The sequence below is a fragment of the Mytilus trossulus genome, chromosome 6 (genome assembly GCF_036588685.1).
Source record: "Mytilus trossulus isolate FHL-02 chromosome 6, PNRI_Mtr1.1.1.hap1, whole genome shotgun sequence".
Classification (NCBI taxonomy): Eukaryota; Metazoa; Mollusca; class Bivalvia; order Mytilida; family Mytilidae; genus Mytilus; species Mytilus trossulus.
In genome coordinates, this window is record NC_086378.1 from 45,035,543 (window position 1) to 45,176,034 (window position 140,492).

General features: G+C 31.3%; 6 protein-coding genes and 1 long non-coding RNA gene across 12 annotated transcripts in view; 3 read left to right on the top strand and 4 right to left on the bottom strand.

The window, feature by feature from the left end:
• Positions 1-9,673: 9,673 nt before the first annotated feature.
• Positions 9,674-40,905, top strand: LOC134722737 (uncharacterized). The gene is made up of 14 exons (XM_063586359.1): positions 9,674-9,752; positions 10,943-11,211; positions 11,778-11,864; positions 22,592-22,981; positions 25,304-25,516; positions 26,661-26,872; positions 27,126-27,471; positions 29,652-29,798; positions 31,018-31,201; positions 32,079-32,263; positions 33,944-34,198; positions 36,769-36,808; positions 39,128-39,254; positions 40,680-40,905. Exons 1-14 carry the CDS (start codon positions 9,674-9,676, stop codon positions 40,903-40,905), a joined length of 2,760 nt encoding a protein of 919 aa, XP_063442429.1.
• A 7,896-nt stretch (positions 40,906-48,801) lies between these two features.
• Positions 48,802-63,995, bottom strand: LOC134721421 (borealin-like). The gene is made up of 10 exons (XM_063584417.1): positions 63,914-63,995; positions 61,370-61,509; positions 59,232-59,326; positions 58,631-58,664; positions 56,467-56,581; positions 54,607-54,688; positions 52,328-52,446; positions 51,245-51,322; positions 50,702-50,801; positions 48,802-49,560 (listed from the first exon to the last, which is right to left on the bottom strand). The coding sequence occupies exons 2-10, from the start codon at positions 61,500-61,502 to the stop codon at positions 49,444-49,446; spliced, it is 873 nt and encodes a 290-aa protein (XP_063440487.1). The 5' UTR covers positions 61,503-61,509; positions 63,914-63,995; the 3' UTR covers positions 48,802-49,443.
• Positions 63,996-67,796: 3,801 nt separating this feature from the next.
• On the top strand, positions 67,797-73,969 carry LOC134721424 (AFG2-interacting ribosome maturation factor-like). The gene is made up of 4 exons (XM_063584426.1): positions 67,797-68,137; positions 69,541-69,708; positions 71,090-71,202; positions 73,777-73,969. Exons 1-4 carry the CDS (start codon positions 67,866-67,868, stop codon positions 73,815-73,817), a joined length of 594 nt encoding a protein of 197 aa, XP_063440496.1. The 5' UTR covers positions 67,797-67,865; the 3' UTR covers positions 73,818-73,969.
• Positions 73,970-76,621: 2,652 nt separating this feature from the next.
• Positions 76,622-93,327, bottom strand: LOC134721423 (CAP-Gly domain-containing linker protein 1-like). Of its 4 annotated transcripts, none has more exons than XM_063584424.1 (7): positions 92,659-92,804; positions 91,421-91,607; positions 90,874-90,891; positions 85,927-86,007; positions 85,263-85,452; positions 78,086-78,206; positions 76,622-77,440 (listed from the first exon to the last, which is right to left on the bottom strand). In XM_063584424.1, the coding sequence occupies exons 1-7, from the start codon at positions 92,680-92,682 to the stop codon at positions 77,210-77,212; spliced, it is 852 nt and encodes a 283-aa protein (XP_063440494.1). In that variant the 5' UTR covers positions 92,683-92,804; the 3' UTR covers positions 76,622-77,209. The 4 variants fall into 4 exon arrangements, with proteins under 4 accessions (XP_063440494.1, XP_063440495.1, XP_063440492.1 ...); XM_063584422.1 differs by lacking the exon at positions 92,659-92,804 and adding an exon at positions 93,161-93,327 and having other exon boundaries at positions 76,628-77,440; XM_063584425.1 differs by lacking the exon at positions 90,874-90,891 and having other exon boundaries at positions 76,626-77,440; positions 92,659-92,799.
• Positions 93,328-93,447: 120 nt separating this feature from the next.
• Positions 93,448-121,266, top strand: LOC134721422 (probable phospholipid-transporting ATPase IIB). Of its 3 annotated transcripts, none has more exons than XM_063584419.1 (26): positions 93,448-93,580; positions 97,260-97,433; positions 97,898-98,039; positions 98,800-98,913; positions 99,601-99,768; positions 100,822-100,968; positions 101,511-101,591; positions 102,495-102,644; positions 103,902-103,991; positions 106,192-106,262; positions 106,655-106,820; positions 107,310-107,366; positions 108,244-108,510; positions 109,749-109,910; positions 111,666-111,758; positions 112,645-112,728; positions 113,057-113,227; positions 113,370-113,558; positions 114,041-114,185; positions 115,024-115,088; positions 115,643-115,731; positions 116,426-116,557; positions 117,179-117,287; positions 117,698-117,755; positions 118,487-118,687; positions 119,791-121,266. In XM_063584419.1, the coding sequence occupies exons 1-26, from the start codon at positions 93,519-93,521 to the stop codon at positions 119,922-119,924; spliced, it is 3,321 nt and encodes a 1,106-aa protein (XP_063440489.1). In that variant the 5' UTR covers positions 93,448-93,518; the 3' UTR covers positions 119,925-121,266. The 3 variants fall into 3 exon arrangements, with proteins under 3 accessions (XP_063440489.1, XP_063440490.1, XP_063440491.1); XM_063584420.1 differs by lacking the exon at positions 93,448-93,580 and adding an exon at positions 93,657-93,785; XM_063584421.1 differs by lacking the exon at positions 93,448-93,580 and adding an exon at positions 96,301-96,319.
• Positions 121,267-124,571: 3,305 nt separating this feature from the next.
• On the bottom strand, positions 124,572-126,884 carry LOC134721425 (complement C1q-like protein 2). Its single transcript, XM_063584428.1, has 3 exons — positions 126,638-126,884; positions 126,113-126,211; positions 124,572-125,005 (listed from the first exon to the last, which is right to left on the bottom strand). Exons 1-3 carry the CDS (start codon positions 126,819-126,821, stop codon positions 124,611-124,613), a joined length of 678 nt encoding a protein of 225 aa, XP_063440498.1. The 5' UTR covers positions 126,822-126,884; the 3' UTR covers positions 124,572-124,610.
• Positions 126,885-135,035: 8,151 nt separating this feature from the next.
• The window catches only part of LOC134723443 (uncharacterized), a 5,980-nt gene continuing 523 nt past the window's right edge, over positions 135,036-140,492 (bottom strand). The window contains exons 2-3 of the long non-coding RNA XR_010108069.1: positions 140,234-140,268; positions 135,036-135,186 (exon numbers count right to left, since the gene is read on the bottom strand). This is a non-coding gene — a long non-coding RNA (uncharacterized LOC134723443). The remainder of the gene's footprint in view (positions 135,187-140,233; positions 140,269-140,492) is intronic.

Consider the following 140,492-nt stretch of genomic DNA (forward strand, 5'->3'; position numbering starts at 1 on the left):
CAAATGGCAAAATCAATATTTCAATCACATCAAACGAATGGATAACAACTGTCATATTCCTGACTTGGAACAGGCATTTTCTAAGGTAGAAAATGGTGGATTGAACCTGGTTTTATATCTAGCTAAATCTAAAACTAAATCTCTCACTTGTATGACAGTCGCATAAAAATGCACTACATTTTCAACGTTGTGTGAACAAAACAAAAAACACAATAAGTAAAAATGCCATAAATAGGGTTACAATAGTCAACATTGTGTTATCATCTTAATCACTATTAAAACAACAAATGTAACTAAGAAGGTTCAAAAGGCATAAATCAAATTTAAACCCCTCATTTTACTTATATTATACGATTTTATTTATCTTTGTAAAGTCTACCCATAAAGGATGGAAGGTTTTCAGTACTAGTGTAAAAGTGTGCGTTTGAAATTCGCGCAGATAGACATAAAATAATGTTGTCGTTCAAAGTATGACGGCATACATAAATGCAGAGTCACATAAAGTAGATTTAACAAAAAACAGACTTAACAATAAAAGTTATAATAATAAATAAAGTAATTGTGTGGTTCAAAGTATGACGGGATACATAAGTTCAGAGTCACGTTAAATGTATATCACAAGAACAGACTTAACAGAAAAAGTAGTATTAATAGATAAGATAGTTTTGTCATTCAAAGTATGAAAAGATACATAAGTAAGAGTAATATTAATAAATAAAATAATTTTGTCGTTCAAAGTATGATGGTAAACATAAGCACAGAGTCACGTCAAATGAATATCTAAAAAAACTCACTTAATAGTAAAAGTAATATTAATAAAGACAAAAAAAAGAATACTATAACACGTTATTAAGATGATAACCAACGTCAGTACGCAAAATCTATACTTCAAGACAATCTTGTATTATTCGTGAAGTTGAAACGGAATATTTATCAACAAGTTATTGGTACCTTCAAATGAACTTTTTTTTTAAAAAGGACGAGACGTTCTTTGACATACCCTGGTTCATCAACTTTCTACTCAGACACTGGTGATGTTTTACAAAGTCTGAGTAGGAGCTGCAAGCTCTTGAATACCGAATAAGTTGGGAAATGTAAATTACATATGCAGGTGAAGTTGGTATATTGCTACTAAGGTGGGGCAAATTGATAATTTAAAATTAAAATCGTCTCGTTTGTCATAGATTCTAGTTCTGGTGGATATATTAATGGAACCCAATCAGAAAAGTTTGGATTGTTAATGGAAAGAACATCATAAATATATCGGGAAGTGAAATTAAATAACCTGGCTTCTTTGATCTTTTTGTTTTTGACAAGTGTCTGATTCATATGAAAATAAGAAGAGGTCGGTAAGGAGGGGCGCACGGTTCGTTCCCATAGGAATGCCGACAATGTTTTGAAAAAGTCTACCTCGAAATTCAACAAATATGTTGCAAATAAGAAACTGAAGCATACTGATCACTTGTTCCTCTGTGTAGTATGTTTTAACATTTTATTCCCTATTAACAAAATATGCCTTATGGTATCCCAAAGTGATAAATGTATAGCATATGCTACCATTTCTATGATGAAAAGCATTGTGGATGATTTCTTTCAGGCTGTTTTTCAATTTCACATGGGGAATGGTTGTATACAAGGTTGAAAAATCAAACTGATTTGATAGAACTAATTTCAGAAAAAGACCGAGATTATAAAATTATCCAGAAGTTCTTTAGAGTTTTTAATAATCCACATATGGTTAATACCACTACGCGAGTAAACAGTTTCACAGTATATCTGAAGTACATCTTTCATGCTTTCAACAAAATCGTAAATTGTTGTTTAAAAAAAATAATTGTTTATTTATTACAACGAACGACAAAGAAGCACATCAGTTAAATGAAATAATCTAAACAAGTATGACGTCGCTGATCAGCTGACTTGCAATGTATTCGATTTTTTTACGGGTGTTTGTCACAAAGCGTTTTAAAGGTATAATGAAAGAATAAAATAAGTCTATCCTATCAACATGATCAAGCTTTATAATTTCATAGTTTATGATAGGGTATATGTTATTGTGTCAGTAGAATAAAAAACGTTTAGTCTTCGTCCATTTATACATTTATTATCCACTCAAGTTCCATATCTCTTTACATATATACCTTTAATATTTTTATGCCAAAAATGATTGATCTATACATTTTGCTGCATGTCGAAAGAGATTTTTGTTAATCATTAAATTTTCAAAGATTTTCTATTAAATGCAACTTGTATTATCATAATTTATTTTTCACTTATTTGTCACTTTAATAATTTCAATCTTTTCCGGATATAAAAAGTAATCAATACTAATGGTTCCGTTCACAAACCTTTAAGGTAGATCATAATAATATGTTTAGGTTTTTGTTCGACGGTACTTTTTTTGTGTATGAAGTGATATTACTGAAAGCATTTTCTTCTTAACAAATCCTTTGTTTTTATTGTACAGTTTTCATTGGAATAATTTAGCGTATGAAAAAACATATTAAATAGTTTTCTACAGAGGAATTTCGGTTTTAAATATGTCCATTATGACATAAATCATTGTTTGTTACTGACATGAGATTCACATGCTTACTAAATTACATAGATATAAGAAGATGTGACATTAGTGCCAATCAAACAACTCTCCATCCGAGTCACATTTAGCATAAAGAAAATCTATACAGGTTTTAGTAAGGCCTTCGACATGGAGCAATGACTCACACCGAATACCAATGTTTAAAGGGCCAAAAGTCACTAGTACGCATGTCCCAAATATTGCATCATTTCGACATGTCTTAAATTCATTTCTGAATATCTAATCGTATTATCGTTTCAAATCACATATAAACGAACCATTATAAGTTGGTTAAAATTCATGGAATATATTTGTATTAAAGGACAACTGGGTTGTTGCAAAAAAAGGTTAAATAACACAAATTCCGAAGTCTAAGTAAAATTTAAGACGAAAGTTCTTTACAACTGTCATAGCTTTTCCTTGATTGTGACATTACCGAATTAAAGTCGTTACCGAATTTCCTTGTTAAGGAAACAGCTTTTTGTTAAGTCTAGCGGTCGGTAAAACATGTAATACAAGTTTAATTTGGTAATTATAAATGAGTAAAACTTATAAAATAAAATTAACGGTACTAATTTTCTTGCACCAGATGCGCATTTCGACAATACATGTCTCTTCAGTGATGCTCGTGGCCAAAATATTTGAAATCCAAAGCTTATATGAAAGATGAAGAGCTATAATCCAAAAGGTCCAAAAAGTATAGCCAAATCCATGAAAGAATGAGAGCTTTGCACGAGGGAGATACATTCCTTAATTTATAATAATTTCTATCATTTTGTAACAGCAAATTTTAATAACACAAAAAATCCATATTTTCATGCCAGTACCGAAGTGCTGGCTACTGGGCTGGTGATACCCTCGGGGACTAATAGTCCACCAGCAGAGGCATCTACCCAGTGGTACTAAATAAAGTTAACGGTACTAATTTTCTTGCACCAGATGCGCATTTCGACAATACATGTCTCTTCAGTGATGCTCGTGATAAAGTGATATCTAATCTTTATGTATGTATAATTATCCTGGCAATAACCTATGAAACTACTGTACAATAATTGCCAGCTATAAAAATCAATAAATCAATTTATATGATAATATTATATATTAATGTCCATATACACAGATCAGCCTATGAGTTTTGCTAATTTATGAAGACCGAAGGGGGCCTTGCAGTTTATCTCATTTTAGTCGTATGACTATTAGAGGTACAACTTATTCACATTTTCCCTTTTTCTATTGCTTTGACATAATTCAAAGAAAATTAATATAGTGCCTATAACAATAGTGTCGTTACCCACGTGCACCAAATATATTATATATTAAAACGTGCTAACTGTGTATGACTTATCGAATTGAAACTTCCAAATACTAGTAAAGGGATTTCATTATCAATTATATGATAATCTATTTTTCAACATAATACCCATAAGGGTCAAATCAATACAAACAAACACTACAATTGAATACAATACAATGCAATAGAATACAATAGAACATATGTTAAAGAGTTCAATTGATAAACTTATGTTAACTTGTCTAAACATGGGTCTGACCACCTCAGTTCTAAAGACTTCGTGAAGACTCCAATATGACAAACAAATTAAGGGATGGGGTTTAGAATGTGTATTATTTTATTAAATGCATCAATATGTTTAAATAATGGAATAGTCTTTTAGATAAGCACACATATTTGAATGCAATGCCCAGATTTGTCCCACAATGCAAAATGAAATGAAATTCGTCAATCATCTTGGACTTTTCAATTTTTTTACATAATCGTAGTGCTCTTGGAAAATATCTGTATATAATCTGTATATACCCATCTCAATGTCTAGGAAATGATAACTAAGTCTGAATTTGGACTATACAATTCAGATATTCCTCAGACTGACAATTAATTTTGAATTTCATTTGAAGACGAAGTTTAAATGAGGAATATGTAAACTTATTCAGGTAATAGACTTTTAAATTGTTTACAGTAATTTAGTTGCCAGCCATACAAATCTTTCAAAACCTTATATGACTAACTCATTTTATATGTACATGTTTATGTAGATCTTTTTATAAAAATATGTTATAATATACAGGTATGTGTTCAGATTATGAAAATATAGAAAATGAAGAGAAAAGATCTGCAAGTTATATTTACGACTTCGATACAGATATAGCTATAAGTGATGATGTCTTGCAAGAAAATTAGTATAGGATTATCAGCAGATCAGGTACAGACATGCCTACTGAACCACCAGAAACATTTAGATGTGGAACATGGTACCCCATATGGCTTAATGGTAATAATATGAATGCATGGCTTTATTCTATTTATTCAAATCATAATTATATTTATGAAAGTTAACTTGTTTTGGAAAATCTAAGAAATAAGAACTGTGCTAAGTGTCTTTTTGTTGTTAGGATGTGCAAGTACCCGGTTAAGTCCACTCTATGTTTTTGTGTAATTGTTAGATGTATTTCTATATGTATCCATCTGATTAGTTAAGCCTTTTCAACTGATTTGTATAGTTATGCTATAGTACCTATGTTGTAGTGTTTCACCACTGTCTCAGATTAGAGTTAGGATTGGAATCTCGCTAACTTGATAAACCCTGCCACATTCTGGATTTATGTGCCTGACCTAAGTCATAAGCCTATAATTCGATCGTTGTTGTTTGTTGCTGTATTACATATTTGTTTTCGTTTATTGTTTTGTACACTTATTGGTCCGTTAGTTTCCTCGATTGTGTTTGTTTACATTTGTCCTTTTGCGGCCTTTTATAGCTGACTTTACGGTATGGACTTTGCTTATTGTTGAATGCCATACGGTGACCTTAAAGTTCTTAATTTCTGTGTCATTTCGTCTTTTGTGAAGAGTTGACTCATTGACAATCACACCACATCTGTTATATACAGTATATTTAAGTGTTAACCATATGCCGCACAACCCTATGTTTTGACCCCTGCCAAAAACTAGCAGTGCATATAATCTTTCCATTTAAGGATATGAATTTGTATTAATGGTTATTAGCACAGTTTTAGCCGTAAAAATCTGTAAAGTTAATAGAAATAAACAAAAGTTTAGCAGTTCGACCTAGATTCCCTGGTGTAATATTTCTGAAGTAGACACTGGATCTTTAAGTTTTTAGTACGTTTTGAGAAAAAATCGAGCCGCTCTTTGAACAAAACCTGTCGCATCACTATTTTACGCAGCCACCCTTGATGTGTTATAAAGTATAACTAAAAGCTCTGATCTCTTGCATATTGTTTGTGTTTAGGAATGCATATTCCATACGCGAATGAAATTGTTTGAATATCTAAGTTGAAAGCTCGGATAACCGCGAAGAATCTCTGTCGTAAAAATATTACATAATTATTTTAAAAGACGTATTCAATCAAATCTAAATATGATATGGCGATACCTAATGTACTTTATCATCCTTTACTACATACGTGTAGTATAGATGATCTAAAAAATCTACTTGCCACCATACATCATGTACTATAGTACAACCCTCCATAAAGCTGACGAGAAAAATGTCCTACTCGACTAACGAAAGCTTTATTTTTGTAGCATATTTAGCTATAAATAGGGGAATCGTCAACATGAAAGGAATGATCTCTATCCCCTGTCATTTGAAAATTTCAATATATCTTGTAAATGGTTAGGGTCCTTCTGATTTGTTCTTTTCTGACAAGTTTAGCTTAATTAAATGACATAACAGGATGGGTCCTCATGGTGATATATTTATAGAGACAACGCTTTAAAGACTACGTAACAGCATCTTGCTACAATTATTCCTTTTTAATAACAATATTGCAGGTTCTTTGCCATCAGTCGATGAGGGGATTGTGACGAGAAAAGTTTGTACACGCACCTTTACGGATTTTTGTGAGGATTCCTGGAATATCGATATAAAAAACTGTACAGACTACTATGTTTATAAACTGAAAACAAGCAAACGTGCAAAGTCTGCATATTGCTTTGGTGAGTGGGAATAACTGTATACAGGGAAATACAATCATTTAAAAAAACAAAGGTTGACGAAGTACATTGTATCCCCTTATGGTTCTTAAGACGATATACTGCAAAAGAAAGAATGAAGTGGTGAATTGTTATTTAAATTGCAATCATATCACATATCCTTTTTTTGAATTTACGCCTTTGGAAATGAACAACATAATCTAGCTGTTTACTTGTTTGTTTCACGTACTGTCCAAAGTTTCGTTTTAAAATGTTTTGTATTCTCAAAACTACAAAACAAAGGAGGGACGAAAGATACTATAGGGGCAGTAAAACTCATAAATCAAAAATAAACTGACAACGCCATGGCTAAAATGAAAAGAACAAACAGACAAACAATAGTACTTATGACACAACATAGAAAACTAAAGAATAAACAACACGAACCCCACCAAAAACTAGGGGTGATCTCAAGTGCTCCGGAAGGGTAAGCAGATCCTGATACCCGTCGTGTTGCATATGAAATAACACATCCGGTAAATAGTCTTATTCGGAAGGTCAAATTTATGAAAGGGCATGGGGTTGTACGCAAGGAACATATCCGATATCATTTGTGAAAAGGTTATTCCATAACGGTCAACCAACTCGTGATGGCGTCTTAAATTGAGTACTTACTTTTACATTTGTTTATTACTGCAAGAACAAATAAAAATCATGTGGTTGTATGTTATAACGTCTGATTTTTTAAATAATCAATACTGTTCAGAATCGTTTGATATCATAATCAATAAGTTTTTTTTCTATTCATCGTATATATCGTTTTTGGATATAACACACACATGGCAAAGTATTACTGAATTGTTACTGTTAATTTTCTTACCATTGATAATGGAAGTGGGGTATGTGTCAAAGGGACAACAACCCAAACAAAGAACAAAAACAACAGACGACCATCAATTGGTCGTCAACACAGCTAGAAAATCCCACACACAAAGGCGTGCTTCCACTGGCCCCTCAACAATAATGTACACTAGTTGAGTAATAATACAGGATATACTAAACTCCAAATCATATAAGGGTCATTATAATAAAAGAAAACATGCAAGACTATGTTATTTGGTTTGTTTAAGTCAAAAGACATGAACATATATCAAAATGTATCGAAATAACACTTGCATATGTTATATACAGTTTACAGTATGAAATGTTATAAAAAATCCTTAATGTTTTCTTTAACCCTTGGAAATAGCCAGAATCAACTGCTATTTTTTACTATTAATTCTTTCATACCTGTAATAGGACTATTATTCATATCATTTGTTATTAGGATTTGTCCCTTTTTATTTCATTTTGATACATACAAACATTTGTTATAGCTCTTCATCTTTTATATAAGCTTTTGATTTCAAATATTTTGGCCACGAGCATCACTGAAGAGAGACATGTATTGTCGAAATGCGCATCTGGTGCAAGAAAATTGGTACCGTTAATTTTATTGTTAAGGATTTGGGATGTGTATGTTGGGTTTTCAAATAAAATAAATTCACCAAAAGGAAAAGTCTCATTTCTAAAGTCAATGGTGTAAACAAAAGACAAAATTGGTAGGATAAGAGTTACCTTTCTCAAGCTTTCAGCATTTGCAATAGTTTCTCTCTTAGTAATGTAACCTGTAAGCATGTTATGCAAAAGAAAACAAACATTTATTTTGAAATATGATTGAAAAAAATCATAAAAGTAAGTAAAAGCTATATCATAAATGAAAATAGTGTCCATGGTGTACCCTGATAAAAATCATTTTTGAAAACATTTCCTGAACTTTGAATAATGAAATATATTGACTATAGAAAGATGCACCAGTAACGACATATAGAATAGGGGAATGGAGCACTAATTTCGAAACTGACTCTTAAAATACACCTTAAATCATTGGTGTTACTGTCAATGGTGAGACCATTTTGATAAAATAACACCATTGACCAATTTAGTAACACCACTGAATATATCATGACAATTAGCATTGTTTTGTGTTTCTTTCATGTTTAACAAGCGAAACATCATATTATTCACGAAAAATAATACTTATTTAACAATGTTTTAACAATACCATGTATTACTTATACAAAGTTTTCACAAAATGATGTATGTTGGTAACACCAATGACACTATTTAGTAACACGATTGAAAATTTTAGTAATTGATGTTTTGTTATATAATTTGAGATTTTTTAGCCTATTGCTACGCAGTATTTTTTTTTTTTTATCTTTTTTCTTTTGCTCGGTTCTTGGCTTTGTGTTCAGTACTTTAAAAATAAAAGTAAAAAATTGAAATATTTCATGTCAATAGTGATACTTTTGTTTCATTGTAGTTACAGAAGGGTCAGTGGTGTTACTAAATAAAAATGAAAGTGTTTTTTGGTCGTATGCGAAGGATTAAGTATATAATTATCATTTAATTATATACATTTTACATATTTTCAGTTTAAGTGTATTTTTTAGTATTTACGACGGCCATAATTAGGACAGTCAACTTTTTTACGACAATGTATTCTGAAATTTATGTTTGAATAGAATGCACAGCTATATGAATAATGGCAATAAGTCGTAATTTAAACCTAAACAACAAATTGGAACAGTTGTTTGATGTTTAACAATAATATTTCGTACTTAAATGTATGATTTAAATTGGAAACACTATTAACACGATTTTATCAAAGGATGACCTTAAATTGTAAAGATTGAAGGAACTCTTCATTTTTCCCATTGCATATTTCTGAATATCGTTGCTACCATACTATAGAATAGAGGGACACATTTAAATGTTTTAAACAGTGACATCATTTTTCAAAATATAACCTCGTCGAAATTTGCACTTGTTTTTATAATGACCAATAAAAAACTCAAATTACAATTCATACAAAACAAACAAAGCCAGAGGCTCCTGACTTGGGACAAGTGCAAAAATGCAGTGAGGTTGATGTTTTGTGATATCTCAACCTTCCACTATACTCTATTTAATCTAGAAAAACAAACACACAGAAATACGTACAGTTAGCTCAGTTTAAAAGAAGTCTGATTTCAAATTAGCGAACAAAAGAAACTAGTAAGTAAAATGACAATAGTATATAAATTAACAAAGTTGTTCATATGTCATATCAAGGAACGGGAGGTGTACAGTGTCCAACTGGTTGGTCTTCATACAATGGGTATTATCCAGGTTGCACTAGTAAGTATATATGATATTTTCACAGATCTTTCATTTTACGTATAAATTTTGGTCCTCAATGCTGTTCAACTTCGTACTTTTTGGGGCCTTTTTAACATTTTTCAATACGAGCGTCACCGGTGAGTCTTTTGAAGTCGAAACGCGCGTCTACCGTAGATATACAATTTCAATCCTTGTATCTCTGATGAGTTTATTTACATTGGCTTCCTCTGATTAATGGCGCATATTTGTTAAATTGTAATCGTTAAATGATTATCAGATAATTGTTTCTACGTTGATCGGTGTCGAATAACGCAATAAGAAACTATTAATTACTATAAAATTTAACAAAAAAATAAAATGGTGAAGTTGTAAAATGGAAAAATGTTATTTGCATAGCGTGTCTCTATCCGTAATAAAATCTTACCAAGTTAAAAAGTGAGAAAATTAGAATGTGTTTTTGAAAATGAAGTCTATTTCTTTTGCAATGAAATAATAACAAAACTCGTCACTCAAATTAAGAGATGAGAATGTTCTATTCAAATGTCGCCGAAAATTAATTTTTTTTTTAACAGACCATGGATGTAGTTCATCTATTTTTTTTATATACATGTGTATATATAATTTGAGAGGAAACAAATGGATTTTAAAAACAATTACTGAATGCAAGACAAATCGCGTTTTGACTTTAATAAGAATATACACACTGTAAACATTAAACCAAATAAGCAATTACAACTTGGAAATTGTAATTTGGTAAGCCCTTTCGTACAAAGATCACGGAGTCACCATGCATCTTTCTACTAAAACTTTATAAAGATCAATAACTTTACAATGTATATCAGTCACATTTACCTCACTGGAGAAGTATGAGTTTCATTATCAAATAAGAAAATAGCTTATGCTTTTTACGTTTTACTTTAACAGGCTTATTACTACATATAGTATTTGTTTACTAACATAGCAATATTAATGTCAGCTTTGAATGGTCATTTTTAGAATAAATACATTCAATGGAAATAAAAGTCTTAAAACTCAGATTTCTGCTTCCTTGAAATGTATTCTATTAATCTATCTTTGTTTGATATTTTTAACGTTTATAAATTGTCCCTCAATTTGAGATCAAGAATACATTTTTTGTAATGAAATAAATGAAGTTTTTATGAAAATTGTTTCATTTGTTCATCAATGTCTTTGTCCTATTGCTATAGACACAGGGTTTCCATCTGCTAAAATAATACCTCATGTAGTATCAACATTAGGAGAGGGACCTCCTGTTAATCCGTCCAGATCTAGAATACCAAGTCTTGTCGTTGTATTCCAGTGCATGTTTGAACAGGTTTCAAACTACGTTTACGATGTATATTGGTATATTAATGAATATTATGTCACAGAACACATCAATACATTGTACGGTGATATAAGACAAACAGACCTTCGCCCCGAAGACTGGGTTGAGAAACATCACATGAATATGATAGTAAGATTATGTACTTTAGTTTAAGAAGCACTCATGTCAAGAAATACTATTAACTAAAACTATCTCTGTAGCAGACATCATTTGACTTGTTAAGGGTCATATGCCAGACACTGCAAATTAATTAAAACTGAATTTCTTTTCTGGGATATTCCGGAATTTTTGATAATGTTCATGGTTCTATTTTTCAAAATACAGGTGAAATGTTGTTTTTTTCGAACATTGATCGTCTGTTGTCTGACTTTTCGTCGTTGTTATGCATTTGTCATCCTTCTTTTTCTAATGATTATTATCATAACCTAACTATCTTTTATTTTGGTATTTTTGTTTATTCGAAAGTGTTTTTTTTTTTCATTACAGCACGTGACACGGAATATATCATAATGTGTTGTACAATGGTATCAATAAAAATTGATGTGGATAATTTGCGCATCTGACATCAAAAGCAGAACACACAATTTGTATATCAAACATAAATGTAATCAGTATATTATGTTGTTATCTTAAAAAATGATTTGAGAGAGAACAAATCATAGATCTAACAATTTATGATGAATGTCATTTCATAGGTAAGGTGTTCTGTCAGACTACGAAATGAAGCTGAAAGCCTTCCAGGTCCTTTTTATGACAGTGACTGGTTCAAAGCAGGTTTATTCGTAAGTAGATGTTTCTCTTATATCGTCTTTTTACAGAAAGGAGAAAAGAAATTAGCTCAGTCTTTTAATTTCACCTTACGGTATATTGATGATGTACTGTCTCTTAATAATAATAGATTCAGTGATCTCTTGCATTTAATATATCCAAGTGAACTTGAAATTAAAGATACTACCGACACAGATAAATCTGCTTCATATTTAGACCTTTTTTCTTGAAATGACTACTGATCGTAGGTTGGATACCAAAATTTATGACCACTGCGATGATTTTAAGTTTTTAAGTTTTTAAGTTTTTAGTCAACTTTCCATTTCTGTGTAGCAACATCCCAGCGTCACCAGCATCTGGAGTATATGTGTCTCAATTGACACGTTATTATAAAGCTAGTTCAAAGTACGTTGATTCAGTTTTGTTGAACGAGGAATACTGCTTTCTCAAAAGTTTCTAAGACAGGGCTATGAACCGATCAGGTCACACTCAAGAAATTTTACGGTCGCCATCATGAGCTGATTGGCCATTATGACAAAAGTGTGTCAGAAATCATATCTAATATTCTTCCTCAGTCATAAGAACCTTCCATCATTACTTAACTGAACAAAGAAAAAACACGACGGGTGTCGTATACGGTGCAGCAAATGCTTACCCTTCCGGAGCACCTGCTTTAACTCCCGGTTTTTAGTGGAGTTCGGGTTTTTTCTTAATTATTATTTATAGCTTTTGATGTAAATGTTCGTTGGTTTTGTGACTCTTTGTTTACTCCTTGGTTTTGATTGTTGTTGTCTTTTAGAAAGCAGCTTTCTAACAATATTGATCTGGAATACGTTATGTACCGTAATTTACCTCTTTTGTATTCCATTGGCAAATAATACTATTGTACGATATTATTGCGTCTTTTCGGGGGAAAATATATGCATTTAGGGATTAAGACATTCAATATTCTATTCTTCTGTAAGTAATGTACAGACAGGTATCTTGATAATAACATTGATCTGTAGTCAGTTTTATTACGTTATGTAACTCCAATGTATTGTCTCCATTTGTTATATATGCACTTTTACAAATATTGCGCAAAATTTATCTTTGTTTCAAATAAAAACTACTTGGCAAGATTAAAGTACTATCATGTTCAGTCCTATTCATATAAAAAAGAAGATGTGGTATGATTGCCAATGAGACAACTTTCCACAAAAGACCAAAATGACACAGACTTTAAAAACTATAGGTCACCTTACGGCCTTCAACAATGTCACATAACATTTCTTGCGCATAAGAAAATAACCATCACTTGAGGTTATCCGATCAAATTTTCACCATTTTCGTCCTGTGTACAAGTAACCATGTAATCTCAAGTTTCTAAAATATTCTATAAAAACACATACTATATGGAAATATATGTAAATTAAAAAAAAAACAATGGTGCTTTGAAACACCATAGATATATGTCTATGAAACAGATATGTTACTATAATTAAATAAAGGATTAATTTCCTACAACTGTCAAATTCAAAAACAATTGTTGACTACTCCTTTGCGTATGTAACCAGATGTGACGTACTAAGACTTGTTGGTATTACACTACAAACATTGCTGTCAAGTTTTGTCATAATCAGTTAATTAATCAAAGATCCGAACTGCTTCATATTATATATGTTACAGTAAATAGGTGAAATTAGGAATTACACGTAATTATTAAACATTTCAGTAAATACCTGTAATTACTAGCCAAATTAGTAATTACATGTATTTACTAGTTGTTTCAGTGATTACTGGTAATTACTGATTTTTTTGGTCATTTTTACAGCTATTTACTAACTTGATTTTTTGTTTTAAAATTAAAAACATAACTCAAGATACCAAATAAGAAAGTAAAGGGGTAGGGATTTTAAGGGAGCTTACTTGAGGATGTAGGAATATAAGGCACATCAAAAGTGCATACTCTTTAGTGTTTGTGAATTGACACTGGAAAATGGTTGTTTTATAGGTCTTGAAACTCCGTAAATATATGCATAAAAGACAATGATATCAATCCAAAATTGATTTTCATAATTTTGTTAAACTAAAATCTCAATCATGCACTGTGGTTTAAAACTTTAATATAACTATCTCCAAATATCTTGGATTTCTATCAAACGTGGACAGAAGCTAAATGTTTATGATCATAAGATAATATCCGAAAGTAAAGATTGTAAAAAAATCCTTTTTTTCTTATATTACTTATATTACTTATAAACCTGATAAATGGACTAGTTTTTACACTCTACAGTTAAAGTTTTTAAAACATTAAATTTTATAAACCATCCTGGATTTTTCCCCAATTTTGACAGAAGCTTCTTATAGTACTAGTCAAAAGATAGTATCAAGAGGAAAATTTTAATATTTTTTCCTCATTTTTGTTGAGCCTGAGATTAACAGTAGAAGTAGGCGAGACTATTTTTTCTGCAAAACCCTTACAATTTTAATAGCTTAATACATCGATAACCAATCTTCAGCTAGGGGGTGGATTGAAGGTCACTTGAATACATATTCAATGAGGTCCAAATATTCACTCGCAAGTGCACAACTCATCAACCTTATTTCTCAGCTAATTTAACAAAATATAACTAGATTGGCTACTAACAGTGAATTATAATTTCACTATATCATTTTTATTAATGATTTAACAACAACAAAAAAATATATTTTTTTTTATATCTCGAAGCTAATGCACATAACAGTTCATTCCAGTTGTTAACCTTCACAACCTTATCTGATCTTTATAAGGTAATAAGTCTAAATATTTTTCAAACTCAAAAGTTTTTTTGAAAAAAGTTAAAACATAATGCTTTGGGAGAATTTTCCATGTCTGCTGAAATTGTTTTAGCAGTCAGTAAATAGGTGTAAAAACTCATTTTAAAATGAGTAATTACTGGTAATAACTGGGTCGTTTAAGGAATTACTTGTATTAACTAAGTGCACCGGGAAGTACCTGTAATTCCTAAATTTTAGTAATTACATGTAATTCCTAATTTCACCTATTTACTGTAACATATACATGTCTCATGGGCGATCAACCAATGTTTACTTTCTTCTTAATTATGTCTCATGTGCAATCACACCCTTTCTTTACCATAGTAGTATGTGTGAAATGTAAAACCGGCTCCTTTTGTTTTCAAAGATAAATATAATAATCAACAAAGAATGGGGAATGATATGGCTACAGTATTAAATTTTTTTTTGCGCAAGCAAGATAAGGCAAGATGAACCTACAAACCGCCGAACCATTATTTTTGGCAATTTAGGAACCAGTCTTTTTTGGTACATTAAAAGAAGACCCAATCTAATCTCTGTGGGAACACAGAAAAATATGACCCCAAATAAAAGCCTACGTACAATGTGGGGACATGTTCCATTTTTATCTTGCCATATCCCGCCAAATGAGTGGGGCATACCCACTCACTGCCAAAGAAGTTTCCCCTGAAACAACCCCAAATTAAACAGATTGGTGCCCCTTTAAAGTCCCAACCGAGTTTCACTTGTTATTAGAATAATCTAAATTTACGACAATTCTCATAATAATATCAAATTCACTGAGGAAAAACAGCTGGTCCTCTGGATCTTATGAACTTTTCAAGTGCTCCTTGTGAATTATTTAGATAAAATAAGCAACCTTTGTTCAAAGACTATTTATATTACCCCACTTCATACCCCTTTGACCAATCCAAACCATATGAGCACCTGTATTCTGTAGACCAAGGTGAAGTCCCCCAGGTCTAATTGAAGCTTCTTTATTGGCCCAATATACTATGGATTATCCTATTAACCAAATTGTTTTGACACCTTAAATTAATGAATGTATTATTTTTTAATAAGCCATTGCGTTTTAAAAAAATATAACCTATGTGTTTAAATGTTCAAACGGATGTATTTTGTGTAAGCATCCGATGTCCAACGACCCCATGTCTTTAATGTTTCGTCATCTACTCCTAGCCTTTTAGCTTCAGTTGCTCCCCAAATCTGTAAGAATGTGCTCTGAAATGTCCATTGATTTCGGAGAATGACAAACTGTTTTGTAAAATAGACGAAAATTGATAACGAGTGAGACTTGATCCTTCAAAATGTATTTATAAATCACTCCCGGACGAAGGATATAGGATTTGTAAAAAACTCTTAAGTAAGTGAATGGGACACAGATATTTATCGATTTGCTCACTAATAATCAAAGTTAAAGAAGAGTGTAGTTGATCTGTTTTGGAATTACGTTTACACAGACGAAGCTCTTCTTTGTGGTGAAATTTGACAACTGACACGTCAGATATTTGTATAACATGTGCCCCTAAATCAGTTTTACTTTCCGGAGCTATCTCACCCACGCGAAGTAAAGCAAAAAAACTGGGACTAAAAGCTGAAGCAAACATGGCGGATTCATACGACGAAAAACAGACATGTTGAAGTGACCTGATTTATGTCCGTAATAAATGAATTACAATAATTGGTACCCGCAAATCGATTTTTTTTGGATTTGACCTTTTTAAACCTTCTAATGTTTTTCCTACTAAAAAGGATTTTGTACTATCTGTTAAATCTTGAATCTTATGATGATAACTTATTCCTGACATATATGTAAAGACAGTAGAGGCAGAAAGACCCTTGAATGAAAGGACGGCAATGTAAAATATTAAATCGCTAAGCTACCTACATGATATTTGGCCAGCCCCGGCCAAATATCATGTAGGTTGTATGCTGATAGAAAGTTTTTAAAGGATTCGATTGCCGTATTGTATGTTTTCCAGGTTTTTTGTGCCATAGAACTGGTAAGAAGATGATTTAATTCAATTTCTAAAACGTTCAAAGGTTTTCTATAATTGCTGTTCTGTACTGATCTGCCTCTGGAAAAAAGTTTCTGAAACGCTAAAATTTTAGCTATGTTGGCAGTTTTGCATTTGTTTGATAACGCATGAATGACGTCACGAAATGACGTATTATTAATGTGATTAAATTAAGAATCAATTAGGATTGATTCCGGAAAACGGAGTTAAACTTTTAAAACAGTTTGTCCTGATATGCTAAACTTAAATAGTTTTAGATAAATCTGTTTTAAAGTAAGACGAGATCTACTGTTTCCGAGCAATATTTCTTCGAAAACTCAAGTTAAGCCGCATCATGATAGAATATAGTTTGAACCAAAATATGATCTAATATTTTTCTCATCTGCCTACATACATTTGAAAAGGATACAAAAGATGGCTTTATGAGCATGAATTCCACTAATGAACCACTTTGTCATCCTTCATTTTTGTCCTTATAAGATCCATTTTGGTACATTCATATCTCTCATTTCCACAGAACTTCAACTCTTTAGGCCAATTAATAAACAAATGGGTAATTGAAGTACTCAAGCTGAATGAACTATCTATCCATATAAAAGTTTAATAATTACATGGAGATTTCAATAAGTACCCTTATTTAAAGTCTTAACTTCCCCAATACACTTAAAAGTAACATGTGTCATGGTGTTTATGTAACATGGTCATTTAGTTATCTGAATGTAGTGTTTATTCACATCATAAACCCCACTGGCTAAATTTGTATATATGGGCGTTTTTCAATAAAAACGTAATTTCTTGTCCCAGCCACTTTAAAAAAAAATGTGTTTGATCTTTGTAAGTAATTTTTTGTGCAGTCAGTACATTGAATTAGATTTAACATTTTTAAGCAAAGAAAAAGTTTATTTTAGAGGGATTGATAAGATATTGACTCTTGAATGGTCCAAAACAACCAAAATGGCATGTCCCTAGACCGCCTGTTCAACATTCATACTCTAAAATTTAATAAAAAAAAAGGAAGAAATAAATGGTTTTTTTTACTTTACATAAGTTCTTTAATAATTCAAAAGTATGTTCAGAGCCAACATATTTTAATAAACAGCTTTCAATATAGGTTTTTTTAATTTCAGAAGGTGTGTATCTCACAAAATGTCCACTACGAAACGAAGTCATTAAAATTTGCCAATAAACAGTTTTATAAAATCAATGTCATTTTTGTTTGCAAGAGATATAAACATTAGGGTCTTACAAAAGAAGTGAAACTTTTATAACGGCAATTAAATTGTTGATTAGAAAAATTGAGCACATTAAATGGACCAGGGTGATACCGTATTTTTTATAATGTCCACTGCGAAACGGGTCAAATCTCCTTCAGTATCTGGTTTTAAAATTATGAAAAAATATCAGTGTACAGCTTGATAAATGCTTTGATGAATACAATCTGTCTTGTTACCATTGCAATATAGGGATCGTGGGAAAAAATAAAGCATGCAAATACGTCCCTTACGAAACGGTCCCCTACGAAACAAGTATGGGAGAAAAACGTTTCGTAGTGGACACTACCACTACCATGCAGTCTTTTTTTAATATTTTTTTAATTATATGCGTGCAAAACAAATAACAAGGATTAGTTTCATGTCATTTAATTATGTTTTTATTAACATATGATAGGATTGATGTCAACTACGAAACTTTTTGTCCACTACGAAACGGTTTTGTCCACTACGAAACGCATCAAAATGTCCACTACGTAACATGAGTTGAACCTTCATATGTGAAGTACTGTCTAATCTTTATCGATAAAAATGGTTCTCCAATTCAGAAAAAAATGATATTTTTCTAGTTTTTAGGAGTAAAAAAAATGGAATGTCTATAGGAAACATTTAATAGTGCAAAAAATATATGTGTTTAAAAAGTCCCCTACGAAACAGTACACAAATTATGAAAATAATATCATTTCAAAGAATATTTAAGATTGCAATTTTTTTTTACAAACACGTCTATTATAGAGGTATTCAAAATAACTCTTGAAATTAAATTTTAGACAAGTTGATTTTTCAAATTTATTAGGTCTGAAAAGTACGCTTTTATTGAAAAACTCCCATATATGGTCAATAAAATTTTATACATAATCATTTATCTGGACAAGTGCAACTAAACTATGATTACATTATACTTCAAACTTTGAAGAATATTTAACGAAAATCTCTCTATAATAAATATTTAACTTGAATACTTAAATAGAATGAAATTTTAACAATGATGTACACATAAGGTCAAAGGTTCATGTGCAGCTTCCAATACAAAATGTTATACCACCATTATTTGTTTTTCTATCAGGCTTTGTTTTACAATTAGCACTTTTCAAAAAATTGTGCAGAACTTACTAATACTAGAGGGACTTCTTCATACCTTGATCTTTTCCTCAATATTGACACAGATTGACGACTTCACTAGAACATCTACGATAAACGGGACGATTTCAACTTCTCATTTTTTTACATACCATTGACGTTTGTAGCTGAAAAACTTATTATGTTTTTCCCTGTTGATTCGTGTGTTATGGTAAAGATCAATAATCATCCAGTAAAAAGAAATGGTGAATGTGTCAAAGCGACAACCACCCGACCATAGAACAGACAACAGCCGAAGGCAACCAATGGGTCTTCAATGTAGCGAGAATTCCCGCACCCGTAGGAATCTTTCGGCTGGCCCCTAAAAATATGCATACTAGTACCATGATAATAGACGTCATACTAAACTCCGAATTATGCACAAGAAACTAAAATTAAAAATCATACAAGACCAACAAAGGCCAAAGGCTCCTGATTAAGGACAGGCGCAAAATTGCATAAACATGTATATGAGATCTCAACCCTACCCTTATACCTCTAGCCAATGTGGAAAAGTAAACGCATAACAATACGCACATTATAATTCAGTTCAAGAGAAGTCCCGAGTCCGATGTCAAAAGATGTACCAAAAGAAAATAAATAAAATGACAATAATACATAAATTACAACAGACTACTAGCAGTTAACTGATATGCCAGCTCCAGACCTCAATTAAACTGAATGAAAGATTATGTCTTCATCATATTTGAATATCAGACACAATCCCTCCCAATAGGGGTTTAGTATCATACTACCATAAAATATATGAGAAGAACATAACCTGTTTCATGCCAACAACTGTTTTTAAGAAATAATGTGTTTAGTTCCGATGCAAAGACCCTATAAGTAAATCAATATTAAAGCCAAAATATGCAATCTTTAATGACCTGACAGTATTATCGTAACTATATCCCTTTTTTAATAAGTTTATTTAAAGGTTTTGTTAGTTTCTCAGGAGAATACTGACATTGTTGTGCTTTGTAAAGAATATTTCCATAAAAAAATTGGATGTGAAATACCTGAACGTATAGGATGTCTGCATGTTGAGTTATATTTATGAATTATTTCCTTATACCGGTGATAAAATTTAGTAAATGTTTTGACCAGTTTGTGATATCGAAAAACCCTGGTGTAACAATTTTTCAGTAATACATATATTTCTCTCGCTACGCTGTTACATACACAAGCGAATCGTACAAGTTGAGATATATAAACACCAGTACATTTATCAAATTTTAGTTTAGATCAACGACATTTACACGATACATTTGGTTGACAGTTTGATTCAGAAGAAACACCGACATAGCTAGATAATACAATTAATTATCTATTTTCTACTACAATTTGATGTTAATTAGTATTGTAATTTTCAATAAATGGTAGATAAGTCATACAAATCTAATCTTGAATTCCCTTCAAATTCTTTCTTAATTTTGGGAATTCGTTTAAGAAATTCAAATGTGACGTCACTTTGTGCGTTGCATAGGCTTTGGCTAACACGGCTGCATGTGTACTTCTGTAATATATCCGTTTTTATTCTGTAGCTAGTCACCACTTCAGTTTAATCATGTATATCTATTATATAGTCAGTTAATAAAATTTACTGTTTGCAAAATCATGAACTATTTTAAATAATAAGGATTTTCTTGTCCAAGGCGGATAACCCTGGTCGTATTGGTCACAACGTTTTGGAACTTTTAGTCCTCATTTCTTTTCAACGTTGTACTTGTTTCGACCTTCAACAAAATTGAGAATGGAAATGGGGAATGTATCAAAGAGACAACAACCCGACCATAGAAAAAAGAAAAGCAGAAGGTCACCAACAGGTCTTCAATGTAACGAGAAATTCCCGCAACCGGAGGCGTCCATCAGCTGGCCCCTCAACAAATATATACTAGTTAAGTGATAATGAACGCCATACTAATTTCCAAAACAGTTTTCATCTGAGCGTCACTATTTAGTCTTGTGTGGACGTAACGCACGACTGAAGTTCTATTTTTTTTAACCTACTACATTTTGTTGGCTATCATTTGTTTGTTTCTCTGTCCTATATTTTCTTACATTTATTTGTATTGTAGTTCTGTCATGTAATGTTGTCATTTTAATGTTATGATTAACATTGCCATTAACGCGAGAGGTTTGTTATGCCACAACACCAGGTTCAACCTACCATTTTTTATTCCTAAAATGCCCTGTATCAAGTCAGAAAAAATGCCATTGTTATATAATAGTTCGTTTCTGTGTGTGTGTGTGTGTGTTACATTGTAATGTTGTGTTTCTGTTGTGTCGTAGTTCTCTTACATTTGATGCGTTTCCCTCAGTTTTAGTGTATAACCCGGATTTAGTTTTTCTCTATCGGTAATAAATTTCGAACAGCGATACACTATTGTTGCCTTTATTTATCTCTGTTTCAAATAAAGAAATACATGAGTTTTATCCTGTCCAGTACTATTTCATTGCATATAAGTAAATAACCATCACTGAAAGTTAACCAATCAAAGTGTCATCCTCTTTTTCCAGTGTACAAGCTTTAATAACCACATAACCACAAGTTTTCAAAATATTCTATAGAATCACCAAATATTTTTTTTTTTTACTGCAATGATGTATAGGATTATTTTTCAAATGTAATGGAATATTTTTTTCAACCCTTATTCGTAATGAAACTATGATTTGCTAATATAACACCTTCAATATTTGAATGTTTAAATATTTTGAAACAGATTTATTGTAATGCGCATTTGGTGCAGTAGAATTGGTTTACTTAGTACGGTATTGGTTAAATAAATATGTTTTCACATTTTTCTCCAATACTAATCAACGAAAGGACTTTATCTATAGACTGCAGATTGACAGTGATGATTTGTATCGTATACGCACTTTACGGATCTATTAGACACCTGGTCAATGATACTTTGAACTTCAAAATTTTGGTCACATCCTTATCTCATGTACTATTGTAAAAAAATACTTATATGTTATCAGCAGCTTGGCAGTGGGGAGTTGTAAGGGTATAGGTTTTTTTTTATTTTAGCTGTCAGACATTTTTGTTCTGTTTTCCAATACTATGTCTATGAATCAGAAGCGGGTGCATTTTTTTAAGTAATTGGTAAGTTTGGGTATGCAATCCTTTTTGCAGTATTCACTCTGTCAGAAGCGGATATAATAGGCTGAGAATGCGATTTTACATTTTTTTCGTCAAAACAATTGATTGATAATAGATACATTTGATAGACAAAACACATTAAATTATGCAATATCTGTAAAACATTTCAGGATAAATTTTCAATTTTTCAAACCAATAAGTTACAAAACTAACAGATATGCACATGTCTTTGGTAGTCGGTGATGTTACCGAACAAATGTTTTTAGAAATTTAATTATAATTATAAAAAGTTTTTTTATTGGATAGCAAATAAAAATAACAGTATCTTGTTGTTTAATTTGTTTAAGTATTGGCACATTTACAAAAAAGAATAAAATAGATAATTGGTGTGTGTACTAAATCACGTAAATAGTGTATTTATATTCCAGCCAGATCAATTTCAATACCAAGTACTTGAAAGTGAGAGCACGATAATCTCATATACCGCTACCGTTCCAGTTGGTTGTTATCGAGCTGACCGAGTCTCACATTGTAATCATTTACTATACGTTACACAGCCTAAATACCAAGAATCACCAGCAACTTGTTCTTCAAGCAACATTTTGCAACAGGACATTGCTTTTGACAGTTTCCAGTTCTGTGGGTTAACAGTTCCATCACAATATGGTGGACAGTCAATTCAGTTTAATGTGACAGGATATGTTGACGGTCAATACAGTGGGAACAGAAAACGATCAACAAAAATAAGACTTACGTCACTCATGAGTACGGTTGATTTAACAGGTGCTTGGGACAACATTACAAGTCCTGACATAGAGGTAGTTAACACTGCATGGAAACGAAAAAAATGTTCTTTCGATCTAGTTCAAAACAAAATAAATTATAATTTTATGCGGACAGCCGGGACAGGGATTCATATTTTCTTATTCTGCATTCCCAAACCGACTTATTTTTAGTCTTAGATGCATCATTTTTTTATTACTTGTTAGTGGCTTTCAACTAGCTGTCAGATAACTGCGAGTACTCTCATTTCTGTTCATTGTGTCTGTTTGTGTCGGGATATATATAAGTACCCGGACACGTCCACTTGTATTTTTTGTCTATCTGATGAGTTAAGCCTTTTTCAACTGATTTTTATAGTTCGTTCTTATGTTGTACTGTTGTACCACTGTCCAAGGTTAGGGGAGGGTTGGGGTCCCGCTAACATGTTTAACTCCGCCACATTATTTATGTATGTGCCTGTACGAAGTCAGGAGCCTGTAATTCAGTGGTTGTCGTTTGTTTGTGTTACATATTTGTTTTTCGTTTATTTTTTTTTACATAAATAAGGCCGTTAGTTGTCTCGTTTGAATTGTTTTACAATGTCTTATCGGAGCCTTTATACCTGACTATGCGGTATGTGTTTTGCTCATTGTTGAAGGCCGTACGGTTACCTATAGTTGTTAATGTTTGTGTCATTTTGGTCTTTTGTGGATAGCTGTCTCAATGGAAATAATACCACATCTTCTTTTTTTATATTATTGTAAAATGAGTTAGATGAAAGAGGTTCATTCCGTTTTAATTCTTAAACTATTTTCGAAGAAGTCTTGTCTTACATGACGAAAACTCAATTGCTAATTGAAAAATGATCTGTAGTTAAGTCCCTTGATTACTTGGAAATCCTTCCGTATCATCGCAAGACTTTGTATACACCTCTGAATAAGCAGCTTTATAGTAATAACTCGGTGATTGAGAATGTTTTCCAACAAATATTTTCGTAACACTTTTATAAGATATTGCATAGCAGAATGGCGCTATATTTAGTCAGCAGGTTGACTGATGAAACGCAACGTTTAAGCACTCTTCAGATCTTTCCGACACTTAATTTCTGTGTGCCAATACATTGAGATGCTACAAGACTTGATTTTTGTCACACATTACTCTGTTGACATACTTGTTTGTTTTTAAAGCTATAAAGATTATAACGAAATGTGGACTTTTTTATCCCTAGTTTTGACATTTTTACCTATAATGTCTGTTTGTTTTGTTCAAACACCGTTGTAAACATAAAGGAATTTTATGCGACTGTCGTACAAAAGAGGGACGAAAGATACCAAAGATGACAGGTTTGGCTAGCAATAAAACTAGGTTGAATCCACTGTTAATTGCATTTGCGTATAGACGGTTTCCCGAAAAGCCAATGCCTGTCCCACAGACGAAGTCATTATGCAAGATTATCAACAAACGAACCAAACTAGATATTCATATTAATTACTTTATAGATTTCAGTCTCCGATGCTGATGAAAAAATGAAAAATCGCCTATGTAAAGTATTCAACGATCCTCACTTTTGGACTGCAGATAGAACACGGTATGATTACTATGGTGTTGGAGAGTACATTGTGTATACAAATACAAAATATCCATTTCAGGTATTTATTTTTTTAATATTCATTCCCTCCGGATACTAATGTTTGCTTTTCAGATTTTTCTATCGAGTATTTTGTTTGTGCCTTGTCATAGAATATGTATTTGACACAATTTAGACATTGGTCTAGCAAATGCATTTACAAAATTAACGAAACGAGCAAACCCTACCCGCACCAAATTTCTTCTATCAATCAACACATCTTGCTAGAATATATTAAAGGTACTAAGATATACGATGTGGTTTGAAGTATCTGCCTTTAAGGTGATAAACAAATTCTGTCGATGTCTTCTTGTAATACAATGTTTTTTGTGTTTAATATGTGCATATTATGTTTTAGTCCATATAACCCCAACCTTGTGCTTAAATAACATATCTGAAGACTCGCTACGAAACAGTAGAAAAGCTCAGCTGAGCCTCGCTTTTCGTCCTGTTTCTAAAGATCGTACAGATAAATCATATATTTTCCGAAAATGTACATATATTGCATATGTATTGTATTTTGGATTATACTGTTTGTTCTATTGAAAGCAAGCAGTTTATATCTGAAGTTACACTTGTCATTGTTGTATAATACTTGATTTGTTGGGTATTTAATTGCAAACAAAACATAAAAGAAAGAACCTTTACAATAGTGAATTTCACGTAACTTTTAAACTTTTACATATTCTAAAAAGTATGTTTACTTTACAATTAAGATAAATATATTTATAGTTTTATACTTATATTTTAGGTTAATGCATTGTTTACACCGTGTGGATCTGCATCGTGCAACTGTGGAGTGGCTATTCAGGCTGGTCCATCTCTTTTTGTTGTTAGAACTTGTGACACTATATCCAAAAAAGTCAAATACGCCCGTGGGCTAGTGACACCTATCGTTGATCAACGCATCTGTGATGACAAAAGCATGATTATAAAGGAAGACCCAAAATCAGGAGTATATATTGTTAGTAGTTTAGAATATCGAATACTCGAGTTTTACAATTAACTTATATAAAATTTGAACGTAGAAAATGAGCAGTTGATACAAAAATTAAGTATCAAAAGTAAATTCAGTATGGTGCGATATAGCAAAATTATTAAATGTGACCATGGGTTTAAAATTAATGGATAAGGTATCAATTCCACGATAAAAACAAGTTGTTATTTTGAAGTATGATGCAAACAATTCGGACTGATTGTCTTACGCTTCTCTGAGTTGGATTGGCGCGTCAACTAAATAAGTGTCTTTTCAACGGTATTATATGCTACTCTGGGGTTTTTCCTGACTGGTTAAAGCTCTGCAGATTCTTTTTTTATTTTATTTTTGTTTTGTATCTGAACCAAAGAAGGCCATGTTAGATTCTTTCCAGTCATACTGTTTTGGTGGCCATAAAGCAACTTTTGTTTCTCTTCTATTCATTAGATCTAGTTAAGTTTTGATTCCTTTGTACTCTTTTAATTTTGTATCATCATTTTTTTTCAAGCTTTTTAGCTCATGAAAATAGACTGATGTAAACACCATTCTCGCAACTAAAACCCATTAATCAACTTAAATACAAATCTGCGAAAATATCTTTATGTAATAATACTAGTAGAATTATTTTGAAGATTCTATAATAAAGATTTTATATATTCAGATATCTGTGTCTGACCCAAACATTCGTGAGCACATTTCCCCTGAGGCCTATCCACTAAGTAGTTGCAAAAATTAAATAACATTTTGTGACGTCATTGTCAAATCATCTCAGCGATATCTATTGGGATTGACAAGTACAATGAAACCGAATCTTTTCGTGAAAGTGTCTACATATATAGTTCTTATAAAAAAACATAGGTTCTTAAACAATTAGAAAATGCGATTAAACTAAATGGTGAAAAAAAATCCTACTTTACTGTCCAAAGGTTTGTACAAATTGTAAAAGAACCCAATAGTGCAAAATATTGATTTACTTATTGTCTTACAAATTTAGTCACACTGAGAAGTGACTGTGCATCAACTTTTGTTAAGGGGTTTAAATGTAAAACACCTGGTCTAATTAGACGGAGAGAGATGTTAAATTTGTGTAGCTATCAAGCCAATAATAAAGAATTGTTTCTTTTTTTTTCAGGTGACTTTGTCGATCGGAACAACCGTTAGCTTTAGGGTAACTGGTAATTATATCAGTTATATTACTATAAAACCATCTGTTCTCGACCTTGGCAGTGCAGAGGGACTTTGTGGATACATAAGCAATGAAAACGGTAAATCAGACGATGATTTACGTAAAAGGAATGAAACAAATGCAACGTCATCTATAGAAGATTTTGCCAAATCATGGGAGTGAGTTTATTAATTCATTTTTTATATAAAAAAAAAATGAAAGTCTAGCATTCATACAAGAATTTGCATATATTCATAACACCTATATAAAACACATTCTTTGAATCTGTCAATATATAAAACCGTATAAATATATATTATCGTTGCGTTCTCTAACTATCTAGTTGTATACTTTTTGTTAAACAAAAATCAATTCTATGTACACAACAAGGTTGATATATATACATAACTATAAATTTATCTACATTTTCAGGGTAACAGGGACCAGTGAGTCCTTATTTGCAGATAACCCACCAGTTTTATCATATCAGAATAGTTTACAATCTTACTGCACATGTGCCAGTGAGGGTGGGCCTCAAGGAGGAATAACAGACAACAACTTTCTGCACTGCAACCTCTCTCAACCAATGGAAGCATGCTATGATGTTCAAACTAAGTTTTCTTTCGATACAAGATGTTCAGATGGCAATCGAAATAAAAGGTCAGCTGGTGATCCACTGCAAAGGGTGATAAGAAGCACAGATGATACGGATGATGTAATAGAGGTTACACCACTGACTATTTCAGAAGATGTTTTCGACGACTCAGTCCCTCTTGATGTATGACTGGCTGCATATAAAAAAAACCCACTAATGTCCGTTATAAGAAAACAGAAAATAAACAGAAAAATATGTCCCTCGTAGATCTGCATCGGGATTTAATAAAACAATCTGTAGATTGATTGTTAGTTTAATGTCCGATAATTTAATAATTGATAACACAGTAGGTTCTGAGAAGCAGAAGATATGAAAGAACGACAGACAGGTTACATTTAGGCTATCCCTGGGAATCTTTGTTTTGCAATTAGTTACAGGGAACTGGTACATTAAGACGAAGGATGTGAAATTTTAATTGACACTGCATCAGTTTGTTGGCATGGGGCAAAAATGTTGCCGTGGAACAGCTACTTACAAGCCCCGTAGATAGTTTTCTCTTCTTCAATTCTTCCTCCGTTTGTCCATTTCCTTTGAAACTCGTTTGATTTAAGTTCTTCATTGATTGGTTGAAGTTTGACATCAAATTTTCTTGCTTTCCTCTGAAATTTCGAATGTGACATCACGAAAAAAGGCGACCATACATGATGACGCGACGTAGACGGCTTAATGTCAAAGAACAGTGAATGTCACAAATTTTAGTAAGAATTGGCACATAACTTGGGCTAGTTAATTTATTTCTAAATATCGAAAAGTCACACATCTATTTCTTTTATTTCTGAAATATTCCTTTTAGATTTAAAAAAAAAAAAAGATTTTCATTTGTATAGGAAGCACATGAAATCGACGAAATAAGTCCATTAATTTACCTTACAGTTACAATTACAAATTTTCAATTTATCATGCTTCATATCTTTTCTTTAAAAACTATATGTTATCGTTTCATAAATTTCCGTTTCGATGTAAAAAAAAATAAGCATATGGTTACTGACTTCGTTTTTTGTGTATTAACTAATCTATTACCTTGTCTTTGGATAAAAAACGCGATATAGGGTCTACATCGAGATGAAGTTACGATAATTTCGACGTTTTTTTAGTATTCTTTCACTAAGTTCGTAACTTTGCTCGAAATATACCAATTCAATTCAATTCAATTCAATTCAAAGTTTTATTGTCATATAAACTTTACAGTTTGTGACATATAAAAAACAAATAAAGACAATAACTAAGTAACTCGATATATATATATATATATATATATATATATATACAAATTCAAGTAAATATTGAAGGGTCTCCTGTCCTCAGTTCCATTGACTTTTTTATAAAGGATCCTAGTGTATTCACTTGTATTGGTGCTGATGGGTTAAGTATATATATATAACTTTGTCATTGTCAGTGAGATTAGCAAATGAATTACTTTCTCTGTTAATGCAATTAAAATATTAATCTAATATTTGAATTATGAGAACAATTTATTAACAAATGTATCTCATCATCTAGTACTTTACATTTTTTGCAAAGTCTCTCTTCACGAGGAACTTTATGTACCGTAAAAACGGGAAACTATTTTACATTACTAAAACGTAAATATATATATATATATATCTTTGGAGTGAAAATTGGAAATTTGATATCATTTAAAGACAAAGTAAGAGCTATGTTCGCCGACTTTATGTGCTTCATATAGAAATGGTCACCTAAATTGAAAGAAATTCAATCAGATATATTTAAGGGGAAAAAGAGGTTTAGACCTCAGTTTCAATTTTCAGATTCAGTTTAACGTGCAAAAGGTGTATACATTTTTTTAAGAAAATCAGTGACATATATATAGCCCATTTAGTGTAACTTGACCTTAGAACTGTTAGCATATAGTATTAAAATCATCAGAGAAACAAATACCACCACTAAGACACGACTAAGTATCGTGCAATACATTATTTATCAACTCTAGACAGTTAAATTTTAAATATTTAAATGTCTCGGTGAGCCTCGTGTTTTAAAATTGAAAATTTAACTTTTCTCGAGTGTATAGATATCATACTTGTCATATCACTATAAAATTCCTGCCGTAAATAGTATGGAATTCAAATTATCTCATCTCATCCATATTTCAGCTATTTAAAAAAATGTTGACACTCCATCGTACCATGACTCGAGTTCATACGATTCTTTTAAGGGTTTCTCTTGATGGTATACAAGTTTAAAAAAAAAACGAAAAACTACCCTCAAAATTACTTTTTATTTTCAATATGCATAACATCATGTAAAGATTTTATACAACTTAGCTTTTTCGAATTTCAAAGGTACCGAAATGGAGAAATGGATGGACGTATGAACTTGCGGAGTCTACTTGTAAAGAGTATCTTAACGAAAGATTTCCACCTGATTTAAGTGAAATAACTGGAGAATATCCAGATGACTACATTGGAACCTGTATTGATGATATAAAGGTATTTATCGGTCGTCCCACGGTCTATATCACTCTGTTCAGCTCTTAATATTACTCCATATCATGTCTTTGTGATGTCAAATACGTTGACCCGGCCTTAATAACTTTGACCTGGACATATCAGCGACGTCATAATGTTTGAACCGACGTTAATAACTTTGACCCGAACTTATCAAGTCTTCTTTTGTTTGCTGGTGAAACAAAGAAAACACTTCTGAAACAAGCAAATATAGCCAGATAAATCGATTATCAGATTATCTGCATAATGATATTGTAAAATATCAGCTGCTTGGCATTATATGAAGGCTTTTTGATCTCGTTCGCTACACTCACTCGACAAAAAGCTTCATATTATGTCTCGCAGCTGATATTTTACGATATCAACATGCAGATAACCTGATAATCGGTACTTTTCATGCCCCGCATTTTATAGTTCCGATAGTCCGTCCCACATCATTTTAAATTTTAGTTTTATCATGTTTATGTACAAAATAATTATTTGCCTAATCTAGAGATTATATGCTGATATCGTAGTTCACTTAACGTGAAATTGTGAAAGTTTAAGCTAGGCATTGTGTATTGTTTTTTCTTATGTTATCTAGAACTGACAGCTAGTCATTTTATAAACCTTTTACAAGTTTATTTTGAGACATATTATTTTTCAGAGAATGGTGCCACAGTTATATATATGCATCTTCTAACATTAAAGAATCCATACAAACACATTGCTTTCTGTTATTCTTTGTTTGATATAGTATAACAGTTGCCTAGACATGTTTTGATAACAAACTGTTGTCTCTAATTCTTCAATTTAAGATAATATAATTTTTTTTCCCGAAAGAAAAATAGACAGTAGTATCAATAATGATGAATGGATTGATAAATGTAAAGGTCAAAAGGGAAATTTGTTCGTCATCTTTAGAACATTCCACTCTGCTATAAATTAATATCAAAAAGTTCAAATATGCAAGGCAAAATATTCTCGTTCCAAATACAACTGTCTGTAAGAAAACATCATAACCGGTTATATTCATAACACAAATTGGCAGTATTACCATGCAGTTGTTGTGTAAATTTTGTTGCCTAATTAAAACATATTGTGGATATTTTCATATATTTAATGATTCATCAACTCTTTCTTATTCAACACTTGCTTAAATGAAGGAAAATATGAAACATGTGTTTTGTATTAATTATTTTTTTATTTTTTGTACTTACAGGCTGCAAGGGATACATCTTTTATGTCTACAACTTTGGCCACCATGCTTACGTCCGCAAAAACAGAATTGGAAAGGAACCAAACTCTAAAGGAACAAACAACAGAAGACGGTAAAACTGTGCTTGAAAAACTCACAAGTCTACTGTGTTTAAACAACTGTAGTTCTAATGGGAACTGTATCAAAGGTACGTTACATATCAAACCGTAATAAATGATATTGTTAGTGTATACTTTATTTTTTTATCTGAGAGGTGGAAGTTGTATATGATTATGTATTTCTCCTCTGGATCAGATTCTAATTTCACCAAACATATTTTGTATTCCCAGAACTACTATCAAACTACCGGTTTCTGACGTTACTACAATTAGGGATTTGGGTTTATATGAGTGGAACAATATCAAATGTGTCCCGTGGGAAATATCTTCTTGTGTGTGCATCTCAGAATGGTAATGGAGCAGAGTGTTTTTTTTGGTGCAAAAAGTTCAGTAAAAAAATCAAATTACTGTACATTGTACTTGTAGTCACTTTGCTTTCGTTCTACCATGAAAAGCACTTTATTTATATAAGATGTTTTAGAAGAATTACACATAGACCTTGAAACAGTCGTTAACTAAATGCACATGGTCTATTCGTTCAGACACAAAATTCAACACATCATCTTTCATTAGAGAATCGTCTCGTTTTAGATTATCTAAGAGGCTACGGAATTGTTATTCCAGGCGTTGGGTTCAAAATTTGATATTTCGCTTTCAATATATATTGCAAAATGTTTTGATGGTTGCATTCAAATGCCTAATATGTTTCTATACTTATTAATAAGGTATTATAAAAATCAATGAATTTGTTTTAACGATGAGCATATGTTAAGTGTAAAATGTTTTGAGCGTTTTACTAAGCAAATGGCTTATAGAAGCATCCTTCAAGAAAATCGATGTACCATGATTTTCAGTCTCATATGGTTTATAACGATATTTTGAGGCGACGAAAGTGAAATGGTATTGTCAATTTGTTGTCCATTTAAGTTTTTTAAAACAAATTGACTTGTTTCTTTTTATAAACAGGTATATGCATTTGTGAATCCATGTTTGGTGGAGAGGATTGTTCCAAGTCAAGGACTACAGCACCTACCAACATAAGTGTACCTGAACTAGGATTATGTCAATCTAGAGCTAGATCATGTAAAAAGACTAACATTATGGGTCATTTTATGCCTCCTGATGTATGGTGCAACATTAAACATTTTGAGGTATTTTATAATTTGACGTTTGAATAATATTGACCACCATTAATCTAGGATGAATTTAATAAGTTTATTCCATAGAATATAACGTTCATTACGTAGATTCATTACATACAGTATGTGGATTTTATTAAATTCATTCCAATGAATATTTTATATTTTAAGATTTATTCTATTTCCTTTACTCAACTTTTCCCAATGGCACTAGTTCCCTCAAAACTAGCTCCTCTAGCATTGGGATATATCAGGAAAACGATTAAGACCTTTGAAATCAGTGCTTTATTGCTAAGATGTCTGAGGTATAACTATGGAATCCACTTTTATTTCAATAACGACCAATTCACCGAAAAGGACATTTGCCTCTGAAGTTGTAGACAATACATTCTGTGTTAATCAGAATGAAAAATTATTGGTTCAATATGGGCAACAGTATATCGAATGAAATATATGAAAACGCTTGGAAAAGGAAGATGTATATACATAATGCCACATGTAAGAATTGCTTCATAATAATCTCTATACCAAACAACGGTCAACTGCAATAAAGAAATGTATTAATCATAATTACAAACGTTTACATTTTATCAATTCTTTTAAATCAAAAGATTGCTAAACTACAGAAAACCCAGCGTAATCTTTAAAATCATACTTTAAAGACGGCATTCAATGTACCGACAGATGTCTGCCTGCTCGTCGTACAATCTAAAATTGATCTCAACATTATGAAAAATTGAAAAGATTAATTTCATTATTGCAATTCTAATTTTGAGAAGGAATTCAAATGAGTGGTGCAACTCTATTTTACCGCATCCAAGATCTGTTCTCTAGAGTTGTGGGATTTATTGCCGAATTTTCGTAAGGAATCCGTTTATGTCCGTATCTTGATCTCATTACTTTAAAATGTTGAGAACAATTTCGAGTACGATTAAAGAAAATTTGCATGTTTGCGTCATTTGAGAGGACTTTTTTAACAGCATGTATGCGCAGATCTGTTAGCAATGACAAAAAAAAATCAAAATTTTTATAAGTATACTGTATACATATATATATAAAGTAAATTTACAGATCTAACATTGTTTGGTTGATGTTCAGACGAGTTGTATATACATAATGTACACAGCCATGTATCACCATCATTGATGGCGATCCAATGGATACATCTGTTGTAGAGTTGTCACTGACTCAGACGTACTTATAAATATAATTATTTTCTGTGACTATATCTTACATTAATTTGTAGGATCCTTTACTATAGATAATTGAGCTGATCTGTAACAATAACATCTCCATGCCTTATATATCATGTACTGTAGTTCGCCGCTAGGTTAAAACTGACGAGGAAAGGAAACACACGGCCACTGAAAGCTTTATTATTTGTAGAGCCCATGTGGTCGTGTTGTCTAGCGGGACGGCTAGTTACGATATCACAGTAGCGTGGGTTTGAATCCAGGCGAGGGAAGAACAAAAAATTTGCGGAAGCAAATTTACAGATCTTACATTGTTGGGTTGATGTTTAGACGAGTTGTATATATATATATATATGACGTTATATGTGAAGTGTACACGATATAAAGAATCGAACTAACATGCAAGGCAATGTGTTGTCAAAATGTTTAAAAGTAAAATATTTTCTCAAAATCTTTATGCAGTACATTTCATTCAGTTGTTACTTTATCTGGTTTTCAGATCCTCGAAAATAACAGATCATATACAGGACCACCAACTATTTCGAAAGCAGTAATCAAACATTCTTACATGGTGTCGTGTGAGTTTGCAAATGCTAGACGAAAAAGATCAACGTCCAACGCAACGGTCTTTGCCGATGGTTATGATATTAAGTTATCCAATGATGGTTCCAATTATGGTGAAGTGGTCACTTTAATTGTGTATGACGATGAATGTTATTCCTGTGACACAGTTAACGTCACGTGTACTGCTATTGTAAGTTACTTTTTTCTTCTCGTCTGTCTTTTCATATCGCTAGCTTGAACCCTTTTGTGAATAAAACAATTATACCATTACTTTAGAATTGTATCCCTCGCTGAAAAACGTCATATCATTACTGTTAAGGTCAAGTTACAGTAAATGGGCTATGTCACAGACTTCAGTAAAATTTGGCATACAACTCTGGCTCGATGAACTTCAACTGAAAATCGAAAAAAATATTGCATTTATCTCAATTATCATTTGAAATATTACTGATTAAATTCTTACAAAATGGGTGAACATTTGTATAGAAAGCACATAAAATCGGCGAAAACCCTTCTAAAATTTGTCTTTAAATCGCCAAATCTCTAATTCTACTAAATATTTTTTTCTTAAAAAAACTATATGTTGTTGATACATAAACTTCCGTTATAATGATGCAGAATAAAGATAGGGTCACCGACTTCGTTTTTACGGTATACATCATTCAAAGTTGAGTTCTTTGTGAAAAAATCCAACAAAACGTCGACATAATCGTAACGTTATCGCGTTGCAGACCGTAAAACGTTGATTTTTGACGTGTTTCACTACCATCAAGGAAACAAATTGATTATTAGACAAAAAAAGAAGTCGGTGACCCTATGAACATTTTATATCATTAAAACAGAAATTTATGTGTCAACAATATATAGTTTTTTTAAGAAAAATCTATGGAGTAGAATTAGAGATTTGGCGATTTTAAGACAAATTTAAGAAGGTTTTTCACCGATTTTATGTGCTTTCTATACAAATATTCCCCACTATTGAAAGAAATCAATCTGCAATTTTTCAGATAATAAAAGAGATAAATGTATTATTTTTTCGATTTTCAGTTGTTGTTCAACGAGTCATGGTTGTATGCAAATTTTTAGCAAAAAATGCGACATAGCCCATTTACTGTTCCTTGACCTTAATTCTTTACCTAAAATTGAACATCTTTCTTCTCAAATTCATTGTTTAATTGTACGGGTTTAGTTTGTCCGTGGTCCCCAGGGTGACTTATACAACAAAAATAGTAATATGCAAATCTCAAGTTTGTCATAATGAATTATCTTATGATTAGAGCATCTGTTTTGCATTCCATGTCATATAAAAAAAAAAGCATCCACGTCCGGTTGAAGCTATGCTGTAAGTGTCACATTCCTTATAATTCAAAATATGCAGGTGCAGTAAAATGTGTACAGCAATTCTCAGACATGTCCGTAGTTTGTCAGTTACAAGGATATATTTTTTTCTATCGTCTTGCATTTACTCTCTTTGGCAGTCCATTTTTTACCTGTATCATGCTCGAAAAACATGTTTTGCCTTCTTGTTTGGGGTCAATGTTTAACTGTTCTCGTCTTGAAAATGTTCTAATTTGATGTCTTAACTATTGATCTTATATACTTAAAATTAAGGCGGTATTAACAATCATGCGTCGCACATTGATGGACAAAAGGTAGAATTTGTTCAATCTTTTCGAGAGAACAAATGGCATTAGTTGATGATTGATTTATTGATTGCTTTTTCACACCACTTTCAACACTTTTGGCAAATTCGTGACCCTTCAATTTTTATTTGTTGAGGAAGCCGATCAAAGTGAAAGCACTTGTCACGTGCAAGATTCGAATAAAACCCGAGTGTTTACATACTAGGTATACAGTAGTTGGAATAGTTATACCACTTGGCCACAGAGGCCAACGGAACAGATATCACATTTTGTCGATTTGCACCAAGCGATTGGCTATATTTGCATTTTTAAAGTGGAAAGGGATTAATATAAGTTGCACTTTAAAATAAATATGTTTAAACAAAAAATTGCATTTTTATGTGTATTTTCCGAACTTAAACGATATCAAATGCGTTGGTAAGAATTTCTTGGTATTTGTAAGCAATATTTAACCATAAATATATAAGGTGCAATTATTTGATTTTTGATTTTGATTGGCGACTTTAAGGTTTGAACTTTCCTCGGAACTCGGTATTTTTGATATCGTGAGAGGAACATGTAGAGGGGTAGTTGGTTAGCATTATTTTGCGGATATTCTACTAGATATTCATTTTTTTGTTTGCCATGCATTCAGTCTTTGATTTATTGTTTCAGTTTTTATCACAACTGTTATTGCATCTTGCTGATTGTTCATTTTCGTTCTGTCTTATGTACAATGTCATTTATTTTCAACTATTACCAAGTTAGGATATTCATTTTTAAACTCCGCCCTGATTGGTCGGGTTATTGTTGTCTCTTGGACATGGTTCTTCGACTATGTACTAGAACAACACATGCGGGTTTTTTTATTGATTTGTTTAATTTTTTCTCACAAGTGCCTTGACTTAGTTTAATAGCTGTAAACGTTAGGGTTTCTCAGTGTTGAGGAGTGTACAGTATAGTGTATTGATTTATTTGCAACAACTCAAATTTCTGTGTTATTTTATCTCGTATGGAGAGTTGTCTCATTGGCAATCATAGCAAATCTTCTTATTTTTATATTAAAGTCAGTGTGCTCAAATACAAATACATTTTTATTTTAAAGTCAGTGTGCTCAAATACAAATATTTTTTTAAAGGAAACGTGTCCTCTGACAAGAACTGAACAAACAGAATCAGGTATGTACATCTTATATGGCAGATATAACATGTGGAAGACAAGAAACTTTCTAATAGTTCTATTCAAATATTTTTTTTCAGCTTTCGATTAGCAAATTAAAATCATTTTGAAACGTATAAATATATTTACCAATTATTCTAAGGTTTTATAATGACATAACAACTGAAATCATTACACTGACAAAAGAGGAAATTCCAACGGTTCTTTGAAACCTGAAAAGAACTTAAGAATAGTTTTCCGAATCTGGAAAATTGCTCATTGGTAACAATGGAGGAGTCGATACATATAAAACACTTAACCAGAAAAAAAACTTGTCATGGTAAGGATCCAAAATAGCTGAAAAGATTCTGAAGTCATTTTTCCATTCGTTCAGTTTTCTAATATGGTCAAGTGTATAATTTCGATTCTTTTGGGAATTAACATTCTGCAATTTTGTTAATACGTGTTTGCTATACAGATGCCATCATCATTAATATACTTGTGGGGGATAACAACATTTGTTTTTAAAACAACCGGAAATCTGCTGGCTAGAAATATGTTTTATAGCGCTGGGTAACTTTGCTTTTTGAGTCTTTGATTTCTGAATTGTAGAAACCTTGAGCATTTAAAGATGCGTATACGAGTCTATACATATTGTAAAAAATGTGAAGTCTTAATCGAACTGTGTTTTGAAAAAAAAAAACACTACTAAGTTGTTGATATAATTGTCTGTTGCAGATCTTGTTTTTTTTTCATTTGTTCTTAAACCGTTTCTGTGTGTGATACATTTTAGTGTTGTGTCGTTGTTCTCCTCTTATATTTAATGTGTTTCCCTCGGTTTTATTTTGTTATATATCCGATTTTGTTTTTTGTCCATGGATTTATGAGTTTTGAACAGCGGTATACTACTGCTGCCTTTATTTCAATCTTACGAAACCAGGTTCCTAAATGTTTGTTCAAAATCTACTATTGAAATTAGAATGTTGTATATCAAGCAAATTAAAGATTCAATCTGTGAACGAGCACGAAATTCGTTCCTATTCAATTCTAAAAAAGAAATCAATTTTAGATGAATATTTATTAAATTCAGATATTTCAATCGTTTTACAAATTACTAAATTGTTGAATATGTTTCCATTAATCGTCTGATTTTGATTAATGTATATTGAAATGGTTATATTTATAAATTATTTTTTTACATCATTTTAAATTTTTGAAATACTATGGCTTTCCTACCTCAGGAATAGATTACCTTAGCTGTATTTGGCAAAAATTTTAGGAAATTTGATCAACAATGCTCTCCGACTTCGTACTTTATTATGTCGTTTTTACTTTTTTTGGATTCGAGCGTCATTCATGAGTCTTTTGTAGACGAAAAGCGCGTCTGGCGTATATACAATATTTAATCCTGGTATCTATGATGAGTTTATCTCCAATAAATCAGTATCCTCAAACAAATGAAAATCAATAATGATTGATCCAATACATCATTTAAGAACATTTACATGTATAGAATATAACTCACAAAATACAATTTCATGGACACAAAGCGAAAAAGTGATTAAAATAGTTAAAAATTTTGTGGTTGGTTGTTTCATGAGGATTATTACCGTTTCAATCATAATGTTATTGTTACTTTTTCTACTGTTTCACAATATATTGTTAAAAAAACCAACTCAAAAACTTGCCGGCAAACCCTCAATAGTCAAATGTGATTCCATTGAGAAAAATCCGTGCTTTGTTTTCACAAAACATTTTCCAAAATAATCGCAGGGTTTTCAATGAGCTATAGAATTGATACCTCACACTTACAAATTGCATACATCTTGTAAATTAGTCAGAATCTGATGTTCAGTCATTTAGAACCGTTAAGGCGTGACGTCGTGTATTTTGATAAATTGTATGATTTGATGTAAAACTAAATAAAATTGGTTCATTTAAAGACAAAATATATAGTTCACTTGTCGATGTGTTTTTTTATTTGCCATATGATTGAGGACTTCCGTTTTAAATTTTCCTCAAAGTTCAGTATTTTCTTGTGATTTTACTTTTTGCTAACATGCTGTATTTCTATTACGCAAGCTATATTGTCTCCATTAGACAACATCCACAATGCCCACGTAAAGATGTGCACAATTTGGTTAAAATTTTGTAACTGTTTTATCAGAGTAAGTTTTAGAGTATCGCACTATAAAATAACGAATACTCATCAGTTATTCAACATCTAATTGAAATCTCTTATCCAAAAAGAATTCTGTCTTTCTTGATAATTTCTTTTTCAGCAGCTTGAAAAATTAATCTCAATACGACTGACATCCTAACATGAAATTTATTTGTAGGAAAAGTACAGAATGAGGAAAACGATGATAACAATGTTGTATTACCTGTTAGTATTATAGCTGGACTTATTGTTCTTGCAGCGTTGATTGGGTTCATCGTTAACCAAATCAAACATAAAGATATCGGGTAAATAAAAGTATTAGTAGTGTTTTAATGGGATTTCATCAATGCTTACTGAGGTTACGAAATAGATAGACTGATGGTTTTCTGATGAAGGGAAATCGCAAAAAGTTCCTCGTTTGCACACATTATAAAGCCCTTCTGTTAGTTCACATGAGTATCACCAGCTCAGAAGTCATTGCTTCAGAACTAATATGTTTGAAATTCAATGTTGATATATAGATTTCACAACTGCAATAAAGGTATTACGATATTTCTCCACTCGAGACAGTTAAATTTTAAAATCTAAAGCGCGAGGCTTGCCGAGCTTTTTAAATAATTAGAATTTAACTGTTGAGAGCATGGAGAGTGGAGAGATATCGTAATACACGAGTTACAGTGGTGGAATCTGTTTCTCTTATGATTTTTATCCTCCCTATTCAAAGATTTGAGGAAAGTTGTGTACTTTTGATGTGACGTCATCAGGCATGGTCGCCTTTTTTCATGACGTCCTACAATAAAAATTAACGTCACAATTAACAAATTTTTCTCACATCGGTCGGGAAATGAGAAAACAGCACAAAATTTGAGAATATTTAATTTCGAGCTTTCAGTTTCTTAAAATAAACTATCATTTTATTCTTATACAGGGATAAATACTTAATCACATAAGTCTCCTTTAAGACAAAGTAAATGAATGTAAACATTTTCATCGACCTTCATAAGTTAGTGATTTCTCATAAGCAAATGCAATATACCCATGAGTCACTGCTAGGTGTAAAAATGAATATTCCATTAAGGCAGTTAAAAAACTAGTTTACAGTAAAACCTATAATAGATTAACCGGTTGTAGGTTTGTATTTCAATTATGACTGACAAATGAGGATAGCTTGACTAGGGTAGACAGTCTTAATTACAAAAGTCCACCTGTGTATTCCTATGTGAGTTGTTGCGAAAGTTGATTTTCTTCCATAAAATGTGGCTATTTTTTTTATTTAAAGTCAACATTCAGAAATGACATAACGTTTTTATTCATCCCACACATCCAAGCTGTTGATCCATGTCAGAGTTAGACTTTCAACCAAATGGGATAAATAAAAAAAACAGCTAGCAAAATATCAAAAAGAAAATATAGACCGACCAACAACAATGCTACAACAGTTTAGTGACATAAGTAAGTGTAATATACATCCGTGTTTCATAGTGAAAGAAATTCCTAATAATTTCAACATTTATTAGCTTTCTTGTTTGAATTGTTTCACTTTGTCATTTCGGAGCCTTTTATATTTGACTATATATATATGCGGTGTGGGCTTTGCTCATTATTGACTGTCATACGGTTACCTTTAGTTGTTAATGTCTTTGTCTGTTATAGAGAGTTGTCTCATTGGCAATCATACCACATCTTCTTTTTTTATATTTAATTGGACCTCAAATTGTTTTTTTCTTCAGGCACAGACAAATTAATACACTTGCGAAAGGAAAACAACCAGAAGATCTATTGTCATATGATTTGCCAACACAAAATATACCACCAAAATTGAACGAGTTAGATCGGATTCAAACTCCGCGTTTAACGAAGGAATATTCATCAGCATCGAGTTTTTCTGTCGAGATAAGTAGTGCTGAAAGAAGAACACCAGACCATTTATTTATGGTTGATAACAAATACAATTAGTTGTACATCAAGGAAGGTGAAATTTTATAAAAAATTTTTTTTTTTTTATTTGATGAATATCTTTTATAGTATCGTACAAACAAAATAGAGATAAAAGTATCTATGAGCATTTCAAAACGTTTGATGATGTGTGATTATTACATTGTAAAGAGCCCTGGAGTGAAAGGCAGATTCAATATCATGAAGTTTTTGTCTTCACATATTGTTAAACTAGATCAAACTTTTTTTTGTTTAACATTTTGACACGTACTACAAGAATATAACAATCTTGACCCCATAATGGTTTCGATCTTTCTGTTTTTATAACAAGTTGTTCCATACCTACAAATGTTTCTTCAAATTGCGGACGTCTTTAAATAGATCGATGGCTTTATTTTCATAGATTCGTGATTTCAGTTTTTGGTTAGATTCATGTTGTTCTGTCTTTAGTTTTATTTGTAGTGTTGTTTGACTTTTTCGACTTATGATATGTGAATGTTTCTTATGTATTACATCCTCTTTTTGGCTCCTTTTGATAATTTTGACACATTTACCAAATAAGCTGTTACGAAACACTTCAAGCCATAACCAAACCTATTCATACCACATCTTCCTAAATTTATTTATAGTCTTTAATACACATTAATTCCTTTCTCCCCTTAATTGTTAAAAATCTTTGAGAAAGAAAAATATTTGATACATTAAACATGATGAAATGCTTAACTAAGGTAGCAATAAACAGTTTTTTACCACAGTTGATAGATTTTTCTGTCCCCTTATCCTTTCTAACCAATCAAGCCTACCATTTGTTTCATATATGTGCATATGGATAAAATCAGTACCTTACAAAGATTTCAAGTAGAAGTTAAAATAGTTCAATAAAAAAATGGTGTATCCATGGCAACTACATGTATCTGTTTTTAATTACTATGAAATATGTCACATATTTCCCTAAATTTGGCCAAAAGCAGAATGTCCATCCCTTGGAGGGATACCTTTTCTGAAAATGTTTGCATATATCTATCAAGAGATCAAATAAAAGTCATATGTCTTTCATACTTTATTGCGCAATAACTTTCATATTCGAAAAATGCACCATGGCCAAAACGTGAACCTACACTCCTAATAGTGTATTGCTACCTTAAAGCTGTCCCAATAGGATGATCCAAATGATATGGTGGTTGACTGCATACATAATTGAATGTTAGAAGAAAGTATGTTTCACAGATGACGATGTGATATGTTTCAATTGTCGTTACTATTATCCCGTCCATTTCCCCCCAATTGAAAGCCTGTCGATTTGGATGCATCACCAAATTTGTTCTTCATGAGCAACATGACGGGTGCCACATGCGGAGCAGGACCTTCTTAACCTTTCAGAATACATGAGAATGCCCATAGTGTTTGTGCTGCTCAGTCTTAAGATTTCTATAATGTGTTATGAAGCAAGTTGTTTTATTATATATAAACTTTTATGTGTTACATATTTGTTTTTCGTTCATTTTTTTTGCCTCATTTATGAGCACTTTGTTTTCTGGTCTGTCCCGCTTCAGGTTAAAGTTTTTGGTTGAGGTAGTTTTTGATGAAGTTAAAGTCTTTCCAATCTTAATGCCAAATTAGAGATCCCCCCCATTTTCACGGTCCACTGAACAAAGGTAATAATAGTGCAGATGGGGCATCTGTGTACTGGGGACATATTCATGTTTGTACATGAATTAGGCCGTTAGTTTTCTAATTTGAATTGTTTTACATTTCTAATTTCGGGGTCTTTTATAGCTGACAATGCGGTATGGGTTTTCTTCATTGTAAAGGCCATACTGGCACCTATAGTTGTTAATTACTGTGTCATTTGGTCTCTTTGGAGAGTTGTTTCATTTGCAATCATACCACATCTTCTTTTTTATATATATTTTCTTGTTTAATCGAATTTTCATACAGATTTCTGTGTATGACATGTGCTCTACATTAGTATAAATTGAAGCAAAGAATTTAGTTTGTATTTTATAAGCTGATACCTTAGCACTATGTGTAGAAAAAAATATATAGATGGCAAAAATAAAGATAAATAATGCCTTCTCTTTCTTTGGTGATAATTATATAATAAACACTGCAAATGCACTACGGGGTAATGAATTTGTTTTATTTTCTTTACTCAACTTTTAAGTGATAGAGTTTTGTTTAATGCTTTTCAAATATTTACACTTAATTTCTTGTTATACTAATACTGTCTTGCTTGAACTCTGAAATCTCATTTGTACAAATAATTGAATTGAAACAAAACTTATCAGTCAATTTGGTATAAATACTCATTTTAATCTGGCTAAACTACTAGCATTCTGGAATATGATTTATATAAACAATGTTTATTATTATTTAAATATATATACTATTATACTGTGATATTTAATTATTATAAAGATGTGATATACAAGTATTATATTTCTAATGTTTACACATATTTTTATGAAGGTATCTACACACATATCATTTGTTTATTTTTATTATAAACTTCGTTTTGAATAAAATATTAACGAATGTTTTTGTTTGTTTTGAGAACCTTAACAATACACAAAAATATTGAAACCATTACCAATAGATCAGTTGGAGAATACAGTGTCAACCTAGCATCTCACTTGTTAGTGATTTGAATTTTAGTATGTCCATGCTTGGTTGGAAGTTTGAGTTAACTTTAAATGCTATGTTTGGGTTTTATTGTTTTCAACAGGTGTGTTTTGTGCAAATTTTTAAACTGAGACTACCCAAACTTAAAACAAGTATTATAAATAGTAACATATTGCTTATACCGGGTAGTTTCTAAGAAACAGAATTAATCAAGAAAAATAAACATTGGCACATGAACAATGAAAATGAGGCCAAGGTCAGATGAAGCAAGTCATGCAGACATGTACAACTTACAATAAATCTATGAATTAAATATATATGTCCTATTGCTTATAGTATCTAAGAAAAAAACTTAACCATGAAAACATAACATTGAACCAATGAACCACCAAATTGAGGTCAGATGATACCTGTCAGACATCTGCAGCTTACAATCCTTCCATACAACAGATATAGTTGACATATTGCTTATACCGGTAAGTTAAAGAAAACAGACCAAAACACACAAAATCTTAACATTGAGCAATGAACTTGTAAATAAGGTCAAGGTCAAATGAAACCTGCTACACAGTAAAATATTTCCATGAACCAAATATAGTTGACCTTTTGCATGAAGTATTGTAAAAAAAAAAAGCAAAAAATCAAAATCATAACTTTGACCACTGAACCATGAAAATGAGGTAAAGGTCAAATGACACATACCAATTGGACATGTTCACATTACAATGATTTCATACACTAAATAAAGAAGACCTATTGGTGCAGTACAAAAAATTATAGATCAAAACACAAAAACTGAATTATATCCACTGAACCATGATTATGAGGTCAAAGTCAGATGACACCCTGCCAATTGGATAAGTACACATTACAATCCTTTCATACAATAAATACACTAGACCTATTGCTTATAAAGTGTTTGAGATATAGACTTCACCACCAAAAAAAATAACCTTGTTCAGTTAGTGTCCACTGATCCATGAAATGAGGTTAAGGTCAAGTGAAAATTGTATGAGGGGCATAACCTTGCAAGGTATACACATACGAAATATAGTTATCCTGTTACTCATAATAAGAGAGAAATCAATATTACAAAAAATCTTAACATGTTTTTTTCAAGTAGTCACTGAACTATGAAAATGAGGTCAAGTACATGAGACAAACTGAAAATTTGTAACATTATTCATATTGAACAGCAATGTACTGCCATTGTCTGTTTATGGTAATTGAAAAAAAGACCAAAAAGAAAAAAAAATGATATTGACCAATGAACTGTGATGAGGTCAAGGTTAGGTGATACCTTTCAGATAGGCATGCTGACTGTGTGGTATGGGCTTTGCTCATTGTTGAAGGCCGTACTGTGACCTATAATTGTTAATGTTTGTGTCATTTTGGTCTTTTGTGGATAGTTGTCTCATTGGCAATCATACCACATCTTCTTTTTTATATGTTCAATACACTAAATATTGCTTACATATTGCCTTTAGTATTCAATAACCAGACCAAAACATGAACACTTAAAACTGACCAATTAACAATGAAATGAGGTTCTTGTCAGACAATACCAGCTAGACAGTTATATATACAATCATTCCATACACCAAATATAGTTCGACTTATTGCTTGTAGTACTTGTATACCTAAACACCAAACATTAATCAATAACCCACCAAAATGAGGCCAAGGTCAAATGAAATCTTTAAGATTGACATGAAACCCTTACCTTTAAATTCACAACATATATTTGACCTACTGCTTATAGTATCTGAAAAAGCCCTAATTATGTAACTTTAACCTTAATCACTGATCTTTGATTTTTTTTTCAAGCAGTTACTGAACAATGCATAAAAGGACATTAGCCTTATGACACTTTTAGGCTTATTTGATGTTCTATGCCTTTTTCCCGTGTACGAATTGATCACATGTCCTGAATAGTAAAAATCGTCAATATCAAACTTGACATACATTTTTGTCAATCAAAAATATATAAATTTGAAAAGCATTGCTGACCAGTTATGTTTTTTTTTATCGAAAAACATCACAAAGTGTCATTTTCCAATTACTTAAGGGTCATAACTCTTGAACAGCAGATGTCAAATATGCACTTTCAAATTTGATACTATATTGCTAGAATTTGATACTATCTGATAATATCATCTGACAGATAGTGTTATGGATAGGATGCTATATTTTCTATTTGATAAATCCTTATTTACCAGGATGATATAAAACAATTGTGAGAACACTGGATCAACAGGTTCATAAGTTTTGGAAGGAATCTTTTCGTCGCCCGCAACCATACTTTTAACTGTTTTAATGACACAAATATAAACACTTTATGTTGGAAAAGCTTAAACATTATTTAGACAAATGAGATGAGATCAAATGGCCTAAATAAAATTCAAGCAATACACATTCAATTTGGTGATTATTTATTTTTTAAAACTGAGACTGTGAATAGGTATTGCTCCATACCACTTTTCAAAATATGTCTAACAAATTGTCTGAAGTAGTTTGGTTTTATACACTTATACTTACTAAGCTTAATTATTAGTCCTACTTTTAATCCTTCAATATAAATAAATGCAATAGTACAATTCTTATTGAAGGACCAAGTACAATTTTGGTCAAAAAACCTCTGTCTACAATTTACCACAAATGAAGTGTACATATAGTTTTGTGTTAACCTAATCCTAATAATATTGCAAGTTACTCATATGCTCCTTGTACATTTAACCAGGCATCACCTTCCTTGAACTACCATATAGTGTAACTTCAATGGCATGGAAATCTACCCTGTGTCATCAATACTAAGCTTGTTTATAAATTTCCAAGACTATGTTCAGAAGTTACAATGTTATTTATCATGGTATTTAAACTTATTTATTTATGGATAATTTGAAACTAAATATTCATATGGTAATATTCTTAGATTGTGAGGATAATAAAAGACGGCATACAAACTCTGAGGTTATATCAAAATGTATACAATAAAATATTCTTTATATATAAGTCTATTTTTAAGGACTTCATATAGATAAACAATAACTTGTATGCATTGTTTTCTTCTTCAACAAAGCAATACAGAAAGAATTGGTCTTTAAAAAAATAGAAGTCAACACATAATACAGCATTTCCTAAGCATATACATTTTCGAAACATTTATACATTTAAATCGAAATATTCTATCTAAATATTTGACAGAAACCTAGGAGTAGCCTCAGACGTTATGTTAGTTCCTACTTTGGATCCTTGAATTAAAAATTATAGTCCCTTTTTTGGACCTTTGAATTAAAAAAAAAGATAAGTATTACAAATCTACAAAATAACCTCTTTCAGAAGACATAAGGGTTTCAGATGTAACTTCATATTTAGTTTGTACAATGTACAACATTTACATGGATTGATAAGAAAAGAACGCTAGCAGTTAATCTTCGGGTCCCTCCTCCAAGATAAGTAATTGAAGCAGACTGCATGCAACTTATTTCTTACAACTAGAAAACTCAAATAATATTCAAAACATAATCTTGACAAAAATTAAAGAAAAAAAAATTGTGTACGTCTGTAGATTTGTTGTCATTGTTTTTTTTTTTTTACAAAGAACTACATACTAATCACTATTAAACGTCACCCTAGGCAAAGGATAAAATATCAACAGCTAAACATTTCTGTTTACAACCAATCAAAGTATTCAGATTTTGAAAAGATGTATAAACATTATTTGAAACAATACTGTGTCCATAGTACACAGATTCCCCATACTTGCACTATTGTTTTCTATGTTCAATGAACCATGAAATTGGGGTAAAAGCTCTAATTTGGTAATTTAATCAGAAAGATTATTTCATAGGGAACATGTGTACTAAGTTTCAAGTTGATTGTTCAAAAACTATCTTGACTAAAAACTTTAACCTGACATGGGACAGACAGATGAATGAACAAATGGCATGCAGACCAGAAAACTTAATGTCGCTCTACTATCATAGGTGGTGCATAAAAAACCATGCACACATCTTTTTGTTCTATGTGAAGTTATCATGAATAACTACCTCTTTCAAAATGCCTTAAAATAAATTTACCAGTTAGAACTATAGATATAGTTAAAACATACACTGAATTGATAGATATTTGGTAAAACTAAGTTGCTAACTATACAATTATTACATGCAAAAATCTGTGATAATCAAATTGTGTAAAGGTCTTCTGTTTCATAAGGACATAATCTGATGAGTCCATATAAATTAAATGTTATAAAGGGATCAAATCACAAACTTAGCAATCAGTATGAAATGCCTATATTGTGCATTTTGAAAATTGTTGCAAAAATAAAATGAGATATTTAGAAGGCATTTCATCATATAAAATGTTAAAACAGTATATACCTTTTTCTTTGGTCATTAAGAATGGAACATCAACTGATTCTATTTGTAAGATTTAAATTAAATTATTTTCTTGATTTTTTCACTTTTCCTTTTAAATTCTGGAATATGGTTATGTAAAAGATCATAATGAGGGGGTACCAAACATCTTGACTAAAATCAATTTGGCTTGTTTAATTTTTATAACATTTTGACTAAATATTAACATTGACTCTTTGACAAAAAATTCAAAAACTTAAACCACACACTTTATTTGAAAAGAAAATTAATTTGACAAAGACTAATTTTGATCATTGCCAAGTTTTATATTTCTTTAACAATAGTAAGTAATTGAATGTTCAGCTGATTTTTACATAGTTGTGTTATATAACACCTTAAGTTAATGGATGGTGAGTTTAAAAAATAATATTTCTATCTAAACAACAATTCAGAAAAGACATTTTAGAAGTCAGCAAAATGTGAAACTACTGTGGTTTAGCTTATGTATATATAGGAAGATGTGGTGTGAGTGCCAATGAGACCACTTACTCTCCATCCAAATAACAATTCATTCTATGTGTTCATTAATGAATATTTAAGTCTAAGAAAAATGTTTGTTTTTTCTTTAAATGTTTAAAAATGTTCGGTTATTCTTTTCACATTTAAACAATATTATTAACGAAAATATCATATTGAGAAAAATGTTCAGTTTTTCCTTTTACGATAAAACAATACCATTAAGGAATATTTAAGTCTGAGAAAAATGTTTCGGTTTTTCTTTTCATGTTTAATAATACCATTAATGAATATTTAAGTCTAAGAAAAATGTTTGTTTTTTCTTTTCATGTTAAATAATATCTTTAATGAATATTTAAGTCTGAGAAAAAAATGATCGGTTTTTCTTTTCACGTTAAATCAATATCATTAATGAATATTGAAGTCTATGAAAAATGTTCCCTGTTAATATATTTGTTTACAATAAGACAATGTATTACATAATAATATACAATGAAATGAATGACAGATAAAAAAAGATGAACAATCTCACAGAGACTGTATAGAATAAAGAATACAGAAGACATAAAAGCACGAAAGCATGATAAAAGCCGTTAGTTGGATGAGAGCTTTTCCATTTCATTTTGTTTTTTCGTTACATAGAAATCAGACCTTTTCACAGAAGTAATCAACAACTTCCAGCAGACTTTTTATTATTAAGTTAAGAAACAAATCCCTCCTTGAAAAATGTAATCAACAACTTCAAGCAGAAAAAAATAATCAACCACTTCAAGCAGATCTTTTATTATAAAGTTTAAGAAGCAAATCCCTTTTTGAAAATTTGTCCTGTTGAAACAGAAAAGCTCTGATCCATCATTTAATAATCTAATATGATATTGTGCATACAGTTGATATCATAACTGAATAAGATGCAATAAAATTTAAATATTACATCTACAGATACTAAAAACTTTACATATGTGAAATTAAAATTGCACATTGTATAAAAAAAAATCTGTCAAATTAAAATAAGTACTGTACATACACAGAATCATTTAAGAAAAACTACAATAATTTTCAACCCTTATTCCCCGTTCTCTTTAGCTTTCCCTATAATGTCTGATAATGCACTCAAAACATCCGTTATTCTATCTGGAGATTTAAACTGTTGCAAAAGTTCGGGCTGGTCTCTTAAAACTTTCTGAAAAGCAAATAAATAATAACATCTTGAATATTATCTTCATTCATAATCAATTTCAGAACTTTACTTAAAACTTTTGTTTTATTTTATTGTAAAATCATTGTCTGCAAACAAATATTTTTCTATATGACAGCATATTTTGAGAGACCATGCATTCATAAGTGATGCCTTAATTAATTAAGTGTGAAAAATATAATTTCAAGTCCATAGGCAGGTCCTGAGGGGGAGAAACCTGAGTGGCCTGGGTCCCCCTTTCATGGGAAAAATTCGTTGATTATATAGGAAATCACTGAATTATGACTGGAGCCCTCCCCCACCTTATGAAAATTTCTGCATCCGCCACTGATGTCTACTGTGGATTCATAAATATTTTGTTTGATACTTATTTTGGTAGACTACATGGGTGGAGGTGAACTGAACCCTGACATTATAAAGCAATCAACAAATTACAATTTTTCTCAGAGGTTATATGCAGGCTTTGAAACCAAGAAATCAAATATAAAAAAGTTTTTCTCAATCCACAATATTTCCACCCACAAAAAAATAAACTAAACCACAGTAGTTTTTCTTCTTCACAAAGAAAACCTAAAATAGTGAAATTCAAACCAGTCTAAAGGAATTTTGCAAAAATGTTATGGAATTTCAGAGCCCTTTATATCTTTTATTGTGATATGGGTTTTGCTCTTTTTCGAAAACTGTACAGTGACATTTAGTTGTCTTATTGGCAATCATACCTAATCAATATTTTTTAATCTGTCCTGTCGAAGGAGCATTTTCAAATTAAACTTAGAAAAATGTTATTAAGAAACCAAATTCTGTCTAAAGTTATAGTTATGGGGTATAACAAAACTATAGTTTGTTGAAAATTAGACATATAATTTAAAAGATAACATCGCGACACCACAATTATGTCTTTTCATTAAACTTGCACTGAATAGACAGAACAATATCTACCCTTTAAATAAAATTGAGAATGGAAATGGGGAATGTGTCAAAGAGACAACAATCCGACCATAGAAAAAATCAACAGCAGAAGGTCACCAACAGGTCTTTAATGTAGCGAGAAATTCCCGCACCCGGAGGCGTCCTTCAGCTGGCCCCTAAACAAATATATACTAGTTCAGTGATAATGAACATTTACCTGCATCATGGATACTGGGTTTCTTATAGGACTACCACCTAATGACATGTACTGTTCCCCTGGTTTAGCATCTCTCATCTGAGTAGGGGTTACTGGTAATCTATAAATAAAAGAACACTTTCATGGCTATATTAAATAAATATCAAGAGGATAAGATTAAAGTTGGGAGTTTAATTTAATAAATCAATTTCTTTAGTTTATGAATTGTAAAATCAGTACACCTTTCATGATATTTCAAACACAAATATCCATTTCCATATTTTTTTAATTTGTCTAATAAATAAATATGAGAAGCTTTGACTATTTTTTTTATTTTCTTCCCACTAATGCTGAATATCGTTGTCATTCATATGTAAAGACATTTTATACATACAGCTCAAAAATAAGTAAAAACACATATTAAAATATCATTAGTCCCTAATCACTTGATGTAACAACAATGCACAGATTCTTAAATTATTCACTTATTTGTAGTCCATGAATCATTTTGAAATGCGTTTTTGAAACCAATTTTTCATCTTGCCAAATTTCAAACATGCTTACCTAGGGTCAAATTTTGGGGTGATCATAGGTGTGTCCCATCCTGCAGCGGCTAAACCTCTATTCACAGGTGTAAAATACCTAAAAACAGAACATAAAATATTTCTGAATATGTCATAAGATATTTTTTTTTTTTTTTTTATAAAAGATCCTAAAAATAATATAGGGTTATGGCATGAATATTGGGGAATATTGTCCCTAGTAGAATTTTATATTGCACAAGCTTGCCAGTGGAACATATGTTCTACGAGGGACAATATTCCCAAATATGCAATAACCCTATATTGTATAGTAATATAATATTTGAAAGTAAAAATTGGTTTAAACTAAGATTTTGTCGTTGATGTCATCATGAATTTTGAAGATTTATTGCACTGGTGAAATATTAGAATTTATTGCACACTAACTTTTGGTTGCTTTCTGTGGGAAATATTATATTGCTATACACTGGGTTCTCATTAATAAAATACTCACACACAAACTTAGTTCTATAGGTTAATGCAATCTCTTATTATTTTCAAACATGATGAATAAAGCACAAAGAAATATGGTCATATCTGACAACCGTTCATGTTTTTGTTAAATATCAATTTCAATTATAAAATAGGTCTTGTGTTTAGCAAATGTTTGTATTACTGTTTTAAAAGAAAGGATTATAGTTTAAACAATATGTGCAATCATAGCCTCTCAAAAGACCCCTTTTAAGTTATGTCCTTAACCCAGGAAACTTTGTTTATTTTGTGTGCAATTACCTGTCATTTACGAGATATAGAGGGATTGACTGTATCTCTGCTCTATTAACATTCATCAAGCGTCTTTGGAATCATCATATATGCACGATAAATTAAAAATAAATTGTTTTGCAAGTATTTATTCATAAGTCCCTAATGACAGCAGTGCTGAATATCAATTATAAGAATTTAATTTGCCGAATAATTTGTGCAATATAGAATTATCATTTTTACTAACAATTGCTCAACATGGGAAGGAAGTGATGATGCCCCTTAAAGCACAAATGGTGTTCACTAAAACCAAAGGTTTTTGATGGAAATGTAGCAAACTCAAAAGTTTTCTATTCTACCATACCCATTTCTATAAGCAGATGATGGAGGAGGGGGCATAACTGGTGGAGGCATGGTATTAGATATGTTGGCTAAAATGCTACTGTTCTTTCCTTTCCTTGCCTTCTTTACTCCAGTCTTTTTCTACAAAAAAAAAGTATTACATTTAATTAAACACATCAACTATTTCAAAGACATATTACTATTTTTTTAATAAATAAATAATGGTTTCTCATTCAATTAATACTATATATACATACTTATTTCATTCTTAATTTTATTAATAGTTTGAATTGATTATTCATGTTTTAAATTTGTCATTTGAGAGTCTTTCATAACTGACTGTGCAGTATGGGCCATGCTTATTGTTGAAGGCTGTACAGTGACCTATACTTGTTAATTTTTGTGTCATTTGGTATCTTTAATTATTCTTGTGAAGAGTTGTCTCATTGGCAATCATACCACATATCTTTTGTATAGTAACTTCATGATTAAGTTACAATATTCACTTTTATTTCTGAAATTCCTGTTGAACGTACCTTTGGTTACAAAGTAAAAATTACTTCGGCAAGACTGTGATGAACTTGTTAATTGATTATGGTAATTTTTAGAGATTTGTCTTCCTTGTACAAATAAAAACCAATATATTGTAGAAAAGATTTTTTTTTTTTTGTAAATGGGAAACTATATTTTGAAGAATATTTATCATTGTTTACAAGTTAATTGATTCGTTTTTCTTGTTTACGGAAAGCAATTTGTGGAATGATTACCATTTTTGACACTTTCAATGATTTTTGTATCCCTTGATAATAGAAAATTGCATTTTGTAAAATAGTTAGCATTTTGTGAATCATTTTTGACACTTTCAAACATTTCTGATTCCCTAGATAATGGAATAACTGATTACAGTTATTGCACTATCAGCAATTATCTAAATCAATACCTGAGGGATTTTGTTTTGACTTGTATATTTACCCCAAAGAAGAATATTTTTATTATTACAAACATACATCCTATCAAAGAGTGGTTTTATAAAAAAAATTGTCCCCATTGCTTTTTTCTGTATTGAGTGTAAACATAAATCATAAACAAGAATGTGTCCCCAGTACACAGATGCCCTATCCCAATAACATTTTCTATGTTCAGTGGATTGTGAAAATGGGGTAAAAACTCTAGTTTGGCATTAATATCATAGGAAAGAATGAATAGACAGACCAGAAAACATAATACCCATAAAAATCAAAAGTACTTTCATTCAGTGATAGACTAACAAACAATATTTAGGAGTAAACCCACCAATTTTACACATAGAAAACATTGAAAATAAAGAAAAGTGTGTCTTTGATAATTGCTTCTTGATTGACTTCAAAGGTGATATAAGAATAGACAACGTTCAATGCATTTCCGTCAAAAACTCTGGTTTTAGTGAACATCATTTGTGCGTTAAGAGGCATCGTCACTTCCATTCCAATTTTGAGCGAGTGGTTGGAAAACTATAATTCTATATTGTACGAATTATTCGGCAAATTGAATTTTCAAAATTGACAATCAGCATTGCTGTCATTAGGGAATTGTCATTAAGTACCTACAGAACAACCATTATTTCTAGTTTATCCTGCACAATGACAATCACTAAGACGCTTGATGAACGTAAATAGTGCAGGGATACAGGCGACCCCCTCTATCTGGTAAATGACGTCATAAAGGCGCGTATAATTGACGAGTTTTGTCCAGTGACGGATGAACTCGAAAGTGGTCTATTGTTTTTAAAGGAAAATCATATATTTCTTACTTTTGCAGACTTGATTAAAAGTTTGACATATCAAATGGACATTTTGATTTTTTGCAGACCAGCAGATGTTTTTTGTTTGAGGTCTTATTATAGTGTATGATCCTTTTATCTATAAGCAGCTAAGATATTTTCCCATAAGCTTTTCTAGTACTTGACTTTTCACACTTGTGATGTACTGTGGATTCATTTTTCGAGGGTTCCAATTTTGGTAGAAAAATGGACTATGCCTCCAGGTGCGGGAATTTCTCGTTTCATTGAAGACCTGTTGGTGACCTTCTGCTGTTGTTTTTTCTACGGTTGGGTTGTTGTCTCTTTGATACATTCCCCATTTCCATTCTCAATTTTATCAATTGATGTGCAATTTCCTGGTTCTGCATACAATCTGATCATTTGTAATAAGTTGAACATTTAAATTCATGGTTCTTCAATTCCCATGATCCATAATTCACGAATTATAATTGTAATAAATCCACAGTATCCTGCAACATTGATTTTTTTTTAAATGACCTTACCTTTGTTGATGCCATCATACTAGTGTCTGCTGAGCCTTCCTCTGATATAGTATCATACATTCTTATTGAATTCAGTCTTGATCTAAATAAAACAGGCATATGTGTTCATAGGAAGTTAAATCTAAAGTTGGTGTGCCTACAATCTAACCTTTAAACTTAAACCTGATCTGCACTATCCCATTTGTCTTCAGTCAACTTTGTTTAATTTGTTATCTAGCATAGATACAAACAAGAATGTGTCCATAGTACATGGATGCCCCACTCACATTATCATTTTCTATGTTCAGTGGACCGTGAAATTAATGGTTCTTCAATTCCCATGATCCATTAACTAATCATTTACTAATGTACTGTGTATATATTCATTTCAGGTATAAGTCAAAATGATATAAAAACTTTGATTAGGCGTTAAAATTAGGATAATAATATCATAGGGAACATATGCACTAAGTTTCAAGTTAATTGGACTTAAACTTCATCAAAAACTATCCTGACAATTTTTTTCAACCAAAAATTTAAACTGAAGTGGGCAGACGTAAGGATACACAGACCTAAAAGCATAATGCCCATAAATGGGACAGAAAAAAAATCACATCAAAATGCTATATGTTGGTGTATATAATTTATAGTCAGACTGTTAGTTTTCTTCTTGAAGGATGTACTGTGACCGATTGGTGTTAACTTTTATATCATTTGGTATATGACGTTTTTTTTTAGGAAATCAGAACCCATCTTATTTTCTTTGTGTTATGACATAACCCTTAGTTAATGTTAATGTTAACTACTGCATGCATTATATTACTGTAAACATTACATTGACCTCAGGGTTATTTCTGCTTCCTATGACATGAAATATTTTGTAGAAAGCAAACCATACTGATTTGAAAGGCATATATCCTTGTCAGACAGAAAAAGTTTAAAACCATTGATATGGCAAAAATTAATAAGGCCACACTTAAAAATATTTTGGTTTGCCCAAACCCTACCCAAAGGTTGAGACAGTGGGTAGGTAGGTAGGCATTTTCTTTTTTTTTCTTCAAAAAAAGAAATTGAAGTATCAGATGTTTATTAATCTTCATGTCTATTTGATTAAAAAAAAACTTCTTCAAATCAGGACAATAAAAGAATTTGAGTAGGCAGCTTTTTTCTGGGTAGGTAGCGTTTGGGCAAACAAACCTATTATTTATTTTGGCCTAATCTGCCAAAATATTGATGCTTTCATGATACTTAAATTCAGAAATTATTGTGTGCATTTAATATTGCGATTTTGTCATTTCAAACTAAATTTTTTTTTGAGATATTGTAATTTGAGAAAAATCCTGTGTCGTTCATATACAAAGTTTTCAAAATTAAAGTTTAAATTATTGTGAATATTACCCAGTTGAATTTCACAAAAATAAAAACATTGCAACAATTTCTGAATTTATAGTAGTCTTCTTATATCTTGAAATTTTAACTTACTTTGAACATACTTTTTTGACTGTAAATTCAGAAATTATTGCGTGCATTTAATATTGAGATTTTGTCATTTTCACAAAAATAAAAACATTCCGACAATTTCTGAATTTATAGTAGTCTTCTTATATCTTCAAATTTTAACTTACTTTGCACATGCTTTTTTTACTGTAAATTCAGAAATTATTGCGTGCATTTAATATTGCGATTTTGTCATTTTAAACTAAAATGCGATTTTATTTTTTTGAGATATTGAGAAAAATCCTGTTTTGTTTATATAAAAAATTTCAAAATGAAAGTTTAAATTATTGTGAATATTACCCAGTTGAATTTCACAAAAATAAAAACATTGCGACAATTTCTGAATTTAAAGTAGTCTTCTTATATCTTGAAATTTTAACTTACTTTGCACATGCTTTTTTGACTGTAGAAACACGCTGCATTTGTGCTGGATCAAAATCATCGTCAGCCTCACATATATCTGGATTAGCCAATACTGCATCTACTGTTCCTCCTAATGCTGTTAATGAAGAGATTGATTGATTAATGGTTAATGAACCCTAACATCAATTGTTACAATTTATTTCATGTCAAATGTTTACATGTTTTGAATCAGCTAGTTGTCAAGATATAATAAGACTGATTGTACCATTTTCAGTAAAAAAAATCTACATTTTAAGCACTAGTCAACTACTACTCAAGTCAACTGAGGAATTGTTACTTTTTTAGGGAACAATTCCAAAATTGCCAGGTTGGTTGTACCCAAAATGTTAATTCCTCATATTCTTACATACTTTTTTCAGTCCTAAATATCAAAAGATAATTCTCTGGCACTTTTTTGTCACTTTCATTAATGTTGTTCATTCTTCTGCATAGCTTTTTTTTAATCTAAAACTTCTCCAGGTATTCATGTAGAAGTGTAGAGTGTAGAAAACTAAGGAGTAGGGGAATTAAGGCCTAGTTTTGGCCAAAGAAAATAAAACGTTTGATAACTATTTCAAATTTGCACATAATGTTTAGAAATGCATAGGGTCAAGAAATATAAATGAAAAATGTAAGGATTTTTTTCTGATGACGTCACAATTACGTCATTATGTGTACTATTTTCACAAAAACGAAGAAAAATACAGAATTTATGCAGTTTTCTATCTCTATTTCCGTTGTGAAAACATCGTGCGCAGCCGAGAAACAACAAAATAATTTAACAGAAGCTTTATTACAACTATTGGCATAATCTCACCAAATATAAAGTTGTTTCATGGGTGTGCACACATTTTTCGAACTAAAATATGCTTAAAATTTGATGGAAAAACAAGGAAAATCACGAAATTTAACCAAATATGCAAATAAGTCATAATTTGTTGCCATGTTAACTTGTTCGATGTCAAATTTGTTTTGTTTTTCTTATTACCTTATACCTTAGTCAAGTTTTAAGTAATTTAAGAATATGTCTGATAACTTTTAAATTTGCAGTAATTTTTGGGCCAAATAAGGGCCTTATTGCCCCTACTCCTTTGATTTTATATTTTCCTGTGAAGAATGTAATATTTTACTTATCATTGTTAACTATACAAGTGAAATGTATAATGAGAGAAACAATTATAATGTCAATATATGAACTGTATGTAACTCATGGCTCAACTTATAATGTTATATATAAGCATAATATTTGAATTGATAATTTTAAAGAGGCATGCTATCAAAAATAGTATTATAATTAATATTAATAATCTTTATTTTTTTTCAATGCTACATGTTTGTAGTGTTTAATATCTATTGTTTTTTAATTAGACCGTTTAGAGATGCATATAATGTGCAATTTTGTTTATATAGATTAGACCGTTGGTATTCCTGTTTGAATGGTTTAACACTCGTAATTTTGGGGCCCTTTATAGCTTGTTGTTCGGTGTGAGCCAAGGCTCCGTGTTGAAGGCCGTACTTTAACCTATAATGGTTTACTTTTTAAATTGTTACATGGATGGAGAGTTGTCTCATTGGCACTCACACCACATCTTCCTATATCTATCTACTGTCTGTCTGTTTGTTTGTTTTGTATTGGTTTGTTTATTTAGTAACAATCCTATTGTTTGGATTTTAGACTAATCAAATTCTTATTCATAAAGGCTTTTTCAACTTATACATGTGATAGCCATGTGTTTCATTCCCAGCATCATATGTCAGAATGTTTGTTTATGTTTGTTTACAATGAGTGATATTTATAGATTTTGTAATTAGGTATTTCACATCTTCGACTGGTTCCTTTGATATAATAGAAGTGCATGTAACAGAACCCAGATAGAACAAAATAGGGATACCAGTAAAAGGACGAAAACAAGCAGGGCAACAAATATGTAACTTTTTCTCATAGATTCAATAAAATACAGGCTACAAGTTTTGCAAACAATCTCAGATATTCACTGGACTGATCAGGTAATTACCAGTGCTTCTTCACTAGTCTGATGACAAAAATACTACCGCTTGATAATGTCACTAACTGATTTTTATTTTTTTGCCATTTGTAATATTATTTTTCTGCTTCATCTAACTGTTTTGACATATAAATACAAACCTATGAAATCACTCAGTTTCATGTGTCTTATGGTCTGAAAATATAACAGTAAGATTTTATTAAACATGATTCTACATGTTCTAATTTACATATTAAAGCATGTCTTAAAAGATTAATTCAAAGTATTTATAATTAGAGACAAATGCTGCAAAAAAATCAAACAGTTAAATAAAATGTTGACAATGCAATTGTTTGTTTCTTATTAAGGTTCACAAATACAGTTTTTAATTGCAACTCTGTTAGATCTCCCACTTTTTAAAATGTTCAATGTTGTAATTTTTGTATCATATTTTTATTCTTCAAATTTTGGATTGTAAATAAAACTTACAACTGGCATTTTCAGTGTAATAATATCAGTTTTTCCCTTAGGTATTTCTAGCCTCTCTTTAACACACAATGAATGAATACAGTGAATTCAAGCTGTAATTCTGTTTTAATCGGTTAAACAAGTGGTTACGGGAACAAGAACATGGTCTATCAAAAAAAAACCTACCACAAACAATAATTACCCTACATGTAAAGGCAATTGCTTTCAATTATAGAAAGGAAATTCTAATCATGCATATCATATGAAAATTACTAAGATACCAATTATACAAACCAAAGGTAATCTCTTTATTTCCTGTGTATAGCATGCCTCTATGTGGTTCAACACATTATGGATGAGTTTTTCCAATTTTGACTTCTTTTCAATTACTGCAAAATAAAAACATCAATATATATATTTATATCTATGCATATATTTGAGTCAAGTGCGCCTCATGCAGAATTCAAACTCACAACCTCAGTGTTGACTGGCAAGTGACACAGTAGTTTGACTACTTAGACCACTGGACCACCAAGGCCTCCACAATCCAATAAAGCAAGATTACAAATTAGATTACTGTCTGTAATGGTATAAATTTTTTAAAGTGATCTGCACATGTAATAAATAAAAATGAAAATTTATAGAGCGCCCTATATATATATATAAAATTCCTCTGAGCCACTATCAATGACTGTGCATTCAGCATGGTAATTAAAACAAATCGAAAACAAAAGCATAAAAAATAAAATGTGTCAGATTTAAATACTTAATTAAATAAAAATAAAAAGAGAAAAATTCCGACCATAAAATAAAAGGTAAACATGGTCAATACGAAAATACAGTAGATGAGTCCAACTCTTTAGACCACTTTATCATTAAGGTCCCTCATAAAAATTGTTTCCTCACAAATATTTTGAGGACTAATATTTTGCTAATGATGAATCAAATGTAGACGAAATGTATGTGCCTCTGGCATTCCACAATAGACACCTGTTCAGTTGTTTTATTGCTCTTTGGTGGGGTTCAGGGCTCACGCTACCAGGCGAAGAAGTCACTTTCCCGACCGTCACTTCGCTTTCCCCGACCCCCAAAAGCGAAAAGAAGTCGCCCTGTTCTTGACGATACTCGCTTTCAGTCGCTTCCGTCATTGGACATTTTTCAATTTTTACCAAGTTGATGAAACATCAATTTTTTATCGATAATTTAAGAAATTAAGACATAAACGATTCATTATCTTAAGAAAAGAGGTTGAAGCATTGTCTTTGAAGTGTGTAGCAGGTTATTTGATAAAAATACAACTTAATTGTTATCACTTCGTACATTTCCGCTAGTTCCGGTGCTTGTTACTCAAAAACGTACATCAACCTAAATTTTGGCGGCAAATTAAGTTTGTTTCTCCATTTAAACGTGATACGAGTTGCCTCCAGTAAGTGTTTAATCCATTTATTGCATTAAAAATGTCATGTTCCTTTCCAAATAACTTGTCAAACATCGTTTATTTTTGTAAATTTTCTTGCATTCGTCCGCCATTGACTGATTTCTAAACTACGGATCTCAACCGGACCAGCTATGACCGAAATCCGTACTTTTACAATAATTACTACGGGCGCACGGATGGAACAGCTGACAGTAAAATATTGATCCCAAAGGGAAAAATTACGTATTCCACACGAATTAAGAGACTTTTGGTTACATCTTATTGATTGGTGTATATAATTCCCTATATTTTTTATGGATTGTTCAATATATTATGGCCCAGCTTAATAACTTTTAAATTTTTTTATGAGAAACACTGAATTTCATACACAAGATAGTTTGGAATTAAGTTGTAATTGATATATTATAATTTCTTTACATTTTTTAAAATAAAATGTTTTTTTTTTAAGTGCTAGATATTAAATATTTATTTTGTAGTTTCTCACAAGAACCTTAGTAAAACTTAAACAACTTTTAATTTTAAATGTTACTTTAATTGTATACTCAGATATGAATTGAACAATATAAAATGAACATTATTTACATATGACCCTTTATACATGTACTATACATGCTATATAAGTAAAATCCAAATATTGGAGCGCACCGCGCGATTGAGCACTTCTCTTTCAAATCCCACCACTTCTCCCTATCAGTTTCAAAAAGAGAAGTCACTTCTCCCTATAATTCTGAAGTAGTGTGAGCCCTGGGGGTTGATGTCTCTTTGACAAATACCCCATTTCCATTCTAAATTATACTGGCATCTGTGAATAGTCTTGAAAAGTGAAATGCATAGATTTAAAGCAAATTTCAAGATATTTTTTAAGTGTCTCATGATAACTGAATGTCTGATGATATCGACATCTTGCTATCATTTGTATAAATAGGATGCCCAAAGCTAGAGAGCAAACTTTTTTTATTTTCCACATGATCAAAGTATCACTTCTTAGCTTTACCTTTACTATCAAGATCTTCTAGAAATGCATCTAGTTTGTCTTGCTTCTCTTGTTCAGATAATGTATCCCCTTCATTTCCATCTGGTAACACTGGTTTGGCACGTGTTGATGCCTTTGCCTTTTTTCTTGGCATTTTTTTTTCCTGAAAAAAAATGATGTAGTTTTGTTTAACTATTTCTTACCCACTAAATTAGCATTGTCTTACTCTCTCAGCCTCGACAATAAACTTTTGAGTCCACATGATAATCAAATTTTTTGAAATTTTAGTTGGTGTTTGTTTCTGATGGCTTGCATTGTAAAGAAGAATTTTACAAGCCCAAATGCAATATTACAAGCAATGGCTGTAAGACTTTTGTTTAAGCCTAAAGACTGCTCTGTTGTTAATTTTAATGAACAATATAAACCTGTTGTTTAAATAAATGGAAAACACAACATGCACAAGACACTAGTTTTAATCAACAATTAAGTTGTCATCGATATAAATTGTGAACTCATAAAAAAAAATTAAGATAGAAATATATTTCAGTTACAATAATTTTGCACATATACATGATATATTCTAGTGACTCTCAATATATATTAGGCATGTTGATGTTCAAACATATAAAACGGAAATTCAGAGAAATATGTTAGTACATGAAGGTAAAAAAATTATGCAATACACCATTTGTCGGTATCAGGTCTGGTCGCACCCAATACACTTTCGCACCCTACACATTTGCACCTCACATGTTCGCCCCGAAGTCTATTCACACCCTACACGATTGTGCCAAATTTTATATTTGAATGTCAGTTGAACCATTAGATATTTTTCAAATATACCAAATAATATTATTTTCTGAAATAAAGACAAAGTTATAGAGATTCATTTTATTAATTTGATTTAATTATTAAATGCTAATTATATATGATTACTGCTAATTGTTATTTATATAAAAAATATTTATTGCAATACACTCATGACACTATTGTTAAACATGATTACAAATTATTTACCGCATGAAAAAACTTTGTCAGATTCCTAATTCCTTAAGGAACAATGAAAAAAAAATGTTTTTAGCCTTGCATTTTATACCCTGACATAAACAAATGTTGTTAGAATCTCACTGTATTTAGAAACAAGGAAAATATATTTAATAGCAATGCACTTACCAATTACAAACCATCAGAGACATATGGTATTATATGTCTCTGAAACCATTAAACACAAAACCAATAAAAATAAAAAGAAAGGGGGCGAACATGATTAGGGGCAAATGTGATTGGGCGCGAACAGACCTGGATTTCCATATGTCCACCATTCTAGATATCACACAGGTTCCCGTGATTGTTGTATGCTTCAAACGCTAAAGCGTCTGGGTCAGCCGGGATTAGAGTCATACACTCATGACACTATTGTTAAACATGATTACAAATTATTTACCGCATGAAAAAACTTTGTCAGATTCCTTATTCCTTATGGAAAATTGAAAAAAAATGTTTTTAACATTGCATTTTATACCCTGACATAAACTATGACTATGAAGAGGCTAGAGAGAGGATGAGAACATCTATTTACTTTATAACAGGAAATATACATATGGATTTAGACACCTTACTAGGGATCGATGAAGAAGACATTAAAAGAGACAATCGAAATGAAATATTGTGCCATCTGGAAAATTATTTAATGGAGTCTGGTAGATTCAAAAACACTATACAGTAAAAAACACTATAATTCTAAATCAAAATTAAGTCAAAAAAAGCAGCAGCCACCATTTCAATTAATTACATGAGTGAACATTACATATGTGAAGAAACTACAAAAGACGAAACGTACACAAGTGTTTACAGTGTCATTTGGGACACTTACTCAAGACTAAAGACAAATGTTGTCAGAATCTCACTGTATTTAGAAACAAGGAAAACAAATATATTTAATAGCAATGTACACTTACCAATTACAAACCATCAGAGACATATGGTATTATATGTCTCTGAAACCATTAAACACAAAACCAATAAAAATTGGCCGTGAGCATGTAGGGAGAGAAAGTGAAAGGGGGCGAACATGATTAGGGGCAAACGTGATTGGGCCCGAACAGACCTGGATTTCCATTTGTCCACCATTCTAGATATCACACAGGTTCCTGTGATTGTTGTTTGCTTCAAACACTAAAGCGTCTGGGTCAGCCGGGATTAGCGATAAGGTTTATACAATAGGATAATCTTTAACTTGATAATTTTCGATGTAGATGATGATAAATAACAGGTAGTGTTTGAAGAGATCTTTTGAGGAATTTAGGAGAAGTCTTTGACCTATGAAAGCTATGCATATGGCTGAAATTTGACAAGATTTGTATTTTTGTTATTCATAAAAATAAATATAAGAAAAGGGTGGGATATTTGGATTTCTCAGCTGATTATCCCTACCACAAAAGGATTAAATTGTCGCCATAAGTGTAAACAAGCGTTTCTTTCCTTTGCACGTTATAGTATCTCTGGAAATTCAACGCAAATATATGTAAACAAGAGTAAGAATGGTGTATTGAAAAGCTTTTCATACCAGTTCAATCAAATTAGTAATCAAATTTAGCGCTGGTTCAAATATAGTTTCGATCTATAAATAACTTCATTCTTGGTGACAAATTTGAATCAAAGTAAACGCACAAATAACTTTGATTCATCTGTACGATATCACATGATCAAAATTGTCACATGACTACAAAATGTCAGAAGCGGGTATTTTTTTTAACTGTTGAAACCGAGGGACAAGTTCCCCCGACAACTGTAATGAACAGCGATTTTTCTGGCTCAATAAGACAATAATCAGGTAAAAACTTGTGGGAAGTGGATTCCTTTAATACTGGTGCCATTAACCTTACCTTACCTCTGTATCTTTAACCTCCTATATAGGAGAACCACACCAGTGTCTTCATAGGCACCAGTATGTCTAACATGTGCTGCAATATCCTCCACCTGTGTGCTTTATATATACGTGTAGTGCAGTCCAATACCATCGAATTTGGTTTAATATATATATACAGTTTATTTACACATTGTTCACAGCACTGATTCTTGGTTATTACACCTTTACGTTTTTCTTGTCCTTTTTCCATCCTTTTGACAGGAAACGATATCTGGTGGTGTGTAACAAAAAGAGAAGTCGGCGGCTACAATATTCAATTTCGGCCATTAGTTGTGCATCTAGTTTTAGATTTTTAACGGACTCAGCCTTTACTGTAAATTCAGAAATTATTGCATGCATCACGATTTTGTCATTTTATTCTATTTTCATTTTTGCAATATTGAGAAAAGTCCTGATTATTTCATATATATACAAAAAATAAAAAAATACAAGTTTAAATTATTGTAATTATAATCTTGTATCACTTATTGAAAAAATAAACATGGTTTTACACTAGTTATTTGGGGCCCTTTAATTTACAGTTTGTTGTTTGGTGTGAGCCAAGGCTCTGTGTTGAAGGACATACATTGACCTATACTGGTTTACTTATTTTAAATTGTTATTTGAATGGAGAGTTGTCTCATTGGCACTCGCACCACATCTTCCTATATCTATGATAAAAATATGAGAATTTCGGAATTCAGAATAACAAAATGAACCTGAATAATTTAGTCCCTACCTGTGATCAATCTCTCCTTCTTGTGCAGAATATAATGACTGCATTATTTTGGCTATAACAAATCAGCATATAAATCTTTATCTCGGGACCATATAAGACATACAGACACATCCAAACTTCCAATGACACAACAAAATGGTCATACTTCCTATGATCAATTATTCAATGGAACATACCACCACAAACTGTAATTGAAAACACCACTGTTGACAGCTTTAGAGATCAGCTAACACGATGAACACCAGCTGTTCTTTCGAGCTTCAAATAAACAAATTCAAACCAAAACATGTATATACAATGTATATATATTATTAATCACAATCTGTATATAAAAACACTGAAATTGTTATAAAATATTTTATGAATTGTATAAAATTTTGTCAATCACACATGTGTAACAATATGTATTCTTCAGTATTGAAGCCTTGTTGACCTTAAACATGTTAACATGGTAAAAGAAGAAGTGTAATAAACTTTTTTTTTAAATTTGAAATTGATTATGAGTACAGTGTCATCAGCATTGTCCACAAATATTCCATCTGTGGTTAAAGTTTTTGAAATTTCAATAACTTTCTTATACTATCCTGGATTTCTACCAAACTTGGGACAGAAGCTTGTTTATGATCATAACTAAAGATAGTATCCAAAAGTCAATTTTGTAAAAGTTAAATTCCTGTTTTTCTGTATTTTACTTGTAAATGTACTATTTTTTCTGCCGGGAAACATTACATTTACTCTGTGGTTAAAGTTTTTAAAATTTTATTTACTTTCTTAAACTATCCTGTATTTGTACCAAACTTTGACAGAAGCTTGTTTATGATCATAAGATAGTACATGTGTATCCAGAAGTCAATTTTGTAAAAATAAAATTCCTGTTTTTCTTTATTTTACTCACAGGCACTTGTCTCAAAAAAATAAATTCCTGTATACCTTAATATAACACAAGGTACTTAACTAATTTTTTGAATAATGACACCCAGTCCCAAATTCCCGTTATTTTTTTTATTTCTCGGTTGTCAAACCTACTTAAACTTAATATGCCGTAAATCTAAATTGCTTTATCTACACAATGGTATATGACACGACTATCATTGTTGTCGGGATCATTAGTAGCAGGCCTCAGAAGTCGGTCAACGGGATGTTTTTTTGCATATAATCTTTTGGCAACACCCAGCCCGCATGTAATTTTCTACTGGTTTCTCATTGGTCAATCGTCTGGCTAAAAATAAATGTTGGAAATTTTGGTCAATTTATAACTCTACATTAGTGTCGTTGTGTACACGTGTGTTTCATAACAAACTTATTTGTGTTTGTTTCACATAATCTGTAAAGAATTTACAATAAAAGTAATAATTCATAGTCAGAGGGAAGCTGACAGTTTTTATTTAAATATTTTTTTATAATAATTCAATCACTGCGGGCTGGGTGTTGCCAAAAATTGAGACGAATGCAAAAAACATCCCGTTGACCGACTTCTCAGGCCTGCTACTAATGATCCCGACAACAATGATAGTCGTGTCATATCCCATTGTGTAGATAAATCAATTTAGATTTACGGCATATTAAGTTTAAGTAGGTTTGACAACCAAGAAATAAAAAAAATAACAGGATTTCGGGACTGGGTGTCATTTTTCAAAAAAAATAGTTAAGTACCTTGTGTAATATTAAGGTATATAGGAATTTTTTTTTGAGACAAGTGCCTGTGATTTTACTTGCAAAATGACTTGTAAATCATAAAATTGACTTAGTTTTTCTGACAGGAGACAATATTATTCATTCTCTCCATGCTCTATCATTGTCTATGTGGTTTAAGTTTTTGAAATTTAATAACTTTCTTAAACTATCCTGGATTTGTACCAAACTTGGACAGAAGCTTGTTTATGATAAAAATAAAGTACATAACAAGAAGGACATTTTGTTAAAATTTTGTACTTGTTTATCCGTATTTTACTTATAAATGGGCTTGGTTTTTCTTCCAGTTAACATTAATACATACAGTCTGCAGTTGAAGTTTTGAAAACATTTATCAGTCAGCAGGGCTCTCACTACTTCAGAATTATAGGGAGAATAGACTTCTCTTTTTGAAACTGATAGGGAAAAGTGGTGAGATTTGAAAGAGAAGTGGTAATTTTTTGCGGTGCGTTACAATGTTTGGATTTTACTGTAGCATAAACAGTCATTTGTAAATGATGTTCTTTTAATATTGTTCAATTTTTATCTGAGTATTCAATTAAAGTAACATTTCAAATCAAAAGTTGTTTAAATTTTACTAAGGGCCTTGTGAGAAACTACCAACTAAATATCAAGCACTAAATTTTTTTTTTTTTTTTAAAAGGTAAAGAAATTATAAAATAACAATTACAATTTAATTTAAATCTAGCTTGTGTATGAAATTCAGTGTTTCTCATCAAAAGATATATAAAGGTAAGCTGGGCCATAATATATTGACATTAGTGTTATTGAGTTTTACCAAACTTGGACAGAAGTTTCTTACAATCATTACAATCAAAAGATAGTATCAGGAGGAATATTTTTATTGATTTTTTCCTCATTTTTGTTGAGCCTGCTATTAACAGCAAAAGAAGACGAGACAGTGAGTTCAGGGGAACCCTTACAAATTTTATTCATTGACAACTTGCTATGGTATATAAATGTATCATGTTTATTATTGGTAACTGTATGTTGCATGTGTTGATTTCAAAGAAATCTATATATTAAAGTTAAAAGTTTTATTGTAAGATTTGGTTACATTTCATAAACTTTTACTCACATCTTAAAACTAATTTTACTCCAAATAATTTAATTAATATGTTCACTATTAAATTTCAGTTATAAAAAGCCGACATTAACCAATCCTTGTGTGATGTAAAATGGAAAATATTGATCCCAGATTGAATCCAGCATACCAGCAACTTCAGAAATCATACAAAATACTTCAACAGTGTCAAACAACATGGAAAGAAACATTAAAACAATGTCAAGAAGAAATAGATTCTTTACAAAATTTATCTGAGCAATACACCTGCTGTAATGAAGCTGGTATAGATGTGCTTTTACTGCAGCTACCAGATGTACGAGAAAAATTGTTGTATAAGATATCTCTTGAGATTGACAAGAAGTTAAATAAATTACAAATTAACATGTAAGTGTGTACTGATATTTTTAAGTGTGTCTTTCCTTTGTAGTTATGTTACATTTCTGTTTAAGATAAGGGTGAAGGTTGATACCTTTAAAACATTTAAACCTGCTGCATTTGTTTGCACTTATTCTAAGTTAGAAATCTGATGTTCAGTAGATAATTGTCCTTTGTTGATGTGGCTTATCATGCTCATAAGTTTTTCTTGTTTTACGTTTGTATATACCGGTAGATTAAACCATTGGTTTTCCTGTTTGAATGATTTAACACTAGTCATTTTTGGGGCTTTTTATAACTTTCTGTTTGATGTGAGACAAGGGTCCTTGTTGAAGACCTTTCTTTGACCTATAGTTGTTTACTTTTACAAATTGTGAATTTGAAGGATAGTTGTCTCATTGGCACTGACATACCACATCTTCATCTATATAAGATTGAAAAAAGCATTAGAAGTCATTCATCTATTAAATATTTACCAATTTTTCTATAGATTGTCAAGTTTTTGTATCTAGATGATTGTGTTAACTTCATAAAAACAGAATGCTGTATTTAATTGTTAAAATTGCTCATATGAAATTTTAGTAAATTATAGACTTAGTCACCTTATTTAAAGTACATATCTTGATAATTTGAAGTATAAAGCAATTACAATTTTTTAGCTTTTGAAACAATCTAAATTGTAAGAGACTGCTAGCAAGATAGTAGTATTGAAATACATTTTACTAAAGAATTTTGGGTGAAACAGCCTTTTTTTAGTGATTTTATCCTAGATTTTTTCTTTTCAACACATATTGGAAATGTTTATACAGTTAAAGAAAATAAAACTACCAGTTGCTTTATAAATGGGTACCATTATCAGATAATTCCTTTTTAAGTTTAGGTGTTGTATTGTTTGTCTTATTTAAAAACACTAATAATAGAATTGAGAATGGAAATGGGGAATGTGTCAAAGAGACAACAACCCGACCATAGTAAAAAAACAACAGCAGAAGATCACCAACAGGTCTTCAATGTAGCTTGGCATCCTTTAGCTGGCCCCTAAACAAATATATACTAATTCAGTGATAATGAACGCCATACTAATTTCCAATTTTACACAAGAAACTAAAATTAAAATAAAACAAGACTAACAAAGGCCAGAGGCTCCTGACTTGGGACAGATGCAAAAATGCGGCGGGGTTAAACATGTTTATGAGATCTCAACCCTCACCTATACCTCTAGCCAATGTAGAAAAGTAAACACAGAACAATACGCACATTTAAAGTTCAGTTCAAGAGAAGTCCTTACACCAATAGGTTATTTATGAATTTGTATCCAATATTCTATTACAATATAACTATTTTTTTGTTGTAAAACATTTTGAACAGCTACTTTAGTCTTGTTATACAGTCGGTATAAATTTTTATTTTAGTAACACATTAAAAGACTGTTGTGATAGAATTTCCAAGCAGTATGACTACAGTTCCAATATATCAAGGGGTTTACCTCTGGATCTTATTACCATGACAACAGAGACAATACCAGCATTTGCAGACATGGTTGAATGGTTAAATGATATTGATATAATGTTACAACACCAGTATCCTTACCTGTTGAAAGCATTAACCTGGATAATATCCAGACACAATTGGATTAAGTTTTTTCTTTGCTTCTTTCTTTTGTTGTATGGTAATCTGGTGAATCCAAACTAGGGGTCCCATTATGGTTACTTTTTATGTTAAAGTTTAAATTAACAGTACATTGAAGTTGGATATGCTGACTTGAAATTTGTATTTTTTCTTGACCCTAGGTATCCTCTTTTTTTGTTGTTGTTTCTCCAGAATATGCATGAAATATTTGCAACTGGGCTTAGACAAACAACCATATACATTTACTCATCTGGATAATTTTTACAACATAAATGAGGTGATCAATGTTTTTCAAGGGAAGCAATCTGCTCTATCCACTTCTCTTCCATGGGTTATTGTTCCTTGTACAACGCCTTGTGTGCACCCTCATATGTACAGTTCTTGCAATATTTTATGAAACATATATTATAGCTTTAATTCATCAATTTTAATTTAAAAGTAATATAAAAAAGAAGATGTGGTATGATTGCCAATGAGACAACTGTCCACAAGAGACCAAAATGACACAGACATTAACAACTATAGGTCACTGTATGGCCTTCAACAATGAGCAAAGCCCATACCGCATAGTCAGCTATAAAAGACCCCAATAAGACAATGTAAAACAATTCAAACAAGCAAACTAACAGCCTTATTTATATAAAAAAATGAACGAAAAAAAAATATGTAACACATAAAAAACGACAACCACTGAATTACAGGCTCCTAACTTGGGACAGGCACATACATAAATAATGTGGCTGGGTTAAACATGTTAGCAGGATCCCAACTCTCCACCTAACCTGGGACAGTGATATAACAGTACAACATAAGAAAGAATAAGTTCTTAAGTTGTGATCATAACAACCAACTGAATTCAATAAAGTGCACAATTGAACCAAGCATCTTGTGAAGGGTAGTAAAATATAAGCCATGAGGATCTTAAAGGGGTTACCTTCATGACAAATAACGGTAAATAAAATTGCCAAATGAAACAGTTATCTTTGGTGCATGATGATAAAATGAAACTTCTTTACAACAATAATATAATCAACTGATTTTGACAAGTCATGTTAGATTCTTTCCAACAATAAAGGAAGCGGTTATTCATTTTTGAGACTGCTAACAAATCTCAGCTAGTATAATTTGACACTAACATTTTAACCAATTTGGTGCTAACTGTAGCTGACAATGACCCATTGGCATCTGACGCTAAAGGGCATTTTACCCTTAGCCATGGGTTAGAGAATATCTCCCTCGTATGAACCAATAAAATTATAGTATTTTTACATGAAGAACAAATAAATATTACATACATGTATGTACATTTGTTATACCTTAACAAAACTGAAGATATTGGGCTAAGAAGCATCTTTTAGATACATATACTGTCCAGAAGTTTGATCATGATAATTTTATGAAAATGTGGAATAGTGGAAGTAATGAAACAACACAGAAAGTGAATGGTATGTTTTTAGATTTTATCAGCTACATTTACAATATGAGTAAGAGTATATACTTGTTAGATTGGAGATTGAGTATTGTGCCTCAGTAAGAGGACAAGTTCTTGTGACCTTGTGAGCTAGCATGTTAATAATCTAGCTGAGATTGTCAATATGAAAATGAGATGTGGTATGAATGTCAGTGAGACAATTATTCAACAGAGACCAAGTGATGTAGATCTTTACCAATAGTCTTTCAAATAAATATTGTGTTTCTCTTTAGGTGGTACCCAACACCTTGACTAAAATTAATTTGGCTTGTTCAATTTTCATAAAAAATATTTACTTTGACAATTTGAAAAAAAATATATAAAAATTTCAAAAACTTGAACCAATCACTTTCTCAGATAAATTTCATTGTATATATAGCAGTTTGATAAACATTAATTTTGATCATTGAGAAGCTGAATATTTCTGTAACTATACAATGTAATTAAAATGTTTATCAGATTTTACAGAGTTATCTCCTTGTAGTATTATGTACCACCTTTTAAGCAGAAGCCAAACATTTATGAAATGCTGGATTATAGTATATCCCATTTATTAAATAACACATATAATCCTGAAAAAAATAGATGAGCTCCAATTTCTTAGGTTCCAAATTATGATAATTTAAAAATTGAAGCTGTTACATTAGTAAATATCAACTGCACTTGTTGTTACATATAACAATCAGTTATGTCCCTTGAATTGAAACATCTGTAAAGAAGATGTTACATGTAACAATCAGTTATGTCCCTTGAATTGTAACATATGTAAAGAAGTTGTTACATATTACAATCAGTTATGTCCCTTGAATTGTAACATCTGTAAAGAAGTTGTTACATATAACAATCAGTTATGTCCCTTGAATTGTAACATCTGTAAAGAAGTTGTTACATATAACAATCAGTTATGTCCCTTGAATTGTTACATCTGTAAAGAAGTTGTTACATATTACAATCAGTTATGTCCTTTGAATTGTAACATCTGTAAAGAAGTTGTTACATATAACAAACAGTTATGTCCCTTGAATTGTAACATCTGTAAAGAAGTTGTTACATATAACAATCAGTTATGTCCCTTGAATTGTAACATCTGTAAAGAAGTTGTTACATATAACAATCAGTTATGTCCCTTGTATTGTAACATCTGTAAAGAGGTTATTACACATAACAATCAGTTATGTCCCTTGAATTGTAACATCTGTAAAGAAGTTGTTACATATAACAATCAGTTATGTCCCTTGAATTGTAACATCTGTAAAGAAGTTATTACATATAACAAACAGTTATGTCCCTTGAATTGTAACATCTGTAAAGAAGTTGTTACATATAACAAACAGTTATGTCCCTTGTATTGTAACATCTGTAAAGAAGTTGTTACATATAACAAACAGTTATGTCCCTTGTATTGTAACATCTGTAAAGAAGTTATTACATATAACAAACAGTTATGTCCCTTGTATTGTAACATCTGTAAAGAAGTTATTACACATAACAATCAGTTATGTCCCTTGAATTGTGACATCTGTAAAGAAGTTATTACACATAACAAACAGTTATGTCCCTTGTATTGTAACATCTGTAAAGAAGTTATTACATATAACAAACAGTTATGTCCCTTGTATTGTAAAATCTGTAAAGAAGTTATTACATATAACAATCAGTTATGTCCCTTGTATTGTAACATCTGTAAAGAAGTTGTTACATATAACAATCAGTTATGTCCCTTGAATTGTAACATCTGTAAAGAAGTTGTTACATATAACAATCAGTTATGTCCCTTGAATTGTTACATCTGTAAAGAAGTTGTTACATATAACAATCAGTTATGTCCCTTGTATTGTAAAATCTGTAAAGAAGTTGTTACGTATAACAATCAGTTATGTCCCTTGTATTGTAACATCTGTAAAGAAGTTGTTACATATAACAAACAGTTATGTCCCTTGAATTGTAACATCTGTAAAGAAGTTGTTACATATAACAATCAGTTATGTCCCTTGTATTGTAACATCTGTAAAGAAGTTGTTACATATAACAAACAGTTATGTCCCTTGAATTGTAACATCTGTAAAGAAGTTGTTACATATAACAAACAGTTATGTCCCTTGAATTGTAACATCTGTAAAGAAGTTGTTACATATAACAATCAGTTATGTCCCTTGTATTGTAAAATCTGTAAAGAAGTTGTTACATATAACAATCAGTTATGTCCCTTGTATTGTAACATCTGTAAAGAAGTTGTTACATATAACAAACAGTTATGTCCCTTGAATTGTAACATCTGTAAAGAAGTTGTTACATATAACAAACAGTTATGTCCCTTGTATTGTAACATCTGTAAAGAGGTTATTACACATAACAATCAGTTATGTCCCTTGAATTGTAACATCTGTTTCTTTACTAAAGCAGTGTATACATATTCTTTTATAGCAGTATATTAGATATTTATCACAGTATTGTATTTAAAATTATAATTAATATGCACACTCATACCACATCTTATTATTTATATACACAATATACCAAACATTTATGTTTTCATCTTTTCTTACAGATGCTTTGTGTTATGTGAAGTTTTTGTTGGATGATACTTGAAGCTGTTTGTTATTATGGATTCAACATTCTTTTAATACATCTGCATGGATGTGAATAAAGAAAATACAATGCTGGACATGTTTTATTGACAGTACTGTTTGTGTCTGGATGATGATACATCATTATTTATACAAGTCAGAAGTAATCTTGTGTTAGCCATGTTAGCAAATCACTTGATAAAAGAAATTTACAAATTTAAATTGTCTTGATTTATTGATCATAATAGCAACTGTAAAGTGCAACCCAGTTTCTTGATTTATTTATCCTTACTGTGAAAGTGAAATTCAATTCACATATGATTGGCCAAAAGATTATTTGTGTTTTGTGCCACTTTCAGCTCATTTGGGTATTTCTTGACTGCAAGTTTTCATTGGTGGAGGAAGCTGGACAGAATCATGAGGATCAGCAGAAAACTTGCTATCCTTGGCAATTAAGATCGAAATCAAACAAATCTTGCCACAAGGAGGTTTTGAACTCATGACCTCAGTGTTAAAAGGCTGATGGTCCTGAAAGATGAACTGCTTATACAAGTCTTGCCTATGAGATTCCAGATAAACACATGTCATATAGAGACAATATATTGATACAATCATTGTTGTGGGTCTTCTGCATGAACGAATAGAAAGGACTATTATACTAATTTTTATGTTGTTTTCTACAGACATAAATGACTACCGGTAGTAATGTGGGGTATACATTAATGAAGAAGCAACTAAATCATAGGAAAATAACCCAAGTCATTAAGAGAACAAATATTGTCTTCAACAATAGAAAGGTATTAATACAAAATATCAAACTTGATTTCCCACAATCATAACAAATTGTAAATAATCATATTTGCCAATGAGACAATTCTTCACAAGAGACCAAATGACACAGAAATTAACAACTATAGGTCAATGTACAGCTTTCAACAATGAGGGAAGCCCATACCACATAGTCATTTGTAGAAAGCCTCAAAATGACAAGAGGAAACTTGTTATGATATATAACATGCATTGTTAAATTTCCTGACATCAAGTATTTTATTTCTAAAAATAGTTTTGTATCCTATGTTTGTTTATTTTTATATCTGGCTGGTGTCTTCTGAACATGACTTCATTTTTTCTTGAAACAGTAGTTGTCAATAGGATTGTTTCCTAAATTACTACAAGGCATAGATCAACAATGGTATCTAGGAGGAGGAGGGGGTTTCAGAGGATAGTAAACCTTGTACATCCAAGTCCAAACTTTTCAATTTTGTCGAGTCGAGACCAAAACCTGGTTGATTTTAAGATATCCTTTTGAATGGCTGAGCACCAGAAACAAAAGACATCAACAGAGTAATTTATTGTCCAAAAAATATTAACAAGTGTAAACTAGCATACTTTATACTGTTATGCTAGAGTAATAGCTCTATACTTTCACAAAAAATGTTTTAAATATCACAGATCTGTAACATGTAACAAACATGTATGTAAAAGGAAGCTAAATGGTAATGCTACAATTGTCAATACAGAAATCTGGTATAGAAGACGATATAAAATGATTGGTTATATATATGCTTTTTTTTTTTATGTATTTCAAAGAAAAAGTGCATGCTTTTTTAATTGGTAATTTTTCAATTTTTTTTTTCTGAAAATTTGCTTAATAAGGAAATTTTAAAATGATCTGATAAAAAAAGTTAAAAATCATAAATAACAAAAAACCTATGGTGTTAAAATTCTTAATAAACATAACATAAAGAGTTAGCCTTGTTATTGATTTTTTTTTTATGTTGAAGCAAGGATTTAAACAATGATTTCACACTAAAAAATTTCTTATTTAAAAATCCTTCATTACAAAATGTTCCAATTTCTAATTTATCTATACATGTACAAACACAAACAAAAATAATACTTCTCACTCAAAAATTGCCTATATTTCTAAGTTTTTAAAGATAGTTTCTCATGAAAACTGCAAGGTGTTTTACAAGAAAAATTTTCAAGTTGATATAAGTTTTTATGATAACGAAAAAAATGTATTCTATGTTGTAAAGTTTCCATCATTATGAATATTTGTTGACATTAAGGTTAGATAACTCTTATATAATTCACTTCTTGCTATTTCTATGTAGGTATTAAAAGTTGCCACTTGATGTAGCACAATTATGAGTGCTTTAAAAATTAAGCAGGCTTTCAACCTGTTAACTTTATAAAAAGTTTTATATGTTTTCAATATTTTAAAATCCCCATTTGTCTGATTAATTTGTCCATTAAAGATCATTTAATATCACCAGTACTTATTTTCTGGTGCTGGATAAAATAAAAAGGTGGAAAATCCTTATGTAATGCCCAGTTACTTACACACATCTAATTTATATTCCCTGAAAAAACACTAATGTTAATTTCTTTTATCCGTGTACAAATATTGTTAGTATTTCTGATATCAAGTACATGAAAACATTACATTTTAGTATTGTCCAATATTAAGAGTAACTCCTTCTGCATTGCTTGTTAGACAAATGAAAAAAAAAGACAATTAGTAAACACATTTAAACAGCACCTATACATAATATAAATAACACAAAAAAAACAATGAACAAGACTCACAGACAAACCTTTCATTAATATAAAAAAAAATGTCTTATTTCATAAAAGAAACCAATCAGATTGTAGACAAAAAAGTAAGTACCATGGTTTCACTGTACTATCAACATACCTATTTTTAAATTTAAAGAAAGGGTAAAAAAAAAGAAATTTACTGAATCATAAGCATTTACAGAACATTCAGAAAAAAAAAATTCTTTCTGAATAAATTTACATTGTAATGCCTAAAAAAAAAAATTTCACTGTTTTTCACAAATTAAATTACCATATGAAAATAAACGTTATTCATATGTTAAGCAAAATTTATAGAAAAATGCTTTAATGAAACATTTCACAAACTTCATTTCTACTCTCAACAAATGATAAACATGTAACAATATATATCATACAATACAGTTATGTAATGAGGCCTACTACTACATGATTCTGACATCTACATTTCTATAACTACAACTTTTCAAAAAATTTCTGGCATTCAACAAAAATAAAACGTTTAAAAAAATTAAGGAACTAGCATACAGTCATCTTTTCATACAAAAACAAAACACATACTGTGGATTCATTATTATTTGTTGGATAAAATTTTAATAGTTTTCGTTGGTACAGTTAAAGCACAAATTCAAATGTTCTACCAATTACATATTTTATATAGGCTTTGTATGAAGAGATTGACAAAACCATGAAATCAAATACCCACGAAAATGCAAGTTCTTCTCAATCTACGAAAAATTATACCCACGAAAATAAATGAATCCCCAGTATATCAACTAGTCTATGTGTTTTCCTAATCAATAAATATCATGATTTATAATATTAGTACATTAATTAATCTTCGTCACTATCATAATCCAGGTCAGCCCTCGTTCCCCTACGTTTTGATATAACTAATCCTTCTTCATAAGCTCTTTGTAATTTTCTAAGAGTAATAGCCATTCTGTCAGCATTTTCGTTGTTTCCAAACTGCATTCGTAATTTTCTAAGTTCAAGTTTCTCCTGGTCTGCTTCGTTCATTATTTCTCTCCTTCTTCTTTCTCTTTCCTTTTGTCTTTCTAAATCCTGCAGTGCAAAAGGGAAACAATTATTTTCTTTTATTAATATTGAAATTTCTTAGTACAAAACATTTTATTTCAATATTTAAATACATCTCTCAACTATATGTTTTGCCCAATTTAATGTGTTATAAAGTTTCTATCTATAAAAGTTTGATTCACAAAACTTATTTTATTATGGAAATATATCCCACCTTTAAAAATAAAAGTTTTCTCCTTTTCATCAACAAAAAAAACTTTGAAATATAAGGTTTGAACAAACTAGACCATGACAGATATAATACTTTTCATAAATTAATCATTTAAACAAACACAAATAATCTTGTATTTCTTTAAATCAATTATGTGATGGATTCATTTACTTATTTAGATTTGAAGGATCTACAATAGGATAAAATTGTAACATACTAAATCTATAGCACAATATTTGTATTTATCCGATACAAAGAAATGGACATGGGGAGGTACAAGAGTTTTTAACAGAACATGGTAAAATTGATTAGTTTTTTTAATTTTTGTACATACACATGTATATAAAATTTGATATCTTTCAAGGTTTTCATATTTTTCACATCAGTTAGCCAGAAACCATACATTTTACATTAAACATTCATTCATGGTTTGTTAGCCATAAATTATTTTTATTATATACCTTTATAACAATATCATTTGGGTCTCCTACATGTATATTAGGTTCTGTTTTTGGTCTGGCTATTGTTGGCATCAGATCACTGGGAGGAGCCACTCCTGCTTTGGCATACAGTTCTACTAACCTGTTCAATATAATAATTTCTATTAGAGTAGTATAGAATAGTATAGACTAGTATTAAACATAATCATATGTTTATGTTCGAAAGCATTAACAAGTAAATTTATACCAGAAAACTTTGGTGCTGTTTGTCATCCTTCTAGATGAGAACTGTTGTTTCATACATTATAGTTATGTCACAAGAGGAACAATTTACTAAAATCAAAGGTTCCAAGCTCTTTTTTGATATTTCCCCAAAAATAAATAAATTTCTATGAAACATAAATATCCTGTTCTAATATTTGAGGACAATACATAGCCAATATTATGAAGGCTGAATATTAATCCAATTATCTGTAATTATACTTATGGTAAATCAGTAATAAAAGGCAATTAAATTAAGTAAAAAAAAATATCTGTTGAAGCCAATTCACAGTAAGAACAGGGATAAGGGACACACAGTAAAACTAAACACATGCTACCAAGGGGGATAACTCTACACAACCATTTTTTTTAAATTAAAAAAAAATAAAATATTTTACATGGTAACAAATATAAACCTCCTACACAAGGTTGGGCGGTAAATACCACCCCTGGTATTTACCAGTGGTATTTACCGGTATTTACCGCCTCGGACAATACTCCACAAGTGGTCAATACTGGCAAATACTGGTCAATTGAAATTTTTATGGTTGTTTCTACTATTAATTGAAGTAAAATCTTGAAAAAAAGTCAAATTTATGTGTCAGCTTATAAAATTAATGAATTTGATATGTTTTATTCATTTATAACACTTATTCTTGCTTATTTAAAATTTAGTTTTTATGAAATATGATATATATTGCATACTTTAGATATATACATGTAAATATACAAATTTATATTTTATGTCAACATGATTAAATCAGTATATTTTTATTCAAAATGTAAGATTTTACAGGAAATTAAAATTAAAGGTAAATAAAACTACAGGTAAATGAAGTTACATGGGTCTTTTGACCTAACACCTGGCATTGTCAGGTGTGAAAATTTAATTACTAAAACAACAGCCTCAAATAAAAGTTGACAGAATATGGGTTAAAAGTAATAAAATTGATATGAAGACTCTCTTAAACAATTAATTTTTTCCTGTCTATAGCTATTTAACTGTGAGATAAAACCTTCTTCATGCTGGAAATGGAAATTTGAAGCAGGGACAAAAAGTATTTTTTTTTATCTTTCACTTACACTAGAACACACCCGCGAAATCGCGGGGAAATGGAGCGTATGTAAACTGTAAAATAAAAATACCGACTGGTGAATTACAGGAGAGGTAACAAAAGTCAAAGGTACTTAGGGACTGGTCCATGTTTTGCCCCCCCCCCCCCCCTGTGTTTTCAAAATACTGATTTTAATACCATCTGTTTTTCTGTACTCTATAACCATGCATATACATACTTTAATTACTATACAGAGAATGTCAGGAGAGGTATCAAAAGCCAAAGGTACTTATATATATAGATATAAAGTCCTATAAACATCAGTGAACGCCACGAATAGAAAAGAGCACCCCCCCCGCCAAGATAACCCTTGGAATTTATAGTAAATTATAACATATACAGTTATTCATAGTAAATGAATGTATTAAAGTATACAGAATTTTTTCTGCAGTGATCGCCGTTGATAGTAAACCATAGGCGGATCCCAGAGGACCTGGGGGGACCTGCCCCCCCTCAATTTCGTTCAAAAAAATGTTGATTATGTACGGGGAATCACTGAAGCATGAGAGGAATGCTCCCCTTTTTTTTTTTAGGTTAGTCAGCGCTCCCTCCCTTATACATGTTTTGGATCCGCCACTGTAAACTAATTTAAAATAGTAAAAAGCAAATATTATTAATTTCCGTTTTCCTCCCAAAATAACCCAAACTGAAACACATTAAGTAAGTATGATAGGCCTACATGCTTGAACTCCAAATGATAGCATAAAGCAAATTTATGTACTTTATTCGTAGTTTTTGATTGTTCAATGTACAGAAAAACACAAACCAGAAGTCTAAGCTGACTTAAAGTTTTGTCAAATGACGGGAAAATATCCGGACGCATTCTTTTTCGTTTTTATCCCAAAATAACCCAAACTGAATTATCATAAGATTGGATGACAAATGTGACTATACATGTTACCTATAGAACACAGAGGCATGATGATTAATTTATTGTGGAAGGAGGAGAAGCGACACCAAGAATGAGGTCTTCTCGTTTAATAGTATAGATTAATCAATGAAGATCCCTGTTTAAATTTACAATAGAATTAGAAATGAAAGCATTAAAAATGATTTGATCACTTTCTATATAAATTAATTATTAATTGTAATTATAATTGCCCTAGTAGATAGTGTTTTTTATAGTAATGACCACTCAAAATTTCAATCGACCGTCTGTATTTGCCGGTATTTCCCAGTATTTGCCAGTATTTCCAGGTAAATACCGGTATTTACCACTGGCATGGTCAATACTAGTATTGACCGCTTTTTTGCCAACCTTGCTCCTACATGCTTTGATAAAACTGGCTTTTTCTGATTATCCCTCTTAAGGGTGAATTAAGATTTGGAAATAAACCATAAAGATTTGAACAACAGTCTACTCTGAAATTATAAATAAAGAGTTGACTTAAAATTATTGGTTGTTGTCATCTATAAACATCCAGGAGTAGACTAAGACCAGGGTTTCACACTCATACTGGTATCAGCTAATCATGAAAACTACACTTTTAATTACTTTGATATCGACATTTCCATTCTAGCATTAAACTAGAGGCTCTCAAGAGCCTGTATCGCTCACCTGAAACAACCTGGGTTTTAGAATTCAAAAAAAAAAAAGATAAAATTTGGCTACAAATTTTAAAACAACACTTGGCCAGAACCTCATAAGGAAAGGAACAGTTATGCTATGTTTGGTTTCATTCAATTCAGTGGTTCTTTAAAAGAAGAAATTTGTATGTATTTCCCATAGGGTCCTATGTTAAACTAAGTCCCCCCTATGGCGACCATCTAGGAAGTTGGATTGGCGACAAAGTAACAACACTTGGTTGGCATCTCATTAGGAACATTCATGCTATGTTTGGTTTCAATCCATTCAGTGGTTCTCTAAAACAAAACATTTGCATGTATTCCCTTATGGCCCTATGTAAAACTAAGTCCCCTGCTGGCGGCCATCTTGGATGATGGATCAGCTACAAAGTAACAACACTTGGTCAGCACCCCATAAGGGACATTCATGCTATGTTTGGTTTCATTTTATTCAGTGGTTTTCTAGAAGTCCTTTGTATGCATTTCCCATAGGGTCCTATGTTAAACTAAGTCCCCTGCTGGCGGCCATCTTGGATGATGGATCTGCTACAAAGTAACAACACTTGGTCAGCTCCTCACAAGGAACATTCATGCCATGTTTGGTTTAATTCCATTCAGTGGTTCTCTAGAAGAAGTAATTTGTATGCATTTCCCATAGGGTCCTATGTTAAACTAAGTCCCCCGCTAGCGGCCATCTTGGATGATGGATTGGTAACAAAGTAACAACACTTGGTCAGCACCTCATAAGGGACATTAATGCCATGTTTGGTTTCATTCCATTCAGTGGTTCTCTAAAAGAAGTCATTTGTATGCATTTCCCATAGGTCCTATGTTAAACTAAGTCCCTGCTGGCGGCCATCTTGGATGATGGATAGGCTACAAAGTAACAACACTTGGTCAGCACCTCATAAGGAACATTCATGCCATGTTTGGTTTCATTCCATTCAGTGGTTCTCTTGAAGAAGAAATTTGTATGCATTTCCCATAGGGTCCTATGTTAAACTAAGTCCCCTGCTGGCGGCCATCTTGGATGATGGATCTGCTACAAAGTAACAACACTTGGTCAGCTCCTCACAAGGAACATTCATGCCATGTTTGGTTTAATTCCATTCAGTGGTTCTCTAGAAGAAGTAATTTGTATGCATTTCCCATAGGGTCCTATGTTAAACTAAGTCCCCCGCTAGCGGCCATCTTGGATGATGGATTGGTAACAAAGTAACAACACTTGGTCAGCACCTCATAAGGGACATTAATGCCATGTTTGGTTTCATTCCATTCAGTGGTTCTCTAAAAGAAGTCATTTGTATGCATTTCCCATAGGTCCTATGTTAAACTAAGTCCCTGCTGGCGGCCATCTTGGATGATGGATAGGCTACAAAGTAACAACACTTGGTCAGCACCTCATAAGGAACATTCATGCCATGTTTGGTTTCATTCCATTCAGTGGTTCTCTTGAAGAAGAAATTTGTATGCATTTCCCATAGGGTCCTATGTTAAACTAAGTCCCCTGCTGGCGGCCATCTTGGATGATGGATCTGCTACAAAGTAACAACACTTGGTCAGCACCTCATAAGGAACATTCATGCCATGTTTGGTTTCATTCTGTTCAGTGGTTCTTTAAAAGAAGTCATTTGTATGCATTTCCCATAGGGTCCTACGTTAAACTAAGTCCCCCACTGGCGGCCATCTCGGATGATGGATCAGCTACAAAGTAACAACACTTGGTCAGCACACCATAAGGAACATTCATGCTATGTTTGGTTTTATTCCATTCAGTGGTTCTCTAGAAGAAGTCATTTGTATGCATTTCCCATAGGGTCTTATGTTAAACTAAGTCCCCCGCTGGCGGCCATCTCGGATGATGGATCAGCTACAAAGTAACAACACTTGGTCAGCACACCATAAGGAACATTAATGCTATGTTTGGTTTTATTCCATTCAGTGGTTCTCTAGAAGAAGTCATTTGTATGCATTTCCCATAGTGTCCTATGTCAAACTAAGTCCCTGCTGGCGGCCATCTTGGATGATGGATAGGCTACAAAGTAACAACACTTGGTCATTACCTCATAAGGAACATTCATGCCATGTTTGGTTTCATTCCATTCAGTGGTTCTCTAAAAGAAGTCATTTGTATGCATTTCCCATAGGGTCCTATGTTAATCTAAGTCCCCCGCTGGTGGCCATCTTGGATGACGGATCAGCTACAAAGTAACAACACTTGGTCAGCACCTCATAAGGTACATTCATGCCATGTTTGGTTTCATTCCATTCAGTGGTTCTCTAAAAGAAGTCATTTGTATGCATTTCCCATAGGGTCCTATGTCAAACTAAGTCCCCTGCTGGCGGCCATCTTGGATGATGGATCGGCTACAAAGTAACAACACTTGGTTAGCACCTCATAAGGAACATTCATGCCATGTTTGGTTTCAATCTGTTCAGTGGTTCTCTAAAAGAAGTCATTTGTATGCATTTCCCATAGGGTCCTATGTTAAACTAAGTCCCCCGCTGGCAACCATCTTGGATGATGGATCGGCTACAAAGTAACAACACCTGGTCAGCACCTCATAAGGAACATTCATGCCATGTTTGGTTCCATTCCATTCAGTGGTTCTCTAGAAGAAGTTCAAAATGTAAATTGTTGACGATGACGACGACGATTGACGGACGCCAAGTGGTGAGAAAAGCTCACTTGGCCCTTTGGGCCAGGTGAGCTAAAAAAGATATTTCTTACATCACATCAAGTCATTATTATTGCATCTAAAATTTCAAGTCATGATTTTATACCCATCTTATGTTGTTTTTCTGAATGAGTGGTCAATCATTGCATCATTGAACAATCGATTCTTACTGTGACCTAATAACATAAGCTTTGAGATATAGGAAATAATTGGGAAAATGCACCACTTTAAAAGTTTTCTATTGCAACCAAACCATTTGAGTCTTTGAACCATTTTATTTTTATTGTTTTGTTCCATGCAGTTCTATTTTAACAACAGAATACCATATTATCCATTTTTTTCACATGTTTTTGTTTTTATTCAATTATAAACGTTTATAATAAAATACTTTCTTATATATTTTTTTTCATTAACATGCAAATAATTGTAATTTATTAGTGAATAGTTCTGTTTTCTCTAGGGTTCAGCCTATGGTGTGTTAATCAATGGCATCTACAGATATACTCTAGGTCTCTGGCAAAACCATGCTCAAAGCTTAACCAGATTAAAATAGTTACCTTATAACTCTGCAATTTCAAAATACAGTTTAAAACAAAATATAGCATTACGGTACCATGTTATTCAGGAATTTAAAAACAAATCCTTAATCAAAAACTAATGATAAAAAATAACCAATCTAATTAAAACATGACACTGATTTCTCCCTCTAAGAATTGATATGAAATAAATTATGAAGTTACGGATGTAATTAATTCATATATAGTTTTCAATTCTAATGTTATAGAAAATGTTATTATCAATTAATATTATGTTTGTGTTTGTATCCTCATAGTGATAAATTAAATAAACTTTAGTAACTTTTTAATGAAGTACAGCAAATGCCACATTTGTTTTGAATACATATACCATGAGGTTTACTGATCTGTTTATAACTAAAATTCTTATTCTAGAAAAGAAAATGAAGGATTGAATACATACAACATGTATGAATATAAACATGAACCATCTAATCTGCTAAATCATTGCAATTTTTTTTTTTAACAAATTATAAAAAGTAGACACCCATTGAAACCTCAATAATCTAGAAATATAGATCAATAAGAATAAGTAACTGATCAATCAGTTTCTTGGTTAGAATTCATCTTTTTTTTTATTAGCAAGTTTAGAGTTTTCTGGAATTTGGGATATGTAACAATTCTGTTAAAAACTATGTTGTACTGGGCTGGCTTATAAATTATGAAATATTTCTGACCAAAAAAAGAATATTTTTTTTTTTATTTTTTTTTATTGCAATTTCATATTTCAATTGTAATATTCAACTTGAACCACATTGGCATGTGATTAAAGTTGAAAATTGCAATTTCTTAATTTCTCTAGGCTTGTAAGTTTTTTACCTACAGATCATTATATTCTATACAACTTTATTTAAATCTCTTAGTCTAACCTGTGGGCCTAATTTTCTTTCTAAAACCTTATCATGTCATTATCTGGCAACCTAATAAATGAACTGAATGTTATTACTTTTCTGTGTGTTACTGATGTTTCAAATTATTCAAAAAATTTCTAACTCTAGCTTACTTTTGGTTTCTCTCTTTCCTCCTTTTCTTTACTTCTTCAAAACTTGGATACATGAAATTCCCTTGCATTGGAGGACGCTTGTCAACTTGTTTCAATTTTTGTACTTCAGTGTATGTTACCATTGCACCATGCCCTCGTTCACAATAAAAATAACGCTTTCCTTTAAATACACCATTGTGTGTTGAGTTTACTGAAAAAAAGGAACAAGAAATTGATATAGAGAACAGGGAATATACATACAACATCAGTTATAGTTACTGAACTAGATGTAAGTTATTATGAGTACTAGTGGTCAGTATTTTCTGTCTTGTTGTAGGCCTTTTTTTTATATATGATTCTTGCCAATCTCTAATTATCTTATGAGTCTTAAAAGTCCTTTCAAACTGATTTGTACAGTTATTTTATAATTTCCCACTGTTTCACAATTGCTCAAAAGTTGTTGGCCATCATACCACATCTCCCTAATTTTATAATGTACAATAATAATCATTTGATTGTGATGTTTTATTATTATTCATTATAGACATTGTAAATTTATTTAGTTTTGTGGGTTCTTTTTTTTTTGTCTTTTGTGGACTGCTTTGCTTTTGTTGTATGGCAATTATTTTCTTATCCAAGAACATTCCTACAGAAAGTTAAAAAAAAATGGTAATCAAATACTCACTATTATCATCCAATTTTACTCCAACATACAATCTAGGTGCAATAGCATTGTCATCAATAACTCCTACAAATTTCACTGTACCTGAAAAATAGTAAACACCATACGTTTAAACACTTTTTATTTTTATTTATTTATTAATCTATTTTAATAAAACTTCCTATCTCATTTTTATACGACCGCAAATTTTGAAAAAAATTTCGTCGAATATTGCTATCACGTTGGCGTCGTCGTCCGAATACTTTTAGTTTTCGCACTCTAACTTTAGTAAAAGTGAATAGAAATCTATGAAATTTTAACACAGGGTTTATGACCATAAAAGGAAGGCTGGTATTGATTTTGGGAGTTTTGGTCCCAACATTTTAGGAATTAGGGGTCAAAAAGGGCCCAAATAAGCATTTTCTTGGTTTTCGCACTATAACTTTAGTTTAAGTTAATAGAAATCTATGAAATTTTGACACAGGGTTTATAACCACAAAATAAAGGTTGGGATTGATTTTGGGAGTTTTATTTTCAACAGTTTAGGAATTAGGGGCCAAAAAAGGGCCCAAATAAGCATTATTCTTGGTTTTCGCACAATAACTTTAGTTAAAGTAAATAGAAATCAATGAAATTTAAACACAATGTTTATGACCACAAAAGGAAGGTTGGTATTGATTTTGGGAGTTTCGGTCCCAACAGTTTAGGAATTAGGGGCCAAAAAGGGACTCAAATAAGCATTTTTCTTGGTTTTCGCACCATAGCGTTAGTATAAGTAAATAGAAATCTATGAAATTTAAACACAAGGTTTATGACTATAAAAGGAAGGTTGGTATTGATTTTGGAAGTTTTGGTCCCAACAGTTAAGGAAAAAGGGGCCCAAAGGGTCCAAAATTAAACTTTGTTTGATTTCATCAAAATTGAAGAATTAGGGTTCTTTAATATGCCGAATCTTACTGTGTATGTAGATTCTTAATTTTTGGTCCCGTTTTCAAATTGGTCTACATTAAGGTCCAAAGGGTCCAAAATTAAACTTAGTTTGATTTTAACAAAAATTGAAACCTTGGGGTTCTTTGATATGTTGAATCTAAAAATGTACTTAGATTTTTGATTATTGGCCCAGTTTTCAAGTTGGCCCAAATCGGGGTCCAAAATTAAACATTTGTTTGATTTCATCAAAAATTGAATAATTGGGGTTCTTTGATATGCCAAATCTAACTGTGTATGTAGATTCTTAATTTTTGGTCCAGTTTTAAAATTGGTCTAAATTAAAGTGCAAAGGGTCCAAAATTAAACTAAGTTTGATTTTAACAAAAATCAAATTCTTGGGCCTCTTTGATATGCTGAATCTAAACATGTACTTAGATTTTTGATTATGGGCCCAGTTTTCAAGTTGGTCCAAATCAGGATCTTAAATTATTATATTAAGTATTGTGCAATAGCAAGTCTTTTCAATTGCACAGTATTGTGCAATGGCAAGAAATATCTAATTTCACAATATTGTGAAATAGCAAATTTTTTTTTATTAAGAGTTATCTTTCTTTGTCCAGTATAGTAAGCAAGAAATATCTGCAAGAATTTTTTTTAATTGGAGTTATCTTTCTTTATCCAGAATCAACTTAAATCTTTGTTATATACAATATACAATGTATATTCACTATTTACTACCAACTGATAAATTTAAATAATCTTTACCATTCAGTGATAACAAGCAGTTTTTTTACATCATGTATTTAAATCAGTAGTAATTGTTGCAAACTCCATTAGAATATTTTAATTGAAATTAGTTTTGGAATAAGGGAAAGGGGGATGTGAATAAAAAATTGGGTTAAATTTTTCTTATTTTTTGAAATTTCATAAATAAAAAGAAAATTTCTTCAAACATTTTTTGAGAGGATTAATATTCAACAGCATAGTGAATTGCTCTAAGAGAAAACAAAAATTTTAAGTTCATTTGAATACATTCATTCTGTGTCAGAAACCTATGCTGTGTCAACTATTTAATCACAATCCAAATTTAGAGCGGAATCCGGCTTGAATGTTGTGTCCATACTTGCCCCAACCGTTCAGGGTTCAACCTCTGCGGTCGTATAAAGCTACACCCTGCGGAGCATCTGGTTCTTTATATTTTGCAACTCTGTTGCCTTTTAGGAGACAATGCAATAGACAAACAATTTTTATCCAGAAAACCTTTGTCACTTACATCACAAATATAATTCTTACAAAAAAAGAAGAAGATTTCTTATTTTCTACTACAAATTTGATATAGTTTATTTTTAATCTTATTACATATATTCCATTTATATTTCATAAAAATTTCCACACACATGTTTTTTTTTGTAAAAAAAGATAGTTTTTCAAACACCAATATCTCATAAACAAACATTTTCATAATTTTAATACAATGTGTAATATACTGTACAATCTATAGAATATTCTCTGCTGGTAAAAAGATAGAAAAAAAAACTTTTTATTCATGAAAGTCATGTTGTATACAGGGGCACAGCTGTATATCATTTTGTATTGATACACCAGTACATTTTAATTTATACGAAAAATATTTAATGAACTCTGAATTATTTGTGTTTCTTAAATAATCTGTCATAAAATTTTTAAAATTATGAACCAATCTTTATCATAACCATTTCCAGAAACTCATGAATAACTCTTGAATTCTAAATTGTAACAAATTATTTCCTTTTATTACAAGTACATGTATAAGGAAGTTATTTGTTAACAATAATGATTGGTCAAGGACTATCCACTGAAACTCCTTTTTGGTTGGCTTTTGTATATAAATTTTGGTAATTCCTTAGACCTTCTTCTCTTTATATACTTGTAATTTGCTTCAAAGCTTTTAATCAATTTTAAAATATGGATAAATTGAGATGTATGGTATATTTTTTTATATGATACAAGAACCAAAAATACTTTAAGAATATATATATTAGACCGTTGGTTTTCCCGTTTGAATGGTTTTACACTAGTAATTTTGGGGCCCTTTATAGCTTGTTGTTCGGTGTGAGCCAAGGCTCCGTGTTGAAGGCCGTACTTTAACCTATAATGGTTTACTTTTTAAATTGTGATTTGGATGAAGAGTTGTCTCATTGGCACTCACACCACATCTTCCTATATCTATATGTATCTTTAAATCAAAAAAAGTCCTTTAAAAATGTACAAAAACAAAAACACAGCAGAAAAAAATTGCCCCCTTTGAAATGTGTAGGACAAAGGGCATGGATACTGTTCCTAAATGTACATGTTCATTCTTAGGTAGCATTCTACAGGTAAAATAATTGAATTTACTGACTTTAATATTGCAAGATGTATTGTTTTCCATTTGTTTGATGCTTATGAGCTTTTGATTTTGCCATTTGATTTGGGACTTTCTGTTTTGAATTTTCCTAGGAGTTCAGTATTTTTGTGATTTTACTTTTTACTGGTTTCCCATAAGAGCAACACCCTCCTAGTCATCAAGACAGATATTGATGATCCTTTTATCCAGTTGCAGAATACTACATTGTACCTAAGGATGTACATAGAGAATATCATATGGCTTTTTCAATATTGCATCCGTATCAACCTGAGACACCAATATAATCACAAGAGCTCTGCTCGAGGGATTATATTGGTTGAGGGTTGATACGGTGTGTGATATTGAAAAAGCCATATCATATACACTTTATTATATACATATACCTCAAGTAGATTTTTTTTATGTCACATGACGTCATACAGATAAGGAGTTTGAAATGACGTCATACAGATTGTAGGTTTGACATGACGTCATACAGATTAGGGATTTGATAAAGCCTTTGCAACAGTGACTGCAATCGATGACGTGACGTCATACAGATTAAAGGTGTGATAAAGCTTTTGCAACCGTGCTGATATCCATATCATCACGGGTGACTGATACAGCACGCTTGCCATTGATTGTATTACACATACAATTTATCTGTATCTACTACTAAGTATATAATAAAAAGAAATATATTCTTGATTCAAGCTACATTAGATGTTTACAATAATATAGTGCTGGCCATGTCTCATGTTGTGATATTTGATGCAGATGAAATAAAAAAAACAAGATGGATTAATGAAATCATAAAAATATTGACAGAGAAATAATAATGATCCTATTTCACATAAACCAATTGACAATCTACATAATATTACCACACTGAGTAAAGAAAAATTAAAAAGAGACAGCAAAATAGATCTAATTTTATATTTTGTTCATCTAAAAATACCGTCTATTAGTCCAATGATTAAATACAAAAAAGTTAAAAGATTAAGTGATTAATATCATAATTAATTGAAACATCAAAAACAATTTTGCAGAGTAATTACAGTTACAGCAGATAGCACTCATGTTTGACAAATTTTCTTGCAAATGGTCAGTTCAATGAAAATTCTACCAGACACTATATCACCAGGTGATGTTAAGAAATAATGCATAAACAATTTAGAGCCCAAAAGTGGCGCTCAAAAGTGGTGTTAAAACACCAACAATCAATTAATCATAAACAATTTTATCTTATCACCAGAAAGAAATGCCCCTGATTAATTCAAGCCATTATATTCCACTGCTCTACGAAGGCTACACATATAAAATAAGTGCCAGCAGTCCTTAATAACCTAACGCAATACCATAAGGCTGTTAGCTAATTGGCTGTCTCATCCAAAGGGCATCAATCAAAATCCTTTTTTTTAAATTTCATTATGAGTTAAGGACCTTGGGAGTGGGAGGGTTTATCACAGATGTACAAATACATGTATTTGGGTTAGAAAGAAATTCAAATGTCTGTTAATACAGTATCAAACAAAATCAGCATATTGCAAGAAAATTGGTAAATAAATAAAAGGGTAATATATAATATATAGGAAGGCATAGGACTATCACCTCTGTAATTTAAAAAAAATATGTTACATGTAAATGCTACATCAACTATTTGAAATAAATATTACCTCTTCTAAATTTAGAACCTATTTATATTAAAATGGCCATTATAAAAATTTACATTGCAGTCAAGATATATATGTGAAAGATCATATTACTGTAAGCTTCACTAGTTACACCATAGTAACTAAGGATTCAGGTCAGAATAAATAGCTTAGACTTGTCATTTATAGTGGAGATCCATAGCAGAACTGTCAAATTTGTTTTCCCGCTTGGTTAATAGACAGATTTTGTACAGCTAATTCAAATGTCCACAAACATATATTCATGACTCAATTATGACGAAAATAACATACATTTGTATTTTTTAACTGGATTAAGTATGAGTCTAATAAATCAAAATGTAAACTTGTTCATAAATATAAAAGGACAAGTAGCTGATTTATTTTCATTGTTCTTATCTATGCATTCCCATTCAAATGTCTATTTTGCTGGCACATGTTATTTTTCAGTTACAAATATATATAAAGATTAAATAAAATACATTTTCTTTTGCTAAAAGTCATTTGTAGAACAATACTTCTACAAATAGCATCTATGAAAATCAAATATTACCAGCATGTTGCCCTCGAACTAGAACTCGATCCCCAACTTTAACACCTCGCTGATCATGTGGTATGGTTGTAGAATCATCTGCTCTGCTTAGAGAAGATTCTCTTAATAATTCTGCTGCTTCTCCAAAATTGTCCTTCCAAAATGATCTACAAGGCCCACATGTACACATGAATGGGTCAACATCACTCTAAAATACAGAAATTATTCATTGAGTACATAATATATATGTAATAAAAGCCTACATTTTATAAAAAATAGATAGTGGCCAACATTGAATCCAGAACACTATCAAGTAAGCATGACCACTAGCCTCAGTGACTGTGTGTACTACATTGTTCATGTATGTATTATATATATATCATCATTATTTACTTTCCCTTTTTTTTCCCTGCAATCTGGCCATCGATGTTCAACAATAATATAAATTTTTTTATAATTAATTGTTTTGCTAATCCAAGTTTAAATTTCATTAAAATAAGTATCAAAATGTTTCATTTTTTTTTAATCATATTTGTGTGAACGGCGGATCCAGCCATATTTAAAAGGGGGTCCAACTATATGTTTCCATACAAATGCATTGATTTTCCAAAAAAAAAAGGGGGGGTTTAAACATTTATATTACACTTTCCATTTATAGCCTTATAAACTTTTACACTTTTCATACTCTGTGATTCTAGAGTTAGCCCTAAAATTACAACAGATATGAGTGATAGATGGTGCTATTAATATTTATATGAACAACAAAACAAAAACAAACATCTTGCGTACAATGGGAGGCAACTCTCATTGTACATAATTGATAACACCTTGTAAGAATTGCTTCCCTTTGATACTTCATCCGGGTTTATATTACCATGTGGTTTTAAGCAAAAGAGCATGTTCCAGGCCACTTTTATTATGTAATTGATATGACATTTTTTTTTTTTTCTTTTTCTTTTTATTGTTCATTTTTTCTAATTACTTTTATTATTACCCACATTGGAGTTCAGGTGCTTCATATTCACATTTTGTTCATTATAGCTTATTGATACCATGCTATATATGCATTACTATAATAAAGCACCTTTCGCCAAACACTATTAGTTGTCAATTAGTTTGTAAAGAAAGATAACTTAAATTTATAATACATGTACATGATGTACCTGTTTATTCAACCAATTTAAAAACAAAACTGTTATTAATAAGACTGAATATAATAATATCAAGTATGATGGAACAAATCAGAAAATTTCACTTACCAGCCTATAACGTGGTGCGAACATTTCTATTGTTTTATCTGTAATTTGTTGCTAAAAGAATTTTGTTTGTTATCAACATCAACTATCAAACAAATCAACACAAAGAAGTGTATTGTTTGTAACTTTCCTTCATTTCATGTTTGTGCATGGGTAAGAAAGTACCTGGGTGTATGATTACCTAGTTCATTTCATATAACAAATCTAATAAGAAGTTGACATATAAAATGGTTTGTCTGTTTTTGTTCAATCAGGTGTAACAAGTAAAGGTGGCAATGATCCATGTAGCAATAAAACAGAATACCGACCAATGCAAGGCTTATTAATCACAGATTATTTATCTCTTACTATTTTATAGATAAAAACAATTTTTTTCTAAATAGAGTTGTCTGTAAATGAAATTTAAATACTGAAATATATGCTCATCAGTCATAGTATTTTTATTTCACTATTCATTTGCCGTTTCGGTTTGTATATATCAGTGACTTTCATTTATTTTCTTTACCTCAATGTGTTTATGTTTACTTTTATGACTACAAGCACTCATTTTGAACACTTTTGTGATTGGAATAGTGTAAAATTATGGGTTCACATGTCTAAAAATTTATCTGGCGTCCTGTTGTTATGGAGCACTTTCGTACTTCCGGTTGTTTTCGGCACTACTTACATCATTGAAAATATTTTAATTAACTACTCCCTCTGCATAATTTAACGTGTGTATTTAATCTTTTGTAATTTTGTTCTATAAATTAAATTTGATAAAGTATAATAGTAAATTTTTATTGAAACTTTCACTTTCTTCCTGTCAATATTTTCATGACACAAGCGACTAGGAAGAAATCAATATTTGGTGATGAGGATAAATGAGTAAAAGTAGTCAATACGGTACTACTAGACGAGCACGTCAATCAAAACAGTATATAAGGTACAAGGCAGAATCATAAACATGCAAAATAACTAGTTCCTATAACCCCTGACAAATTCGTCCTCAAAATACCACTTGACAATGAGTCATAAGTTATTTTTTTCTTTTGGCATATCTGTCAGTTGGAGTTTAGATCCTTTGCAGAACTCAACACTGAAGTTATAAGCAGCTATAGGTTTTATACAACCAGTCGAAAATTACTTAGGTATCATTTATCTGTTAACTATACAATTGTATTTTAGCCACCTGGAAACAGTAAATACTGTTAATTCTATATACACAATTTTAGACATTTTGGTACTTTTATGTTTAATAGTCATATGATTTTATGTTGTTTGTCATATTGTCAGCATCAAATGAAGATAGGGGTCTTATCATCATATACATGTAGATAAGGTAGATGGAGAATTCCCTTGACGACGAACGACTGTTTTGACAGGCTTTCTGGGACTGTGGGATGTCAGAGCTCGTCCGATATAAAAAAATGGATATTTTGCTTTTCCAAAATGGATCATGGATGCCCATTTTGATGTCTTGATCTGTTCATTTTTCATTTATCTCTTCAATTATGTAAGTTTTACCTACTAGCATGACTAGTATGCAAACCTGTATTTTCTAATATTTGGACGGTTTCCATTGATTCCGTCATTTTAACATTTTCTTTTCAAATGGTCGTCAAGTTACAAGAGATTTCACAGACTGAAGAAAATTGTATGCATGTATGAATGTGTCTGTTCTCTAACCTAACTTACCCTCAACCAAATTTTATGAAACTTACAATACTTACATGACTTATCATGCTCATTAACACAAAACTCAGATCAAGGACAAATTTTGATAGCCACTTTTACCATTCTCCAATTATGTTACTTAATATGATGTGCATGTGGGGGCATCATCTGTGTCCCATGTACACATTCCTTATTTAATAATAAATCATATTATTCATGTTATTGTCATGATTGTTTGCTAATATTTATTCGATTTTGCTTCACATAAAGAAAAAAAATAATGTCTGAGGGATATAACTCTACCTACAAGATAGGTGTCTTTCACATTTGAAACAGGATCTGTCTGTTTACCCTTTCAGAGCACCTGACATCACCCTGGTGTTTGGTGGGGTTGGTGTTGCTCAGTTTAATATTTTTGTTCCAATGTTGTGTTTTGTATACATTTATTTGTCTTTTGACAGTTTTGTACTTGTTCTGTTTTTCTTATGGGATTTTTGGTTTAATTTCAACTTATGAGTTTGAAAGTCTCATTGGTATCTTTTACACGAGTAAGTAAATTGAAAAAAAAACACAAACAAAAACCACTTTGACACAAATATTACCTTCAGACTTAAATCAGGATTATGTTAAGTGTACATAGTATAGATATTCACATGATATTGCAACATCCCTAACATAAGTTGATCTTGAATACTTAAATTACTGGTCATGTACTATTCACAACCTTCTTGTAAGCTGTGAAAGTTGCATGTATAATTGTTCATCTTATATACATTGTAAATGTTGTACATGTATTTCAATGTTTATTTTAGAATTATTCCATGAGCAACTTTCTTGGTGGCATTCACCAGTAACTGATAAAGAAATGATTGAAAAAGCACTTAAAAAAATATTAAAAACACATGAAACTATAGTCTTGAAAATGGGAAGGTACATGTATGAAAGAACCCACATTTAAATCTATCCAATTCCTTTAATTAAACTGCTTACTGCACTACAGCACATTAATAATGATAAAAAAATGTTTTATTGGTATAATTATTTTCATTGCTTATTTGAGTAGTGTATATGTTATGCCTTTACTTTTCTACATTGGCTAGAGGTATAGGGGAGGGTTGAGATCTCACAAACATGTTTAACCCTGCCGCATTTTTGCGCCTGTCCCAAGTCAGGCATTGTGTCAGGAGCCTCTGGCCTTTGTTAGTCTTGTATTATTTGAATTTAGTTTCTTGTGTACAATTTGGAAATTAGTATGGCGTTCATTATCACTGAACTAGTATATATTTGTTTAGGGGCCAGCTGAAGGACGCCCCTAGGTGCGGGAATTTCTCACTACATTGAAGACCTGTTGGTGACCTTCTGCTGTTGTTTTTTTCTATGGTCGGGTTGTTGTCTCTTTGACACATTCCCCATTTCCATTTTCAATTTTATATGTAAATTCAGTCTTCAATGTGAAACACTAGTCTGATGACCTAATAAAATGCTATTCCTACTACATTTGTACTAAAAATTTGCAAAACTTTGTGTAGGCACATCAGAAAACTGTTGGAATATTTGGTTTTAGACTAGTAGTTTGAAAATATTTTTGGTGCAGAATATAAATTCTGAATGCATTGTGGAAGACTGAGTAACAATATTATATATCTGATTAGTATGAAAAAGATATATTTTTTTACATTTTGATTGTTTGATTGTTTCTTGCTTATCATGCAATGTTCAGAGACAAATACTTCATACATTTACATGTAGATAATAAGAAGATGTGGTATGGACTTTCAAAGACCTTAATCATGTTAATTTATCAATCCTTATTTATTGCACTATAATGTCTATCCCAATAATATTTAACGGAGACCTCAGTTTATCCATTCTTGTTTTTTTACTTTCATGAATCCTTCGTGAAAGTTTCCTGTATCAACACTATAACTGCTGCACCATCCCAATAATATATTTATGCAGTTAAAGTCAATATCCCATTTTTTATTGCAGAGTGGTTTATCATTTGAAGGTACATGTATCTTGTATTGTTTAAAATATATACAAATTTATAGAATGAAATGTATAATCATAATAATGAGAATTTTTTTTACAATACATATATATTTTTTAACTTAAATTCAAAAACCATTCGATCTTCTTTACAATATTTACAAAATGACCATGATAACTGAAAATTAAAAATATCTGTCAATATATTTCAAATTTAAAAAAAATGCTGTATTGTCTATATATATATATTTGATTATAAATGCATGTCTTTCAGAAAGAAATCTCATAACTATTAAGCATGTAAAAATAAGCATTGATATGATATCACTGCCATGATCAGTGAGTGTGTAAAAAAATCTTGTACATGCTTCATCGTATGTATCCTTAAACTGGTTAGACATGTTAGATATGGTAATCTAAAATTTGTAGCATTTACAAAAATAAATGTACATGCACATTACATCATTGTACATTACTCATGAATTATGCTTTTATTTTTTTTTTAGATAATTATGTAATCATGATCATACTTACATGTAAATATGTGAATTATATAATCAATTATATTGTCATTACTATTGATACTGATAATTCAAAATCTACTGTTTGCCTTTGGAAATTTAAACCTAAAATTAATAGACTTTTGGCATAATTTGTTTTCACAAACCAAGGGAATGGCTGTGCACGTGGCATGTCACAAAAAGTCAACATACAAAGTGTATAATATACAGTCATGGGTTGGTTAACATTTAGAATGAATATAATAATGGGTAATACGTGAAGAATTCAAAGCAAACTATGCCAACAAAATAAAGAATAGAGAATAATGGAGTGCTGAAAATAATAAATACAAATTAAGGGTCAAAATGATTAAATGCTATTGAAAAATGTTTAAGATGTTGAAAAAAAAAAATATCCCCTTCCAGACTCTCATTAATCAGATTTTCTTTCTTTTATAGAGTGACATCAGATGATGATGACCAAGAATTAGATGATATACCATTGATGATAGGCGAGTCTACATTTGACATGGATGATGAAAGCGATTCTCTTGTCAGACCAAAACGACATCGACGCCCCAATCAGTCAAGACTGAGTTTTTTCTTCGAAGGTTGTTGTGGGGTTTGTGCAAGGTAAAACATTACTGTATATTTTTAGAACAGTGTATCACAAACAAAAAAAAGCATGTTTATTGACAATAGTCTGTTTTACTAGGACAGTTCTGATTTTTCTCATATGTCACATAACATGGTTGCTCCAGAAATGTATTAAGTCATGAAAGTGATGGGATCGATAAAGGGTTATCTGTGCCTTGAATACAAATTAATTTATATTACTCAGTTGTCATTGTTTTCATCAGGGTTAGAGAACCAAAAAAGCAAAGTGCAGTCAAATTTTTCAAGTGGAAATCTTGACAGTATTTTAATTTTATTAGTTAAATATATATGCAAAAAAATTTATTGATATGTTTTTTTTTGGGTGTATTATAGTATCAATAAGTTTCATATAAATATAAGTACATGACTGGTTAACACAACATTTGTTCCGAGAATGAGATTTAATTTTAATCTATTTTGCAAACTACTTTTTTCTTTAGATGTTGTCTGAAATTTTGCAATAGAGAGAAGATCTTTAAATCCAGAGTTGTACCAATTGGTTTAGAACCAAATAAAGATGAGAAATATCCAAAGAACGTCATCAGAAATCAGAAATATAGCATAATTTCATTTATTCCAAAGGTAACAATCGAATAATTACATATAAAAAGTACAAAAATCTAGTAAAAATCAATCTTTTTCAAAATAGACACATTCCCCATTTCCATTCTCAATTTTGTACCTAATAATATTAAAATGAGAAGATATGTCATGATTGCCAATGAGACAACTGTCCATAAGAGGCCCAATGACACAGAAATTAACAGCTATAGGTCACTCTATAACCTTCAACAATGAGCAAAGCTAATACCACATAGTCAACTTTCAAAGGCCCAGAAGTGACGAATGTAAAATAATTCAAATGAAAAGGCAAACTGGCTTATTAATGTTCAAAATAATGTTGGAAAAACGACAATCACTAAATTAATGGCTCTTGACCTGGGACAGGCATATATACAGAATGTTGCAGGGATTAACAAGTTTGTTGACACCAAACCCTCCCCTAACGTAGGACAGTTATGAAACAGTACAAGATAAGACCAACTATAAAAATCAGTTGAAAAAGGCTTAACTCATTAGATGAAAACAAACATACAAATAGAAATACATCTAAAAAACAAGAGTGGATGTTGACTGGTACTTATACATCCACACAAAGACACAAAATACAGATATGATAGTACATTGTACTTGCAGTTACGAACAGCTAGTTCAATGCCAATTAATGAAAAGAGTCATGCATCTAAGACTATTAAATTTGCTAGTTAGTTGTTCCGCAAACTTGTACATATTTTCATTCCAAACATTTTGATGATTTCCTCAATTGTTTTTTATTTTTCAGGTTTTATTTGAGCAGTTCAAGTTTTTCCTGAATTTATACTTTCTGGTTATGGCTACATCACAGTTTATACCAGCCATTAGGATTGGTTATCTATACACATACTGGGGACCACTGGTAAGATCAGGGATGACTGTTCAAGGCCACACTAGTAAAACATATTGTAACAGTTTAAGGACATTGTTTTCAAAATTGTATTAGTGTGACCTTCTTTATATGTTACTGTTAATAAGAAGTTATTGAAGAATGAAAAAATATATGAGATAATTTATTTTAATTTCAAGAAAAAATGCATATGCATAGAATTTAGAATGGTGTTCTTATTAGTACAATACTCACCCAGTCGCATTAATGACATTAATTAAAACAACACTTAAAAGTTTTGTGTGGCTTTCTGTATTTAGTTTTTCAAGCTTGCTTCGAGAAAAAAATAATTTTGTGGTTTTACTAAAATCTACAAACAAACCTTTAGATAATTATACTCCTGCTTTAAAAAAAAAATGGGGGTATACTGTTTTACCTCTGTCTGTATTTCTGTCGATCAGTCAGTCAGTCCTTCCGTCCATCCAATATTTTTCTACATCATGAAGACTTCTGAAACTTTATTTCAGGGTTTATTTAAGTCAGCTATATACCATGTGATGAGTTTTCTGATTCACCACTCAACAACTTCCTTTTGACTGAACATTCCATATTTTTACACTATTAAATTTATCCAGTTGTGGCAGGGGTATCAACAGTGGGAAGTATCTCACAGTTTCACTTGTTTAGTTAGACTTACACCTTACATTTTGTTATTTTTAGGGATTTGTGATATTTGTGACAATGTGTAGAGAAGCTCTAGATGATTATAGAAGATACAGAAGAGATAAAGAAGCAAATTCACAGAAGTATAAAAAGTTGACAAGAGACGGACTGGTATCCATTCCAAGTTCAGACATCAAAGTTGGTGATCTTATTCAAGTTGAAAAGGTAACATTTTAGTGAAATTTCATAGATACAACAAAATGTATAAGAAGTATAGTATGAGTGCTAACGAGACAACTCTCCATCCAAGGCAAAATTTGTAAACGTAAAACATTATAGGTTGAAGCACGTCCTTCAACACCAAGCCTTGGCTCACACTGAACAGAAAAAAGCCCCAAAAATTACAAGACTAGTGTAAAACTATTCAAACAAGAAAACCAACGGTCTAATCTATTTTAAAAAACGAGAATGAGAAACACTTATGATCCACATCCTCAAAAGACAACCACTGAACATCAGGCTCCTGTTTATTTGTGATACTTTAAATAAAAAAGTTTTAGCTTAGGCAATGAATGAATATTTTTGTGATTGATTGATTACTATTTAACATCCTATGGCAAATGTTACATATACCGGCTCACTTCTGACACACGATTCTGACTCTGAGCTAACTAACTTTGTCCTTTTTATTAAATGACCCATTTTTGGTGGAGAAGTCACACATATCAGTCTTGTTTAATGTGTTTAATTTGATCAGTCTTGAAATCGAATCCACAACCTCTGTCATTTGAGGCATGTAATTATTTGTCCTTTTTATTAAATGACCCATTTTTGGTGGAGAAGTCACACATATCAGTCTTGTTTAATGTGTTTAATTTGATCAGTCTTGAAATCGAATCCACAACCTCTGTCATTTGAGGCATGTAATTATTTGAGAAATGCAAATCATAAAACCACCATTTGAAGGACAATGCAAAATATCGACACAAAGTTGGTACAAATGTACATTCAAACAGAAAATAAATCTAAAACTATATAATGCATGATAAGCAGAACAAATTATATAAATGTATTTGCAAACTTATATTCTAATGAGTCTGTCCTGCCAAATCTTTAAAAAAACAACCTTGTTAAACTGTTTGAACAGAAAAAAAAAGAATAATAATAATAACAGATTTTGTGGTCTTAAAAAGAAAACATCTATTATCATGATTATCTTTAATTTAAAAAGGTATATGTCTTTATTACAATTCATATATATTAAATTATATTCTATAGGACCAGCGTGTGCCAGCTGATATGATTTTTATCAGAACAACAGAGAAGCAAGGAGCATGTTTTATAAGGACAGACCAGTTAGATGGAGAGACAGATTGGAAACTTAGATTAGCCATACAGAATACTCAGAGACTTGTCTCTAATGTGGTATGTCAATGATTGGAAAAAATAAATGAATAATTGATGAAATGATTATCAAATTTACAAATGCAATCACTTTCATTAGTACCCTGGGTATTTTTTTGTATATAATAATCCTAATGGCATTTTATCCATCCATCACATTTTTTAAAAAGAGCTTATTTTGATATGGAAAGTTTAGGTGTAAGTTAAGCATGTCAGACAGCAAACCAGCAACACATTTTCATCAGTAAAAATAAAGGGTAGACTTAGATTTGATGGATTTTGTGATTAAATAATTGTGATATCATATGTACATGTATGTGTTTTTATGATCTTTATTTTTAAACAATAACAATTTTACTCTTTTCAGAATAAAGCGCTTCAAGTAATAAGCATTGTACAACAGCTTTTCTATCATATATAAAAAGAGAAGATGTGGTATGATTGTCAATGAGACAACTATCCACAAAAGACCAAAATGACACAAACATTAACAATTATAGGTCACCGTTCTTTATAACTTATCTTTTCTATTACATTATTTAAATACTATTTTGATATTTCAGGAAATATTAGATATCAGGGCACAGTTGTATGCTGAGGCACCACAGAAGGATATCCATAACTTTGTTGGTACATTCCGTAGGGTAGGTAACCCATGAATTTTTAAAACATTAGTGTATTGAAAGTCTGACAGTTTAAATATATGTTAAAAAAATTACCAAAGTTTATAGATCTTGCAGAAGCAAATATTTTTTTTAAAACCTAATAGAATAAACATAACTACTTGAAACAATATGTCCTAAGATTAAAGCCGAAAATTCTTGAAATGTCCTTTTCAATAAGGTATATATGCCATCTGTACATATTGAATCTTTTTAAACATTTAGATACAGAAACAGTAGAAAATTAGTCTTTTCCAATACATGCTACATATTTCTGTTAAAAACGATAAATGTCAATGAAACTCACTATTTCATTTATTAAATATCTAGTCCAGCTTTATTCTGCTGTTATGTATGTAGAATGTCAGATATGATCTGTTTTGAAGAAAGAAAATGGCATATAGTAATGTAGCAATATAAAGATAAGAAATGTTTTATGATTGCCAAAGACAAAGATCCACCCGAGATGTGATGTAATTAACTCTAGATCAAGGTACAGCCATCAACAATGAGCAAAACCAATCAAATATCGAAAGTGCTGAAAAGCCCAGACATGATAAAATGAAAAAAATACAAATGTGAAAACCAACAGCCTGATTTCTGATAAAAACAGATACATATGAAAGACAGGAATCAATGACAACCACTGAATTTTAGGCTCATGACCTAAGATATAATATTGTTCCTTGTTAAGTTGGAATGCAATACAAAAAAATGTGTGGTTACTTTTGATGCATTTCAAAAGACTTGTATGAAGAACAATATAAATTGGTCTTATTCCGCTTTTTAATTCTGAAAGAAAATTGTTATATAAATGTGTTCATTATGTTTTTACTTTTCTAACAAAGTAATCAAATAATTATTTTTAACTCATATTATTTTTAGACTGATGATGAAGTTTATGAAGATTCATTGACAGTAGATAATACACTGTGGTCAAATACAGTTGTAGCCTCAGGGATAGCATTGGGTGTTGTAATCTATACTGGTTCAGAGACCAGGAGTGTTATGAATACATCACAACCTAAAAGTAAAGTAAGGAAATTTAATACAGTCTGTTAAGAAAAGAGGAACAAGAATTGATTTGATTTTTTCTTTAAGAAACCATTCATTTATTTATTTCAAAAGTCAGGAATGTATAACGCTTTTCTGTGGGGAAACAAAACATTCACTCTGTGGTTAAAGTTTTTGAAATTTTAATAACTTTCTCAAACTATCCTGGGTTTGTACCAAACTTGGACAGAAGCTTGTTTATGATCATAAGATAATATCCAGAAGTAAATTTTGTGAAAATAAAATAACATTTTTTCCATATTTTACTTATAAATGGACTTAGTTTTTTCTGCGGGGAATCATTACATTCACTCTGTGGTTAAAGTTTTTAGAATTTTAATAACTTCTTAAACTATCATGGGTTTGTACCAAACTTGGACAGAGGCTTGTTTATGATCATAATATAGTATCCAGAAGTAAATTTTGTAAATAAATAAATCCATTTTTTCCATATTTTACTTTTAAATGGACTTAGTTTTTTCTGCGGGGAACCATTACATTCACTCTGTGGTTAAAGTTTTAAAAATTTTAATAACTTTCTTAAACTATCCTGGGTTTGTACCAAACTTGGACAGAAGCTTATTTATGATCATAAGATTGTATCCAGAAGTAAAGTTTGTAAAAAGATTACTCCGTTTTTTCTGTAATTTACTTTTAAATGGACTTAGATTTTCTTACAATCATAAAATAGTAACAAGAGGGAATATTTTTATTGATTTTTTTCCTCGTTGTTGAGCCTGCGATTTACAGCAAAAATAGGCGAGACACTGGGTTCGGCGGAACCCTTACAAATTTTTTAAAAAGTCTATCCAAATGCTGCCTCAGCAACACTTTTATAACAAGTGACATTATTTAAAGTTGGTTGATACATTTAAATTAATAATTTCATTAAAGTGCATTAAGAAAGTGGCAACCCTGTATTTGGTGTTTCGTTTCAGCAGTATTCAGGTAGACAAATATGAAATTTGTCAGATTTTACCCTACTTTTTATTGCTTTGTGAAATACAATATTGACAAAAGATAAAAAAAAAATGCTAGAAACTTAATGATGGAATCTGATATGTACATTTTTTATATCATTTTTGAGAATTAAGACTGTATTTAAGAGTTTGATTATTCCCCTAAATTGAAAAATAAAACATATCATTAAAATATTAGATTTGAATATTTGCTTCTAGAAACCAACAGAATGACATGCTAAATTTGAAGTTAATATATGCTTTTTATTTCTATTTACAGGTTGGTTTGCTAGACGAAGAAGTCAACACTTTAACAAAGTTTTTATTTTTTGCTGTCTTAGTTTTATCCTTTGTGATGATGATACTGAAGGTTTGTAATCATGATTGTTAGTAACATGAATATTGTAACTTTTACACTTATCTTGCCAGTATTACTGTTCTCCTATACATGATGGTCTGGATGGGGTTAACAGAATAGAGAAAAATATAGGTTAAAACACAGAATAAAGGAAAAAAAAGAATAGAGAAAATAGACGAACAGGATATTAATAAGAAGCCATTGAGCAATCAATGAAAATCAGAAGAACGTTTTCTTTTATATTGTACATTTTTATACGACCGCAAAATTTGAAAAAAATTTCGTCGTATATTGCTATCACGTTGGCGTCGTAGTCTGCGTCGTCTGCGTTGTCGTCGTCGTCGTCTGAATACTTTTAGATTTCGCACTCTCACTTTAGTAAAAGTGAATAGAAATCTATGAAATTTTAACACAAGGTTTATGACCACAAAATGAAGGTTAGGATTGATTTTGGGAGTTTTGGTCGCAACATTTTTGGAATTAGGGGCCAAAAAGGGCCCAAATAAGCATTTTCTTGGTTTTCGCACTATAACTTTAGTTTAAGTTAATAGAAATCTATGAAATGTTGACACAAGGTTTATGACCACAAAAGAAAGGTTGGGATTGATTTTGGGAGTTTAGGTCCCAACAGTTTAGGAATTAGGGGCCAAAAAGGGACCCAAATAAGCATTTTTCTTGGTTTTCGCACCATAACTTTAGTATTTATAAATAGAAATCTATGAAATTTAAACATAAGGTTTATGACCATAAAAGGGAGGTTGGTATTGATTTTGGGAGTTTTGGTCCTAACAGTTTAGGAATAAAGGGCCCAAAGGGTCCAAAATTAAACTTTGTTTGATTTCATCAAAAATTGAATAATTGGGGTTCTTTAATATGCCAAATCTAACTGTTTATGTAGATTCTTAATTTTTGGTCCCGTTTTCTAATAGGTCTACATTAAGGTCCAAAGGGTCCAAAATTAAACCTAGTTTGATTTTATCAAAAAGTGAATCCTTGGGGTTCTTTGATATGCTGAATCTAAAAATGTACTTAGATTTTTTATTATTGGCCCAGTTTTCAAGTTGGCCCAAATCGTGGGTCCAAAATTAAACTTTGTTTGATTTCATAAAAAATTGAATAATTGGGGTTCTTTAATATGCCAAATCTAACTGTGTATGTAGATTTTTATTTTTTGGTCCTGTTTTAAAATTGGTCTACATTAAAGTCCAAAGGGTCCAAAATTAAACTAAGTTTGATTTTAACAAAAATTGAATTCTTGGGCCTCTTTGATATGCTGAATCTAAACATGTACTTAGATTTTTGATTATGGGCCCAGTTTTCAAGTTGGTCCAAATCAGGATCCAAAATTATTATATTAAGTATTGTGCAATAGCAAGAAATTTTCAATTGCACAGTTATAAATTCAGCAATAGCAAGAAATCTTCAATTGCACAGTATTGTACAATAGCAAGAAATCTTCAATTGCACAGTATTGTGCAATAGCAAATATTTTCAATTGCACAGTATTGCACAATAGCAAAAAATATCTAATTGCATAATATTGTGCAATAGCAAGAAATTCCAATTGGATTTCAATTGGAGTTATCTTTCTTTGTCCAGAATAGTAGTTGAATCAACTTAAATCATTGTTTTATACAATATACAATGTATATTCACTTTTACTACTAACTGATAGATTAAAATAATTACCATTCAGTCATTGTCAGTGATAACAAGCACTTTTTTTTTACATTTTAATATTTTATGATGTATTTAAATGAGTAGTCATTGTTGCAAACTTTATTAGAAATTTGAATTGAAATCAGTTTTGAAATAAAGGAAAGGGGGATGTGAAAAAAAAATTGGGGGGGGGGAGGGGTCAATTTTTTTCATTTCAGATTTCATAAATGAAAAGAAAATTTCTTCAAACATTTTTTTGAGAGGATTAATATTCAACAGCATAGTGAATTGCTCAAAGGCAAAATTTTTTTTTAAGTTCATTAGACCACATTCATTCTGTGTCAGAAACCTATGCTGTGTCAACTATTTAATCACAATCCAAATTTAGAGCTAAATCCAGCTTGAATGTTGTGTCCATACTTGCCCCAACTGTTCAAGGTTCAACCTCTGCGGTCGTATAAAGCTGCGCCCTGCGGATCATCTGGTTTAAATTCAATAAATCTTTTTTGCATGTGATATATAATATTATAAAATATGATGAATTTAATTTCAGGGTTTTGCTGGGCCATGGTACAGATATTTATTCAGATTTGTGCTGTTGTTTTCATATATTATACCTATCAGGTAAGGAAGGTTCCTTTTAATTATGAGAAATTATCAGAGTGTTTTTAATATGAGAATCTAAACAAGGGCATTCCTTCAACCATATTCATTAGTAATTTATTTCAGAACTCTCAATTTCTTTATAACCCTTGTGTCAACACTTCTAAATTCTTGAGAAAAAAATGACAAATTTCATTCTAAACTTAAAAATTATATTGTTTTTATACTGAAAAATTTAGAAGTGAAAGTTCATTCATTTTTTTTTCCAAATTGTTATTGACCTAATTGGGATTTGAAATCTGTAATCACCCTTTCTTTACAATGATTTAGATGATAGAAGTCAGGCCAGAAAAAATCTTTAAGTAGTTTTTTGGTTTCCAGTATTTTAATATTTGATGATTTTCATTTTGCAGTTTAAGAGTAAATTTAGATATGGGAAAGGCTGCTTATTCCTGGTTTATCATGAGAGACAAAATTATAAATGAAACTATAGTTAGAAGTACTACTATCTGTGAGGAGCTCGGTAGAATTAGTTATTTATTATCAGACAAGACAGGGACACTGACGCAGAATGAAATGGTAAATTTATACATTCAAATGATTTCATCATTTGTTGACATTGACACTAGAAGTGTAAACTAAACATAATTCTAGAAAAAAATACTTAGTTCTAGTTTCTGGCTAGGTATTAAGTTACCGTACTGGGGATTCTATGTGAATTTTGTAGTTATTTGATTTTGTTGTTGAACAAATGTATGAAGAATAATAATATAGACAGGTTTCTAGTTTTAATTCCTTAATTCTGTTTTCAGCTATCTTAGCTATTAAAATAAAAGCCAGTAAAAGATTAAAATTTCATGTTCAATTCCGTTTTTTAAATTTGATAGATATTAAAATGGAAATTGGTTATAATTTGATTTGGTGTATCGCATCAAAAGTTAAAAAAAACCCATTTGCACAGAAATAACTAGTGTTTGAAAGTTATGGGTTACTGTTAATGCAGTTTTGGTGCTGGCACTAAATCTTTGAACTATTACAATGTCTAATTCAATTTTATTATGATTTCAGATATTTAAGAAGTTACACTTGGGAACTGTATCTTTTACACCTGAAACTGCTGATGAGGTGAGTAGCAATAATGGTATCCATAACATTAACTGCAGACTTGTAGCTCTTATAGTCCTTTCAAATGTTATATACAACAAAACATATGATATAAAGCCATAAGAGCTACTGTTTTGCAGCTACCATAAACATGAGATACAGTAAACTCTCCTATTGAATTTTTGGGAAGGCTAGCACTGTAACAATTTTAATTCCAATTAGTTTATATTCATTTCGATAAAATAGACTTAAGCGGACTATGCAGCTTTGCTCATTGTTGAAGGCTGTACTATGTCCTATAGTTTTAAATTTGATTGTCGTTTTTGTCTCTTGTGGAGAGTTGTCTCATTGGCAATCATACCACATCTTCTTTTTTTTATAAAAGCATTGCATTTGCACATCTAACTAATTAGTTCTTAAACAAGTCATAAAAGAGGGACGAAAGATACCAAAGGGACAGTCAAACCCATAAATCTAAAACAAACTGACAACGCCATGGCTAAAAATGAAAAAGACAAACAGAAAAACAATAATACACATGACACGACATAGAAAACTAAAGAATAAACAACACAAACCCCACCAAAAACTAGGGGTGATCTCAGGTGCTCTGGAAGGGTAAGCAGATCCTGCTCCACATGCGGCACCCGTCGTGTTGCTTATGTGATTACAAATCCGGTAAATAGTCTAATTCGGTAGGTCAAATTCATAAAGTAGAGTACGAAGATACCAAAGGAATATTCAAACTAAATGACAATCTGTCAATGCCATAGCAGAAAAAACGAAAATTACAAAATAATAAACAACATAAGTAAAAAAAAAAAAACATAGAAAACTAAAGACTAAGCAACAACAACCACTTCAAAACAGATGGTGATAGCTTATATATTCATTTCAGATTACCCAACACCTGAACTTAATGTTTGGACAGAAGGAGGACCCTGGTCAGTCACAACAACCATTTCTTGGGCCATCCATGACACCAACTCGAGGTCCAGTGAGAAGGACTGTAGTAACACGTGTGTATGAAGCTGTCAGAGCTATTGCACTTTGTCACAATGTCACCCCAGTCTTTGAGGATGATGAAGATGTTAACTTTGATGATACAGAGGCTGACAGACAAAGTAGACAGACTGTGGTATACCAGGCCTCTAGTCCTGATGAGGTATGTAACACTATAACAGCTTAAATAGATATAAGAAGATGTGGTATGAGTGCCAATGCGACAACTCTCAATTCAAGTCACAATTTGTTAAAGAACAAGAATGTGTCCATAGTACATGGATGCCCTATGTATACTCGCACTATCATTTTACATGTTCAGTAGACCATGAAATAGGGATCAATACTTTAATTTGACATTGAAATTAGAAAGATCATATCATAAGGAACATGTGTACAAAGTATCAAGTTATTTGGACTTTCAACTTCATCAAAAACTACCTTGACCAAAAACTTTAACCTGAAGAGGGACAAACGGACACACAGACGAACGAACAAACAGACAAATGGAGGCAAAGACCAGGAAACATAATGCCCCTATTGTAGGTGGTTTCAGATAGTTATAGCACATTTGAATCAGTATATTGTTCAGCCAGTAACGCTAAAGTTATTTAAAAGTTTTAGTTTTCACAGTGATAGCTTTATTATTTTTTTATGCTCCATTTATGGGCATTATGTTTTCTGGTCTGTACGTCTGTTCTTCCCTCTGTTTGTTTGTTTGTCTGTCCGTTTGTCTGTCTGTCTGTCTGTCTGTTCGTCTCGCTTCAGTTTAAAGTTTTTAGTTAAGGTAGTTTTTGATGAAGTTGAAGTCCAATCAACTTGAAACTTATTACAAATGTTCCTTATGATATGGTCTCTCTAATTGTAATGCCAAATTAGAGATTTTACCCCATTTTCATGGTCCACTTAACATAGAAAATGATAGTGCGAGGCATTTGTGTTCTAAGGATACATTCTTGTTTAAATATATAACAAAATATGTCGGGAATTCATAACAAAGAAGTGGAAGTACCTTTTTTGGTAGTTATGGATTGAGTCATTTAGTTCTCTGGAATTTAGGAATAGGCAGTTTAATGATGATATTCAGGAACGAATTATATTGTGATGAGGGTACAGACACATTATTTTCACAACAGGAATTCAGGATTTGGCAGTCACTTTTTTTCAGAAATTCCTTATAAGTCCCTCACCTACCTAACCCTTTCCTCAATAAAAACACACAAAAAAACCTTGAAAAGACACCGGGAGTTGAACTTACTGTCTACAACAACTGGCATATGTCTGAAGCATACTATCCTCAACATCAAATTCTTAAAAGGAAAAAAGAAGCTACTTATCGTTCTATTCATATATTCATCTATTTTATAAAGCTTATTAACTTTACAAACATAATCTTTTAAGGTTGCTCTGGTGAAGTGGACAGAGAGTGTGGACCTGACATTGGTCAAACGAGACTTAAACAGCATGCAGCTACGGACACCATCAGGCAGTATTGTCAAATTCCAGATTTTACAGGTTTTTCCTTTCACATCAGAAACCAAAAGGATGGGAATCATTGTCAAGGTAAATATTTTTGTTAAACTCTAAAAATTTCAAGGTTGTCAAGCTGAAAATAATACTGTTGATAAGTGTTGTTCCGATGATCGGAATAAGTCTGAAATCAGTTGGGTGGGACTGGCGATGTCGATAATCGATTGGGAATTTGTTCAATCGATTGTCGTTAAAGTTTCCGGACTTTGAGCTTGTCAACTTCCGGTCCGTTTATTGTTTGCATTTCATATATACGCAGTCAAACAATATTAACAAAAAATATCAGTCGATGACAGTAGCAATGTCAAACATCCTATAATTAAAGAAATAACTAATTTCCTTCTTTATAAACGTGACAAAAAGCATTTGCAGATTGATGGAATGGTATTTAAGATTAATAACTTTGTATGAAATACTTTCTTTCAATACCGGTACTTGTTACTTTAGAGCGTACAAATAATTCTGATTTTAGACAAAATAATTCCGTTGCTTCATTAAAACGTGTTGCAAGTTGCCTTTTATTAATGTGTTATCCATTTGTAGCATCAAAAACGTCATATTTCTTTCCAGATTGCTTGCCAAACATCGTTTACTTTTGTAAATTTTCCGAAATTTGTCCGCCATTTATAAAAATATAAAAATCACGAATCGGATACGGTTCAACTATGTAAAAATTCCGCATTCTTGCAATTATAAGTTCAGACGCAAGAATGACACAATTGAAAGAAAATAATGATTACAAAAGTAATAAAAGCGTTCTACACGAATTAACAGACATTGGCTTAATAGTTAATACCCATGTATACTGTGAAATGCAAATGCATTGTTTTATTTTTTTCTGGTAATTTTAAATTTTTAAAAGTTAAAAAAACTTTATATATCTTTTCCTAATTTGAAGCATTCAAATGTTCATACAGCTATGTTATTGAATTTTTTTTGTGAGTTTCACCATTGAAATTTATAAATGTTAGTGTCTCTGTTGGTAATTATGAGATAAAATATGTTCAATATGAATCTTTATTCTTATTAATTCATTGTTTTAACTGCTAAATAGATAATTATCAAAGGTACCAGAATTATAATTTAGTAGTTAGTACGCCAGAAAATGAAATGGAAACAAAAGATCAAATATGAATATATAAACTCTACAATGATATGGATATACACATTAGACAAGTACAATGAGACTAAATGCATGATTTCTTTTAAATAAAGAGGGCAAGGTGTAATGATCCGATTATAACCGATAGTCGGTTGGTTGCTGTCAACCGATTGTAATAGATAATCGGTTGGTAATTTCAACCGATTATCCAACACTACTGTGGATTCATTTAATTTTGTGGGTAACAATTTTCGTGGATTGAGGAAAATTGCATTTTCACAGATATTTGATTTTGTGGTTTTTCAAAAGCCTGCATATAGTCACTCAGCAAATTTGTAATTTGTTGTTTTCCTGCAATAACAAAAAAAAAATGGTATTTAGGAATATAAATGAATCCAAAGTATGATGGTAACAATTTTTCTGCACGAAATGCACATGTAATACTAACTGTCTTTGTAGTGATCGTTGAGGCCAAAATGTTCTGAAATTTCTAAACTATATTAAAAATTAATTTGAAAATGTTCAAGGTATTGTGACTGTGAACACAAGTTACAACAAACATAGAATTTGTTATTTTTTTCTGTATAAACTTTTGTGCTTTTCATAGAAACTAACAATCACAGTTATTTGGTTGAATCAAGTTTTAAAAAGGGAAGACATTAAATTGCAAATATTTTATAAAACAGGAAGAAGATACAGGGGAAATAACTTTCCTGATGAAAGGAGCAGATATGGTCATGACAACCATTGTGCAGTATAATGATTGGTTAGAGGAAGAGGTAAGTTACAAGGAAGATAATTTTGACGAACTAGCAGGCAGCATAAGTTTTTTTCGGACCTGCTATAATTTACAGAATAAATGTTTATGAAACTAGGGTTATTTATTGGTTGATTCTGTTTATGTCCCTGGCATAAACATTAAGTTAGTTGTATCTAGTCATTACAGATGACCAAGAATCAAAATACCCAGTTCATATCTATTCTGTTAAATTATTCTAGGTCTTAGGTAAACCAAAATTTATCTTTCTGTAAATACAGGAATTAGAATATTAAAATTATCATTTTTATAAGCATATTTTTATGGCCCATTTATGGGCATTATGTTTTCTGGTCTGTGTGTCCATTCGTTGGATGGTCCGTTCGTTCGTTAGTCTGTCTGTCCTGTTTCAGGGTAAAAGTTACTGGTCAAGGTAGTTTTTGATGAAGTTGGAGTCCAATCAACTTGAAACTTAGTACACATGTTCCCTATGATATGATCTTTCTAATTTTAAATCCAAATTTGAGGGTTTTTTATCCCATTTTCACAGTCCACTGCACATAGAAAATGATAGTGTGCATGGGACACATTCTTGTTGTGTCATACTGTAAAGTGGGTAACTTTATTAGTGTAAAATATAATAAAATATGATAAAATGAAATATATAAGATCTAATTTAGTTGTTTATTTTTAAGGCCATTTTCATTTAGATCTTTTATAAGGAAGTTCTAAAAAAGAGTAAACAAACTATGTACATCAAACAAATTAAAATTGATAATATAAAAGAAAGAACAGAAACTCATTTTGTAAGGTGTCTTGCATTTATCACAATATTTACTGCAGTCTTTCTCTTGACAACTCACATAATTTTGATTTATGTATATTTTCTAAACTTTTCTTTTTTATAGTGTGGAAATCTTGCTAGAGAAGGACTGAGAACATTAGTAGTTGCAAAAAAGGTTTTAACAGAAGAACAGTATCAAGAGTTCGAGGTAATTGGTTAATATTGATTTTAAATTTATTATTGATTTTCCTGTTACAACCTTAAATAGCAAATTCTGGTTATACTGTGATAAAGTTAAAAGTATAGCATTAAGTGTGAAGGTCAGCAAAAAAGAACAAAGCTAAAAACTTACCAACAAGTGAGACAATTAATGAGAGAAAGACGTAACAGATAATAAAAATATGAATTTTACATGATTTCATAAGTTCTTGTTTGAATAGTCTGTCACTTCTAACTAACACCTGACTTGAAGTCCTGCTTTCTAGCTAATGAGTTACATGAAAAATTGTTCAAAATAAATTTGTGTCTTTTTTCAGATTCGGTATCACCAAGCTAAGATGAGTACACAGGACAGAAATGCTAAAGTCCAGGCCGTTATAGAGAGTCTTGAGCGTGACATGGAGCTGCTATGTCTAACAGGAGTAGAAGATAAGTTACAGGAAGGTGTTAGACCTACATTAGAGTTACTGAGAAATGCAGGCATAAAGGTGAGGCATGAAGAAGGTATTACTGAGAGTGTATTTTTTTTTTTAAATTGGCACAAATGAAAAAATAAAATTACCTAAACTTTCCGTGAATTAATAATTCCAATATTTCATTTAATATTTTCTGTTTTGTTTTGTTTGTCAGGTCTGGATGTTGACTGGTGATAAGTTAGAAACAGCCATTTGTATTGCTAAAAGTTCTAAACTGGTATCTAGATTACAAGACATTCATACATTTGGTACTGTTATTGGCAGAACTGATGCTCATTTGGAACTCAATGCTCTCCGACGTAAACAAGATGCAGCTCTAGTCATCACAGGCAACTCACTTCAGGTAATTGACTGCATTTACCTGCGGACTTTTTTTTTGGAGGAGGGGTGGGTAAGTCAATTGTTTACCAAAGGGGAGACAATGCTATTATTCCCCTTTCCTTCAATCAGCTGTGGGAGTGTAATGTATATTAATGACTCCTTATTTACTTTTTTAGGGGGTTGGGGGGGGGGGAAGGGGAAGGGGAAACAAGCTACTGCAAAAAACATTTTTCATATTTAAGCATCACTTTTCTTTGAATAGGCATATCATGATTGACAAACAAAGAATTTTGAAACAAATGCAGGAATATGAAGTTTCTTTTTGATTTGATAACACTCTTCATAGAAACCTATGAATTTTCTTACTTATAAAATTCTATTTTGTAAAAGACCACTTAATTTATGAATACTTCACAATAAATCAGAATATACAGTAAGCTTTGTTGTTCCTGAAAGTATGAGTAAGCCTTATCAATTATAAAATATGACTTAATATATTTCCAGGTTTGCTTGAAGTATTATGAGCATGAGTTTGTGGAGTTAGCCTGTCAGTGTCCAAGTGTTGTTGTATGCAGATGTTCTCCCACACAAAAAGCTGATATAGTCAAATTATTACGAAATCATACCGGGAAAAGGACTTGTGCAATAGGTGAGAATTAAATGAGGATGGGTTTTTAAGCCACTACAGCAGCACAAGGAACGTTTAAGTGTAACCATTCTTTGTCTGTACGTTCCAAAAATTAGTTTATGTTCTCTTACTTTAGTTTTTGCCTCAACCGAATGTATTGAAACTTATACACAATTCCAATTACCATAAAACACAGATCAAGTTCAAATTTTGGTGGCATCACTTTTACTGTTCTTAATTTATGCTTGTTTATAAGGCTGTATGCAAATGGGGGCGTCGTCTGTGTCCCATGGACACATTCTTCATTTATTTCTCATCATTCTGTGGATTCATTATTATTTTTGGATACTAATTGTCGATTTAAGTGAAATACTAATTTGAATGTTTAAAAAAGCACAAATTTAACCAGAAAATGCCAAAATTATTTGCCTACTCAGCAAACTGCTGTCCTAATCAGTATGAGTAATTATTTTACACACTCCTAGATATCCATTGAAAATTATAGCACACTTAACACAGTTTTACATGAATAGGAAGTAACATGTGCCATTACACCCAAGTATTAGTAGGGATCAAGGTTGTATCAAATTTATAGAAAACAGAAAAAAATTCACATGTCTATCAAATTTAAGAGCTATTCCAGTAAAATGTATGTGGGAGATTTGAAAGGAAAGTTTGATTATTGAATGCGAGTCATGGGTCTTTTTAGTATGCGTCTATTACCATTATGCAAAATTATCTAAAAATGGTTCTTGGCTGTAGGGATATTTCAAAAGTCCCTTCCTACCCTCCCACATACATTTTAATGGAATAGTCCTTACAAATATCAGTGTAATATGTCAGATTATATTTTATTTAGGTGACGGAGGAAATGATGTTAGTATGATCCAAGCAGCTAATGCTGGTATAGGAATTGTTGGAAAGGTCAGTCAGACATATATATTTATATGAAACCTTTCACACATACATTTATATAAAATATGAATACTGGCATACTCATTAGGTGATGAGGTTACTGACTGTGAGGGATTAATTTGTATTTTTTCTGTCTAGTCGATTTCAATTTTCTTAATTCATGGAGCTGACATTTGAGAAACAGAAGAGTAACCTTGTAAATATTTCTTTGACAAAGTAATAATTAAAGACTTTCAGAAGAGAACATTGTCCTTGGTTTCAGCCATTTTATTTAGGTCAGTTTTTGGTCAAAAAGCTACACAAGTATTTATACATACACAGCTTTAAATTATCTTTGTTTTGAGCATAATTGGTGAAGGTAAATCAAGAAAAATGATTTAAACACATCAAATTTAGATAGTGTTCTGAAAAGGTTGATTCTCACATATTTTGCACATATATATAAAAACATCACAAAAATAAATTAATTAATTGTTTGTAAATATTATCTATTTTCCATACTGAAAGAATATTACACAAGAAAAATTGAATGAGAATTGATATTTTTGTTATCCTTAATACAGGAAGGTAAACAAGCCTCCTTGGCAGCTGATTTTTCTATTACCCAGTTTAGTTATATTGGTAGATTGTTATTGGTACATGGTAGAAATAGGTAAGTTATCTTTAAGATCATTACAACTCAAGCATACATGTAGATCGCTAGCAGAAAAGCATCTGAAGAAATAGGCTCCAATTAGTAAAGCAAGAATACCACTATAAATTTAAATACAACAGACTAAAGATTTTAAAAGTTTGATTTTATGGTGACTAAATGTCTTTGTCAGCTATATAAAATTTAGCAGAAATTTTAAAATTGATTTTTGTTTAGTAATGAATTGGGCTCTTTAGATCATTTAAGACCATAATTGATATATGAATTTATAATTCACACTACAACTCTGAGCTAACTAAATTACTTAAGGTGGTACCCAACACCTTAACTAAAATTTATTTGGCTCGTTTAATTTTCATAAAATTTTGACAAAATATTAACTTTGACCCAACCAATTTATCAGAAAAATTACACTGGTTATATAGCAGTTTGACAAACACTTATTTTGATACACAACATAATTAAAATGTTTAGCTGATTTTACAGAGTTATCTCCCTGTAGTGTACCACCTTCAAGATGTTTGAGGCCAGCATTTACAACATACGACATAATGGTCTTCCCCACTATTTCAATCAGTGTTTTTAAATATTTTTATCTATTTAAACCTCAACTTTATAATATCTATTTTATTTAATGATTGACCATTACTCTCTTATATGTGTGTATCTCAAACCTGTGATCTATATTTGCCAGTTACAAAAGATCTGCAGCCTTAAGTCAGTTTGTGATACATAGAGGGCTGATTATATCAACCATGCAGGCAGTATTTTGTGCTGTATTTTATTTTGCATCTGTAGCCCTGTTTCCTGGTTTCCTAATGGTTGGGTGAGTATTATATTAAAAAGCAGCCCTAAAGTGTGACTGAGGTATAGAAATATGGTGACTTAGGTCTTTTTCTGACCAGTAGTTAAAAAAATTGCTGTGCAGGATAGACAATTACACAGCCACGTCCGCTCTGAATGGGGAGGTTTTTTCTAATGCCTTATAGGAGTTAAGCAACTAACAATCAATCAGATAAATAAAAAGCATGTCTTCTTCAAGTTTTAGAAGATTTAAATTGTCTCAGACTTTACTGAATAATGAAGATTAAAAAAAAATCTTGACATGATACTTATTACACAACACATTGAGAAATAATGCATTATCTGATATCAACAAATATGATGACATAAAGGTTTAGTGACATGTATTTTACATTAAGATAATAGATTGAAAGGTTCCGATTTATTAAAGCTATGTGATTTGGAATAAAATACTGATTGCAATCATTTCTAATTTTTTTATGTGTTAGCTTTCAAAATATCTTTTTAACTACGGTTATATGTTTTTGGTGGACGGCTTACCAACTGGTAATTGCGTCCTCTTTTTAACTTTTATTATCATTTGTTTTTATATTATCAAATGCATATATATATTAATGTATCCACTATTTTCATTGGTTTATAGATTTTCTACAGTCTATACCATGTATCCTGTATTTTCATTGGTGCTTGATAAAGATGTAAAAGCAGAAATTGCTATGACTTATCCAGAATTGTATAAAGAATTGACGAAGGTAAGCAGATTACATTTTTGTTATAGGAAACATAGTTTCAAGATATAAAAATGTTTTGTTGCAGTCAAAATAATTTCCAATTTTTTTTTTGGAGGGGGGTTTATAAGTAAATGCACAAGATTCTATGGTATGGTTGCCAATGGGAAAAGTATGCGCTAAAGAACTAAATATGTGGAAGTTAATATTAAATGGCCACAGTGAAGATCACTCAGGGTGCAAAGCATTTCAGCCTTTTTTTCAATAGCATGGAAATGAACTTCAAAATTCTTGATGAAGAATTAGGTGAAAATACATTATCATGGTTTTTGATAGAGATAAATAACCCTTAGCATGTCATTGCATTTTTATGCCCCACCTACTTATGTATTTCATTTTTTTTTCTATTAAAATCATTTCTTGTTATGTTGTAGGGAAGATCCCTGTCATTTAAAACATTTTTCATGTGGGTGCTTATAAGTGTCTATCAAGGTAAGTAGATAAAGTTTGAAATCTCTCATTTTTATATAATAAAAAAACAACCAAGAGGATGGTAAATCAGTGTTTTTCAACCTAATGCATTCCTGTTAATAAATTCATTAGCACTCTTTTAAGATGTGTGGTTGGTTTGATAAATCATCATACACAATTGAAATTCAAGAAATGTTTTTCTTCTTTTCAAATCCGAAATAGTTCTGCAAGAAAAAATGTTAAGAAAGACAGAAAATAAAGTCAAATGTATATTAAAGGAGACAAAAACAATTATTTTCACAAAAAAATTTACTTGATAAAGAAAACGAATGTCACAATTTTTTTCTGTCAGTATGATAGTATTTTGACAAGTAAAACAAAGAAAGCAGTTGTGGTAAAGATATTGCTGTGGACAGTGTTACATGAAATTCTGGGAAATATGAGGAAAGGACAGATTACAGTAAACAGTAAATCATACCAGAGAAGGTTCAAATTTGATTTAGAAAAGAGATTTAAGCAAATACATAAATATTTATTGATTCAAACAGACATAGATGCATATTTGAATGTAAACAAGCAGTACACATGCTGACTGACCCATAAATGTATTTGACCAATCAAAAATATTGTAAAAATCATATTATGCAAATAAAAATATGTAGTCAAAATAGCAACAATATATTTTTTATTGATATTTGTTTTTTATCAAAAATAAAGAATATTATACATAATTGAAAATTATTTTATTAAAGGTGGAATAATTATTTATGGAGCATTGTGGTTGTTTGAAGACGATTTTGTTCATGTTGTGTCCATAACATTTACCTCCCTTATTTTGACGGAGTTGTTAATGGTCAGTCTGACGATACGAACTTGGCACTATCTGATGTTACTAGCAGAAATATTTAGTTTATGTATATATATAGCATCACTGGCAGTGCTTACATACTTTGGTAAGTAAAATGTTATGTGAACATATTATTTTATTGTTATGTTCACTATAAAATTACCTTTCAAAAAGATTTCTTTGTGGTAAAGTTTTTGCATCATTTTTAAACACAGTGGTGTTGATGGCTGACTGGTTTATGTAGTAAAACTACTGTATCACTAGCCTGTAAACACTAACTTCAAATCCCATATGTGGCATACCACTCCAAACTTAATTGCCCAGGGGTTGAAGTCATAAAACTTTGCTCAGTGCTTGGAGCACAAAAATCATGCTCCAAACATGAAATCCAGCATTTTGATTGGTTGATTTTCGAGTATGAGTACAAAACCCTGACTCAAAAGTTTATGACCGCAAGGCCTGGATTGTCAGTTTTCCTATCAAAGGTAATGGTTCTCTCAGGACACCACAGCTTCCTCGACCAATAAGAACTGACCACTTAGAAACAGCACAATAGTGCTCAAAGTGGTGTTAAACATCATCAATCATGAATAAATAAATAAAACCTCACCATATATTAGATTATGGCAATTGTGTCAATAATGTTAGACATATTACTATAAAAATATAATTAACTGAGATGTAAAATAAACATTTCCCATGAATACTTAAGCAATCCCAAAGGATTCTAATTTGTTCTACAGCTTTTTTAACTAGATAGGCAACACAACCAGCGATTAACCTCAAGAAGCAATTACAGAATTTTAATAACATTTTCATACTACATTTAAGTCTCTGACATCAAAACATACCCTGATTTCATAGTTTATTCTCTGTTTTTCTTGTGAATGTTTTAATAAAACTACCACAATGAATTCTGATATATAAAGAAGAACTTTTTTTTGCAAAATGGCCAACATAAACAAAAAATCCATAAAAAAGGCTAAAAAAAGTCTAATGCTAAAGGGGATAAAACAAGGGCAAAAATTTCAATAAATGCTTATACTTATGATTTGTTTATTTTTATAGAAATTGTTTTACTTGAACAGGAATATATATCATCAACTTGTTTTTACTATGAAAAGTAACAGGCTAACTCTTCGGCATACTGCATGTACTGAGGGTTTCAGATTAGTGGTCATACTATAAATTATTTTATTTCTTTTCCAGATTCACATTTCTTGAAGTCATGGGATTTCATTTGGAAAGTGCTAGTGATAACGAGTGTGAGCTGTATTCCATTGTACATTCTGAAATTTATTAGAAAGAAATTCTCACCTCCAGTATATGCCAAACTGACGTAGAACATGTTTATACCATATTTTATATTTATTTTCACAATATTGTTTTAAATCATTTTAACACTGACTGAGAATTCTCAATCTTTATTCACTCAGAAGGGAAATCCAGACTGGATAACAGCAGGAAGCTGTTTCGAATATTTGATGTTTTTTAAAGACTTTTTAGTCAACCAGAGTTAATTGTATTAATATTTTGTTCATCAATGAAGGAGATTTGGTGTATTTCAATGTGGCAGCAATTCAATTACATAAAGGCCAAAAAACATTTTTTTGTTGTTTCAAAAGCTAGCTTGTAACTTGTCATCAACTCTGTTAAAAAAAGTCCTCTAACTCTTGAATTAAAAGTTATTTTAGTAGTGTTTTTTTGCAATTTTGCTAGAGTGCCTATTAATAAATTGAATTTAAACTTTTTTGATTCCAGCATCACTGATGAGTGTTTATTTGCAAAATGTGTGTCTGGCATACAAAATTATGAGCTTATATCTTTGATGAAGATTTTTTTTGCAATGTAACTTATTGTTGATGAATAACTCTTAAACTCCTGCCAAAATGGCATAATAATATATATGTGTATAGAATCATTATTTATTTATGTTAAATTGATTAAACATTACACGTGTATTTAGTTTTAGACATTATTTATTTGGTATTGGCAACTATTATAATGTACTAGATTTAAAAATTTAAATGCATGTAAGATTTATTGCACAGCTAGGCAAGACTATCTTTAGAACATAATCAAAAGGTTGTATGCATTATTTCTAGTAGCAGATACACTCATTGGAAAACAATATCTTGTCATTAGATAAACATTAAGTTCCTATTAGGTGAAAGTTTTGACATACAAGAAAAAGAATTTATATGTTAGAAAATTGCACCTTATATTATGCAGTATAATAGTGCTCTACAATGTTCTTGTTATATCCTTTAAAAGATCATTTTAACAAAACCAAAAGTTAGCAAACAACATTCTATGAACTTGCACTACTGCAACACAAAGGTTTTGCACTTCAATGAAGGGAGTTTTGCATGAATATTTATGAAAAATTCCCTCATAGAACTTTTAAAATTTTCGTTGCATGCTTATGCAATATAACTTTATACAAGAGACAAAATTCACCAACATTTGTGGGGAAATTCCATATATATTATTAATATTATCAGTAAGGACTAACACTAGTATATATAAGGGTTCTAGAGGTGTATAAATAAATGCTACTGGAGAATGGATCTGTTTGCTTATTTGCATAGAAATAATTGATATTCAATCTATAGTCCCAAATTATAAGTGAAAATGTACATTTGTAAAAACAATGGTAGATTTGTAAATAAATTTTGCCATACATATGTGATTTGTATTTAAAAGTGATTTTAGTTATGTACGAAAGGAATATATTTGTCAATACTGCAGATTTTATTTTCCTGGGTACTGTGAATTTATATTATTCAGGTAACTACTGATTTATAGCCCTATTTCTTTCTACCTTAAGTTCTGCCATTTCAAGCATTAATGACTACCTCGTCTTAAGTTCAAATAAAGTGATAGTTATTTCATGTCAAAGATATACCTTAACCTGACTTATGCTGAAAAATTCAGCATTTATGCAAATTGCATATGAAAGCATATTGGAAAATTTGAAAGTACAAAAACAGATACCTCTGATAAAATATGGGGCAAATGTGCATTTCTATTAAAATTTTAATATATACAACTATGCATAGGAACTATTTTGTGTGTTCTTTCCAACTGACTGAATACAGGGTTTTATACCTTCATGGTATACATTTGGGTTTGGTTTTTTTTTTTTGGGGGGGGGGGAGTTTAACTCAAAATGTTCAATTAAGTTTAAATTTTCTATAAGTCTGTATGCAGACTTTTGAAGTTGGCAGATTTAAAGACCAAGTATGACATATACTGAATAACAAACAAATGTTAAAAAAAATCAGATGACTTTGTTAATAACATTTAAGAATTGATTTGTCAGAAATTTTGTCAACAATCTGACAGAAACCATTCCCCACTATCCATTTGCATTTCAAATTCAGTGAAATAAAAAAAAAACCAAACATTTGAACTATCAAAACCACAATGACATGTTTTCCTTCCAAACCAAACAAATTGAAAATAAAAACATAATATATATTTAAAATTGAAAACCCATTTTGAAAAAATAAGATTAAACCCTTAAAATCAATCCTATTTTTATTTGGGTGGGAATGTTTGACTTTCTTGTTTTGTTTGGAATAATTTCTTGTGTGATTATTTTTTCACAAATCAGTAGTTGTTATGAGTTATTTGATTGTTCTGTTTGTTATGTTTTTGGTTGGTTGCATCTAGTGCTAATTATCATATTACAGGTATTTCTGTTTCATTAAATATGATTTATGGTTATTTGTTAAAAGATTCATGAGAGTATATTGCTGATTTTGTAATTAAGATAAAATCATAAAAATTTACTGTAGTTTAAATTTCATCTTTATGGTATATCAAAATGAGGGACATATAAATGGTGAGAATGAGGCTGTTGTTTTTCCTTAGAAATGAAGAAAAAGTAAAATAAACAAAAATACCAATAATCAAGGACATTTCAATTCAGAAAAATCTTGAATCCAATTGAAAAATACATCAAATGAATGGAAAACAACTGTCATGTTCCTGACTGGGTTCAGGCATCTCATATGTAGAACATGATGGATTTAAACTGATTTTAGAGGTTTTGTAGCTAGTTAAATCTCACACTAGTATGACAATCACATTGAAGACCCCGATTGTAAGTAGGTGTGTTTTTAATCTCATTCTTGGATGACTCTGATTGTCTGTTTCCCATAATGGTTCTATATTCAGTATTCCTCCATCAATAAAAATTGGGCTGGATAGGGGCAAACAAATTTTCATTGCATCAAGCCGAACTTTAAACCCATGCAGAAAGTGCTACGCTCAGCCTACACAAGGCATCTATTTAACGTCTCTACTCCAACTGGACATAACTGTATATGTATACGACCAATGCAGCCAGTTGCAAAAATACAAACCACATAAGAATGGTTCTATTCTAAGGATAGTCACCTTTCTCTACCCCTGTAAACTCTTTAGGCCAACTGTCTTTGTACTTACTCATTGGATGTTTACTGATTGCTATTTAAATTCGTGGAAATGTCTAATTTTTAGTTGAAATATTTGTTAAAATCAGGTTTCGGTGACTGTGAGTACTCTTAGATCGGTAAGTTGCGTCTTTTGTAATTTTGTTTGTTGTTCTTTTATGAGACAAGTCCTTAAAGGTTGTTCTACAGTGCTGTTATACCAATGCATAAGTTAAGAGAAGGTTTGGTTGCTCAACTAGCTAGCTTTAAATCACCACATTGTTACTGTGCATGTCACATGCCACGAACCTGTTGTCTAGTGTCTTAGATGCTGTTTACCATAATATAGTTTGATAAATTTATTCAATCCGTTTTGGTTCGAATTATTTCACAAGTGTTGACTTCTACTTCACGATGGTATCACAAGCTCACTAGTTAAAATTGTGCTGACATGACATATCTTTCAAACTTTTTTTTTTAATTCGCTGTTCATCAAATGTGAAGATCAATCAAAACACTTCGGGTTTTCTATCTAATTAAGCATACACGGCCAGATTCTACACAAGGTTTTAGAACTTTAGGTTTCCAGTGCTCTTCAACTTGATATAGCCTTTCAACTGATTTAATTTGAGACCGAGTACCACTGTTTTCCACGTACAAGCTTATAAGCCTATTATCTTTAATGAATTTTACTATCTTTTGTCTTTGGGTGGACTGGGACCTATTGGGGAAAACCCCTTTAAAATCATCTCTTTTCCTCGAATGTGACCTACTGAATTAGACTTATCGTGTTTGTACTTCAATATGAACAACATGATTGGTCTAAAAATGTGGAGTAGAATCTGAACTCAAGAACATCACGGGTTTTTGGAGTGGTAGTGTTGATCAGTCTTTGTATACTGTTTGTCTTTTGACCGTCTTTGATTTCTTGGTATGGCATTGCCAGTTTGTTGTATAGAAAGACATAGAAACCATGGCCTTGGTATGTCTGAATAATACCCCTTTGGTATCTTTCGCCTCTCTGCTATGGAACATAATCTAAACGAATTGTAATAATTCATTTTGGTACCTCAAACCAAATTATCACTTATATATATGATTGTCATTTCCTAAAAATCTAACGACCTTATTCAGGATATGACAAATACATCGTTATACGTTTTGTGCTAATTTACGTGGATTTCGTAGGTATAGGTTAATAACAAGTATTAATGTTAAACAAATATTTTTTTTTTCTACGCAAACTTTTTTTTTCACCTTCGACGAAAAACAATCTATTTTTTTGACGACAAGATTAAAACAATTTTTTTCTTTCAATTTTAGCATTACATAAAGTGGGTGAAACAAACAATTTTTTTTCTCAGGGTCAAAAACAAATTATTTTTTTTCACCAAAAACTGGAAACAAACTTTTTCCAAAAAAAACATAGCCCCCCCCCCCCCCCCCCCCCGAAAATCAAATGGTTGCTGACATTTAGGAACCACTCACGTTGAGAAAATAGATATAAAAGTAGGCAATCAGTTTATTGTCGGTCGAAATTATCATGTATAACAAACAAAAACAAACAACCTACAGTTACAATTTATTGTGAATTGACAAACTGAAAAATTAGAATAACAAATGACCGGAAAAATATGAATGTCGTGAACCGTGAACGGTTTCTCCTTGAGAATTTCTGTGCTGGATGAAGACACGGTCGTCTTTCTTTAACTCAAGTATCCAATTCTGTGTATTAGAGTTCGCATGAGCGGTTGCACTTACATACCCATAAGAAAATCTCTCCTCGTTTCTATAGAGCCAGTAATGGACATCTGTTCTACCAACAGACACCATAACGCACGATATTTGGTAGACGCCTTCCTTTGGTGCCGTAAACACGCCTGTTAATGGGTTGTAGTTTTGTCCAATATTAGTCGTTACCTTATCAAATTTGAGAACGTCGTCTCCTGAGAAGACAGTGTTGGATTTCAGAAAAGCAAAGAAAGTTGGTTTGTTGTTTATCTCTGCAAAATAAAATATTTAACCATTATATAAAGTAAATTATGAATTTTTGTTGAGTTATTTTCAGATACTAAAGAGGAGCGAAAGGTACCAGAGGGACAGTCAAATTCGTAGATCGACAATAAACTGACAACACCATGGCTAAAAAGGAAATAGACAAACAGACAAATAATAGTACACAAGACACTGTTTTATAAATGAGGTCAATAAAACATATTTTATATGATTTTATTCTTTATAAGCTCAATCAGCCTTTTGTTCTGTCATTGTCCGTTAAAAAACTGTTGAGAGTAATGAGTTCTTATATTACCTACCCCAAAACTGTCAAGACTACCTCTCGTGGAGTTATTTTCCTAAAATGATGTTTTTTTTTCGCCATTTTTGTATCATTGCATCCTATAATCTTGATAAATTTAACCATTCTTTTGTTTTCCCCTATTATTTTGAAAACACAGGTACGGAAATCTATGAAATAAAATAGTTACCAGAAAGACAAATCTAAAATTAAGTCACTGTTCGTTCGGAAATCGTTAGTTGGCTCAATCTGGTAGTTACCACCTCACCCCAAATTACGATTTGCATAATTTTTTGAAATTGTAATTTATAAAATCTCACTCTATCACTGAAAATGTTGGCGTTAGACATCAGTTTCTGCATGTTTTATGAATGTTACGTTTAAAAACATTTTACCGCTTAAATGATCGATATTCTCTTATAAACGTGATCGCAGAAACTTTTTCTGAGCCCAATAAAATCCTATCACACATTATAAATGATGATTTTGAAAAATCTAACATGTTTTAAAAACGTTTTCTGAATTTATATAAAATTATACTGACCTTTGTTAGTCTTGTATTATTTTAATTTTAGTTTCTTGTGTACAATTTGGAAATTAGTATGGCGTTCATTATCACTGGACTAGTATATATTTGTTTAGGGGCCAGCTGAAGGACGCCTCCGGGTGCGGGAATTTCTCGCTACATTGAAGACCTGTTGGTGACCTTCTGCTGTTGTTTTTTTAATAGGTCGGGTTGTTGTCTCTTTGACACATTCCCCATTTCCATTCTCAATTTTATATATATACATATGTGTGTTTTACAAGTTTATACCTTTCATCAAATCCTCTTTTAGTAATGTAATCTCACGATTGCAAACGGTCTCAACAAGCTCTGTTATCCTGCTTCCGTTGATATAGCTAGTGAATTTGTCTACAAAATAACAAAGTTAACATGATTAAAAAAAACACCGTGCACACACATTTCAAAAGTAAATTCATAATTGTTGCCGCATTATATGGTAGCCAGTATGCGGATAATCGCTTATCTATATTCTTTCAAATAATATTCGCTGAATTGCACTGTCATTAAAAAGAAGCAAAAAGATCACAAAATGACGAATTCTACTGTCGGTTGAAGTCTGAGTTATATTATTTTACCCATTGAAAGTCAAAAAGCGGTCCTATTATGTGATTAATAAAAATTCCAAGGCAACATTAGTATTTAAACTCTTCCTAATGGAACTTATTTTCTTTGAGGGAGAGGAACAGACATAATTTTGACCCTCTTCTGTCAGGTTCTCTCACTTTAGAGAGTTGTGTTATATGATATATAATAAGCATTTGATTAAGTTGTTACCATTTATCTCTGCGACTAGGTCTTCTTTCACTATCGTTTCCAAATTTTTGTTAAATTCCGATACATCAAAATCCACCGTCAAAGGCACACCTTTGCCATTAATTGCAGGAATTCTTCCATTTAATTTACTAAGGGAACAATCCACAGATGCGACAAATAACAAAACTATGCAAAACGAAAGCATCTTCAGACGTTCTTTTATACTGAAAAACAAAAACAACTAGCGGGAGGATTTCAAAAGTTACATTGCATAACATAAATTGTTAATTTATCATGCAACTTTCCGGTGCACACTTCCTTTTCCACTTATATTCGGATATTATCTTAGTAAACCGTGACTTTGTTTATGAGTTAATTACGTACTAAGTAGAACAAAAATAAGACGGATGCTCAAATGTGAAAAATAAATGCTGACGCAGATAAGATAATTTGTGTCAATATAATAGTTTGTTTAAAATCTGAAATATTTCAATTTTTTTTTTTGTAAACATCCGGGTGGAAAGGAACTAAATAAAAAGCCATCAAAAGTACTGCTTTTGTGTCTTATTTTAGATAAAGGCAACAGTAGTATACCGTTGTTCAAAATTCATAAATCGATTGAGAAAAAACAAAACAAATTCGGGTTACAAACTAAAATTGAGGGAAACACATGAAATATGAGAGGAGAACTACGACACAACAGAAACACAACATTAAAAAAACTTATCAATATGCGGTTTGGGGAATGAGGAATATATCACATTTTGAAAGTTCGAAGGGCTTCACTTGGCAAACTTTCATCAATTACATTCAAAACAAAATTGGAAGTATTTAAGAGTTAAATGACCAAAAACGCAACCTAAGGCTTAACCAAAACTGTTCAGGATTAACTTTTCCTTATAAAATTAGGATCAAAGTTTCTTCGTTCTAGCCAGGAGCCTCTGACCTTTGTTAATCTTGTATGTTTTTTTTGTAGGAGTTAGTTGAAACATATTCTATTGTTCAAAATGACAAATGTATCAGACACAAGTTTTACAACTTAGTAATATCTTCTTCTTCTTTTTTTTTGGTGGCAATGAGACAAGTAAACAATTTATAAAGTAAACCATTATAGGTCAAAGTACGGCCTTGAACACGGAGCCTTGGCTCACATCAAACAGCAAGCTATAAAGGGCCCCAAACATTACTAGTGTATCATAATGCCTACTTGTATATTTCTAATTTAATTTTGTTAAAACATTTAATTTGTCTGTTGACATTATATGCTAAAACAACTAAACGAGTTGATCCTTACATACAGCACTATGGTATAGACATAGCAATCGATTAAAAAAAAACTTCTTTCGAGTAAGGGTAACGATTGCTTTCATGCAATCAAAATCCATATGTGTCTGGCTTGATGATTATCATTTTTCCGAAGTTCATCAATGGTACATCATTCTATACATCATATTTCTGTATTTCATTAATGAAGCATATGCTAAAATATTGAAGTTACAAAAGATGTATATATGTAAAACCATACATCTCAAGAAAATTACATAACTAGTGCAAGTTGCATGAATCTAGTATCTTGATATTAAAAATATCGATGATGTCATTGTTAAAGTAATATTTATAATTGGAGTTATCTCCCTTTGCCAAAAACTATAGTTGAACCAACTAAAATAACTCCCAACTCAAAGCATTGTCTTCCAATGCTTTATACAACACACACTTATTTAGTAAGTACCAACTGCTAAATGAAAGCAATCCTTACCCTCAGAGCTGACAAGCACTTTGATTATAAAGTAAAATCACGTTATGAACACTTGACCTACAGTTTAGTGGATTATCTTGTTCATAATTTGTATAACACGAGAGAATATTCAGTTGTTAAAAATATTTATATAGCAAAAATGTATAAAAAAATACTTTTTATTAAATTATTTATTAACATTATTTTGCACTGAATCAACTTGTAGGTTGAATCAAGACACTATCTTATACTCTTTTCATTGATTAAAACATTGAAAAATATATTTAGTTGTGTTTCATAGTTTATTAATTATTGATTATAAAGATATATTGAAAACATATTGAAGTGGTATTACTGAACTCTACTATTTGTTCTACAAAACCCTTACAATTTTAATAAGCTAAGGATGGAATTGAAGGTCACATGAATACGTATTCAATGAGGTCCAAATATTCACTCGCAAGTGCACAAGTCATCAACCTTGTGTCTCGGCTAATTTAACAAAATAGAACTATATAAAAAAGAAGATGTGGTATGATTGCCAATGAGACAACTATCCACAAAAGACCAAAACGACAAACATTAACAATTATAGGTCACCATACGGCCTTCAACAATGAACAAAGTCCATACCGCATATAGTCCGCTATAAAAGGCCCCGATAAGACATGTAAAACAATCCAAGCGAGAAAACTAACGGCCTTATTTATGTAAAAAAATGAACGAAAAAAAACATGTAACTTATAAACAAACGACAACCACTGAATTACAGGCTCCTGACTTGGGACAGGCACATACATAAATAATGTGGCGGGGTTAAACATGTTAGCGGGAGTCCCAACCCTCCCCCTAACCTGGGACAGTGGTTATAACAGTACAACATAAGAAAGAAGAAATAGACTGGTTACTAACAGTGAATTATAATTTCACTCTATCATTTTTATTAATGATTTTAACAACAACAAAAATTATATATATATTTTTTTTATATCTCGAAGCTAATGCACATAACAGTTCATTACAGTTCTTAACATTCACAACGTTATCTCTATAAGGTAATAAGTTTATAAAATATTCTTCAAACTCAAAGTTTTTTTGAAAAAAGTTAAAACATAATGCTTTGGGAGAATTTTCCATTTCTGATTTCCATGTCTGCTGAAATTGGTCAAAAATTATCTGTAAAATGCTCAACTTTAACGATTTTTGATTAAAACTAAAGTTACTCTGATTTAACCAAATATTTGAAAGTCCATATTTATTCAAGATATTTTGAATACAAATCAACCATTCAATATTTTAAGAGTACTAACTGATCTTCTAGTTAGTATTACAATAACTTTTGATCATCTGACCATAATACAACATTGTTTTAGCAGTCAATAAATAGGTGTAAAAACTCATTTTAAAATTAGTAACTACTGGTAATAACTGGGCCGTTTCGTTATTGTAGTTGTAATACCCCATTAGTCCGACGTACTTATAAATTATTATCCCACTAATCTGACATCTCGTTATTCTGACAGCTCATTATTACAACAATGCATCTTTCATAAGTGTATGGTTAATTTTTCTCCCATTTTCAATAATATCAGCAGTTGTCTGTCTTGTTCGATTATCATGATTCTTTTCATACGGGATATTTGTCTTTACGCCATGGTGTTACTCCGAGTATGCATATGCTTATTGCAACTGCTTGGTCCTTATCCTCGTTTACTCTTTTCGTTAGACGGGTCCAGTTGTTTTATTTTCTTTATATTTTGGCCTTTGAGTGTCTAGTGAAAATCCTTTGCTGTTTTAGTCCCAGGAATTGTTTTGTCTCTTGATTTGCCTTCTTTTTATTAAATCTTCTGTTCCCCCCTTTTTAGTACCAAATGGAGTGAAATTTCACCTTTATCAACTACATAAATAAATATATATGGGTTGGATAAATCTACTCGTTCTCTTTGGTCTTTTTTCCTCCCCTTGTAACACTTAACTAAGTTTTTTTTAAATTTGTATTGCTAAAAATGACGACAAATGCAGCGCCAGTCAAAATTAGGAAAATCACGAGACAAATACAAACCCATAGTCCAGAAAAAGATGACAAATAGAACAAACTAGATGTTCCGAAAAGATTAGCTATTCCTGCTTCTACTAAGACACCAACAGTGCATTTGAGAACATGAATCCATGAAATATGGAGACAATATGCGCCCATTCCCAAACGGTCGATAATCTTTATACATGACACTCAATATACTGGTATATGTAGGGGAACCGATGTAGTATATCCCGAGCTTATAATAAAACCTATGAAAAACATGCAACTTTTATAATGCAGTTGAGGTGAGGGCCAGGGCGGGGTAAAAAGTTCAAGATTAACCATCACGGTTCCCAATAATTCTAGTTCTTTCTAAAACACAAATATAAAAGATTAAAACAAATCCTGAGAATCTGTTCTGGGGACAACCAGACACACGCTATCGATTGCATTTACAGGAGTAACAAACATTTTCTAGTGGACAAGGACACTGCTGGAGTTACTGTTAAATAACTTTTACTGTGAGCATTTGGTATTGATAAGGGCGTTTTTGACTTTCAGATTTCAATTAACCCGAAAATTTACATACTTTGAGTACTAGCCATTCAGTATCTTTTGTGACGGCCGGAGAGGGAGGGGCATGTTTGATTAATTGTTTGCTTTGAAGAGGAAAAAAAATGGGATTCAAAAAGAAATCCTGTGTATCTAATGAATAAAACAATTCTTTTTTTCTGTTTACCATCTAAAAGCATATGGTTGATGTCTTAGTATAACTATATAGGATGATCTATTAGGTGCGGGTTATTTCGAGCTATGGACATCTAGGACCCCAACTAACTTGGACCTTTGTAAAATGGTACTATTTTATTATCGAATATGATTGATTGTCAGGCAAGGACCCACTCATGCCTTGAAAGAGTTGTTTGGATAGCTTCCCGAAAACATCAAATTACAATATAGTTTTATGCAGAAAAGGTCATGGGGTTAGAAGTATAAATGACAAAGCTTTAGTTCTTTTTTCTCTCACAAAAACAAAATATATGATACGGTATATATTTCACCATATTAAAAATACATGTATATATGAAAATGGTTGCGTACTGTAAATCTCAGCTGTTTAATTTTACTACTAAAGCCATAGTCATCTTGTAATCATTGGAGAGGTGATGTCAAACGCATTTCTGGACTGGTATACTAGAAAAAGAACAGTGTCTAAAAGTCTCGGAGAATGTCGTCGTTAATTATCATCTTAAGGAATGAAAGCTTTTTCGAGTATGCTCTTTTTTGTAGTAATAACTTTTGAACTATTGAATATACCGGGTGCGGGAATCTCTAGCTACATTGAAGACCTGTTGGTGACCTTCTGATGTTGTTTTTTCTATGGTGGGGTTGTTGTCTCTTTGACACATTCCCTATTTCCATTCTCAATTTTATACTAGTTTTATTTGATAAATAAAACACATGTAGATAAATAAGATCACTTTATTTTATATGAAAAATAAACCGTTTCAAAAAATACAGATTTTCTGTTGTTACCATTATTCCATTTCTGCCCAAATATTCAAATACAAAACGATAGCTATATTGTTGGGTCATTTTATGACGGATACATTGAAGTATTCTAAATCCTGATCATCAGTAATACTATTTTAGAATTGTTGTCTCCAGCAAAGCAGGAAGCGGATATATATTTTTCATCACAGTTGAGAAATATTACAATGAAAGCATGATTGGCACAATATAACGAAATATACAATAAACACAGGCGAATGAAGGGTATATTTAGTGTAACTAAATACAATTAAACTATTTGATGAAACAAGATAAAAACGACATTGGTTTATATTTGTTAAATCCTCTTCATTTGAACTAACATTCTCTTCATTGGCAAGCATACGAAAAATTACGACGTCTCCTTATTTTTATAAGAAAAAGAATCAGATGACCCAGCATATACAAGAATGAAAGGACTGAGTGATCGAGTTCAAGGTGATAACTCAATTTCGTCCAATTTCTTGAAAGAGTCATATAACTGGTAAATATGTAAAATTGGTTAATTTAGAGTGAAAGTCAATCTTTCGTAAATTCAGGCCGTTGAATTAAAAAATATGTCTCGGAATATTGAATTTTCGATTAAAATGGTTTTCTGTATTTCTGGCCGTCTGTGTCTTACAATTTGTTGAAGGCCGCAAACCTATAGTTGTTAACTTTAATTTCATTTGGTATTTAGGTATAGGAAGATGTGGTATGAGTGCCAATGAGACAACTATCCATCCAAATAACAATTTATAAAAGTAAACAATTATAGGTCAAGGTACGGAGGTTGTATATTTTTGTCACATTGGCAATCATACCACATCTTTTTATTTTATATAAAGAGTATTTCGTTCGCACCATGATCTATATCATATATACAATTGCACTATAATAGTTTTCATTTCTAATACAGGTCATGTATAATTATTTCCGACTTGTGTCATTTTGTTGTTATGTTCGATACCCATTTATTTACGAAGCTGCATCAGAATCAATCAAAGCAAACATTTTGACAAATAGATAAGCACGCCATCAATATTTTCTATAATCAAAACTAAAATCTGATAACATGATCAAAATTTTAAGAGTATTGAACACAGCAACCCTTGCTATCATTTACAATCATAAATACACCAATATGTTTTTTTTGTGGAAAAACATCATGTTCATGTGAGAGTAAAATATATTTTCTGGTATGAAAAAGCACAAATTTCTGAACACTCAAGTAACTACTGAAATTTTAGAATGAATTATATGCCAGATTCCTCATTGTTAGTGTTCTTGTCACTTGGTTCCTCGTCATCACTGTCTGGTAACGGATCTATTTTCTGTGTAGTATCAACAGTTGCATAAATAGTTCGGTTTTCAAGTCCCCGAATAACAAATTTCGGGCCTATTTTAGATTTACTGAAGACAAGATCTGCATACTGAAGTCCATCTTTGTTCAAATTCTGAAAGTTGAAAAATATTGTGTTTTAAATGTTGTGGTTAGAAATGAACAGATGAGTCCGTTGTATATGGCATTCCAATTTTATCCATATAGATATTATTGAAAAGGAGTATTAAGTAAGCATCTGATTAAAAGTTACGACAACCTCGTAGAAAAACAGACATTACTGAAGTTGTCGTTTGTTTATGTAGTTTTTACATGTTTCTCGTTTCTCTTTTTAAGACCGTTGGTTTTCCCGTTTGAATGGTTTTACACTTGTAATTGTGGGGCCCTTTATAGCTTGTTGTTCTGTGTGATGGAGAGTTGTCTCATTAGCACATATACCACATCTTCCTATACATATTTACGTTAATAGTACTCCGAAATAACCATTAAAAATTCCTTAACTCTTAAACAAGATATATTTCAAAACGGAAGATGCCTACATTCACCAACCACCCGTGAAAAGAACATTATCTCGGCAATAAAAAAATGAAAATTGAAAAAAAGGTTCCAACCACAGGTCCTCATTAAAAAGCATACTGATCGTCAAAAACGGGATTCGTACCCCCTGAACCCCTGGATCCGCAACTGAGTTAATTATTTAATACATTGTATGAAAATATCAATGATAATTCATATCAAGAATGTTAAATTCCTATTCTAGGTTTAAAACCTTCGTACAATCTTTGAATCTTGAATTATTTAGTTAAAATGTATAGAAACAACACCTGTTTTGATGATTCTTTACGAATTGGTTCTTGGACACCCTCATTTTTGTTTATCCTTTTGTTATTTTTCTTTCCTTTGTCATTGATACTGACTCCATCTTGGCCTTGTAAAGAAGATATAAAGTACTCAATTAATTATTTAATAGATTTAAGATTTCAATGCGTTGATATTCAGCAAATTGATGAAATCTGATACATTAGCCGTGGCATTGCCATGCACATAATGTGGATACATTAGTAGATTCTATCAATTCGAGTGTGATATATCTTTTTTTTTCTTTTAGAACGCTTACAGTTACTAAAGGAAAGCTTAAACAGTAACTTGAGCTAATAATACGAAACCGTTTTCTAATCAAAAGATTACATTATTCGTAAAGCGTTACGAAGTTGTATGTCTGAATATAAAAAAACAAATCCTGAGTTGTCATCGCTTATTCCCCCCTTTTAAGAAAACATTCTTTCAAGGATCCCATAAAAAATCTTCTTCCAGAATCCCAAATTCACGAAAAAAAAGATCTCATCTCGAATTCCCGCTAAAAATAAAAGTCCAATCCCGACGTCCGAAAAAGGTCCTTCTGCCCTTCAAGGAGAAATAGGTTTACTTACAAGGAGATATCAATTTCAATGATTTTGAAATAAAAGATCGTATTATGTTTCATGTGTTTTTCTATGTTTTTTCAGTAGTCTAGTGATGTCTTATTGACGTCAGCTATTGCGACTGAAGAGTTTCCTCGATTAGTCCTTGTTGGTTTCGAAGCCAGTTAATGGTTTAAGTGCATGATATTCGCCAATCTATTATCTTGACATGTTCTCAATGCATCCCATTATTTAAAAAAAAGGTACAAGTAATGCAATCATAAAGCTAATAACACATGTAATTGCAGATAAATATTGTATAAACAGTTTATCAAGACGTTAAAAAAAGTTTAATCACCGATAGAAAGCAATATTCTTTACCTGTTTTCTTCTGATCGACACTGTAAAGTGCTGTTTCTTGAAATGCAGAGTTGTCGGTTCCATGTCTTTTCTTATCATTAACTTCGTATCCAACTTTCGTGGTTCCTTGACAAAAATGGCTCCCCGCAGTTTCGTAAAGTATATTGTCCTTTAAACCTTCTACGTTTGTTAAAAAGAAAATGTTATTTATTATGATTCTTAAACTCAATAATATCCCATCTTTAAGTTTAAAGTGCAAAACAGGGTCTGAATCTATCATTTGAATCCGATATACGTGATTGTAGCTTTTGCGCTTCATGCACACTGTGCTTCAGTCAACGCTTTTACACTCCAATATATTGTGAAATACAAATTTTTCTGGAGCTATTATAACACCTTTAATACGTGTGTGAACACTACACTGTTATGTCTATTTTCTGTCTAATGTCTACATTTTTCTAAATTTTGTCGGAAATGTCACGAACCGCATTTAAAGTTTGATGCCTTTATGATATATATATAAAGATCTTGCTTATTTTGTTGTATAGAACTTTGCTCATACACATACAAACTTAGCCAAATATATAGCAAACGTCCTTGTTATTATGAATTCTTGTAATTCTGTAACACCGTATAGCGCTTCATTTGTTATATGTGTTCTAGTGACGAGCACCAAAATCACATCGCAAGTCCTAATTAAGAGCTATCAGTCACTATTTCAACCAAAAATTATATCCCTTAAACTTAGATTTTTGAAAATTGAACAAAGCAAATACACAATGGTGGCGATAAAGTATGAAATGCGTCGAACTGGAATTACGTTGTACTATGTATGACTCTCCAATGTCACCTACAGCACGCTAACTTGTGTTCATGAAAAATGATCAAATTTGAAAGAAGGAATAGCATTTCTCACATTGATTATTGGTAATCCTTGAAAAAAATGAACCAAAAAAATATATCAGTATATTAAAAAAGAACTGTTTGTTTCCGCAAGACATATGCACGGCCGACACTCGGCTAACCGAGAGATAGGTCGGTTAATCTATATTGAGTATGCGGCTATATCGGCGGTGGGTCTGTTAATCGGGTTGGTTATACGTCTGTTAAGAGTAAAACTCACAATTTAATGTTAAACTCTGTTAAATTTACAGATTTTTTGGCACATTATGAAATCACATCAAAAAAAGAAAAGTGTCTGACAAAATAATATCTATCATAGAACATTTCCCACCATTAAAAAAAATGCATAGCCTACGCAATTTTAAGTAAAACGAAAAGGCATCGCGCAAATATGTGGTTTTTATGCTTAAACGCATAGCAATATTTTAGATAAAAGGGCAAAAACCATTTTAGATATGATTTAAAGGACACAAAGTAGTACTTTGGTTCTAAAAAAATCAAATGTCATTGATAAATATTTCATAATTGTTATATAAGTTGAGTTATACCACATTTTAATGAATATTAGGGGAATACAGTCAGTTAATGGGTTGGACAATTTAAATCGCGTCAGTTAAGAGTTATTTAGCCACGACAATAGTCTTACTACCTTGAGTTTATATTTTCACATTAAAAAATTTGGTGGACTTATGACGAAAAAATTACAATACGGTGCAACAGTATCCTTAAAGAAAGAGCACTTTTTTTTTTTTTTTTTTCTCTGCATTTCATTAAAAGGGTGTGTCACTTCAAATTAGCATTATATGGACTGATTGGCCGCTCGAATTTGCATGAATTTATTTTTTACGCCAAGTTATCAATCAGCCTTTATTTTTTTTTGTCTGTTCAAGGTCTGTAACATCTATGAATCTGTCATGTGTTGCAATTCAGCTGGTTAAATTCCATGCGTTTTCTTTGAAATACTAAGGCTTTTCTACCTCAGGAATAGATTACCTTATGCCGGCGTCACACATTGGCGGATAGACCAGCGTGCACCAAACGTACAAAGTCGGTATACGTTAGGTGCACCCAATAGGAATGCTTAGCAATCGATCAAAGCGCGTTGCAAAAGTTTGAAGTATGTCGAAATACAAAGGTAAAATTGAGAAAGGAAATGGTGAATGTGTCAAAGCGACAACAACCCGACCATAGAACAGGCAACAGACAAAGGCCACCAATGGGTCTTCAATGTAGAGAGAAACTCCCACACCCGTAGTCGTCCTTCAGCTGGCCCCTTAAAAAATATGCATACTAGTACAGTGATAATGGACGTCATAATAAACTCCGAATTATGCACAAAAAAACTAAAATTAAAAAACATATAAGACTAACAAAGGCCAGAGGCTCCTGACTTGGGACAGGTGCAAAATTGCGGAGGGGATAAACATGTTTATGAGATATCAACCCTCCCCCTATACCTTTAGCCACTGAAGGAAAGCAAATACGCTTGATGATCGCTACAACCCGAGAAAATGTTTATGCGGCATAAAAAACATACAACATACGCCAACATACGTTTCTTGAACGCCGGATAAACGCTTAGCCTTAGGTACGCTTCTAGTACACCCAATACACGCTTAAAGAATATTGGCAGCGTAAATGATTTTTAACACGCCGGAGCTATACGCTGATGTGTGACGCCGGTATTAGTTGTATTTCCTAAATGCTTTTCAACTTTGTTTTTTGCCTTTTAAACATTTTTTTCGAGCGTCACTCATGAGACGAAACGCGTGTCTGGCGTAAATATAAGGCGAAAATTTCAAATTTCAATTCTGGTATCTATGAGGAGTTTTTTTTCGGTATGTATTTTCCTTTGTACCGAGTCATCATTCTCATTTTCTGCCGCTCAAGGAAATGTCTGTACCAAGTTCTAAACCGTGGTTCTAAACAAAAAAGAGACATTAGAAATAAAATTGAGAATGGAAATGGGGAATGTGTCAAAGAGACAACAATCCGACCAAATAAAAAAAATAACAGCAGAAGGTCACCAACAGGTCTTCAATGTAGCTAGAAATTCCCGCACCCGGAGGCGTCCTTGAGCTGGCCCCTTAACAAATATATACTAGGTTTTTTTTTATATTAGTGTTGGGTGCTGATTTAATGTGTACCAACAAGACAATTTTACATTCCTGTAAATCCCAATAAATGCATAATATTAATTTTATTTTTCGAGTAATGATGTATTCCTATGATATCGTAAGTCATTTAGCCGACTCGCAGTCCGCAAACGTGCTTGTTTTTCCATCGAGTGACCTTCAATGTGGTGTAGAGAAAGGTTGATGTTGAAAAGTTTGTCTATATTTGTTTGCATTATAAACATATTTCAGTTCATTTGATAAAAAAAATCAAAACATTAGGAATTTTATCTCTGATTTATGTACTTGTTAACTATGTAAATGACAAATTGGTGCCATTCATATCAATGAAACCGAATCCACATGATATATGCGACCATTCATTGATGAAATTAATATTACTTTGATTTTACACTTTTTAAAATCATTTCTATCAATTTTCAGATTCCGTTGTCTTAACTTATGTGTCATTGTTCATGTGTTGTTTCCATTTATTCTAGCCGCTAATCTTGGGTCTATCTCTTTATTCAGATAACACCCCATATAGCAATTAAAGTATATTTGTAATGTCATTTTTAACTCTTAACAGACCAATTAACAGACCGAGTTTTATACATCCGACCCATTAACAGACCCTATTTTAATCAAAAATTGATTTATGTCACCAAAATACAGTTTTTCGTGTAGATTTTTCACATATTGATGTTAATATGGTAAACAAACATAATGCCAGTCTTTTTTCGATGTTCAAAAGATTTCATGCTAGTAAACTCAACCAACTTGTCATTTTTGTGTACATTTTGTGTGTGTAAAATGTGTATAAATTTACTGATGAGTAACTCGCCTTTTCATTTTATAGATCGTTTATTGAAGCTAGAAAAAAAAGAATTACACCACTGGATTCAGTACTCTAAATCATTTTGTCAGACATGAATAGTTTTTATGATATAAATATAATTAAAAAGTTATACAATGAAATATGCTGACCTTGCACTGATTTTCACGATAACACCTGATTAACAGACTTTAGCCAACCCGATTAACAGACCCACCGCCGATATAGCCGCATACTCAATATAGATTAACCGACCTATCTCTCGGTTAGCCGAGTGTCGGCCGTGCATATGATTTACTATGATCCTGTTTAGCAGAAATGATGTTTCAGTTTGAAGTCTTCGTCTTTATATAAGCTAGTGGATTATGTGTTGTGAAAATTTATAAAGTTTATAAATTTATTACATTGTAAATGTTTTTAAAGGGGCACTAACTACGAGATATATAAAAAAATCATATTTTGATTTTTTTTGTTCAATCATTAATGAACGTGAAATAGTGAAATAATAATTCACTTACAGCAGCTAAAATGGTTCAATTTTGTCAAATTAAGCATATAAAAATTGATAACGAATTGAATAATTCGACCTCATTAAACCTGTATTCATGTGAACTCCAACTTTACCCCGTAGAGAAAGAATAACACATGCATTGTCCGTGTACGGTCATTTAAAGGAAAAGAATGTCAACATTGAAAGTGAAACAAAGGTAAATCATTTGATTGACTAATTCGATCCACAAAAAATCATTCTTATTTAGAAAAAAACCCGACGATAAACAAATTTTTAATCTTTAATACAAAATTTAGGAGACCTATAAAAATCCAACTGCACGATTTGCTTAGTCTATTTATATCTATGTTTATGTTTACATCGCTTATATGGTCATAGAAGGTGAACTCGAAATTTAATTAGATGGTGTCATTGCTAAAATTCACATGAAACGAAGCTTAATCTTATTGAGACCATGGCCTGTAAATAGTTTATTTCATACTTTTGATAGTTTGGAAAAATGTTTTACATTGTTATAAATAAAATATGAAAATTTGAGTCAAAGTATTATTATACTACTATTCATTCATAATGTCTTTGTTAACTGATTAACGTATATTTAACTAACCACTAAATGATTTAATTGCACTTGAATACCCCAATTGTTTTATTAATATGCTAAAGAAATAAGTATCAATAAATTTAGTTTTCTGGTCATTGGTCCAAACCTGGGAACAGTATATCTATGTTCCTGGTCCAAACCCTTGGCCTATTTTGTCAATAGACAATATGAAAATATTTTATTGAATATAACGTTTAATCACACTTTTGACTTCTTTATTGAAGGAAAATAGTCATACGATTTATAAAACCACAGATACATACCATCTGCATATTCGGGTTCATCAGCTAGAGCCATTCTTGAAAAAAAAGAAAACCAACAGAATATATCATTTGTTAAGTCTACCAAACACAAAAGTAAGAAGAAACGAAAACTCTCCCGTTTTTGTCAAAATATCGTCCTAATGAAATTGATACATGAACATTCAATGTATGCAGTAATCCTTAATAAAATGACCAAAGATATTGCAGTAATACACAGAGATAGGAGGTGTATGAACGAATAAAACATATCTAAACCTAC

Bases quoted from the DNA above. Each gene is read 5' to 3' on its own strand.
- LOC134722737 (XM_063586359.1), top strand. From the start codon at position 9,674: ATGTCATATCAAGGAACGGGAGGTGTACAGTGTCCAACTGGTTGGTCT. The intron at 11,865-22,591 runs GTAAGTAGATGT...TTTATATTCCAG, and splicing joins GGTTCAAAGCAGGTTTATTC to CCAGATCAATTTCAATACCA. The intron at 26,873-27,125 runs GTGAGTTTATTA...CTACATTTTCAG, and splicing joins GATTTTGCCAAATCATGGGA to GGTAACAGGGACCAGTGAGT.
- LOC134721421 (XM_063584417.1), bottom strand. From the start codon at position 61,502: ATGCCAAGAAAAAAGGCAAAGGCATCAACACGTGCCAAACCAGTGTTA. The intron at 59,327-61,369 runs GTAAAGCTAAGA...TTTATTTTGCAG, and splicing joins AGAAGATCTTGATAGTAAAG to TAATTGAAAAGAAGTCAAAA. The intron at 50,802-51,244 runs GTAAGCATGTTT...TTTTATTTATAG, and splicing joins ACCCCAAAATTTGACCCTAG to ATTACCAGTAACCCCTACTC.
- LOC134721424 (XM_063584426.1), top strand. From the start codon at position 67,866: ATGGAAAATATTGATCCCAGATTGAATCCAGCATACCAGCAACTTCAG. The intron at 68,138-69,540 runs GTAAGTGTGTAC...TTTTTATTTTAG, and splicing joins AATAAATTACAAATTAACAT to TAACACATTAAAAGACTGTT. The intron at 71,203-73,776 runs GTATGTTTTTAG...CTTTTCTTACAG, and splicing joins AACAACACAGAAAGTGAATG to ATGCTTTGTGTTATGTGAAG.
- LOC134721423 (XM_063584422.1), bottom strand. From the start codon at position 93,202: ATGAGTGCTTGTAGTCATAAAAGTAAACATAAACACATTGAG. The intron at 85,453-85,926 runs GTGAGTATTTGA...CCTTTTTTTCAG, and splicing joins AGTAAAATTGGATGATAATA to TAAACTCAACACACAATGGT. The intron at 78,207-85,262 runs GTAAGCTAGAGT...TATATTGAACAG, and splicing joins AGGAAAGAGAGAAACCAAAA to GTTAGTAGAACTGTATGCCA.
- LOC134721422 (XM_063584419.1), top strand. From the start codon at position 93,519: ATGAGTAAAAGTAGTCAATACGGTACTACTAGACGAGCACGTCAATCA. The intron at 103,992-106,191 runs GTTTGTAATCAT...ATTTAATTTCAG, and splicing joins TTGTGATGATGATACTGAAG to GGTTTTGCTGGGCCATGGTA. The intron at 116,558-117,178 runs GTGAGTATTATA...ATTGGTTTATAG, and splicing joins CCTGGTTTCCTAATGGTTGG to ATTTTCTACAGTCTATACCA.
- LOC134721425 (XM_063584428.1), bottom strand. From the start codon at position 126,821: ATGCTTTCGTTTTGCATAGTTTTGTTATTTGTCGCATCTGTGGATTGT. The intron at 126,212-126,637 runs GTAACAACTTAA...GTTATTTTGTAG, and splicing joins CCTAGTCGCAGAGATAAATG to ACAAATTCACTAGCTATATC. The intron at 125,006-126,112 runs GTATAAACTTGT...TTTATTTTGCAG, and splicing joins AAAAGAGGATTTGATGAAAG to AGATAAACAACAAACCAACT.